Below are 144,179 nucleotides of genomic sequence, written 5' to 3'. Positions count from 1 at the left end.
ACAACATCAAATTCTCCAACAACAATAGTTCTAGACACAACAACAGAGTCTCCAACAACATCATCTGTTCTCACAACAACTGCAGCAACATCTGTGCCCCCAAAAACAACTGATGCAATAACTACAGTACTTCTCACAACATCAAATTCTCCAACAACAATAGTTCTAGACACAACAACAGAGGCTCCAACAACGTCATCTGTTCTCACAACAACTGCAGCAACATCTGTGCCCCCAAAAACAACTGATGCAATAACTACAGTACTTCTCACAACATCAAATTCTCCAACAACAATAGTTCTAGACACAACAACAGAGGCTCCAACAACGTCATCTGTTCTCACAACAACTGCAGCAACAACAGTGCCCCCCACAACAACAGTTAAACCAACATCAATTGCTGCAACATCAATGGAGTCACCCACAACAGCATTTTTTCCCATGACAACAGATTATTTAAAAACTATTCCCACAACAACTATTGATCCAACAACTACAGTGCTTCTCACAACATCAAATTCTCCAACAACAAGAGTTCTAGACACAATAAAAGAGTCGTCCAAAACATCAAATGGTCTTACTACAGCTTATTTAGAAACAGTGCCCCCCAAAACAACAGTTAAACAAACATCAATTGCTGCACTATCAATGGAGTCACGCAAAAATACATTTCTACCCATGACAACAGATTATCTAACAACTATTCCCACTGCAACTGCAGAAACAACTGTGCCCTCCACAACAACCGATCCAACAGCTACAGTGCTTCTCACAACATCAAATTCTCCAACAACAATAGTTCTAGACACAACAACAGAGTCTCCAACAACATCATCTGTTCTCACAACAACTGCAGCAACATCTGTGCCCCCAAAAACAACTGATGCAATAACTACAGTACTTCTCACAACATCAAATTCTCCGACAACAATAGTTCTAGACACAACAACAGAGTCGTCCAAAACATCAAATGCTCCTACTACAGCTTATTTAGAAACAGTGCCCCCCAAAACAACAGTAAAACAAACATCAATTGCTGCACTATCAATGGAGTCACGCCAAAATACATTTTTACCCATGACAACAGATTATCTAACAACTATTCCCACTGCAACTGCAGAAACATCTGTGCCCCCCACAACAACAGTTAAACCAACATCAATTGCTGCAACATCAATTGAGTCACCCACAACAGCATTTTTTCCCATGACAACAGATTATTTAACAACTATTCCCCCAATAACTGCAGCAACAACTCTGCCCTCAACAACAACCGATCCAACAACTACAGTGCTTCTCACAACATCAAACGCCCTGACAACAATAGTTCTAGACACAACAACAGAGTCACCAACAACATCATCTGTTCTCACAACACCTGCAGCAACAACTGTGCCCCCAAAAACAACCGATGCATCAACTACGGTACTTCTCACAACAATAGTTCTAGACACAACCACAGAGTCGTCCAAAACATCAAATGCTCCTACTACAGCTTATTTAGAAACAGTGCCCCCCAAAACAACAGTTAAACAAACATCAATTGCTGCACTATCAATGGAGTCACGCCAAAATACATTTTTACCCATGACAACAGATTATCTAACAACTATTCCCACTGCAACTGCAGAAACAACTGTGCCCTCCACAACAACCGATCCAACAGCTACAGTGCTTCTCACAACATCAAATTCTCCAACAACAATAGTTCTAGACACAACAACAGAGTCTCCAACAACATCATCTGTTTTCACAACAACTGCAGCAACATCTGTGCCCCCAAAAACAACTGATGCAATAAATACAGTACTTCTCACAACATCAAATTCTCCAACAACAATAGTTCTAGACACAACAACAGAGGCTCCAACAACGTCATCCGTTCTCACAACAACTGCAGCAACAACTGTGCCCCCAAAAACAACCGATGCAACAACTACAGTACTTCTCACAACTTCAAATGCTCCAACAACAATAGTTCTAGACACAACAACAGAGGCTCCAACAACATCATCTGTTCTCACAACAACTGCAGCAACAACAGTGCCCCCCACAACAACAGTTAAACCAACATCAATTGCTGCAACATCAATGCAGTCACCCACAGCAGCATTCTTTACCATGAGAACAGATTATTTAAAAACTATTCCCACAACAACTGCAGCAACAACTGTGCCCCCCACAACAACAGTTAAACCAACATCAATTGCTGCAACATCAATGCAGTCACCCACAGCAGCATTCTTTACCATGAGAACAGATTATTTAAAAACTATTCCCACAACAACTGCAGCAACAACTGTGCCCTCAAAAACAACCGTTCCAACAACAAAAGTGCTTCTCACAACATCAAATTCTCCGACGACAATAGTTCTAGACACATCAACAGTTCTAGACACATCAACAGAGGCTCCAACAACATCATATGTTCTCACAACAAGTGCAGCAACAACTGTGCCCCCCACAACAACAGTTAAACCAACATCAATTGCTGCAACATCAATGGAGTCACACACAGCAGCATTTTTTCCCATGACAACAGATTATTTAACAACTATTCCCACAACAACTGCAGCAACAACTGTGCCCTCAACAACAATCTATCCAACAACTACAGTGCTTCTCACAACATCAAATTCTCTGACAACAATAGTTCTAGACAAAACAACAGAGGCTCCAACAACATCATCTGTTCTCACAACAACTGCAGCAACAACGGTGCCCCCCACAACAACAGTTAAACCAACATCAATTGCTGCAACATCAATGGAGTCACCCACAACAGTATTTTTTCCAATGACAACAGATTATTTAACAACTTTTCCCACAACAACTGCAGCAACAACTGTGCCCTCAACAACAACCGATCCAACAGCTACAGTACTTCTCACAACATCAAATTCTCTGACAACAATAGTTCTAGACACAACAACAGAGTCACCAACAACATCACCTGTTCTCACAACAACTGCAGCAACAACTGTGCCCCCAAAAAAAATCAATGCAACAAATACAGTACTTCTCACAACATCAAATGCTCCAACAACAATAGTTCTAGACACAACAGAGGCTCCAACAACATCATCTGTTCTCACAACAACTGCAGCAACAACTGTGCCCCCCACAACAACAGTTAAACCAACATCAGTGGAGTCACCCACAACAGAATTTTCTCCCATGACAACATATAATTTATCAACTATTCCTACGACAACTGCAGCAACAACTGTGCCCCCCACAACAACAGTTAAACCAACATCAATTGCTGCAACATCAATGCAGTCACCCACAGCAGCATTCTTTACCATGAGAACAGATTATTTAAAAACTATTCCCACAACAACTGCAGCAACAACTGTGCCCTCAAAAACAACCGTTCCAACAACAAAAGTGCTTCTCACAACATCAAATTCTCCGACGACAATAGTTCTAGACACATCAACAGTTCTAGACACATCAACAGAGGCTCCAACAACATCATATGTTCTCACAACAAGTGCAGCAACAACTGTGCCCCCCACAACAACAGTTAAACCAACATCAATTGCTGCAACATCAATGGAGTCACACACAGCAGCATTTTTTCCCATGACAACAGATTATTTAACAACTATTCCCACAACAACTGCAGCAACAACTGTGCCCTCAACAACAATCTATCCAACAACTACAGTGCTTCTCACAACATCAAATTCTCTGACAACAATAGTTCTAGACAAAACAACAGAGGCTCCAACAACATCATCTGTTCTCACAACAACTGCAGCAACAACGGTGCCCCCCACAACAACAGTTAAACCAACATCAATTGCTGCAACATCAATGGAGTCACCCACAACAGTATTTTTTCCAATGACAACAGATTATTTAACAACTTTTCCCACAACAACTGCAGCAACAACTGTGCCCTCAACAACAACCGATCCAACAGCTACAGTACTTCTCACAACATCAAATTCTCTGACAACAATAGTTCTAGACACAACAACAGAGTCACCAACAACATCACCTGTTCTCACAACAACTGCAGCAACAACTGTGCCCCCAAAAACAATCAATGCAACAAATACAGTACTTCTCACAACATCAAATGCTCCAACAACAATAGTTCTAGACACAACAGAGGCTCCAACAACATCATCTGTTCTCACAACAACTGCAGCAACAACTGTGCCCCCCACAACAACAGTTAAACCAACATCAGTGGAGTCACCCACAACAGAATTTTCTCCCATGACAACATATAATTTATCAACTATTCCTACGACAACTGCAGCAACAACTGTGCCCTCAACAACAACCAATCCAACAACTACAGTGCTTCTCACAACATCAAATTGTCCGACAACAATAGCTCTAGACACAACAACAGAGGCTCCAACAACATCATCTGTTCTCACAACAACTGCAGCAACAACTGTGCCCCCAAAAACAACCGAAGCAACAACTATAGTACTTCTCACAACATCAAATGCTCCAACAACAATAGTTCTAGACACAACAACAGAGGTTCCAACAACGTCATCTGTTCTCACAACAACTGCAGCAACAACTGTGCCCCAAAAAACAACCGATGCAACAACTACAGTAGTTCTCACAACTTCAAATGCTCCAACAACAATAGTTCTAGACACAACAACAGAGGCTCCAACAACATCATCTGTTCTCACAACAACTGCAGCAACAACTGTGCCCCCCACAACAACAGTTAAACCAACATCAATTGCTGCAACATTAATGCAGTCACCCACAGCAGCATTCTTTACCATGAGAACAGATTATTTAAAAACTATTCCCACAACAACTGCAGCAACAACTGTGCCCTCAAAAACAACCGATCCAACAACAACAGTGCTTCTCACAACATCAAATTCTCCGACGACAATAGTTCTAGACACATCAACAGTTCTAGACACATCAACAGAGGCTCCAACAACATCATCTGTTCTCACAACAACTGCAGCAACAACGGTGCCCCCCACAACAACAGTTAAACCAAAATCAATTGCTGCAACATCAATGGAGTCACCCACAACAGTATTTTTTCCAATGACAACAGATTATTTAACAACTTTTCCAACAACAACTGCAGCAACAACTGTGCCCTCAACAACAACTGATCCAACAGCTACAGTACTTCTCACAACATCAAATTCTCTGACAACAATAGTTCTAGACACAACAACAGAGTCACCAACAACATCACCTGTTCTCACAACAACTGCAGCAACAACTGTGCCCCCAAAAACAACCGATGCAACAAATACAGTACTTCTCACAACATCAAATGCTCCAACAACAATAGTTCTAGACACAACAGAGGCTCCAACAACATCATCTGTTCTCACAACAACTGCAGCAACAACTGTGCCCCCCACAACAACAGTTAAACCAACATCAGTGGAGTCACCCACAACAGAATTTTCTCCCATGACAACATATAATTTAACAACTATTCCTACGACAACTGCAGCAACAACTGTGCCCTCAACAACAACCAATCCAACAACTACAGTGCTTCTCACAACATCAAATTGTCCGACAACAATAGTTCTAGGCACAACAACAGAGTCACCAACAACATCAACTGTTCTCACAACAACTGCAGCAACAACTGTGCCCCCCACAACAACAGTTAAACCAACATCAATTGCTGCAACATCAATGGAGTCACCCACAACAGCATTCTTTCCCATGACAACAGATTATTTAACAACTATTCCTACAACAACTGCAGTAACAACTGTTCCCTCAACAACAACCAATCCAACAACTACAGTCCTTCTCACAACATCAAATTCTCTGACAACAATAGTTCTAGGCACAACAACAGAGTCACATACAACATCATCTGTTCTCACAACAACTGCAGCAACAACTGTGCCCCCAAAAACAACCGATGCAACAACTACAGTACTTCTCACAACTTCAAATGCTCCAACAACAATGGTTCTAGACACAACAACAGAGGCTCCAACAACATCATCTGTTCTCAGAACAACTGCAGCAACATCTGTGCCCCCAAAAACAACCGATGCAACAACTACAGTACTTCTCACAACTTCAAATGCTCCAACAACAATAGTTCTAGACACAACAACAGAGGCTCCAACAACATCATCTGTTCTCACAACAACTGCAGCAACAACTGTGCCCCCAAAAACAAGCGATGCAACAACTACAGTACTTCTCACAACTTCAAATGCTCCAACAACAATAGTTCTAGACACAACAACAGAGGCTCCAACAACATCATCTGTTCTCACAACAACTGCAGCAACAACAGTGCCCCCCACAACAACAGTTAAACCAACATCAATTTCTGCAACATCAATGCAGTCACCCACAGCAGCATTCTTTACCATGAGAACAGATTATTTAAAAACTATTCCCACAACAACTGCAGCAACAACTGTGTCCTCAAAAACAACTGATCCAACAACTACAGTGCTTCTCACAACATCAAATTCTCCGACAACAATAGTTCTAGACACATCAACAGTTCTAGACACATCAACAGAGGCTCCAACAACATTATATGTTCTCGCAACACCTGTGCACGCCACAACAACAGTTAAACCAACATCAATTGCTGCAACATCAATGGAGTCACACAAAGCAGACTTTTTTCCCATGACAACAGACTATTTAACAACTATTCCCACAACAACTGCAGCAACAACTGTGCCCTCAACAACAACCGATCCAACAACTACAGTGCTTCTCACAACATCAAATTCTCTGACAACAATAGTTCTAGACACAACAACAGAGTCACCAACAACATCATCTGTTCTCACAAAAACTACAGCAACAACTGTGCCCCCAAAAATAACCGAAGCAACGACTACAGTACTTCTCACAACATCAAATGCTCCAACAACACTAGTTCTAGACACAACAACAGCGGCTCCAATAACATCATATGTTCTAATAACAGCTGCTTTCACAACAGTGCCGCCAACAACAACAGTTAAACCAACATCAACTGCTGCAACATCAATGGAATCACCCATAACAAAAAATTATCCCATGACAACAGATTATTTAAGAACTATTTCCAGAAAAACTGTGCCCCCAACAACAAACATTCCAACAACTACAATTCTTCTCACAAGATCAAAATCTCCGACAACAATAGTTCTAGACACAACAACAGAGGCTCCAACAACATCATCTGTTCTCACAACAACTGTGCCCCCCACAACAACAGTTAAACCAACATCAATTGCTGCAATATCAATGGAGTCACCCACAACAGCATTTTCTCCCATGACAACAGATTATTTAACAACTATTCCCACAACAACTGCAGCAACAACTGTGCCCTCAACAACAACCGATCCAACAACTACAGTTCTTCTCACAACATCAAAACCTCCGACAACAATAGTTCTAGAAACAACAAAAGAGTCTCCAACAACATCATATGTTCTCAAAACGACTACAGCAACAACTGTGCCCCCAACAACAACCGATGCAACAACTACAGTACTTCTCACTACATCAAATGCACCAACAACAATAGTTCTAGACACAACAACAGAGGCTCTAAAAACATCATCTGTTCTCACAACAACTGCAGCAACAACTGTGCCCCCCACAACAACAGTTAAACCAACATCAATTGCTGCAACAAAAATAGTTCTAGACACAACAACAGCGGCTCCAATAACATCATATGTTCTCACAACAGCTGCTTTTACAACTGTGCCCCCCACAACAACAGTTACACCAACATCCACTGCTGCAACATCAATGGAGTCACCCACAACCAAAAATTATCCCATGGCAACAGATTATTTAAGAACCATTCCCACAACAACTGTGCCCCCAACTACAAACTTTCCAACAACTACAGTTCTTCTCACAATATCAAAAGCTCCGACAACAATAGTTCTAGACACAACAACAGCGTTTCCAACAACATCATCTGTTCTCAAAACAACTACAGCAACAACTGTGCCCTCAACAACAACCGATCCAACAGCTACAGTGCTTCTCACAACATCAAATTCTCCGACAACAATAGTTCTAGACACAACAACAGCGGCTCCAACAACATCATATGTTCTCACAACAGCTGCTTTTACAACTGTGCCCCCCACAACAACAGTTAAACCAACATCAATTGCTGCAACATCAATGGAGTCACCCACAAATGCATTTTTCCCCATGACAACAGATACTTTAACAACTATTCCCACAACAACTGTGCCCTCAACAACAACCGATCCTACAACTACAGTACTTCTCACAATATCAAACGCCCCGACAACAATAGTTCTGGACACAACAACAGAGGCTCCAACAACATCATCTGTTCTCACAACAACTGCAGCAACAACTGTGCCCCCCCAAACAACCGATGCAACAACTACAGTACTTCTCACAACATCAAATGCTCTGACAACTATAGTTCTAGACACAACAACAGAGGCTCCAACAACATCATCTGTTCTCACAACAACTGTGCCCCCCACAACAACAGTTAAACCAACATCAATTGCTGCAATATCAATGGAGTCACCCACAACAGCATTTTCTCCCATGACAACAGATTATTTAACAACTATTCCCACAACAACTGCAGCAACAACTGTGCCCTCAACAACAACCGATCCAACAACTACAGTTCTTCTCACAACATCAAAACCTCCGACAACAATAGTTCTAGAAACAACAAAAGAGTCTCCAACAACATCATATGTTCTCAAAACGACTACAGCAACAACTGTGCCCCCAACAACAACCGATGCAACAACTACAGTACTTGTCACTACATCAAATGCACCAACAACAATAGTTCTAGACACAACAACAGAGGCTCTAAAAACATCATCTGTTCTCACAACAACTGCAGCAACAACTGTTCCCCCCACAACAACAGTTAAACCAACATCAATTGCTGCAACAAAAATAGTTCTAGACACAACAACAGCGGCTCCAATAACATCATATGTTCTCACAACAGCTGCTTTTACAACTGTGCCCCCCACAACAACAGTTACACCAACATCCACTGCTGCAACATCAATGGAGTCACCCACAACCAAAAATTATCCCATGGCAACAGATTGTTTAAGAACCATTCCCACAACTGTGCCCCCAACTACAAACTTTCCAACAACTACAGTTCTTCTCACAATATCAAAAGCTCCGACAACAATAGTTCTAGACACAACAACAGCGTTTCCAACAACATCATCTGTTCTCAAAACAACTACAGCAACAACTGTGCCCTCAACAACAACCGATCCAACAGCTACAGTGCTTCTCACAACATCAAATTCTCCGACAACAATAGTTCTAGACACAACAACAGCGGCTCCAACAACATCATATGTTCTCACAACAGCTGCTTTTACAACTGTGCCCCCCACAACAACAGTTAAACCAACATCAATTGCTGCAACATCAATGGAGTCACCCACAAATGCATTTTTCCCCATGACAACAGATACTTTAACAACTATTCCCACAACAACTGCAGTAACAACTGTGCCCTCAACAACAACCGATCCAACAGCTACAGTGCTTCTCACAACATCAAAAGCTCCGACAACAATAGTTCTAGACACAACAACAGCGTTTCCAACAACATCATCTGTTCTCAAAACAACTACAGCAACAACTGTGCCCTCAACAACAACCGATCCAACAGCTACAGTGCTTCTCACAACATCAAATTCTCCGACAACAATAGTTCTAGACACAACAACAGCGGCTCCAATAACATCATCTGTTCTTACAACAACTGCTTCAAAAACCGCGCCCCCCACAACAACAGTTACACCAACATCATCTGCTGCTACATCAATGGAGTCACCCACAACAAAAATTGTTCCCACAACAACAGATTCTCTAACAACTATTCCCACCACAACTGCAAGAACAACGGTGCCCCAAAAAACAACCAATGCAACAACTACAGTGCTTCTCACAACATCAAATGCTTCGACAACAATAGTTCTAGACACAACTACAGAGGCTCCAACAAAATCATCTGTTCTCACAACAACGGCTTTAACAACAGTATCCACCATAACAAAAGTTACACGAAGATCAACTGCTGCAACATCAATGGAGTCACTCACAACATTTTTTCCCATTAAAACAGATTACTTATCAACTATTCACACAATTGCAGCAGCAAATGTTCCCCCAACAACAATCGATCCAACAGCTACAGTACTTCTCAAAACTTCAAACGCCCAGACAACAATAGTTCTACACACAACAACAGCGGCTCCAATTACATCCTATGTTCTCACAACAGCTGCTTTCACAACAGTGCCCCCCACAACAACAGTTAAAACAACATCAATTGCCGCAACATCAATGGAGTCACCCACAAAAGCATTTTTTCCCATGACAACAGATAATTTAACAACTATTCCCACAACAACTGTGCCCTCAACAACAACCGATCCAACAACTACAGTGGTTCTCACAACATCAAATTCTCCGACAACAATAGTTCTAGACACAACAACAGCGGCTCCAATAACATCATCTGTTCTCACAACAGCTGCTTTCACAACAGTGCCCCCCACAACAACAGTTACACCAACATACACTGCTGCAAAATCAATGGAGTCACCCACAACAACAAACAATTATCCCATGACAACAGATTATTTAAGAACTATTCCCACAACAACTGTGCCCCCAACTACAAACTTTCCAACAACTACAGTTCTTCTCACAACATCAAAAGCTCCGACAACAATAGTTCTAGACACAACAACAGCGGCTCCAATTACATCATCTGTTCTCACAACAACTGCAGCAACAACTGTGCCCCCCAAAACAACAGTTAAACCAACATCAATTGCTGCAACATCAATGGAGTCACCCACAACAGCATTTTTTCCCATGACAACAGATTATTTAACAACTATTCCCACGACAACTGCAGCAACAACTGTGCCCTTAACAACAACTGATCCAACAACTATAGTGCTCCTCACAACATCAAATTCTCCAACAACAATAAATCTCGACAAAACAACAGAGTCGTCCACGACATCAAATTATCTTACTACAGGTGCTTTGGAAAGAGTTCCCACCACAACAACAGTTACACCCACATCAATAGCTGCAACATCTATGGAGTCACCCAAAACAACATTTTTACCCATGACAACAGATTATCTAACAACTATTCCTACCGCAACTCTAGCAACAACTGTGCCCCCCAAAACAACCAATGCAATAACTACACTTCTTCTCACAACATTAAATGCTCCAACAACAATAGTTCTAGACACAACAACAGAGTCGTCCACAACATTAAATGCTCTTACTACAACAGCTGAAACTACTACAGTAACTCTCAAGACAACAATTCTTCCCACAACAACAGAGACTCAAACAACTGCCCTAACAACAACAGAGGCTACAATAACATCATCTGTTCTCACAAAAGTGCCCCCCGCAACAACAGTTACACCAACATCATCTGCTGCAACATCAATGGAGTCTCCCACAACAGCATTTTCCCCCATGAAAATAGATTGTTCAACAACTATTCCCACAACAACTGCAGCAACAACTGTGCTCTCAACAACAAACGATCCAACAACTACAGTGCTTCTCACAAAATCAAACATTCCGGCAACAATATTTCTAGACACAACAACAGAGTCTTCCAGAACATCAAATACTCTTACTAAAAGATCAAAAACTACTACAGTAACCCTCACGACAACAAGATATCCCACAACATCAGAGATTCAAACAACTGCTCTAAGAACAACAGCGACTCCAATAACTTCATATGTTCTCACAACAGCTGCTTTCACAACAGTTCCCCCCACAACAACAGTTACACCAACATCAACTGCTGCAATATCAATAGAGTCACCCACAACATTTTTTCCCATGAAAACAGATTATTTAAGAACTATTCCCACAACAACTGTGCCCCCAACTACAAACTTTCCAACAACTACAGTTCTTCTCACAAAATCAAATGCTCCAACAACAATAGTTCTAGACACAACAACAGAGGCTCCAACAACATCATCTGTTCTCACAACTGCAGCAACAACTTTGCCCCCCACAACAACAGTTAAACCAACATCAATTGCTGCAACGTCAATGGAGTCACCCACAACAGCATTTTTTCCCATGACAACAGATAATTTAACAACTATTCCCACAACAACTGTGCCCTCAACAACAACCGATCCAACAACTACAGTGCTTCTCACAACATCAAAATCTCTGACAACAATAGTTCTAGACACAACAACAGAGTCGTCCACAACATCAAATGCTCTTACTACAGCTGCTTTAGAAACAGTGCCCCCCACAACAACAGTTACACCAACATCAATTGCTGCAACATCAATGGAGTCAGCCAAAACAACATTTTTACCCATGACAACCGATTATCTAACAACTATTCCGAGCGCAACTGCAGCAACAACTGTGCCCCCCCAAACAACCAATGCAACAACTACAGTGCTTCTTACAACATCAAATGCTTCGACAACAATAGTTCTAGACACAACTACAGAGGCTCCAACAAAATCATCTGTTCTCACAACAACTGCTTTAACAACAGTATCCACCATTACAACAGTTACACGAAGATCAACTGCTGCAACATCAATGGAGTCACTCACAACATTTTTTCCCATTAAAACAGATTATTTAACAACTATTCACACAATTGCAGCAGCAAATGTTCCCCCAACAACAATTGATCCAACAGCTACAGTACTTCTCAAAGCTTCAAACGCCCCGAAAACAATAGTTCTATACACAACAACAGCGGCTCCAATTACATCATATGTTCTCACAACAGCTGCTTTCACAACAGTGCCCCCCACAAAAACAGTTAAACCAACATCAATTGCCGCAACATCAATGGAGTCACCCACAAAAGCATTTTTTCCCATGACAACAGATAATTTAACAACTATTCCCACAACAACTGTGCCCTCAACAACAACCGATCCAACAACTACAGTGCTTCTCACAACATCAAATTCTCCGACAACAATAGTTCTAGACACAACAACAGTGGCTCCAATAACATCATCTGTTCTCACAACAGCTGCTTTCACAACAGTGCCCCCCACAACAACAGTTACACCAACATACACTGCTGCAACTTCAATGGAGTCACCCACAACAACAAAAAATTATCCCATGACAACAGATTATTTAAGAACTATTCCCACAAGAACTGTGCCCCCAACTACAAACTTTCCAACAACTACAGTTCTTCTCACAACATCAAAAGCTCTGACAACAATAGTTCTAGACACAACAACAGAGGCTCCAACAACATCATCTGTTCTCACAACAACTGCAGCAACAACTGTGCCCCCCACAACAACAGTTAAACCAACATCAATTGCTGCAACATCAATGGAGTCACCCACAACAGAGGTTTTCCCCATGAAAACAGATAATTTAACAACTATTCCCACAACAACTGCTGCAACCGTTCCAACAAATACAGTGCATCTCACAACATCAAATTCTCCGACAACAATAGTTCTAGACACAACAGAGGCTCCTACAACATCATCTGTTCTCACAACTACAGCAACAACTGTGCCCCCAACAACAACAGATCCAACAACTACAGTGCTTCTCACAACATCAAAATCTCTGACAACAATAGTTCTAGACACAACAACAGAGTCGTCCACAACATCAAATGCTCTTACTACAGCTGCTTTAGAAACAGTGCCCCCCACAACAACAGTTACACCAACATCAATTGCTGCAACATCAATGGAGTCAGCCAAAACAACATTTTTACCCATGACAACCGATTATCTAACAACTATTCCGAGCGCAACTGCAGCAACAACTGTGCCCCCCCAAACAACCAATGCAACAACTACAGTGCTTCTTACAACATCAAACGCTTCGACAACAATAGTTCTAGACACAACTACAGAGGCTCCAACAAAATCATCTGTTCTCACAACAACTGCTTTAACAACAGTATCCACCATTACAACAGTTACACGAAGATCAACTGCTGCAACATCAATGGAGTCACTCACAACATTTTTTCCCATTAAAACAGATTATTTAACAACTATTCACACAATTGCAGCAGCAAATGTTCCCCCAACAACAATTGATCCAACAGCTACAGTACTTCTCAAAGCTTCAAACGCCCCGAAAACAATAGTTCTATACACAACAACAGCGGCTCCAATTACATCATATGTTCTCACAACAGCTGCTTTCACAACAGTGCCCCCCACAAAAACAGTTAAACCAACATCAATTGCCGCAACATCAATGGAGTCACCCACAAAAGCATTTTTTCCCATGACAACAGATAATTTAACAACTATTCCCACAACAACTGTGCCCTCAACAACAACCGATCCAACAACTACAGTGCTTCTCACAACATCAAATTCTCCGACAACAATAGTTCTAGACACAACAACAGTGGCTCCAATAACATCATCTGTTCTCACAACAGCTGCTTTCACAACAGTGCCCCCCACAACAACAGTTACACCAACATACACTGCTGCAACTTCAATGGAGTCACCCACAACAACAAAAAATTATCCCATGACAACAGATTATTTAAGAACTATTCCCACAAGAACTGTGCCCCCAACTACAAACTTTCCAACAACTACAGTTCTTCTCACAACATCAAAAGCTCTGACAACAATAGTTCTAGACACAACAACAGAGGCTCCAACAACATCATCTGTTCTCACAACAACTGCAGCAACAACTGTGCCCCCCACAACAACAGTTAAACCAACATCAATTGCTGCAACATCAATGGAGTCACCCACAACAGAGGTTTTCCCCATGAAAACAGATAATTTAACAACTATTCCCACAACAACTGCTGCAACCGTTCCAACAAATACAGTGCATCTCACAACATCAAATTCTCCGACAACAATAGTTCTAGACACAACAGAGGCTCCTACAACATCATCTGTTCTCACAACTACAGCAACAACTGTGCCCCCAACAACAACAGATCCAACAACTACAGTGCTTCTCACAACATCAAATTCTCCAACAACAACAGTTCTTGACACAACAACAGCGGCTCCAATTACATCATCTGTTCTCACAACAACTGCAGCAACAACTGTGCCCCCCAAAACAACAGTTAAACCAACATCGATTGCTGCAACATCAATGGAGTCACCCACAACAGCATTTTTTCCCATGACAACCGATTATTTAACAACTATTCCCACGACAACTGCAGCAACAACTGTGCCCTCAACAACAACTGATCCAACAACTATAGTGCTTCTCACAACATCAAATTCTCCAACAACAATAAATCTCGACAAAACAACAGAGTCGTCCACGACATCAAATTATCTTACTACAGGTGCTTTGGAAAGAGTTCCCACCACAACAACAGTTACACCAACATCAATAGCTGCAACATCAATGGAGTCACCCAAAACAACATATTTTCCCATGAAAACAGATTATTTAAGAACTATTCCCAAAACAACTGCAGCAACTTTACCCCTAACAACAACCCATCCAACAACTACAGTGGTTCCCACAACATCAAACGCCCTGACAACAATATTTCTAGACACAACAACAGAGTCGTCCACAACATCAAATGTTCCCAAAACAATTGTATCAGCAACTTTGCCCCCAACAACAACCCATCCAACAACTACAGTGGTTCCCACAACATCAAACGCCCTGACAACAATATTTCTAGACACAACAACAGAGTCGTCCACAACATCGAATGCTCTTACTAAAAGAGCGAAAACTACTACAGTAACCGTCATGACAACAAGTTATCCCAAAATAACAGAGAATCAAACAACTGCTCTAAGAACAACAGCGGCTCCAATAACTTCATTTGTTCTCACATCACCTGCTTTCACAACAGTGCCCCCCACAACAACAGTTACACCAACATCAACTGCTGCAACATCAATAGAGTCATCCACAACAACATTTTTCCCCATGAAAACAGATTATTTAAGAACTTTTCCCAAAACAACTGTGCCCCCAACTACAAACTTTCCAACAACTACAGTTCTTCTCACAACATCAAAAGCTCCGACAACAATAGTTCTAGACACAACAACAGAGTCTCCAACAACAGAGTCTCCAACAACATCATCGGTTCTCAAAACAACTACAGCAACAACTGTGCCCCGAACAACAACCGATGTAACAACTACAGTACTTCTCACTACATCAAATGCTCCAACAACAATAGTTCTAGACACAACAACAGAGGCTCCAACAACATCATCTTTTCTCACAACAACTGCAGCAACAACTGTGCCCCCCACAACAACAGTTAAACCAACATCAATTGCTGCAACATCAATGGAGTCACCCACAACAGAGGTTTTCCCCATGAAAACAGATAATTTAACAACTATTTCCACAACAACTGCAGCAACAACTTTGCTCTCAACAACAACCCATCCAACAACTACAGTGCTTCTCACAACATTAAACGCCCCGACAACAATAGTTCTAGACACAACAACAGAGGCTCCAACAACATCATATGTTCCCAAAACAATTGTGTCAGCAACTTTGCCCCCAACAACAACCCATCCAACAACTACAGTGGTTCCCACAACATCAAACGCCCTGACAACAATATTTCTAGACACAACAACAGAGTCGTCCACAACATCAAATGCTCTCACTAAAAGAGCGAAAACTACTACAGTAACCCTCACGACAACAAGATATCCCACAAAAACAGAGACTCAAATAACTGCTCTAAGAACAACAGCGGCTACCATAACATCATATGTTCTCACATCAGCTGCTTTCACAACAGTACCTCCCACAACAACAGTTACACCAACATCAACTGCTGCAACATCAATAGAGTCATCCACAACAACATTTTTCCCCATGAAAACAGATTATTTAAGAACTTTTCCCAAAACAACTGTGCCCCCAACTACAAACTTTCCAACAACTACAGTTCTTCTCACAACATCAAAAGCTCCGACAACAATAGTTCTAGACACAACAACAGAGTCTCCAACAACAGAGTCTCCAACAACATCATCGGTTCTCAAAACAACTACAGCAACAACTGTGCCCCGAACAACAACCGATGTAACAACTACAGTACTTCTCACTACATCAAATGCTCCAACAACAATAGTTCTAGACACAACAACAGAGGCTCCAACAACATCATCTTTTCTCACAACAACTGCAGCAACAACTGTGCCCCCCACAACAACAGTTAAACCAACATCAATTGCTGCAACATCAATGGAGTCACCCACAACAGAGGTTTTCCCCATGAAAACAGATAATTTAACAACTATTTCCACAACAACTGCAGCAACAACTTTGCTCTCAACAACAACCCATCCAACAACTACAGTGCTTCTCACAACATTAAACGCCCCGACAACAATAGTTCTAGACACAACAACAGAGGCTCCAACAACATCATATGTTCCCAAAACAATTGTGTCAGCAACTTTGCCCCCAACAACAACCCATCCAACAACTACAGTGGTTCCCACAACATCAAACGCCCTGACAACAATATTTCTAGACACAACAACAGAGTCGTCCACAACATCAAATGCTCTCACTAAAAGAGCGAAAACTACTACAGTAACCCTCACGACAACAAGATATCCCACAAAAACAGAGACTCAAATAACTGCTCTAAGAACAACAGCGGCTACCATAACATCATATGTTCTCACATCAGCTGCTTTCACAACAGTACCTCCCACAACAACAGTTACACCAACATCAACTGCTGCAACATCAATAGAGTCATCCACAAAAACATTGTTTCCCATGAAAACAGATTATTTAAGAACTATTCCCACAACAACTGCAGGAAAAACTATACCCCCAACAACCGATCTAACAACTACAGTAATTCTCACAACATCAAACGCCCTGACGACAATCAATTTAGACACAACAACAGAGGCTCTAACAACATCATCTGTTCCCAAAACAATTGTAGCAGCAACTTTGCCCCCAACAACAACCCATCCAACAAATACAGTGCTTCACTCAACATCAAACGCCCTGACAACAATATTTCTAGACACAACAACAGAGTCGTCCACAACATCAAATGCTCTTACTGAAAGAGCGAAATCTACTACAGTAACCCTCACGACAACCAGATATCCCACAAAAACAGAGACTCAAACAACTGCTCTAAGAACAACAGCGGCTCCAATAACTTCATATGTTCTCACATCAGATGCTTTCACAACAGTGCCCCCCACAACAACAGTTACACCAACATCAACTGCTGCAATATCAATGGAGTCACCCACAACAACATCTGTTACCATGACAACAGATTATTTAAGAACTTTTCCCAAAACAACTGTGCCCCCAACTACAAACTTTCCAACAACTACAGTTCTTCTCACAACATCAAAAGCTCCGACAACAATAGTTCTAGACACAACAACAGAATCTCCAACAACATCATCGGTTCTCAAAACAACTACAGCAACAACTGTGCCCCCAACAACAACCGATGCAACAACTACAGTACTTCTCACTACATCAAATGCTCCAACAACAATAGTTCTAGACACAACAACAGAGGCTCCAACAACATCATCTGTTCTCACAACAACTGCAGCAACAACTGTGCCCCCTACAACAACAGTTAAACCAACATCAATTGCTGCAACATCAATGGAGTCACCCACAACAGAGGTTTTCCCCATGAAAACAGATAATTTAACAACTATTTCCACAACAACTGCAGCAACAACTTTGCTCTCAACAACAACCCATCCAACAACTACAGTGCTTCTCACAACATTAAACGCCCCGACAACAATAGTTCTAGACACAACAACAGAGGCTCCAACAACATCATATGTTCCCAAAACAATTGTGTCAGCAACTTTGCCCCCAACAACAACCCATCCAACAAATACAGTGCTTCACTCAACATCAAACGCCCTGACAACAATATTTCTAGACACAACAACAGAGTCGTCCACAACATCAAATGCTCTTACTGAAAGAGCGAAATCTACTACAGTAACCCTCACGACAACCAGATATCCCACAAAAACAGAGACTCAAACAACTGCTCTAAGAACAACAGCGGCTCCAATAACTTCATATGTTCTCACATCAGATGCTTTCACAACAGTGCCCCCCACAACAACAGTTACACCAACATCAACTGCTGCAATATCAATGGAGTCACCCACAACAACATCTGTTACCATGACAACAGATTATTTAAGAACTTTTCCCAAAACAACTGTGCCCCCAACTACAAACTTTCCAACAACTACAGTTCTTCTCACAACATCAAAAGCTCCGACAACAATAGTTCTAGACACAACAACAGAATCTCCAACAACATCATCGGTTCTCAAAACAACTACAGCAACAACTGTGCCCCCAACAACAACCGATGCAACAACTACAGTACTTCTCACTACATCAAATGCTCAAACAACAATAGTTCTAGACACAACAACAGAGGCTCCAACAACATCATCTGTTCTCACAACAACTGCAGCAACAACTGTGCCCCCTACAACAACAGTTAAACCAACATCAATTGCTGCAACATCAATGGAGTCACCCACAACAGAGGTTTTCCCCATGAAAACAGATAATTTAACAACTATTTCCACAACAACTGCAGCAACAACTTTGCTCTCAACAACAACCCATCCAACAACTACAGTGCTTCTCACAACATTAAACGCCCCGACAACAATAGTTCTAGACACAACAACAGAGGCTCCAACAACATCATATGTTCCCAAAACAATTGTGTCAGCAACTTTGCCCCCAACAACAACCCATCCAACAACTACAGTGGTTCCCACAACATCAAACGCCCTGACAACAATATTTCTAGACACAACAACAGAGTCGTCCACATCATCAAATGCTCTCACTAAAAGAGTGAAAACTACTACAGTAACCCTCACGACAACAAGATATCCCACAAAAACAGAGACTCAAATAACTGCTCTAAGAACAACAGCGGCTACCATAACATCATATGTTCTCACATCAGCTGCTTTCACAACAGTACCTCCCACAACAACAGTTACACCAACATCAACTGCTGCAACATCAATAGAGTCATCCACAACAACATTGTTTCCCATGAAAACAGATTATTTAAGAACTATTACCACAACAACTGCAGGAACAACTATACCCCAAACAACCGATCTAACAACTACAGTACTTCTCACAACATCAAACGCCCTGACGACAATAAATTTAGACACAACAACAGAGGCTCTAACAACATCATCTGTTCCCAAAACAATTGTAGCAGCAACTTTGCCCCCAACAACAACCCATCCAACAACTACAGTGGTTCCCACAACATCAAACGCCCTGACAACAATATTTCTAGACACAACAACAGAGTCGTCCACAACATCAAATGCTCTTACTGAAAGAGCGAAAACTACTACAGTAACCCTCACGACAACAAGATATCCCACAAAAACAGAGACTCAAATAACTGCTCTAAGAACAACAGCGGCTACCATAACATCATATGTTCTCACATCAGCTGCTTTCACAACAGTACCTCCCACAACAACAGTTACACCAACATCAACTGCTGCAACATCAATAGAGTCATCCACAAAAACATTGTTTCCCATGAAAACAGATTATTTAAGAACTATTACCACAACAACTGCAGGAAAAACTATACCCCCAACAACCGATCTAACAACTACAGTAATTCTCACAACATCAAACGCCCTGACGACAATCAATTTAGACACAACAACAGAGGCTCTAACAACATCATCTGTTCCCAAAACAATTGTAGCAGCAACTTTGCCCCCAACAACAACCCATACAACAAATACAGTGCTTCACTCAACATCAAACGCCATGACAACAATATTTCTAGACACAACAACAGAGTCGTCCACAACATCAAATGCTCTTACTGAAAGAGCGAAATCTACTACAGTAACCCTCACGACAACAAGATATCCCACAAAAACAGAGACTCAAACAACTGCTCTAAGAACAACAGCGGCCCCAATAACTTCATATGTTCTCACATCAGCTGCTTTCACAACAGCGCCCCCCACAACAACAGTTACACCAACATCAACTGCTGCAATATCAATGGAGTCACCCACAACAACATCTGTTACCATGACAACAGATTATTTAAGAACTTTTCCCAAAACAACTGTGCCCCCAACTACAAACTTTCCAACAACTACAGTTCTTCTCACAACAACAGAGTCTCCAACAACAGAGTCTCCAACAACATCATCGGTTCTCAAAACAACTACAGCAACAACTGTGCCCCCAACAACAACCGATGCAACAACTACAGTACTTCTCACTAGATCAAATGCTCCAACAACAATAGTTCTAGACACAACAATAGAGGCTCCAACAACATCATCTGTTCTCACAACAACTGCAGCAACAACTGTGCCCCCCACAACAACAGTTAAACCAACATCAATTGCTGCAACATCAATGGAGTCACCCACAGCAGAGGTTTTCCCCATGAAAACAGATAATTTAACAACTATTTCCACAACAACTGCAGCAACAACTGTGCCCTCAACAACAACCGATCCAACAACTACAGTACTTCTCACAACTTTAAACGCAACGACAACAATAGTTCTAGACACAACAACAGAGGCTCTAACAACATCATCTGTTCCCAAAACAATTGTAGCAGCAACTTTGCCCCCAACAACAACCCATCCAACAACTACAGTGGTTCTCACAACATCAAACGCCCTGACAACAATAGTTCTAGACACAACAACAGAGTCGTCTGCAACATCAAATGCTCTTACTACAACAGCTGCAACTACTAGAGTAACCCTCACGACAACAAGATATGCCACAACAACAGTGACTCAAACCACTGCTCTAACAACAACAGCGGCTCCGATAACATCATATGTTCTCACAACAGCTGCTTTCACAACAGTGCCCCCCACAACAACACTTACACCAACATCATATACAGCAACATCAATAGAGTCCCAAACAACAATTTTTCCTATGACAACAGATTATCTAACAACTGTTCCCACAACAACTGCAGCAACTTTTCCCCTAACAACAACCCATACAACAACAACAGAGTCGTCCGCATCATCAAATGTTCTTACTTCAACAGCTGAAACTACTACAGTAACCCTCAGGAAAACATTTATTCCCACAACAACAGAGACTCAAACAACTGCTCTAACAACAGAGTCTCCAATAACATTATCTTATCTTACTACAGCTGCCTTAACAACAGTGCCCTCCGCAACAACAGTTACACCAACACCATCTACTGCAACATCAATGGAGTCACCCACAACAACATCTTTTACAATGACAACAGATTATTTAAAAACTAATCCCACAAAAACAACAGTAACAACTGTGCCCTCAACAACAACCGATCCAAGGACTACAGTACTTCTCAAAACATCAAATGCTCCGACAACAATAGTTCTAGACACAACAACAGAGGCTCCAATAACATCATCTGTTCTTTTTACAACTACTTCAACAACAGTGCCCCCCACAACAACAGTTACACCAACATACACTGCTGCAACATCAATGGAGTCACCCACAACAACAAAAAATTATCCCATGACATCAGATTATTTAAGAACTATTCCCACAAGAACTGTGCCCCCAACTACAAACTTTCCAACAACTACAGTACTTCTCACAACATCAAACGCTCCGAGAACAATATTTCTAGACACAACAACAGAGGCTCCAATAACATCATCTGTTCTTATTACAACTGCTCCAACAACAGTGCCCCCCACAACAACAGTTACACCAACACCATTTACTGCAACATCACTGGAGTCACCCAAAACAACAATTGTTCCCATGAAAACATATTATATAACAACTGTTCTCACAAAAACTGCAGCAACAACTTTGCCCCCAACAACAACCGATCCAACAACTACAGTGCTTCTCACAACATCAAACGTTCCGGCAACAATAGTTCTAGACACAACAACAGAGTCGTCCACAACATCAAAAGCTTTTACTAAAAGAGCTGAAACTGCAACGGTAACCCTCATGACAAGAAGATATCCCACAACAACAGAGACTCAAACAACTGCTCTAAGAACAACAGCGGCTCCTATAACTTCATATGTTCACACAACAGCTGCTTTCACAACAGTGTCCCCCACAACAACAGTTATACCAACATCAACTGCTGCATCATCAAACGAGTCACCCACAACAGAATTTTCTCCCATAACAACAGATTATTTAAGAACTATTCCCACAACAACTGCAGCAACAATTGTGCCCCTAACAACAACCAATCTAACAACTACAGTACTTCTCACAACATCAAACGCACTGAAAACAATAGTTTTAGACACAACAACAGAGGCTCTAACAACATCATCTGTTCCCAAAACAATTGTTGCAGCAACTTTGCCCCTAACAACAACCCATCCAACAAATACAGTGCTTCCCACAAAATCAAACGCCCTTCCAACGATAGTTCTAGACACACCAACAGAGTCGCCCACAACATCAAATGCTCTTACTACAACAGCTGCAACTACTAGAGTAACCCTCACGACAACTAGATATCCCACAACAAAAGTGACTCAAACAACCACTCTAACAACAACAGCGGCTCCCTTAACATCATATGTTCTCACAACAGCTGCTTTCACAACAGTGCCCCCCACAACAAGAGTTACACTAACATCAACTGCTGCAATATCAATGGAGTCACCCATAACAACATCTTTTACCATGACAACAGATTATTTAAAAACTATTCCCACAACAACTGTGCCCTCAACAACTGATCCAAGCACTACAGTACTTCTCACAACATCAAATGCTCCGACAACAATAGTTCTAGACACAAAAACAGAGGCTCCAATAACATCATCTGTTCTTATTACAACTACTTCAACAACAGTGCACCCCACAACAACAGCAACACCAACATCATTTGCTGCAACGTCAATGGAGTCACCAACAACAACAATTGTTCCCAAAACAACAGATTATCCAAAAACTGTTTCCACAACAACTGCAGCAAAAACTGTGCCCCCAACAACAATCAATCCAACAAATGCAGTGTTTCTCACAACATCAAATGCTCTGACAACAATAGTTCTAGACACAACAACAGAGTCGTCCACCGCATCAAATGCTTTCACAACATCTGCTTCAACAATAGTGCCCCGCAAAACAACAGTTACATCAACATCAACTGCTGCAACATTATTGGAGTCACCCACAACAACATTTTTACCCATGATAACTGATTATCTAACAACTATTCCGACCACAATTGCAGCAACAACTGTTCCACCAACAACAAGTGATCAAACAACTACAGTGCTTCTCACAACATCAAGCGTTCCGGCAACAATAGTTCTAGACACAACAACAGAGTCGTCCACAACATCAAATGCTCTTACTACAAGAGTTGAAACTACTACAGTAACCCCCACGGCAACAACAATTCTTCCCACAACAACAGCGACTCAAACAACTGCTCTAACAACAACAGAGGCTCCAATAAAATCATATTTTCTCACAGCAACTGATTCAACAACCGTTTCCCCCTCGAAAACACTTACACCAACATCATCTGTTCTCGAAACAACTACATCAACAACAGTGCACCCCACAACAACAGCTACCCCAACATCATTTGCTGCAACATCAATGGAGTCACCAACAATAACAATTTTACCAATAAAAACAGATTATCTAACAACTGTTTCCACAACAACTGCAGCTCTAATAACAACAGACGCTCCAATAACATCATCCTCTCTCACAACAACTGCTTCAACCAAAGTTTCCCCCACGACAACAGTTACACCAACAACATACACTTTCACAACAACGGCTTCAAAAACAGTTACACCAATAACATCTGCTCTCACAACAACTGCTTCCCCAACAGTATTCCCCACAACAACAATTACACCAACCTCATCTGCTCTCACAACAATTGTTTTAAAAGCAGTCACACCAACAGAGTCACCCACAACAACAATTGCTCCAAAAACAACGTTAGTAACAACTGATCCATTAACATCAAATTTCTTTGCAACATCAGTAACTCAAACAATAATTATTCCTAAAACAACACTTTCTCGCACAGCAAAAGCTGGTACGACAACGTCAATTGCTGGCTCAACAACAGTTTATCCAACAAAAAATGCTCTAACTACAATAGTTTTTCAAACAACAAAACCAGCAACAACATTGTCCTCCAATATAACTGCTGGTACAGCAACAGATGCTCTTAAAGCAACAGCTCCAACAATAGCATTATCTCCTACAACAAAAAGTGCTAACACAACAAAAGTTTCTGGTACAAAACTGTCCACTGGAACATCAATCTCTCCTACAACTGCTTCCAAGACAGCTGCTTTAACAATTGTGCAAACAACGACTTCTGCATCAACAACAATTGATTTGAAAACAGTGTCTTCTACTACAACCTTTCAATACATAACATTAACAAAATCAAATTTGACCACAATAATTTCTAGAAAAACAACTCTTCCTCTGCCGACATCAAATATCCCCACAACAGATTATCGAATTGCAAATGTTCCTTCCTCGAAATCACCTTTTCTCACAACAACTGCTTCAACAACCATGTCCCCCATGACAACAGTTTCACTATCAACATCTGCTCTCACAAGAACTGCTCCAACAAAAGTTACATCAACGGAATCACCCACAACAACAGTGTTTCCCACAACAACAGATTATCTAACAACTGTTATGATAACAACTGCAGCAACAACTTTGTCCCCAACAACAACCCATCGAACAAATTCAGTGCTTCTCACAACATCAAACGCTCTGACCACAACAGTTCTAGACACAACAACAGAGTCGTCCAGAACACCAAATGCTCTTTCTACAACAGCTGAAACTACTAAAGTAACCCCCATCACAACAAGATATCCCACAAAAACAGAGACTCAAACAACTGCTCTAACAACATTGTCCCGGACTACAACAGTTACACCGAGATCATCTGCGACAACATCTATGGAGTCACCCACAACAACAATTTTTCCCGCAACAACATATTATCCAACAACTCTTTCCACAACAACTGCAGCAAAAACTGTGCCCCCAACAACAACCGATCAAACAAATGCAGTGCTTCTCACAACATCAAATGCTCTGACAACAACAGCTGAAACTACTACAGTAACCCCCATTAAAACAGGATATCCAACAACAACAGAGACTCAAACAACTGCTCTAATAACAACAGAGGCTCCGATAACATCATCTGCTCTTACAACAACTGCTTCAATAACAGTGCCCCGCACTGCAACAGTTACACCAACGTCTCTCACAACAACTGCTTCAACAAAAGTTTCCCCCACGACAACAGTTAGACCACAAACATACACTCTCACAACAACTGCTTCAAAAACAGTTACAACAACAACATCTGCTCTCACAACAACTGTTTCACCAACAGCTAAATCAACTGTAAAAGCAACTGCTTCAATAATAGCATTATCTCCTAGAACAAAAAGTGCTAACAAAATAAAAGTTCCTGGTACAACACTGTCCAGTGGAACATCAAACTCTCCTACAACTGCTTCCAAGACAGTTGCTTTAACAACTGTGCAAACAACAAGTTCTGCATTAACGACAATTGATCTGAAAACAGTGTCTTCTACTACAACCTTTGCATACATAACATCAAATAAATCAAATTTGACCACAATAACTTCTAGAAAAACAATTCTCCCTCTACCAACATCAAATATCCCCACATCAGATTATCCAATGTCAAATGTTCCTTCCTCGAAATCACCTTTTCTCACAACAACTGCTTCAACAAGCATGTCCCCCATAACAACATTTTCACCATCAACATCTGCTCTCACAACAACTGCATCAATAACAGTTTCACCAACAATATCTGTTCTCACAACAACAGCTTCAACAACAGTGTCCCCCACAACAACAGTTACACCAACAACATCTGTTCTCACTACAACAGCTTCAACAACAGTGTCCCCCAAAACAACAGTTATACCAACAACATCTGCTCTCGCAACAACAGCTTCAACAACAGTTACACCAACATCTGCTCTCACAACAACTGCTTCAACAACAGTTACACCAACAACATCTGCTCTCACAACAACTGCTTCAACAACAGTGTCCCCCAAGACAACAGTTACACCAACAACATCTGCTCTCACAACAACTGCGTCAACAACAGTGTCCCCCATGACAACAGTTACACCAACAACATCTGCTCTAATAACAACTGCTCCAACAACAGTTACACCAACAACATCTGCTCTCAAAACAACTGCTTCAATAACAGTTACACCAACAACATCTGCTCTCACAACAACTGCTTCAACAACAGTTACACCAACAACATCTGCTCATACAACAACTGATTCAACAACAGTGTCCCCCAAGACAACAGTTACACCAACAACATCTGCTCTCACAACAACTGCTTCAACAACAGTGTCCCCCACGAGAACAGTTACACCAACAATATCTGTTCTCACAACCACAGCTTCAACAACAGTGTCCCCCACAACAACAGTTACACCAACAACATCTGCACTCACAACAGTTGCTTCAATAACAGTTACACCAACAACATCTGCTCTCACAACAACTACTTCAACAACCTTGTCCCACACGACAGCAGGTACAACAAAAACATCTGCTGCAACATCAACTGAGTCCCCAACAACAACAAATGCCCCAACAACAACAGATACAAAAACAACTGTAGTAACAACAGTGCTCTCCGCAACTGATCCAACAACATCAAATTTCTTTGCAACATCAGCAGTACCTCAAACAATAATTGTTCATAAAACATCACTTTCTCACACAACGACAATGTCAATTGTTGACACAACAACAGCTTTTCCAACAAAAACTGCTCTAACTACCATAGTTGCTAAAACAACAAAACCACCAACAACATTGTACTCTATTATAACTGCTGGAACAACAACAGATGCTCAAAAGTCAACAGCTTCAATAATAGCATCATTTCCTACAACAGAAAATGCTAACACAACAAAAGTTCCTGGTACAAAACTGTCCACTGCAACTTCAATCTCTCTTAAAACAACTGCCACTCCAAACAAAATTGCTCCCAAAACAGTATCTTCTACTACAACCTTCACATCCATGACATCAGCTTCAAAATCTAATTTGCCCACACTGACTTCTAGAAAAACAACTCTCCCGCTCCCAACATCAAATATCCCCACAACAGATTATCCAATGTCAAATCTTCCTTCCATGACATCAATTGTTCCCACAACAACTGTTCCTCCAAATACATCAGCTTTTTCTAAAGCTGCAACTATATCAACAATATCAGTTTCACCACTCACATTAGCTTATTCAACTACAGTCCCTCCTACAAAAGCGTCTTCCCTGACAACAGCCTTTTCAAAACAAGATTCTAATAAGGTCCCTTCTTCAGCAAGTGTTGCTCTGACAGCTATTCCAACGAAAAACGTTACATCAACAAGACATTATTCCACAACAACAACATATCCAACTAAACCTTTACAAGGAACATCAGCTGCACCAACAACTGTACTTTTTTTTTCTCCCACTACAACCTCAACAATCATTCCAACAACAACAGCTGTGTTCACTACGATAGCTTCATCAGCCACTACCTTTTACCCAATTTCAAAAACAAATGCACTTCTGACTACAAGTACCACTCTGAAACCATTTGTTCTAAGGTTGGTGGTGACATGTACAATTATTGTGACCTATACCAAGGAGTTAAATGACCCCACAGGCAAGGAATTTAAAGAGATTGAAGAAAAATTTGTTGCATGGGTAAGTACTGTAATCCTTTCATTATTTCATTATTTTCCTATTTTATTTAAACAAAGATTTTAAATCAACTATGTTCATTTAATCATTTTTATTGGCAGTGTGAGGAATCCACCAGAGCAGAATTTACGAACCGAATCAGGCATTGCAAGCTGAAAAAGTTAAGGTAAATTTTGATGAATAATAAAGTCTTCTAACGTAATCATGAAAGCACATTGCGATTTTCAGCGTCATAATTTTCTAGTGACACATTTTTTCTAATGCAGAAAATCGTCTTGCAAATACCCCCAAAACACAGTTGAAGTAGAGTTTGAGGTTGCTTTGCTTTGGTATTCTGGCATATCAGGACCTCCACCCACAAAAGAAGCCATTCAATTATTAAGAAAGGCAGCAAGAAATCCAGGGAATTCAAATCTGATTTTCATTTCCAACTCAATGCATCTGGCAGGTAGGTAAATGTACAATGATGTCAGATTAGATTTTATTACATTGTTTGAGAGGTATAACAAAAATGTACTTGATTGAAGGCAATGAAAATGAAAAAGAAAAATGTTTTTAATTTTATGAAGGTGATCCAATTGAAGACCAAGCAAGTCTTACAGTGTACACTGGCATTTGCTCCATTAAAGAAACATTTTCAAAGGAATTGAATGACCCCAACAGCAGACAATATAAAGTCCTTGAAGCAAAATTTACCACTTGGGTAAGAGCATCTAAAACATTGACATTAAGTATTTTTTACAGTATGTGAGTTCTAATAAAATCTTAAAATCATAGTGTGAAAGTGCCACCAGAGAAAAATGTGGACACCAAAAAGGCCACTGTAAACTGACAAAATTCAGGTAAGACATCAATGAATGATATATAATGAAGATCTATTTTTTGTTCTGTAGTTTCGTTTTAGCTCAATGTTAATATAATCATGACTTTAACATCTAACTAACCATAACAATATGTCTTCTCTCTCACCAAATATGACTTTTGGAAATACATTCTCTCAGAGAATACCCACACTATTCACCGGAGAACACAGTTGAAGCAGAGTTCGAGGTCACATTGCCATGGTTGTCTCCAACATCAGAAGCTCCATCTGGAAAATACATAGCTCGAGTGCTAAAGAGAGCAGCAGAATTTCCTGGAAATGTTAAAATAATAATAATTTCCCATTCAATCTACATCACAGGTCAGTAATCCTATTTAAAAGTGTGACAAAATCTACAAAAAAAAAAGATCTACAAAAAATGAAATCTGAGTACATGGTTCGGAGCAAGGGGGGAAACCTTCTCAGGGTGGTGGGTGAGATCCTGCCCCAAGTAGGCAAGTTTAAGTAACTTTGGGTCTTCACAAGTGAGGGAAGAATGGAGGTTGAGATGAACAGGCGGCTTGAGGTGGCTGTTGACGCCGCCGTGAATTGTGGGAAGTGACCGAAAGAAAAAGGTCATGGATACAAGCGGCCAAAATGAGTTTTCTCCGTAGGGTGGATGAGGTCATCAGGGAGAGCCTCGGAGTAGAACCGCTGCTCCTCCGCGTACAGAGGAGTCTGTTGAGGCGGCTTTGGCATCTGATTAGAATGCTTCCGTAAAGTGACACGCTGTGGACTGGACCATTGACCTTCCCACAGTAACAATATGCATGTGTGTTCAATAAGAATTCCAAAACTAAAAAAGAGTCTCCCTGTCCAGTGACGCTTGCCTGTTTGCACTCAATGCTGCTACACCTTAAAGGTGTAAAATATAAAAGGAAACACCCCAACCGTGGATTGTACCTTGAATTGATATTTTATCAATAGCTTTAAAAGCCTGTCTTGGTCTGGTTCATTGATTTGGTTTTGTAGGTCGGTTGGTCATTTGTATCTACTATCCAACATACATGTTCATGTGTTATTATTGTATATAAAGATGTTATTATCAATAATAATAATACAATTGTGTTATTATTGTATAGTGTCCTATAGTTAGTTATGTCAAGTTTGAATTTAAAGTCACATGAAAAGACATATGTTATTAACTTCAGATCTGGTTTATGTTTATCAACAGGTCACGTTGAAGATTCAGCAATTGAAACAGAAACCTCCTCCCGACCTTCGGTTGTTTACACTGTAACTTCCACCATTCATGAAGAGACCTTTACAGAAGAACTGAACGACCCCCAGAGCCGGAAATACAAAATCCTTGAAGATAAACTGGTAACCTGGGTGAGGACTTTTTTTTTTTATTATTTATTAAAAAAAAAGGGACACTGACACTTTTTTTTTATTCCAGTGTGAGTGTGCCTCGAATGGAAAGTGTGGAAATATGATAAGTCACTGCAAACTGATCAAATTCAGGTACATTTAATTGAACAACAACAAACTTTTATCGCTTTTTCGTCTTTGTTTTCTCTTACCTCCCTCATCGGTCACTATCCTTTGATTTTATGAAAATACATTATATGAGACTAAAATACATTTTATCTGTAGAAGGTCTTCATGTTCAGCTGGGGACACAGTTGAAGCAGTGTTTGAGGTTGAATGGACCTTGTTGACTTCCTTATCAGAACCTCCTTCTAGAAAACATGTCACTTCAATTTTAAAGAATGCAGCTTCGTATTTTGGATATTTAAAATTTATCACCATCCCTAACTCCGTTCAAGTAACAGGTTAGTAAAACTACTTGATCTGTAATCAATACACAATTCAAATCTCAAGTTGATTCATTTAATCTGCATCTTCTGTACTTTTGTGCCTCAGGAGGTCCAGATGAAGAGCCAGAATACTCTTCAACTCCTCCACCTACTTATACTGCAGTTTGCTCCATTGAAGAAGCATTTACAAAAGAGTTGAATGACCCCAACAGCAGAGAGTTCCAGACCCTGGAAGATAAACTAGTTGAATGGGTGAGGACAAGTTGACTCTTATTGCAACTTTTAAATACTGTTCTAACGTTACATAATAAATGTAAATTGACATTTGAATTTGAATTTTGACAGTGTGAAAGTGCCACCAAAGAAAAATGTGGGAACAAAAATGGCCACTGTAAAGTGAGAAAGTTCAGGTAGGAGGTTTAAATGAATCTCTTGTCCGTGACTTTAGTTGTGTTTTCTGTTATGGACTCATTTGATCAGACAATACAAATAAACCTCCTCATTAAATATTATACTTATATGTTAATTATTATCCAGGAAATCTCAATGTGCTTCAACGGACAACACAGTGGAAGCAGAGTTGGAGGTTGAATTGCCCTGGTTGACTGCCTCTTCAGAACCTCCATCCGGAAAACACATAGCTCGAGCCTTAAAGAGAGCAGCAGAACATTCTGGACGTTTCAACGTGATCATAGTTCCTAACTCACTCCAAGTGACAGGTCAGTAACAATTGTCATATTTTTAAATTAACTATTGGTAGATTGGGGATTGTTTGTTTTCAATTCTGGATCTAACTTTTCATTTATAGCCGATCATGTTGAAGACTCAGCAACTGAACCAGAAACCCCTTCAGGTCCTTCACTTGTTTACACTGTAACTTCCACCATTCATGAAGAGACCTTTACAGAAGAACTGAACGACCCCAGCAGCAACAAATACAAAGATCTAGAGGAAAAACTTGTCAGCTGGGTGAGGACATTGTAACTTGCTCCTTCTTGTTATTTTAAAAATACATATATATATATATATATACAGTATATAATCACCACTGGAGTGTGAGTGAGATCCACATTTGTGATTTTAAACTGAAATCTTCTTAATTTTACAGTGTGAGTGTGCCGCCAATGAAAAGTGTGGAAACACAATCCACTGCAAACTGATCAAATTCAGGTAATTTTAATGAAATGGTTGTTCAATATTTCAGCTATGAAACAAAAGACTTGTCATGTCATGCAGTCTCCTTTATACAGTGGCCCTGAGGAGCAAACAACATTACAACAACACATTTAAAAAAGAAAACACAAGTACAATTATAAGATTGTAAGTAAATAACTTGTATGAAGTCCAAATATTTTTTCATTCAAAGTGAATACATTAATTAGATAGATTGCTGTTAATTTAATGTGATGGTCAACATCTCATCTGATGGACTGGTAACGTATTAAAATGTTTTTTACTTTATTGCAATCCAGGTATCTGGATTTGCATCAGATTGACACTTAAGTGAGGGATCCACACTGATAGGAATTTAAAAAAAGCTAGAACCACACAAATACTTGCAAAAACTAAATCACAGCTAGAAAAATAAAAGAGAAATGAAAAACATAAACAGGAAATGGGACGAGAACCTGCTTTAAAAAGGCATGTTGCTGACTGAATTGATTACAGCTGGATCTTCTGCCATTGGAAAATCATGTTCTGCACATTGAATTTCCTCATTCAGTTACCAGCTCATTGAGGATTAATTCAATTCTATGAACATCATTGTGGATGAATTCTGCATTTTTGCTGTGAAACACATTCCCTTGCCTGAGTACAGAAGAACAACCAGAAAGTGCTATGCTCCGAAACAACATTTTTCAAAACAATGTAGAGTACACAGCATCATTTTCCACCTGTCAAATGGTTGACATGTAAACCTTCCTGTCAGCAAAAAGTCATGTCAAGGTTGATACATGAAGCTTTTTCTGTTAAACTTAATGTTGTTGGGCATTTGGTAATACAATTAATATTTTGATTTTATTGTTACACTTTTAATGAATGGTGTTTAAGTTTTGTAATTATATTTTGTAATTGTTGTTTGCTCTACAGGGCCACCATACCTAATTTATCCATTATTTTTTATTCCATGTAGACCAAAACAAGAAATAATATGTCATTACATGAGACTAACACACATTTTTGAATACAGAGAAACTTCTTGTACGTCCTCGGAAACCACAGTTGAAGCAGAGTTTGAGGTTAAATGGACCTTGTTGACTCCCTCATCCAAACCTCCTTCTAGAAAACATGTTTCTAAAACCTTTAAGAATGCAGCTGCAAATCCTGGATATTCTAAAATTAATGTTATTCCCAACTCAATCAAAGTATCAGGTCAGTAAATTGTGAATTCAGTTTATTTCCTCTATTTAATCACTGTTAGTGATTTATTTTACAGTTTCTGAATAAAAAATGTTGGAAATAAATATGATGATTTTTGTGCCTCAGGAGGTCTAGATGAAGAGCCAGAAAACTCTTCAACTCCTCCACCTACTTATACTGCAGTTTGCTCCATTGAAGAAGCATTTACAGAAGAGTTGAATGATCCCAACAGCAGAGAGTTCCAGACCCTGGAAGATAAACTAGTTGAATGGGTGAGGACAAGTTTACTTTTATATTTGATGATACATTTTAAAACACATCAATTTCTTACTTTAACACTTTTAAATATCATTCTAACGTTACATAATCAATATAAACTAACATTTTATTTTTTAATTTTGACAGTGTGAAAGTGCCACCAAAGAAAAGTGTACAAACAAAAATAGTCACTGTAAAGTGAGAAAGTTCAGGTATGAGGTTTAAATTAATCTCTTGATGAAGGATCAGAGTTTTGTCATCACAGTGACTTTATTTGTGTTTTCTGTTATAGACTCATTTGATCAGACAATACAAATAAACCTCCTCATTAAATATAATACTTATATGTTAATTATTATCTAGGAAATCTCAGTGTGCTTCAACGGACAACACAGTGGAAGCAGAGTTGGAGGTTGAATTGCCCTGGTTGACTGCCTCTTCAGAACCTCCATCAGGAAAACACATAGCTCGAGCCTTAAAGAGAGCAGCAGAACATTCTGGACGTTTTAATATGATCATAGTTCCCAACTCAGTCCAAGTGACAGGTCAGTAACAATTGGCATATTTTTAAATGAACTATTTGTAGATTGTGGATTGTTTGTTTCAAGTCTGGATCTAACTGCTTTTCATTTATAGCAGATCATGTTGAAGACTCAGCAACTGAACCAGAAACCCCTTCAGGTCCTTCACTTGTTTACACTGTAACTTCCACCATTCATGAAGAGACCTTTACAGAAGAACTGAACGACCCCAGCAGCGACAAATACAAAGATCTAGAGGAAAAACTTGTCAGCTGGGTGAGGACATTGAAAAAAATCCCTTTTTGCATTTGAGAAAATGGAACATTTGAAACATGTTGATAGTATTCACAGCTGAGATGTACATATAAACCAAAGTCTTTTTGTTCCAGTGTGAGTGTGCCTCCAGTGAAAAGTGTGGAAACACAGTCAGCCACTGCAAACTGATCAAATTCAGGTACATTTAAAGTGAAGGAAAATCAAAATGTCAGTTATATGTTTGTCATACAGCATATTCCACTCCATGATCACAAGTCAGGAAAGAAAATGTCATTACATGAGATTAACACACATTTTTGAATACAGAGAAACTTCTTGTACGTCCTCGGAAAGCACAGTTGAAGCAGAGTTTGAGGTTGAATGGACCTTGTTGACTCCCTCATCCAAACCTCCTTCTAGAAAACATGTTGCTAAAACCTTTAAGAATGCAGCTGCAAATCCTGGATATTCCAAAATTAATGTTATTCCCAACTCAATCCATGTAACAGGTCAGTAAATTGAAACATGCAATTCTATTTTTTTGGAATGTCCGATTTTTTTAGGTTAATTCAGTAACTGAAGCAGTTTGTGAATAAAATATTTTTTAAAGTTTGAAATAACTGTTATACTTTGATTAATGAAGAAACTAATTGATTTTTTTTTAAAATAAATACTTTGTGTATTTCTGCTTCCACAGGAGGTCCAGATGAAGAGCCAGGAAACTCTTCAACTCCTCCACCTACTTATACTGCAGTTTGCTCCATTGAAGAAGCATTTACAAAAGAGTTGAATGACCCCAACAGCAGAGAGTTCCAGACCCTGGAAGATAAACTAGTTGAATGGGTGAGGACAAGTTTACTTTTATATTTGATGATACATTTTAAAACATATACATTTCTTACTTTAACACTTTTAAATATCATTGAAACATAACATAATCAATATAAACTAAAATTTGATTTTTAATTTTGACAGTGTGAAAGTGCCACCAAAGAAAAATGTGGGACCAAAAATGGCTACTGTAAAGTGAGAAAGTTCAGGTAGGTGGTTTAAATTAATCTTGTCAGTGACTTTAGTTGTGTTTCTGTTATGGATTTATTTGATCAGACAATACAAATAAACCTCCTCATTAAATATAATGTTTATGTATTAATTATTATCTAGGAAATCTCAGTGTGCTTCAACGGACAACACAGTGGAAGCAGAGTTGGAGATTGAATTGCCCTGGTTGACTGCTTCTTCAGAACCTCCATCAGGAAAACACATAGCTCGAGCCTTAAAGAGAGCAGCAGAACATTCTGGACGTTTTAATATGATCATAGTTCCCAACTCAGTCCAAGTGACAGGTCAGTAAAAAATTGTCATATTTTTAAATGAACTATTTGTAGATTTTGGATTGTTTGTTTTTAATACTGAAACTAACTGCTTTTCATTAACAGCAGATCATGTTGAAGACTCAGCAACTGAACCAGAAACCCCTTCAGGTCCTTCACTTGTTTACACTGTAACTTCCACCATTCATGACGAGACCTTTACAGAAGAACTGAACGACCCCAGCAGCGACAAATACAAAGACCTGGAGGAAAAACTTGTCAGCTGGGTGAGACGATTAAAAAAATATGTATTTTTGCGTTTCAGAAAATGGAACATTTGAAACATGTTGAAAGTATTCACAGCTGTATATAGTACATATAAACCAAAGTCTTCTTTGTTCCAGTGTGAGTGTGCCTCCAGTGAAAAGTGTGGAAACACAATCAGCCACTGCAAACTGATCAAATTCAGGTACATTTAACGTGAAGGAAAATCAAAATATCAGTTACATGTGTGTCATACATCATATTCCACTCCATGATGACAAGTCAGGAAAGAAAATGTATTCACATGAGACTAACACAAATTTTTTGATACAGAGAAACGTCTTGTATGTCCTCGGAAACCACAGTTGAAGCAGAGTTTGAGGTTGAATGGACCTTGTTGACTCCCTCATCCAAACCTCCTTCTAGAAAACATGTTGCTAAAACCTTTAAGAATGCAGCTGAAAATTCTGGATATTCCAAAATTAATGTTATTCCCAACTCAATCCATGTAACAGGTCAGTAAATCGTAACTTGCAATATTTTTTTTGGAATGTAAGATTTTTTAGTTTCATTCAGTTACTGAAGCAGTTTGTGAATAAAATGTTTTTAAAAGTTTGAAATAACTGTTGTTCTTTGATGAAGGAAGAAACTAATCGATTTGTTGTAAAATAAGTACTTTGTGTATTTCTGTGTCCACAGGAGGTCCAGATGAAGAGCCAGAAAACTCTTCAACTCCTCCACCTACTTATACTGCAGTTTGCTCCATTGAAGAATCATTTACAAAAGAGTTGAATGACCCCAACAGCAGAGAGTTCCAGACCCTGGAAGATAAACTAGTTGAATGGGTAAGGAAAAGTTTACTTTTATATTTGATGATACATTTAAAACACATCAATCTCTTACTTTAACACTTTTAAATATCATTCTAACGTTACATAATCAACATAAACTAACATTTTTTTTTTAATTTTGACAGTGTGGAAGTGCCACCAAAGAAAAATGTGGGACCAAAAATGGCCACTGTAAAGTGAGAAAGTTCAGGTAGGAGGTTTTTAATTAATGTCTTGTCAGTGACTTTAGTTATGTTTCTATTATGAACTCATTTAATGAGACAATACAAATAAACCTCCTCATTAAATATAATACTTATATGTTAATTATTATACAGGAAATCTCAGTGTGCTTCAACGGACAACACATTGGAAGCAGAGTTGGAGGTTGAATTGCCCTGGTTGACTGCCTCTTCAGAACCTCCATCCGGAAAACACATAGCTCGAGCCTTAAAGAGAGCAGCAGAACATTCTGGACGTTTTAATATGATCATAGTTCCCAACTCGGTCCAAGTGACAGGTCAGTTACTATTCTCATATTTTTAAATGAACTATAGGTAGACTGTGGATTGTTTGTTTTCAATTCTTAATCTAACTGCTTTTCATTTATAGCAGATCATGTTGAAGACTCAGCAACTGAACCAGAAACCCCTTCAGGTCCTTCACTTGTTTACACTGTAACTTCCACCATTCATGAAGAGACCTTTACAGAAGAACTGAACGACCCCAGCAGCGACAAATACAAAGATCTTGAGGAAAAACTTGTCAGCTGGGTGAGGACTCTTTTTTTCTCCCTTTTTTCCCCTTCTTTTAGTTTGATTTACTAATTATGAATATTTTAAATTTTTCCCCTTTATTTCCAGTGTGAATGTGCATCTAATGACAAATGTGGAAATACAATCAGTCACTGCACACTGATAAAGTTCAGGTATATTTTTACTCCTTAGTCACTCATTATTTTTCACTTGATGTTGACAAGTCAGGAAAGAAAATGTCATTGCATGAGACTAACACACATTTTTGAATACAGAGAAACTTCTTGTACGTCCTCGGAAACCACAGTTGAAGCAGAGTTTGAGGTTGAATGGACCTTGTTGACTCCCTCATCCAAACCTCCTTCTAGAAAACATGTTTCTAAAACATTTAAGAATGCAGCTGGATATTCCAAAATTAATGTTATTCCCAACTCAATCCAAGTAACAGGTCAGTCAATTGTGAATTCACATGTATTTCCTTCTTAAAGTTACAGGAGCATTTTGTGAAGGGAAGGGATGTTTAAAATATTTGAAAAAACCTTTTTCCTCACCGGTTTTCACCATTAGTCCCAGGTGATGAGCCAGCAACAGAACCAGGAACTCTTTCAGGTCCATTCCCTGTTTACACTGTAACTTCCACCATTGATAATGAGCCCTTCACCGAAGAACTGAATGATCCCAACAGCAGTAAATACAAAGATCTTGAGGAAAAAGTTGCAACCTGGGTGAGCAGTGATTTAATTTATCTAAACAACAGACTTTAAGTAATGTTTTTAAATAAATAGAACGTAACATTTGCGACTCTAACTTTAATACATTATTGACAGTGTAAGAGTGCCACCATTCCAGACCTTGCCATTCAACCAGTGGAGTGCAATGTTAAAAAGTTCAGGTATTAACATCAAAATCAAATTACATTTATATTTTGATGCTTTAATAAATATTCCTAAATTACGTTTATTTGTTTCAGAAAATCTTCCTCCACTTCAACAGACACTACAGTTGATGTACAGATTGACATTACATTTTTCAAGACGAACCCCAAAACAATTCCCACCTTAGAGGAAGTGAAGGATTCCTTAAGGAATGCAAAAAAATCCCAAATTAACATGATTACTCACTCAATCCAAGTGGAAGGTCAGTGAACACTCGTGCATCCATGTTGAAAGTAGTTTCTTATCTACCCAATTTCTTCTTTCTTACTTTCTATACTGATCATATCGTTTTATTTGGTGAGAATTTGAATTTTTCATACATTCATACAATTTTTGTTCCTCTCATCAGCAACTGATCCAGTTGAAGAGGAAGAAACTGAACATATGTCCTCATCAGATCCTATTCTTTATTATGATGTAACTTCCACCATATACAATGAGCCATTTACAGAAGAACTAAATGATCCCAGCAGTAGACGATACAAAAGCATTGAAGAAAAAATGGTTAACTTGGTAAGAACACTTGAACTGCAAATATGTTTTCAACTTGTCTTAGTATAAAAGTATGTCTCATGTGGAACAGTTTTAAATATATAGCTGTCAAATCACTTTTTGCCTCTGAATTCATGATTGTCTTGTTATTCAGTGTGAGGTTGCCGCCAAACAGAACCTTGCCATTAAATCAGTGAAATGCAAGGTCATAAAATTCAGGTACGAACAGTAACTGATCTTGTCTAAGGATCATTGTGTGGTTATGAGTGACCACTTTCTTTTTTTGATTAGAAAACCTTCCACATTATCGGACACCACAGTTGATGCCGTCTTAAATGTTAAACTGATCAGTTTAACAAAAGAACCTCCAACAAGAAGAGAAGTTTCAAACGCCTTAAGAAAAGCTGAAAAAAACGCTGAAACAACCCAAGGTCCAGAGGTTCTACTAGAGGCAGGTCAGTAAACACAGAACTTATTATTTCAAATAATTTCTCGGTTTTAAAAAGATGACTGATGAGATTTTTAAAATATGTTAACCATTCTGATCAATTCTTTTTTCCAGACAGTCTAGCTGAAGAACCAACAACCACTCAACCCACTGAGACCATGTATTTAGTACGTTTCCAGTTAAGAGATGAAACTTACTCAGATGATTTAAAAAACCCAGGCGGTTTGAGGTTTAAAAGATTGGCCAAAAGTCTCATCAACTGGGTAAGTAGAATTTTTTGCAACAAATTGATCGTCCCATATGTGAATTAAATCTATTTCAACTTTTGCCTTTTTTTTTAGTGTGAGTTAATCAACAAAAGGAAATTCAGGGGAATATTTGACCACTGCTCCATTAGAGGATTCCGGTGCGGATTTCAATCTTTTTTTTCTTTTCATTCAACATTTTGTTGTTTTGGGATACTAATTTTTGTTTTTGTTTTACACAGATCTCTTTCTAATAAAAATACTGCTGTTGAAGGTTTATTTGGAGTTTATTTTAAGAAGAACGCTTCAGCACTTCCACTAAATTGGACTGTTGAACAAAACTTTTTGACAAATTCACTGTCTTCAGACATTCCTGTGATTGACACCTCATTCAAGGTGATAGGTATGTAAACAAAAGTGAGGCTCATCTTCAATAGAAATTACTCTGTTCACTCTTACCCACGTGTTTTCTTTTTTTTTCCTCCAGAAAGTCCAGTTAGGAATCCAACAACTGTATCCACCCATGCAAACCCAGAAAGCCATATCAGCGTTGATGCTACAGGTAAACCTGAGTGACTTGTTGGGATTAATCACACATGCCATTTTTCTAATCAAACTTTATCAGTAAATCTTTTCCTCTTTCATTGACAGCTTCGAACAGCTCTAGCCACAGGCCCAGCCTCCTCACTGCATTCTGTCTTGTGACACTGTCATTCATACTGTCAAGACAACAACTCTGAACCACCAAGAATGAAAATCAGACTACAAAAATGTACAATACAATATTTCATGTTTTAATTTATTTTGTATTTCAAATTTGAAATGTAATTCAAGCCATAATGTGATTCATACCTTTATAAACTTAAGCATAAATCTCTAGACTTTAATGTAAAACTGAAGTCTTCTAATTCATGTACGGAATGTATTAATATAAAAATTGTTGGGAATAAAGTCACGGTTTCTTTAATAGTTAAATATATGTGTTACCTGCAACACATGGAAGTGGGTTTGTCATTAGTAGATATGTGGTGTAAAAAAAAACAACCTGTGTGACAAACACATATGTTAAAAGATCTTCAAAAATAATTAAAAAAAATTCAAAAAACCTTTCTTTAAGAACGGAGAAAAAATAAATCTAGGAGTGTTTATCAATTTAGGTGGTAATTCACTGTAAGTTAGTCACTTGAAAGGTTCACAAGCTACAACATTAACATCAGTCCGCTGCATGTCACACACGCTCAATATGACTCTAATTTCTTCGCAAATTAAGCGGTCACAATTCTGAGTTTCACGATCCTTAAATGCCAATACAACCATAATTATGGGACTTTTCTGATTTTATTTTATTTTTTAAATCATCCATCATTTTTATTCATGCTTCTACAAACCCTGTGAATCAAATGTTAAGTTATATGTTTTAATTTGTATATCTGTTTGTTGTTTATTTATATTTACATTAAATTATATAACAATAAACATGACTTGCTTGTTTCCTTTCATTCAACAATATCCTTACGTTAACTTCAGGTTAGGTCGAAGCCAGTCTGAGCTTTATGGACACCCTGGAAAAGCCAGCAATCAGGCATTCTCAGGGCAAACACTGTCATAGTTCTGTCCTTTATTATTCCGAGTGTTATTTTTCCGGGACTTCTTTCTGTTTTTTGTTGACAGAGAAGGGGTTGCAGCAGCGGCGGACAATCTGGCAATCATGGAACGGTACTGAAAAGAACCTGGGTTCCCTGAGGCATCATCAGTGGATCACGTCAAATGACTTGGTAACTGGTTTCTGGATCTAGTTTTTCGGATTTTGTTTTTCATCTCGCTAGTCTTCAGTGCCAGTGACTGTCTGCAGCATGCACCGTCCTCGGTTCCCTTTTGTTTCCTTAGTTTTTCCGTTTGGATCAGCGGATCATCGACTATGTTTTGGATTTTTGGATTATTTATGAACTTATCTCAGTGGATCTATCTTTGTTTAAAAAATGTACTTTCCAAGGATACACTGCCTGTTTTGCTCTTGGATCCATTACTTCCGCATTTCCTGACATTATCCACTGACCAGAATGGACCCAGCGGAACTACAGTATCTCCGCGATGCTCTGCGGACTTAAGCCAGATGTGTTTCAACACCGGAGAAGTTAACCCAAGAACTTTGTGCCTCTCTTCCATCCTTCACCACTGCCATGAATCAAACACAGAGCCTCTCGGCTCCCGCGGCTGACGTCCCTCCTCCTCTCACTCCTAATGCACCTGCTTCCGAACCATCGATCCCAGCACCTGAAAATTATTTGGGCGAGGTTTGCCACTGTCGCCGTTTATTTATTGCAGTGTCAGCTTGTTTTTGACAAACAACCTAGATCTTACTTAACAGACAGAGCCCAATTAGCGTATTTGATTAATATCCTGAAGGCTAGAGCAGGTCGAATGGGCAAATGAGTTATGGGAGTCTCACTCACCAGCATTAGCTTCTTAGTTGCTCGGGCATTCACTGAAGAGATGCGTGGAGTATTCGACTTGCCGTTCCGTTCAGCTACTGCACCATCCAGAAATCTCTCCAAAAGGGCGCTAACTCAGTCAGGACATACTCTGTTTTTTCCGGATGTTGGATTCAGAGAGAGGCTGGAATGCTCCAGTGCTCAAAACTGCCTATGTTTAGGGTCTTAGAGACGACCTCCGTGACCAACTAGCTGTCCGATATGAGCGTAGCACCATGGAGGAGTCAATTAATTTATCCTTTAGATTGGACAACAGGCTTTGTGAGAGAGATGGGGAGTTGCGGCCTGCTTCCATGTCGGGTTATATCCCAGCTGTTTTTCCTACCACCTGCCCTGAGTTGACTGACATAGAGAATAGTGAACCTATGCAACTAGGCAGGACTAGACTTACGCAGGAATAGAGGTCTCACAGGCTCACGCAGGGCCTTTGCTTGTACTGTGGGCGTTCGGGCCACATCCTTCATTCCTGCCCTCTTCGTCCCCGGTCACCTCGACCTTCGGCCCCCACCTCTACCAAGGTAAAACACACAATGTCTAACACTGAGTTGATTGACCGTATCCACCTTTCCGGGTCACTAGGGTCACCAAGACTCAGTTAAAGTCTTAATTGATTCTGGTGCTGATGAAAATTCTATTGACCTAGCTTTTGCTCGGACCCTTTTTATCCCCCTTGTTGAGCTTGAAGCCCCTAAACCTATAAGCGCTTTTGATGGTAGTTATTTACCTAACGTGACCCATCAGACTTCCTCTGTGTTCCCTGTGTTTCTGGCAACCACTCAGAGGCCCTCAGATTGTTTGTAGATCCTTCTGCATATTCATCTATTGTACTGGGCCTTCCCTGGCTTTGTCTCCACAACCTACAATTCGACTGGTCTAAGTCCTCCATCACTGCTTGGGGCCTGTTATGTCACTCTCACTGTCTGCGTTCTGCTGAGGCTCCTGCTAGATCTGTTTCTTCTCCCCCAATAGCTTTGCCTGATCCCCCCTCTGTTCCGCCGGAGTATCAAGTAGATTTATAGAAGGTTTATTCAGGGATACGGTAAGGTAGAGAAAACACAGAGTCATTTAATGAATGCAGTTAAACATTGTGAGCATTTCTCTTAAATAAAAAAAAGAAAAAGAAACCCCCCCCCCCAAAAAAAATTATTCCAAATTATGCATTACAACTTGATTAATTGAATGACAAATAATCAAAACAAACATGTTTACACTAACTAACTAAAATCTAATAGGCCTTTTTTTTAAGGTTTTTGTTAAAATATATATTGATGAAGAGCCAGTATCCACTACTTTGAAAAACCTCTTTCGCGAGGTAAAAAGGAAGTGGAAGCCCCGTTTTCAGCGACCATGGATGTCGGCTCTTTATGTGAGGTGTTGTTGACGTACTCCTCCGTCAACAGTGCATGATTGAGCTCGTCCTGCAACATAGGAAAGAGATGAACAGCATTGCTTTCTCTGGACAAAACAGAAACAGTACATTTTTAAATCATACTTTATATTCATGTTTTACTCATACTTCTTCATGTAGAAAATTAACCCCTTCATATTTACTACATAAATCAGAGAGATAGTCAAACACAGGATTAGTCGTACCTTATTCACAAACTGTTTTCTAACTTTTAAACTATTTGAATGTACCTGGACAGAGCCCCCTTCAACAGTGTTGTTCGGCAGAACCGTGCAACAAGAATCACCAAACATGTAACAAACTTATTATCCAGCTAATTCCTCCACCTGAGGAAAAAATAAAACATCATTTATTTGTATTTCAAAAATGTTTTCTTGAAAAACTTTATATTCCAATATATCTTCAAATCATTTAACTAATCATAATACTCTTGGTATTGACTCTCTTAAATTTGACATAAATTATATGACATTATCAGCTACAAAGATATTCTAAGTTCAGTTGAATCATTATTGTAACAACTTGTTTATTTTCCATCAATCTCTTGCTCTAGTTCTTTTTTTTTCCCTGTCAGGAGCTTTAACTTGTCAACTGCAGTAAAAGTTACTTTTCTCTTAAAAATAAGTCAATAAATGAAAATAGAAAATAATAATAATAATATTAATAATATCGCTTAAAATAATAGGTAAAAAAGCAATTACCAAAATAAATAATTACATGAAAATAAGAAAGAGGTCTAAAAATCTAAATTAAGAATCAAACCTTAAATTAACTAATTAAAATCCATTATAAAATCTGAGATCAATAAAAGAAAATATTAAATTAAGATATTAAAAATAACCAATTAAGATAAATGGGGTAGATCTAATCAAAATATTATAGTAATTCATTAAAATTGTTCAAGTCAAAACAATACTCAATTAAGAACGTATTATTATTTATTTAACTTTCTAATTAGTTGTATGTGTGTGTATATATATATATATATATATATATATATATATATATATATATATATATATATATATATATATACATATATAGCACAATTGACAAAGAGGAATAAGAGTTACTTATGTTTTGATTGTTTAAGCGCTTTGTGACCCTGGTCTCGAAATGCGCTATATAAATAAATATTACTTACTTACTTACTGTCTGAAGACCAAATACAACAAATAACTTAATATTCCTCCAATAATTTAAAAAATAAAAATCCAATCCCTAATTTACTAAAAATAATAAAACAATAGTAAAATTATGAATTGTTAAAATAATAAAATTGTATTTTATTTTAAGCAATTTAAATGTAATAATTGAAAAATTAAGATAACAAAATAAACATGAATACTGATCTAACTAGATAAATGTAATTGATTTAATTGAATAATTACAGTAATGGAGTCAGACCAATAGTCAATTAAGAAGTAAACAAAGAGAAAACCAGCAGAGGGCAGCAGAGCAAACACAACACCCAAGATCAGAAATTGAGAGTAGAAGAAGAGACTAAACAGGAACCAGATATCAACAAACGTACACACGTGCAAGCATTTAACGACACACGTGTTTTAGATAAGCAGTGTTAGCTCGACAAAACACCAAAGGTTAGGTGCAATGTGACCAATTGTGAGTTGATCAATTGACAATGTGAAATAGGAAGAGAGGGTGGTCAAAATAACAGGGTCAAAAGGTCATTAATACATGCAAAAACAAAGGATGTCAACAATCAATGATAATTGTTTTATTGTTATTGAACACTGCAGAAGATGGAGAAAATTGAAATGTGAGTTGTTTTTGTTTTTCTTCTTAATCCAATTATACCACTAATTAACTGTATATATAAATATATACCTTAATCAAGAAACAGGAATACTAGTACAATCACTATTGTCAACAAAGAATGTTAATTAATAAAGAGAAGAGATAATTATATCAAACCCAACCAAAATACTTAAAAGAAAAACAATAAAGGCTCGTCACCCTTGTAATGAACTATCTTCATTGGAAACCATCTGTGAAAGGTCAAACACTCCTCAGGATCTGTGACAACAGAACTTCCGATGATAAGGCAACACCACACAAGGTCGAATTAGAATTCCACCACTTTGTCTGAGTAATCACAGCATGAGGAGGGATATTTCAGGGCAATAGAGTCCATAAGCCCGACTTCCCGAAGCAAGGAGGATTAGAAGTTTGACGAATGGTCAAGCTGAACCTTCAGTGACCAGGTCAACAACACTTCATGCCAGACTCTTCCCAACAAGATCAGATAAGAGGAACTTTATGGCTTCCTGCAGATGCAGAGTCGGTGAGAATGCTATTCACCACCGAAACCATTCACAGACAACATGTGTGTGTGTGTGTGTGTCTTGGATAATATTCATTGAAATGTTTATTACTTGCTTAAATAAATATACTTGTAAGTGAATGGAGCTACGTGCAAGGTGTTTGAAGTTATCAAAATGAAGAAAGAAATCACATATGAAATATAAGAATTGAATTAATCATTATCAAAACCTTCATTTTGTAATACTTATTATAAATGTGTCATGTTTGGTGTTATTTTAATGTCCGCGCTCCGTGGGAAAAGAATCTAGAAAGAACAAATCGTTTTAAAGCATTTTTAATGTACATATGATTTTTCTTGTGTGACGAGAAGATATGACAACTGGAGAACTGAGAAGGAGCAGGGGGGGGGTTGTGAGTCAGGAAGACCCTTTTCCCGCCGAAGAAACTTCAACCAATCATAAGGGTTTGCCCCTGTGTGTGTTCAACTGGTTCATCACCAGCTTTGCCTTCAAGACGATCTCCGGCCTCCTAAACTTCAGCTCCTGCAAGCCCGAACTGAGGACCGCACTGAAGGACCCGCTTCCAGCATCCTTCCAGACTGCGCAAAGTTTCGTGAGTTTCTTTTTAATATCGACCAGACCGGTCCGATTATTCCAATATTCGCAGCACGTCTCCCCGACTGCGAGCCAGAAGCCAGCAACCCGTGAATCATCCTTACCTCCCGTAAAAAGAAAGTGTTCCTGACCTAAAGACTTTCCCTCAGCGAAGTGAACATTCCAGGCGTTCAGCGCGTTCACGTGAGGTGTCTACAACCAGGAAGCCGACACTGTGATTCATCGGAACATTCGGTGGACCGAACGCAATCACTTGGCCCCATCGTCGAAAGAACTTTGATCCCCTCGTTCTTGACCGTCTCATCCTCATCCTCATCTCCTTCATCCTGACATCCACCCGCTTGCCACCTTCATCTGGTCTCCAGCTGAGAGTTAGATTATATGTTAGAAATTAGGGGTTCTAGTGAATCCGGCTTGAGTACGTGCTCTGTTGATTCAAGAGATAGCGACGTGGCTCGTGTGATGCCCTTTTGTGATCGGCCTCTCCCGGGACAGCCACGGTGGTGGGCCGAGGGGCAACCCAACGTTCATCAAAGCTTCTGTTCTGACAGAACATTATTCGGCTTGGAGTCGCCTGATTTAACTTCATTCCAGATGGGAGAGGGAAGTGGCGTGGCGAGACAGGAGAAGTTATCCTGTCTAAGAAACAAGGTCTTTACTATGCTGCAGAAGAGATCCAGCAGCAGAGATGATGAGCGGGTTTTACTCCTGTTACTTCCTTGTGCCGGGGGTCCAGTGTGGACCCCATCAACCGGTCTTCTTCTACATTTACTGTATAAATGCACGATGATCAATTAATGCAGAAACTAAGATAAGGGTTCTTTCGAAGACGTGCAGGATGTCATGTTTAAGTTCAGTTCAGTTTTTTGGCCAGTCCTACTCCATTCCACCTGTATTAGGCTCCAGTAGCTGCATAGGTGAGGTAAGAAGTCCCATTGAGGACAAGCAGGAAAGATAGGTAAGGATTTAATTCACATTAATACGTAAATATACTGTACATGATAATTTGAATTTTGATTTCAACAGCAGCAACAGTACTCACTCAATCGTTTATGACACTCAACCATAACTATATATTCGAAGCTATATCAATGTGTCAGTGTTGACACTCAATAGAAACTCGGAAACAACAGAGATCAGAGTTGGTTCAAAGTATAAAACCTTTACTTGCAAGGACAGTAGTTGCTGCTCTGAATAAAAAAAGACACACAAAAACATATGACAACTAAGGCTCGATTCCAATTCTCAATTTGACCACTACAACTACGCCCTACCACTACGGTTTGCGCGTGCCCGCGAAGTGTAGTGGAGTCCCAATTCTACTTTCGGCGTAGTGATAGTGTTCAAGGTAGTGCCAGGTCTCCCTACTAGAGGTAGTGATGTCGGAGGGACACTTCGCAACCGAGTGCTGACGGAGACGGAAGAATTGTGAGCAACACAGTACATAAATGTGAGTATTTTTGCTAGTGTTTCTTCATAAAATTCATGTGAAAGCATTGTTTTTGCTGATAGTCCATGTTGATAAAATATAAACACACGGTGAAGATGCTAACGTTAGCAATTGTTTGTTCATAAACTCTTGAGTATGCATCATTTCGATGATATTTCATGCTAATAAACTTTTAAGTATTTATTTATAAGTATTTAATGTGAAAAGTATTATTTCTTGCATATAAAAAACGATGTTTAATTTGAGACTAATTAAGCATTGTTTTCAATGACATTTCATGCTAATACACTTTTAAGAGTAACAGTTAAGATTGCTATTGTTTGTGTATTTACTGTGAAAAGTATTATTTCATGCATATAAAAAACTATGTTTAATTCAACGCTAATTAAGCATTGTTTTCAACGACATTTCATGCTAATACACTTTTAAGAGTAACAGTTAAGATGCTATTGTTTGTGTATTCACTGTAAAAAGTATTATTTCTTGCATATAAAAAACGATGTTTAATTCAACGCTACTTAAGCATTGTTTACAATGACATTTCATGTTAAAAAACTTTTAAGAGTAACAGTAAAGATGCTATTGTTTGTGTATTTAATGTGAAAAGTATTATTTCTTGCACTTAAAAATGATGTTTAATTCGACGCTAACTAAGCATTGTTTTCAACGATATTTCATATCATATATTTCATAATGCATTTTTAAGAGAAACAGTGAAGATGCTATTGTTTGTGTATTTCTTTAAAGCAAAGTATTTTATGTAAATCATGTGTTTTTGTGAAGACAACACTTGTTTTAACAGTTTACCACACATCACTCATAAAAGCAACACAATTGATAATTTCCAGATTATTTGAATGTCTCGATTATAATGTTATTGTTGCCATGTTCTCCAGGATGATGCAGAATGCACCGAACCGGATCCAGCACGTCGGGAGCTCCGACACCCACCACTCGCCTCAGGTCCAGCAGGTCTGGATTCTGTCACCGGTCTCCAAGCTTCAAGGCCTGCAACACCGGTACTTGAAGGAGGGAGCAAAGGAGGCATAAAGAGCAACAAAAAGATCTGTCTTGGGAAAATAAATACAAAATGTAGATGGACTTTCTTTTTTTGAGTGTTTGTTTAAGCATTATTTAGTTTACGCACTATTTTTGTTTGGTTGTTGCACTTTATTTTGGTTCTGCATTTTAAATGTGTCAGATTGTTTGGTCAAATACAAGATTTGTTTTTACAAGTTCTAGTGTTGTCATTCCTAAATACACATTTACATTCATACTGGTACAATAAATACAAATACAAATGTTAAATTATAAACATTTTAATAAAACAACATGGCGAAAATCCTGCTGTAGCTCAGTCTCCACGTTGAACCATAACAGTAGTAAGTTCAAGTTGAAGTTGTTTCTGCAGTTCACTGAGAGAGAACCAGTCTGAGGAGGAAAATTCACACACTATTAGAAATGAGCATCAAAAAGAATAGTTTGAGTAAAAGCTACTCAAAATAAGTTCAAATTACTTCAGGTTTATGTAAGCGACATGGTAAACATATTAACGATTGATAAACACAGCTACAATACACTCTAAACATAGTTTACAACTGTTTTCATTCTTTTAGAAAAACAAAACAAACAGGTAAATGGAGTTCTATTTCGTCCCTACTGACCGCCAGAGGCGGTGCTTCAAGCACTGAATGTATCCATCTTGCGCATGCGCAGTTCGAGTTTAATACCAACAAAGTCACCTGTGACCCCTGATGACCCGGAAGGGTATATCTTCCGGTGACATCAGAGGATCTGTTCCTTTTCATCTTCTCGCTGCGCAAGTAGCATGTCACCGAGCTAGCTCAAGGACTAGCTCTTTCGTTGCTGGTAGTCACGCGACTTCTGTCGGAGCTGCGAAACTTTCGCCCTCCAGAGACTGCAACGAACTTTTGACGCGGAGAAGTTGTAGCGGCTTGCCGTGGACACTTCCGGAGATCATCATCGTTTGGCTGAGTACCAATTTTCTTATCGTTGAATATCAGTACAACCTGTTGTACTCTCTTTGGTTGTATTTGATTTATTTCGGTGAAAGGAAGCGTACTCGCTCCCTCTCCCAACATTGTACTCTATATTTATATATCATTGAATATCAGTACAACCTGTTGTGCTTGCTTTTGGTTGTATTTTGATTTATTTCGGTGAACGGAAGCGTACTCGCTCCCTCTCCCGACATTGTACTCTATATTTATATATCATTGAATATAAGTACAACCTCTTGTGCTCGCTTTTGGTTGTATTGATTTATTTCGGTGAACGGAAGTGTATTCGCTCCCTCTCCCGACATTGTACTCTATATTTATATATCATTGAATATCAGTACAACATGTTGTACTCGCTTTGGTTGTATTTTGATTTATTTCGGTGAACGGGGGCGTACTCGCTCCCTCTCCCACATTGTACTCTATATTTATATATCATTGAATATAAGTACAACCTGTTGTACTCGCTTTTGGCTGTATTTTGATTATTTCGGTGAACGGAAGTGTACTCGCTCCCTCTCCCGGCATCGTACTCTATATTTATATTCAATGAATACCAGTACAACCTGTCGTACTCACTTTGGTTGTACTTTTGATTTCTTGGTGACGGCAGTGTTTTCGCTCCCTCTCCCAACATTGTACACTAAATATTTATATATCATTGAATATAAGTACAACCTGTTGTAATCGCTTTTGGTTGTATTTTGATTTCTCTTGGTGACGGCAGTGTTTTTGCTCCCTCTCCCGACATTTATATTGCTGTTTTTTTCAGCTACTATGCTCTAAGTAGATTCTTTTATACTTGTTGGTGACGACTGCGTATTCGCTTCCTCTCCCAGCATCTGTGATACTTCTATCTCATATGTGTAACACTTGTTGGTGACGACTGCGTGTTCGCTTCCTCTCCCAGCATCTGTGATATTTCTATCTCATATGTGTAACACTTGTTGGTGACGACCGCGTATTCGCTTCCTCTCCCAGCATCTGTGATACTTCTATCTCATATGTGTAACACTTGTTGGTGACGACTGCGTATTCGCTTCCTCTCCCAGCATCTGTGATACTTTTATCTCATATGTGTAACACTTGTTGGTGACGACTGCGTATTCGCTTCCTCTCCCAGCATCTGTGATACTTCTATCTCATATGTGTAACACTTGTTGGTGACGACTGCGTGTTCGCTTCCTCTCCCAGCATCTGTGATACTTCTATCTCATATGTGTAACACTTGTTGGTGACGACTGCGTATTCGCTTCCTCTCCCAGCATCTGTGATACTTCTATCTCATATGTGTGACACTCGTTGGTGAAGGCTGTTTTCGCTCCCGCCCGCATGCTCAGCCCTGCAGAGGTTCTGCGAGCTGTTTCCAGAGAGGAGTGGCTTAGTTCAGTAGACCTGAAGGAGGCTTACTTCATGTGCCCATAGCACAACACCACAGACGGTCCCTGAGGTTCGCCTTTCAGGGACGTCATTTTCAGTTCAGGGTGCTCCCGTTCGGCCTCTCCCTTTCGCCGCGGGTTCCTTACCAGGGTTGTGATGGCAACCCTCTCGCCCCTGCAGTCGCAGGGCATGAAGATTCTGCCCTACCTAGACGATTGGCTTATCTGTGCTCTGTCCCGGTCTCGGGTGACCCTGGACACCACAAGCCTTCTTTCCCATGTGTCTCGACTAGCTCTCAGGGTCAACTCTTCAAGGAGTTGCCTAGTCTAGCAGAGCACATTTTTTCTCGGGATGACACTCGATACAGTCTCAATGAAAGCCTGCCCTTCACCACAGCGGGTGGACGATATCCTCCGCCTCCTTCCCTCTTCCGCAGGGGCATGTGGCTGCATTACGTGGAGTTTCTGCGACTCCTAGGCAAACTGACGGCTGCCGCCACCGTGGTCCCTTTGGGGCTGTTGTTGCTACGCCCCCTTCAGAGGTGGCTGAACAACTTTCACCTGGATGCCAGGTGGCACCGGCACAGGAGACTCAAGGTGTCACACCGTTGCCTCCTTGCTCTGGCTCCGTGGAGAGAGACCTTTCTCCTCCAAGGCGTGCAGATGGGTTCGGTTGCATTCCGTCGAGAGGCCATCACAACAGACGCCTCCCCTCAGGGTGGGGTGCAGTTTGGCAAACCATACAGCCCAGGGGCTGTGGTCTGCTCGAGATTGCTCGGAGCACATCAAATGTACTAGAGCTACGAGCTATGTATATGGCCCTGCAGTACTTTCTTCCCTTACCGAGAGGGCAACATGTGCTTGTGCGGTCATACATGTGTCGACCGTATCGCATATAAACCACCAGGAGGGGCACCAGGTCTGCACAGCTGTTGCAAGCATCCCGGGACCTCCTACTGTGGGCGGCTCCACGCCTGGCCAGCCTGAGAGCAATGTTTTTTGCCCAGGGACCAGAGTCACGTCGCAGACCTGCTCTCCCGAGGCAAGCCTCCATTGGAGTGGCGGCTTCATCCAGAGGTGGTGCTCAATATCTGGGACATCTTCGGCAGAGCACAGGTAGATCTGTTTGCCACAGAGCAGTCGACCCATTGCCCCCTCTGGTTCTCCCTGAAAGAGGAAAGCAGTCCTCTGAGCCAGGATGCTCTTGCGCACGACTGGCCAGAAGGTCTCCTCTATGCTTTCCCTACAATCCCTCTGATATTCTTAACACTACAGGGGGTCCTCCATCAGGGTCACAGGCTGCTGTTGGTAGCCCCCTTCTGGCCAGGGAGAACATGGTTTCCACTGCTGCGCAGGCTCTGCCGCAGCTCACCATGGCGCCTCCCCGACAGGAAGGATCTCCTGTCTCAGCTAGAGGGCCAGATTTGGCGTCCCGACCCTCTTCACCTGCAACCTGGGTCTGGCCGCTGCAGGGCCCAACCCGCTTCTGACGCAGTGTTCAGATGCTGTCTGCGACACTATACTAAACGCCAGGGCGCCTTCTACACGGCTGCAGTATTCAAATAGATGGCAACTGTTAGCTGCATGGTGTTCAGACAGGGGTGAGGACCCTGTGCACTGTTCAGTCCCAAAGATTCTGGAGTTCCTCCAGTCACTATTGGACAGTGGCCGGTCTCCTGCTACACTGAGAGTATACGCGGCAGCCATTTCCTCTCGACATGTTCGGGTAGATGATAACACAGTGGGGTCCAACAGACTAGTGTCCCCCTTTCTAAAGGGCGCGTGGCGATTACGCCCCCCACGCACACAGCGTGCCCCAGCATGGGATTTGCACCTGGTGCTCGACGCTTTGTGTCTGCCTCCCTTTGAACCCCTGGCTCAGGCAGAGCTGAAGTGGGTTTCTGCTAAGACTGCTTTTCTCCTTGCCATTGCTTCAGCGAAGCGTATTGGGGAACTACATGCCTGTCTATGTCATGGGCAGCCCTACGCGGGGTACCCCTAGGGGACATCTGTGAGGCAGCATCATGGGCCTCACCAAGCACTTTTTTCAGGTTCTATCGGGTGAACGTCGCCACTCCTCATCCATGAGGTGTGCTCCGGTTGCCCGACTCTGTTGCTTCCCCTCAATGAGGTGTATGTACTAGGATTCTTTGTGACCTTGTTGTTATGGGTCATCCAGTGCTTGAAGCACCGCCTCTGGCGGTCAGTAGGGACGAAATAGAACGAAAGTTACATATGTAACTACGGTTCTATGAGTCCCGGATGACCGCCAGAGCGTTCTGTCACTCAGAATCCTTGTGATTTCGCGAGAAGATTCTGCAGGAACAGATCCTCTGATGTCACCGGAAGATATACCCTTCCGGGTCATCAGGGGTCACAGGTGACTTTGTTGGTATTAAACTCGAACTGCGCATGCGCAAGATGGATACATTCAGTGCTTGAAGCACCGCCTCTGGCGGTCATCCGGGACTCATAGAACCGTAGTTACATATGTAACTTTCGGCTTATATTGACCATTGTTATCTTGTAAATGAGGTCTTAAAAATGCATACACATTAATTTACATCACAATAAGCTCCAAACTTTCTCTACCGTTTGCATCGTTGTAGAAAACAACAACAAAGAAACATGTAAATAGATCGCTTATATCGACCATTGCTAGCACGTTTAGCATTCCGTTTACAATTGTGGTCGTAAAAAGTGCATAAACCTCAAAATACATAGATTAACACAATCACAATAAGCTCCAAACTTTAGGTCACTAACGTTTGCATTTTTTAGGAAACAACAACAACAAAGAAACACGTTAAAATAGATTGCTTGTATTGACCATTGCTAGCACGTTTAGCATTCCGCTTACAATTGTGGTCGTAAAAAGTTCATAAACCTCAAAATACATCGAACAAAACAACCACAATAAGCTCCAAATGTACTTCAATACTGTTTGCATACTTTTGGCCAAGATGGCGCCGCACGAGCAGCAGCTGGTTACAACAGCTCCCTCTTTCTTCTTACTTTTTATTACACTTTTTCCATTTTTTTGGCGTCTTTTTAATTTTTTCTTTAGAGTGGTCGGATCTTGTTGCCGTTGTGCACAAAACGAGACCACTTTTACAACTTTTGCATACGGTTTTCTGCTATTTTCGTCACTTTTGGGAACTCCGTTGGCAGACACGCTCAGCGGGTCTATTGTTTACACAAGGGATCAGCTGTTGGGGTTGCGCAACACCGCTCTCTCTCTCAGCGCGGAATGGACGATTCCCGTGGAAATCAAGAGAAAAAGACGCGGATGCAGAGCAGGTCGGATGAAACAAGAGAAGAAACGTAGGTTCCGTCCCTTTATTCCATCGATCATCATGGGAAATGTACGTTCGATCGTGAATAAAACGGACGAGCTTGCTGCGCTGACCCGGCGTCAGAGAGACTTCCGGGAGAGCAGCCTTCTATGTTTCATGGAGACCTGGCTGACGGAGAAGATCCCAGACTCTGTTGTTTCGCTGGAGGGGTTCAAGATGGTTCGTGCGGACCGGGACATGGATGGAAAGAGGAGAGGAGGAGGAGTGGCGGTGTTTATTAATGAGAGATGGAGCGATCCCGCGCATGTCTCCATTAAAGAACAAGTGTGCACTAAGGACATAGAGTTTGTTGCGGTGGGCATCCGCCCGTATTACATCCCGAGGGAGTTCTCACATGTGATTGTGTTCACTGTTTACATTCCTCCCTCTGCGGACGCAGCCGCAGCGAGCGAAAGGCTGAGCGCCTCAGTGTCGGACCTGCAGCTCAAACACCCGAACTCTCTCCTGCTCATAAACGGGGATTTCAACCATGCCTCACTCTCCTCCATTCTTCCCACCTTCACACAATACGTGAAGTGCCACACCCGGGAGGACAAGACTCTGGACCTTTTGTATGCAAATGTAAAAGGTGCCTACACCTCCACCGCCCTGCCCCCCCTCGGCCGCTCTGATCACAACCTGATACGTCTGCGACCTGAATACACTCCCATGGTGAGGAGACAGCCTGCACAGAAAATAACTGTTAAGATGTGGAATGATGAAGCCAAGGAGAGGCTGAGAGACTGCTTTGAGTCTACAGACTGGAGCGTGTTCTCTCATGGTGATGACGTCGACACCTTCAATGACCATTCCACGGATTACATAAAGTTCTGTGAGGACAACGTCACACCGACCCGCAAGGTGCGGTGCTTTGCCAACACCAAGCCATGGGTGACCCCTCAACTTCAAGTGCTGCTGAACAAGAAGAAGAGGGTGTTTGCTTCTGGGAGCAGAGAGGAGCTTAAAGAGGTCCAGCGAGAACTCAAGAAGGCGATCAGGATGGCCAAGGAGGAATACAAGAGGAAACTGGAAGAGGAACTGGCGCAGGGCAACACAAGGGATGTGTGGAAAGGCCTGAAGAACATCTCAGGTCATGGCCAGAGTGGAGCCAGAGCCACAGCAGGGGGAGACCAAAGATGGGCCACTGAACTTAACCAGTATTTCAACCGGTTTGATCAGGGCCCCCCTCCCCCCTCCATCTCTGCCCCCCACTCTTCACAAAGCTGTTTTTCCCCTGCTTCAGCCTCCTCCCCCCAACTGTTCTCACCTCCAAGCCACCTTTCTGCCCCCCAACACGCCCTACTGCCTCAGCTGCCCAACCCCCCACAGCCACCTCTCTCTGTTACATCTGAACAGGTGAGGAGAGAATTAAGGCGACTGAAGATCAGGAAAGCTGCTGGACCAGATGGACTCAGCCCCAGACTGCTCAGGGACTGTGATGATCAACTTTGTGAGTTGGTCAAACACATCTTCAACCTGAGCCTCAAACTGGAGAAGGTCCCGGTCCAGTGGAAGACCTCCTGTGTGGTTCCGGTTCCCAAGGCGGTGCACGCGAAGGAACCAAGCCACTTCAGACCAGTCGCCCTGACCTCCCATCTGATGAAGACCTTGGAGAGGCTGGTACTCCGCGAGCTACGCACGACGCTGAGCTCTGCGTTGGATCCGCTGCAGTTCGCCTACAGGCCAAAGATGGGGGTGGATGACGCCGTCATCTACCTGCAGCACCGGGCACTGACTCATCTGGAAGCCGCCGGTAGCACTGTGAGAGTCATGTTTTTTGACTTCTCAAGTGCTTTCAACACCATCCAGCCGGGGCTGCAAAGGAAGAAGATGGAGGACGCAGGAGTTGGGACACAGCTGGCAGCATGGACGATGGACTACCTCACCAACAGGCCATGTGCAGCACCGGGGTGCCTCAAGGGACAGTGCTGTCACCTTTCCTTTTTTCCCTCTACACGGCGGACTTTACCTATGACTCCAGCAGCTGTCACCTCCAGAAGTTTTCTGACGACTCGGCCATTGTGGGCTGCGTGTCTGGGGGGGGCGAGCTGGAGTACAGGTCAGTCATCAAGGACTTTGTTGACTGGTGTGAGAGCAACTACCTTTGCTTAAACACCGGTAAGACAAGGGAGATGGTGATTGACTTCAGGAAAAAGTCCCCACCACATCAACCGGTGAGCATCCAGGGCTCGGACATTGAGCTAGTGGACAGCTTCAAATACCTGGGTGTTCACCTCAACAATAAACTGAACTGGTCCACACACATCAACGCCGTGTACAAGAAGGGCCGAAGTCGCCTCCACCTCCTGGCGAGACTGAGGTCCTTCGGAGTGTGCAGACCACTTTTAAGGACCTTTTATGACTCCGTGGTAGCCTCTGCTATCCACTACGCTGTGGTCTGCTGGGGAGCAGGCAGCACGGACCGGGACAGGAAGAGACTGAACAGGCTGGTCACGAGGGCCGGCTCTGTCCTGGGCCGCTCGCTGGACTCGGTGGAGGAGGTGGGAGAGAGGAGGACACTCTCCAGACTATCCTCCATCAGGGACAACACTCTCCACCCACTGCACCTGACCGTGGAGGAGCTGGCCAGCTCCTTCAGTGGCAGGCTCAGGCACCCCCAGTGTAGGACGGAGCGTTATAGAAGGTCCTTCATCCCAACTGGTGTCAGGATATTTAACTCTCTACTTTAAATATCCTGATGCTAATCCGTAGTGTGTTTTTCCTCTTGTGTGTTTTATTTTATTTTTTACTTTTTCTGTTTTTATTTTTATTTTATTTTATTCTATTGTATTTTGTTAATAGTGTTAAATTTCTAATTTTGTAAATAATTGTATATTTTTAAGATCTTTTTTATTTTATTTTGTATTATCTCTTTTATTTTTATTTTTTTCCTTGCACTTTATTTTTTAAACTGCGCTGTTGTAAAAGTGTGTTTCCCCTCTGGGGATGAATAAAGCTTTTCTATTCTATTCTATTCTTTTAAAACAAAACAAAGAAACACATAAATCGCTGGTAGCGTTAGCGCGTATAAAACTTATTTTCAAGCAAAAACTTACCGTGAAATTGTCTAACAGCACTTGGATGTTTCGATGATATCTTCTTCTCCGGATAGGTCGGCGACTTGTTGTAGAAAGATGATATATAAAACGATATAACGCCAGGAGCAAAGCCAGTGTTGTTGTTGCAGCAGGTTCTGAGTCGCTTCTGCTGACGTCAGCGGCAAAGATTGATGACGTAACGTAGGGTATGCCGGGCCCAAATCTGAAGGGTGACGCGAAGGGCCTACCGGGTTGGCGAAGTGGTAGTGCTAGGGGTAGTGGTAGTGGTAGTGGTAGTGGTAGGGCTCAAACTGAGAATTGGGATCGGGCCTAAGTATATCTGAGAGATGATTTAAAGACAGACTACAACAGATAAGATAGTGATAAGCCACCACCCATTTCCACATTCTGAACAAACCTGAATAACAGATATCCCATACCAAGGTGTCAGAAAGCCTTCATCATTCTTTTGTAAGAGGTATTTATTTAAGACATATTCGGGCGGCGTTCAACAATCTGCACGTCACTGATGATTCTCAGAAAGAATAAAACAAGCAATGTAACTGAGCATGAGTAGTTTCCCCAACAGCAGAGATAATTAGAAGATAATTATTCAGAAATAATAAATAAATAATAAATTAAGTATGAAAGCCGCTAAATTACATGTATTTAAGTTTTTTTAATGAATTATATTAATGTGAACTGAACAGATTCCGGCTAGACTGGTATAACAATTTCAACATGGAAATTAAAAGTTGTTTTGGGAGTTCCCCGGCTTATGATTTCACCCATGGAATCAATTGTGTGACTGTACAAAATGAAACTCATAATATGAGGCTACACCCATTTTGTTGCTACAAACTAAATATTCGGAACAAACAACAAAGCCCAGTGAACAACAACTAACCGCTGTAATGCTAAATAATGTATGCCTGCTTGACCTCTGTTTAGAAGTGACACAGTGTACAGTAATCATCGTTGAGTATTTAAAAGTTTCCAATTTTTTTTGGTTTTGGTTCATCACAAAAAAGGTACAACTCCAGACAGACTATGGAAAAAGTATCAAATATACAACTTTATATATTTTATAGGGTTTTATATATATATACCTCAGATTATATGTGTTGACACGCCTTTAGGTACTAACAATTGGAATCAACTTAAGGCACACACCCATTCCAATGTGTAGGTAGCACTGTTAAACTAGAAGAGGAATGATGAGGTGGAGCTAAGAAGCAATATTGAAGGAATGCATATTCAGTAGCTATATTAAGGATTTTTTCTCATGCGTTGAATCAGAACACGTCAAGATCACAAAGCTTTAAAGTTGAACTGAGGGGACAGAAATCAACTAGGTATTTTAAGAATAGATTTTCTTTTTTGTGGATATTATATTTCCTCAACTGAGGGTGAGTAGAAATCTGTTTAATATTGCTTATAATATATTATATATTATTGAATTTGACCAGATGTTTTTATTTTTTAAAGGAGTTGTGTTTATATCAATAAATATGATTGTTTTTAATGTTCTTACAGCAAGTAAATATCCTGTCCCAATACAAGATAATACTTAAATTTAAAAAAAAATGTATCTACAAAACTAACTTTTTGTAAAGAAAAAAAATGTAGTAACTAGGTTCATCTTATTCCAAAACTGGGGATACTTTAAGGATTTTACATACTAGCCAAACGTGTGGGTCCTAAAAGTAGCTGATGCTGTAAATGATAACTGGTCATTTGAAATCAAGCTTATCTTATAGTCGTTTAAGTCTGTTGTTTAAAATTTTGGATTCAGAAATAACAGTGAATTTGGAGCCCACTGTGTCAAATCACACGGCCTCCATCTCTGAACTGTGTTCCATTTCCCCTCAAACCAGAGTGAGGATATATGTGCAGAAAAAGAATCCCATTCTATGATTCTATGAAATATTTGTAACACAGTCCTAACCTTATGATAATTTTAAATCCAGTACATTCTGTTGCCAGACTTTTTTGATAGTTCTCATTCTGTAAATTCAGAATTCATAGTTTAAGTCATCACTCAATGTTTTTCATCCTGTCCCTTTTGAACTATAACAATAAAACATGATAATAAGGCAGATGCGTGAGACTGATAAAACAAGTAATTCTCAGAACGCTCAACTGATCAATTCAAATTTTTTTTTGCCAAATGCTGATTGAGCCGACAATTTTACAGTGGCTATTCTCGGTTTGAGCTAAACAATATAATTTTTTTTTAAATTTAAATTTTGCATCTCAAGGCAACTAAAACTTAAACTAACGTCCACAAATACCAAATGTTGTGATGTTTGAAGCCTCCAAGAAGTCCCCATTACTGTATTATTCCCATTTGCTTATTTGACTATTGTTGTTTCTGGTGTCACTACCTTTGGCTCACACCAGGCAGAGAACAGGGCTCTGGGTAAAGTGACTTCTCACACGAAGAGGGCCCTTGAGTAAAGGGTGCAGCACTTCGCAAGAAATAACAACAAAAGTATGTTGATGCATTTAAAGACAACCACAGCCCGTTTCTTTTATTCTTTAATGCTCGAATGATCATGAATTATTTTGTTATGTGTGTAAAAGATCAGAGGTTGATGAATATGATGATGGCAATATCGGAGATCTTGTCAGTACACACTTCTTTTTCATTAATTTATGATTGCGTGTTTGAAGACGCAGCAGATTTTCATTACATATCTTCCTTTAAGGATTATTTTCTGTTGGATTTAGCAAACTGGAAAGTTGATCACAATTTTGTCTTAGACTCAAGTTGAACACAGAAATAAGAAATTTGATGGAAGGATATTTTCTATAGGATTGGTCACTTCTCTTCATTTGGGTATTGATCAAATCTGTTGAATTATTCCTCTGCTTGGTATTTGTTATAAGTCTCATTCGGGTTTGTTGCACCTGGCCTGGTTTAACTCAAATTTAAAGTTTCAGTCTGTCAAGCCTGATTTAAGGTCTGCCAATATTGCTTTATTTTTTAAATTGCACTTGTTTCCTGCCTGACATTTATGCAGTGGTGCCGTGAGTGGGCACAGGAATAAAATAATTGAATCATATTTAAGTCATCTGTTAATTTTGCATTAATTTTCCATTCTTCTTGCAGAGCCTGCCAGCACCACTGCGCGTATGGTGTTAGTTGATGTTTTTTTTCGTTTTGAAAAAGCAATTAATAAATCTTCTTTATTTAAGTTAAAAATAGTGAGGTAACAAAAATCAATGTGTTTAGGAAGAGTTAAAAAAAAAGTAAAACTCGTCAACGTTTAAAAAAAGGATGGTAAGCTCCAATACTGAGCAAACATCAAGACGGAAAGAAAACTAGTTTAGCCCTTTAGTGGTAATTTTCCAAAAACTGTTCTTTACCTAAAAGCAATGTATAACGGTTTTTCCCCAACTTTCTAAAGCGAAATATATTGAATCCTTTTTTTTTTTCATTATATTCTAGAACAAATACTGAGAGGATGTGGTTTTCAACCACATCTATTTGGCTGTTGTTTCTAACAGGTAAGCTTGAAACATACATAAAGCCATGCTTTCACACACACATAGACGCATCTTGTTCTGTCAATAATCGATTATCTAATGTAAAAAAATAATAAACATGCAGAGTTGTGTATATCAGATGTTTATGAAAAATATGTGTTACAGTTGCCCCAACTGCTTCAACAGCAGTGTACCTCACGACAACAATTCTTCCCACAACAACAGAGACTCAAACAACTGCTCTAACAACAATAGAGGCTCCAACAACATCATCTCTTCTCACAACAACTTTAGAAACAACTTTTCCCACAACAACAACCAATCCAACAAGTACTGTGCTTCCCACAACATCAAACGCTCCGACAACAATAGTTCTAGACACAACAATAGAGTCGCCCACAACATCAAATGCTCTCGCTACAACAGCTGAAACTACTTCAGTAACACTCACGACAACAAATCTTCCAACAACAACAGAGACTCAAACAACTTCTCTAACAACAATAGAGGCTCCAACAACATCATCTGTTCTCTCAACAACTGCTTCGACAACAGTGCCCCCGACTACAACAGTTACACCAACAACATCTTTGCTAACAACTGCTTCAACAACAGTGTTCCCCACAACAACTGTTGCAACAACTGTGCTCACAACAACAACCGATCCAACAACTACTGTGCTTCCCACAACATCAAATGCTCTGACAACAATAGTTCTAGACACAACAACAGAGGCGTCCAAAACATCTACTCTCACAACAACTGCTTCAACAACCGTGCCCCCCACAACAACAGTTACACCAACAACATCTGCTGTCACAACAACTGCTTCAACAACCGTGCCACCCACAACAACAGTTACACCAACAACAACTGTTCCCACAACAACTTTGCCCACAACAACAACCGATCCAACAACTACAGTGCTTCCCACAACATCAAACGATCTGACGACAATAGTTCTAGACACAACAACAGAGTCGCCGACAACATCAAATGCTCTTACTACAAAGGCTGAAACTTCCACAGTAATTCTCACTACAAAAATTCTTCCAACAACAGCAGGGACTCAAGCAACTGATCAAACAACAACAGTTACACCAACAACATCTGCTCTCACAACAACTGCTTCAACAACCGTGTCCCCCACAACAACAGTTACTTCAACAACCGTGCCCCAAACAACAACAGTTACACCAACAACAACTGTTCCCACAACAACTGTAGCAACAACTGTGCCCACAACAAAAACCGATCCAACAACCACTGTGCTTCCCACAACATCAAACGCTCCGACAACAATCGTTCTAGACACAACAACAGAGGCGCCCACAAGATCGGATCTCACAACAACCGTGCCCCCCACAATAGCAGTTGCACCAACAACAACTGCTTCAACAACAGTGTCCCCCACAACAACAGTTACCCCAACAACATCTGCTCTCACAACAACTGTTTCAACAACCGTGCCACCCACAAGAACAATTACACCAACAACAACTGCTTCAACAACGGTGTACCTCACAACAGTTACACCATCAACATCTGCTCTCACAACTGCTTCAACAACCATGCCCCCCACAACAACAACCGATTCAACAACTAATGTGCTTCCCACAACATCAAACGCTGCGACAACAATAGTTCTAGACACAACTACAGAGGCGCCCACAACATCTACTTTCACATCAACTGCTTCAACAACCGTGCCCCCCACAACAACAGTAACACCAACAACAACTGCTCTTACAACAACTGCTTCAACAACAGTCTCCTCCACAACAACAGTTACACCAACAACATCTGCTCTCACAAATACTGCTTCAACAACCGTGCCCCCCACAACAACAGTTCCGACAACAACTATTCCCAAAACAACTGTAGCAACAACTGTGCCCACAACAAAAAACGATCCAACAACTACTGTGCTTCCCACAACATCAAACGCTCCAACAACAATCATTCTATACACAACAACAGAGGCACCCACAATAGCAGTTACACCAACATCAACTGCTTCAACAACCGTGCCCCCCAAAACAACAGTAACACCAACAACAACTGCTCTTACAACAACTGCTTCAACAACAGTCTCCTCCACAACAACAGTTACACCAACAACATCTGCTCTCACAACTACTGCTTCAACAACCGTGCCCCCCACAACAACAATTCCGACAACAACTGTAGCAACAACTGTGCCCACAACAACAACCGATCCAAAAACTACTGTGCTTCCCACAACATCAAACGCTGCGACAACAATAGTTCTAGACACAACTACAGAGGCGCCCACAACATCTACTTTCACAACAACTGCTTCAACAACCGTGCCCCCCACAACAACAGTTACACCAACAACAACTGCTTCAACAACAGTATCCCCCACTACAACAGTTACACCAGCAACATCTGCTCTCATAACAACTGCTTCAACAACTGTGCCCCCCACAACAACAGTTACTTCAACAACTGTGCCCCCCACAACAACAGTTGTACCAACAACATCTGCTATCACAACAACTGCTTCAACAACCGTGTCCCCCACAACAACAGTTACACAAACTGCTCTCACAACAACTGCTTCAACAACAGTGTCCCCCACAACAACAGTCACACCAACAACATCTGCTCTCAAAACAACTGCTTCAACAATCGTGTCCCCCACAACAACAGTCACACCAACAACAACTGTTCCTTCAACAACTGTAGCAATAACTGTGCCCACAACATCAAATGCTCCAACAACAATCATTACATACACAACAACAGTGTCCCCCACAACAACAGTTACACCAACAACAACTGCTTCAACAATAGTGTACCTCACAACAGTTACTCCATCAACATCTGCTCTCAAAACAACTGCTTCAACAACCGTGCCCCCCACAACAACAGTTCCGACAACAACTGTAGCAACAACTGTGCCCACAACAACAACCGATCCAACAACTAATGTGCTTCCCACAACATCAAACGCTGCGACAACAATAGTTCTAGACACAACTACAGAGGCGCCCACAACATTTACTTTCACAACAACTGCTTCAACAACCGTGTCCCGCACAACCACAGTTACACCAACAACAACTGCTTCAACAACAGTATCCCCCACAACAACAGTTCCGACAACAACTGTAGCAACAACTGTGCCCACAACAACAACCGATCCAACAACTAATGTGCTTCCCACAACATCAAACGCTGCGACAACAATAGTTCTAGACACAACAACAGAGGCGCCCACAACATCTACTTTCACAACAACTGCTTCAACAACCGTGCCCCCCACAACAACAGTTCCGACAACAACTGTAGCAACAACTGTGCCCACAACAACAACCGATCCAACAACTAATGTGCTTCCCACAACATCAAACGCTGCGACAACAATAGTTCTAGACACAACTACAGAGGCGCCCACAACATCTACTTTCACAACAACTGCTTCAACAACCGTGTCCCGCACAACCACAGTTACACCAACAACAACTGCTTCAACAACAGTATCCCCCACAACAACAGTTCCGACAACAACTGTAGCAACAACTGTGCCCACAACAACAACCGATCCAACAACTAATGTGCTTCCCACAACATCAAACGCTGCGACAACAATAGTTCTAGACACAACAACAGAGGCGCCCACAACATCTACTTTCACAACAACTGCTTCAACAACCGTGCCCCCCACAACAACAGTTCCGACAACAACTGTAGCAACAACTGTGCCCACAACAACAACCGATCCAACAACTAATGTGCTTCCCACAACATCAAACGCTGCGACAACAATAGTTCTAGACACAACTACAGAGGCGCCCACAACATCTACTTTCACAACAACTGCTTCAACAACCGTGTCCCGCACAACCACAGTTACACCAACAACAACTGCTTCAACAACAGTATCCCCCACAACAACAGTTCCGACAACAACTGTAGCAACAACTGTGCCCACAACAACAACCGATCCAACAACTAATGTGCTTCCCACAACATCAAACGCTGCGACAACAATAGTTCTAGACACAACTACAGAGGCGCCCACAACATCTACTTTCACAACAACTGCTTCAACAACCGTGTCCCGCACAACCACAGTTACACCAACAACAACTGCTTCAACAACAGTATCCCCCACAACAACAGTTCCGACAACAACTGTAGCAACAACTGTGCCCACAACAACAACCGATCCAACAACTAATGTGCTTCCCACAACATCAAACGCTGCGACAACAATAGTTCTAGACACAACTACAGAGGCGCCCACAACATCTACTTTCACAACAACTGCTTCAACAACCGTGCCCCCCACAACAACAGTAACACCAACAACAGTTACACCAGAAACATCTGCTCTCATAACAATTGCTTCAACAACCGTGCCCCCCACAACAACAGTTACTTCAACAACCGTGCCCTCCACAACAACAGTTGTACCAACAACATCTGCTATCACAACAACTGCTTCAACAACCGTGTCCCCCACAACAACAGTTCCGACAACAACTGTAGCAACAACTGTGCCCACAACAACAACCGATCCAACAACTAATGTGCTTCCCACAACATCAAACGCTGCGACAACAATAGTTCTAGACACAACTACAGAGGCGCCCACAACATCTACTTTCACAACAACTGCTTCAACAACCGTGCCCCCCACAACAACAGTAACACCAACAACAACTGCTCTTACAACAACTGCTTCAACAACAGTCTCCTCCACAACAACAGTTACACCAACAACATCTGCTCTCACAACTACTGCTTCAACAACCGTGCCCCCCACAACAACAGTTCCGACAACAACTATTCCCAAAAAAACTGTATCAACAACTGTGCCCACAACAAAAAACGATCCAACAACTACTGTGCTTCCCACAACATCAAACGCTCCAACAACAATCATTCTATACACAACAACAGAGGCACCCACAATAGCAGTTACACCAACATCAACTGCTTCAACAACAGTTACCCCAACAACATCTGCTCTCACAATAACTGCTTCAACAACCGTGCCCCCCACAACAACAGTAACACCAACAACAACTGCTCTTACAACAACTGCTTCAACAACCATGCCCCCCATGACAACAGTTACACCAACAACAACTGCTTCAACAACAGTTACACTAACAACATCTGCTCTCACAACAACTGCTTCAACAACCGTGCCCCCCATGACAACAGTTACACCAACAACAGCTGTTCCCACAACAACTGTAGCAACAACTGTGCCCACAACAACAACCTATCCAACAACAGAGGCGCCCACAACATCTGCTCTCACAACAACTGCTTCAACAACCGTGCCCAACAGAACAACAGTTACACTAACAACAACTGCTCTAACAACAACAGTCTCCTCCACAACAACAGTTACACCAACAACTACTGCTTCAACAACAGTATCCCCCACAACAACAGTTACACCAACAACATCTGTTCTCACAACAACTGCTTCAACAACCCTGACCCCCACAACAACAGTTACACCAACAACAACTGTTCCCACAACAACTTCAGCAACAACTAAGGCCACAACAAAAAATGATCCAACAACTACTGGGCTTCCCACAACATCAAACGCTCCGACAACAATCGTTCTAGACACAACAACAGAGGCGCCCACAAGATCTGATCTCACAACAACCGTGCCCCCCACAACAACAGTTACACCAACAACATCTGCTCTCACAACAACAATTGTTCCGACAACAATAGATTTTCTAACAACTGTTCCCCCAACAACTGCAGTAAGAACTGTGGCCACAACAACAATCGATCCAACAACACCAACTTTAAGCACTCCTACAACAATAGTTCTAGACACAACAATAGAGTTGCCCACAACATCTAATGCTCTCACTACAAGAGCTGAAACTTCTACACTAACCCTCGCGACAACAATTCTTCCAACAACAACAGAAACTCAAACAACTGCGCTCACAACAACAGTTGCTCCAAAAACATCATCTGTTTATTCAACAACTGCTTCAACAACATTGCCCCCCACAACAATAGTTACACCGACAACTACAGTGCTTCTCACAACATCAAACGCTCCCACAACAATAGTTCTAGACACAACAACAGAGTTGCCTACATTATCTAATGCTCTTACTACAAGTGCTGAAGCTACTACACTAACCCTCAAAACAACAATTCTTCCCACAACAACAGAGACTCAAACAACTGATCAAACAACAACAGTTGTTCCAACAACATCATCTGTTCTATCAACAACTGCTTCAACAGCAGTGAAACCAACAACAACAGTTGCACCAACAACTACAGTCCTTCCCACAACATCAAACGCTCCGACAACAATAGTTCTAGACACAACAATAGAGTCGCAAATAACATCTAATGCCCTTACTACAAGAGCTGAAACTACTACAGTAACCCTCGAGACAACAATTCTTCCAACAACAACAGAGACTCAAACAACCGCGCACACAACAACAGTTGCTCCAACAACATCATCTGTTCATTCAACAACTGCTTCAACAACAGTGCCCCCGACTACACCAGTAACATCTTTTTTCTCAACAACTGCTTCAACAACAGAGTCCCCCACAACACCAGTTACACCAACAACAACTGCTCTCACAACATCTCCTTCAACAACAGTGTCCCCAACGACAACAGTTACATCAACAACATCTGCTCTTACGAATGCTTTAACAACAGTGACCCCCTCTACAACAGTTACACCAACAAGTACAGTGCTTCCCACAACATCAAACCCTCCAACAACAATAGTTCTAGACACAACAACAGAGTCACCCACATTATCTAATGTTCTCACTTCAAGAGCTGAAACTACTACACTAACCCTCAAAACAACAATTCTTCCCACAACAACAGAGACTCAAAAAACTGCTCTGACAACAACAAAAGTTACACCAACAACTACAGTGCTTCTCAAAACATCAAACGCTCCGACAACATTAGTTCTAGACACAACAATAGAGTCGCCCACAACATCTAATGCCCTTACTACAAGAGCGGAAACTACTACACTAACCCTCGCGACAACAATTCTTCCAACAACAACAGAAACTCAAACAACTGCGCTCACAACAACAGTTGCTCCAACAACATCATCTGTTTATTCAACAACTGCTTCAACAACAATGCCCCCCACAACAATAGTTACACAAACAACCACAGTGCTTCTCACAACATCAAACGCTCCTACAACAATAGTTCTGGACACAACAATAGAGTCACCCACATTATCTAATGCTCTCACTACAAGATCTGAAACTACTACACTAACCCTCGCGACAACAATTCTTCCAACAACAACAGACACCCAAACAACTGCGCTCACAACAAGAGTTGTTCCAACAACATCATCTGTTCTATCGACAACTGCTTCAACAACAGTGCCCCCCACAACAATATTTACACCAACAACTACAGTGCTTCTCACAACATCAAACGCTCCAACAACAATAGTTCTGGACACAACAATAGAGTCACCCACATTATCTAATGCTCTCACTACAAGATCTGAAACTACTACACTAACCCTCACGACAACAATTCTTCCAACAACAACAGAGATTCAAACAACTGCGCTCACAACAACAGTTGCTCCAACAACATCATCTATTCATTCAACAACTGCTTTAACAACAGTGACCCCCACTGCAACAGTTACACCAACAAGTACGGTGCTTCCCACAACATCAAACGCTCCAACAACAATAGTTCTAGACACAACAACAGAGTCGCCCACATTATCTAATGCTCTCACTACAAGTGCTGAAACTACTACACTAACCCTCAAAACAACAATTCTTCCCACAACAACAGAGACTCAAACAAATGATCAAACAACAACAGTTGTTCCAACAACATCATCTGTTCTATCAACAACTGCTTCAACAACAGTGCCCCCCACAACAATATTTACACCAACAACTACAGTGCTTCCCACAACATCAAACGCTCCTACAACAATAGTTCTGGACACAACAATAGAGTCGCCCACATTATCTAATGCTCTCACTACAAGAGCTGAAACTACTACACTAACCCTCGCGACAACAATTCTTCAAACAACAACAGAAACCCAAACAACTGCGCTCACAACAACAGTTGTTCCAACAACATCATCTGTTCTATCGACAACTGCTTCAACAACAGTGCCCCCCACAACAATATTTACACCAACAACTACAGTGCTTCTCACAATATCAAACACTCCTACAACAATAGTTCTGGACACAACAATAGAGTCGCCCACATTATCTAATGCTCTCACTACAAGAACTGAAACTACTACACAAACCCTCGCGACAACCATTCTTCCAACGACAACAGAAAATCAAACAACTGCGCTCACAACAACAGTTGCTCCAACAACATCATCTGTTTATTCAACAACTGCTTCAACAACATTGCCCCCCACAACAATAGTTACACCAACAACTACAGTGCTTCTCACAACATCAAACGCCCCTACAACAATAGTTCTGGACACAACAATAGAGTCGCCTACATTATCTAATGCTCTCACTACAAGAGCTGAAACTACTACAGTAACCCTCGCGACAACAATTCTTCCAACAACAACAGACACCCAAACAACTGCGCTCACAACAATAGTTGTTCCAACAACATCATCTGTTCTATCGACAACTGCTTCAACAACAGTGCCCCCCACAACAATATTTACACCAACAACTACAGTGCTTCTCACAACATCAAACGCTCCTACAACAATAGTTCTGGACACAACAATAGAGTCGCCCACGTTATCTAATGCCCTCACTACAAGAGCTGAAACTACTACACTAACCCTCGCGACAACAATTCTTCCAACAACAACAGAGACTCAAACAACTGATCAAACAACAACAGTTGTTCCAACAACATCATCTGTTTTATCAACAACTGCTTCAACAGCAGTGACACCAACAACAACAGTTACACCAACAACTACAGTGCTTCCCACAACATCAAACGCTCCAACAACAATAGTTCTAGACACATCAACAGAGTCGCCCACATTATCTAATGCTCTCACTACAAGTGCTGAAACTACTACACTAACCATCAAAACAACAATTCTTCCCACAACAACAGAAACTCAAACAACTGCGCTCACAACAACAGTTGCTCCAACAACATCATCTGTTTATTCAACAACTGCTTCAACAACATTGCCCCCCACAACAATAGTTACACCAACAACTGCAATGCTTCTCACAACATCAAACGCCCCTACAACAATAGTTCTGGACACAACAATAGAGTCGCCTACATTATCTAATGCTCTCACAACAAGAGCTGAAACTACTACACTAACCCTCGGGACAACAATTCTTCCAACAACAACAGAAACTCAAAGAACTGCGCTCACAACAACAGTTGTTCCAACAACATCATCTGTTCTAACGACAACTGCTTCAACAACACTGCCCCCCACAACAATAGTTACACCAACAACTGCAGTGCTTGTCACAACATCAAACGCCCCTACAACAATAGTTCTGGACACAACAATAGAGTCGCCTACATTATCTAATGCTCTCACTACAAGTGCTGAAACTACTACACTAACCATCAAAACAACAATTCTTCCCACAACAACAGAAACTCAAACAACTGCGCTCACAACAACAGTTGCTCCAACAACATCATCTGTTTATTCAACAACTGCTTCAACAACATTGCCCCCCACAACAATAGTTACACCAACAACTGCAGTGCTTCTCACAACATCAAGCGCCCCTACAACAATAGTTCTGGACACAACAATAGAGTCGCCTACATTATCTAATGCTCTCACAACAAGAGCTGAAACTACTACACTAACCCTCGGGACAACAATTCTTCCAACAACAACAGAAACTCAAACAACTGCGCTCACAACAACAGTTGTTCCAACAACATCATCTGTTCTAACGACCACTGCTTCAACAACACTGCCCCCCACAACAATATTCACACCAACAACTACAGTGCTTCTCACAACATCAAACGCTCCTACAACAATAGTTCTGGACACAACAATAGAGTCGCCTACATTATCTAATGCCCTCACTACAAGAGCTGAAACTACTACACTAACCCTCGCGACAACAATTCTTCCAACAACAACAGAGACTCAAACAACTGATCAAACAACAACAGTTGTTCCAACAACATCATCTGTTTTATCAACAACTGCTTCAACAGCAGTGACACCAACAACAACATTTACACCAACAACTACAGTGCTTCCCACAACATCAAACGCTCCAACAACAATAGTTCTAGACACATCAACAGAGTCGCCCACATTATCTAATGCTCTCACTACAAGTGCTGAAACTACAACACTAACCCTCGGGACAACAATTCTTCCAACAACAACAGAAACTCAAGGAACTGCGCTCACAACAACAGTTGTTCCAACAACATCATCTGTTCTAACGACAACTGCTTCAACAACACTGCCCCCCACAACAATATTCAAACCAACAACTACAGTGCTTCTCACAACATCAAACGCTCCTACAACAATAGTTCTGGACACAACAATAGAATCGCCCACATTATCTAATGCTCTCACTACAAGATCTGAAACTACTACACTAACCCTCGCGACAACAATTCTTCCAACAACAACAGACACCCAAACAACTGCGCTCACAACAATAGTTGTTCCAACAACATCATCTGTTCTATCGACAACTGCTTCAACAACACTGCCCCCCACAACAATATTCACACCAACAACTACAGTGCTTCTCACAACATTAAACGCCCCTACAACAATAGTTCTGGACACAACAATAGAGTCGCCTACATTATCTAATGCTCTCACTACAAGATCTGAAACTACTACACTAACCCTCGCGACAACAATTCTTCCAACAACAACAGAGACCCAAACAACTGCGCTCACAACAATAGTTGTTCCAACAACATCATCTGTTCTATCGACAACTGCTTCAACAACATTGCCCCCCACAACAATATTTACACCAACAACTACAGTGCTTCTCACAACATCAAACGCTCCTACAACAATAGTTCTGGACACAACAATAGAGTCGCCCACGTTATCTAATGCTCTCACTACAAGAGCTGAAACTACTACACTAACCCTCGCGACAACAATTCTTCCAACAACAACAGAGACTCAAACAACTGATCAAACAACAACAGTTGTTCCAACAACATCATCTGTTCTATCAACAACTGCTTCAACAGCAGTGACACCAACAACAACAGTTACACCAACAACTACAGTGCTTCCCACAACATCAAACGCTCCAACAACAATAGTTCTAGACACATCAACAGAGTCGCCCACATTATCTAATGCTCTCACTACAAGTCCTCAAACTACTACACTAACCATCAAAACAACAATTCTTCCCACAACAACAGAAACTCAAACAACTGCACTCACAGCAACAGTTGCTCCAACAACATCATCTGTTTATTCAACAACTGCTTCAACAACATTGCCCCGCACAACAATAGTTACACCAACAACTGCAGTGCTTGTCACAACATCAAACGCCCCTACAACAATAGTTCTGGACACAACAATAGAGTCGCCTACATTATCTAATGCTCTCACTACAAGTGCTGAAACTACTACACTAACCATCAAAACAACAATTCTTCCCACAACAACAGAAACTCAAACAACTGCGCTCACAACAACAGTTGCTCCAACAACATCATCTGTTTATTCAACAACTGCTTCAACAACATTGCCCCCCACAACAATAGTTACACCAACAACTGCAGTGCTTCTCACAACATCAAGCGCCCCTACAACAATAGTTCTGGACACAACAATAGAGTCGCCTACATTATCTAATGCTCTCACAACAAGAGCTGAAACTACTACACTAACCCTCGGGACAACAATTCTTCCAACAACAACAGAAACTCAAACAACTGCGCTCACAACAACAGTTGTTCCAACAACATCATCTGTTCTAACGACAACTGCTTCAACAACACTGCCCCCCACAACAATATTCACACCAACAACTACAATGCTTCTCACAACATCAAACGCTCCTACAACAATAGTTCTGGACACAACAATAGAGTCGCCCACATTATCTAATGCTCTCACTACAAGAGCTGAAACTACTACACTAACCCTCGCAACAACAATTCTTCCAACAACAACAGAGACTCAAATAACTGATCAAACAACAACAGTTGTTCCAACAACATCATCTGTTCTATCAACAACTGCTTCAACAGCAGTGACACCAACAACAACAGTTACACCAACAACTACAGTGCTTCCCACAACATCAAACGCTCCAACAACAATAGTTCTAGACACATCAACAGAGTCGCCCACATTATCTAATGCTCTCACTACAAGTGCTGAAACTACTACACTAACCATCAAAACAACAATTCTTCCCACAACAACAGAAACTCAAACAACTGCGCTCACAACAACAGTTGCTCCAACAACATCATCTGTTTATTCAACAACTGCTTCAACAACATTGCCCCCCACAACAATAGTTACACCAACAACTGCAGTGCTTCTCACAACATCAAACGCTCCTACAACAATAGTTCTGGACACAACAATAGAGTCGCCTACATTATCTAATGCTCTCACAACAAGAGCTGAAACTACTACACTAACCCTCGGGACAACAATTCTTCCAACAACAACAGAAACTCAAACAACTGCGCTCACAACAACAGTTGTTCCAACAACATCATCTGTTCTAACGACAACTGCTTCAAAAACACTGCCCCCCACAACAATATTCACACCAACAACTGCAGTGCTTCTCACAACATCAAACGCTCCTACAACAATAGTTCTGGACACAACAATAGAGTCGCCTACATTATCTAATGCTCTCACTACAAGAGCTGAAACTACTACACTAACCCTCGCGACAACAATTCTTCCAACACCAACAGAAACTCAAACAACTGCGCTCACAACAACAGTTGTTCCAACAACATCATCTGTTCTATTGACAACTGCTTCAACAACAGTGCCCCCCACAACAATATTTACACCAACAACTACAGTGCTTCTCACAACATCAAACGCCCCTACAACAATAGTTCTGGACACAACAATAGAGTCGCCTACATTATCTAATGCTCTCACTACAAGAGCTGAAACTACTACACTAACCCTCGCGACAACAATTCTTCCAACACCAACAGAAACTCAAACAACTGCGCTCACAACAACAGTTGTTCCAACAACATCATCTGTTCTATTGACAACTGCTTCAACAACAGTGCCCCCCACAACAATATTTACACCAACAACTACAGTGCTTCTCACAACATCAAACGCTCCTACAACAATAGTTCTGGACACAACAATAGAGTCGCCTACATTATCTAATGCTCTCACAACAAGAGCTGAAACTACTACACTAACCCTCGCGACAACAATTCTTCCAACAACAACAGAAACTCAAACAACTGCGCTCACAACAACAGTTGCTCCAACAACATCATCTGTTTATTCAACAACTGCTTCAACAACATTGCCCCCCACAACAATAGTTACACCAACAACTACAGTGCTTCTCACAACATCAAACGCTCCTACAACAATAGTTCTGGACACAACAATAGAGTTGCCCACATTATCTAATGCTCTCGCTACAAGAGCTGAAACTACTACAGTAACCCTCACGACAACAATTCTTCCAACAACAACAGAGACTCAAACAACTGCGCTCACAACAACAGTTGCTCCAACAACATCATCTGTTCATTCAACAACTGCTTCAACAACACTGCCCCCGACTACACCAGTTACGCCAACAACATCTGTTTTCTCAACAACTGCTTCAACAACTGTGCCCCCCACAACAACAGTTACACCAACAACAACTGCTCTCACAACAACTCCTTCAACAACAGTGTCCCTCACGACAACAGTTACATCAACAACATCTGCTCTCACAACTGCCTTAACAAAAGTGACCCCCACAACAACAATTACACCAACAAGTACAGTGCTTCCCACAACATCAAACGCTCCGACAACAATAGTTCTAGACACAACAACAGAGCCGCCTACATTATCTAATGCTCTCACTACAAGTGCTGAAACTACTACACTAACCCTCGCGACAACAATTCTTCCAACAACAAGAGAAAGTCAAACAACTGCGCTCACAACAACAGTTGCTCCAACAACATCATCTGTTTATTCAACAACTGCTTCAACAACAGTGTCCCCCACAACAATAGTTACACCAACAACTACAGTGCTTCTCACAACATTAAACGCTCCTACAACAATTGTTCTGGACTCAACAATAGAGTTGCCCACATTATCTAATGCTCTCACTACAAGAGTTGAAACTACTACAGTAACCCTCACAACAACAATTCTTCCAACAACAACAGAGACTCAAACAACTGCGCTCACAACAACAGTGGCTCCAACAACATCATCTGTTCATTCAACAACTGCTTCAACAACAGTGCCCCCCGAGACAACAGTTACATTAACAACATCCGCTCTCACAATTGCTTTAACAGCAGTGACCCCCACAACAACAGTTACACCAACAAGTACAGTGCTTCTCACAACATCAAACGCTCCAACAACAATAGTTCTAGACACAACAATAGAGTCGCCCACAACATCTAATGCCCTTACTACAAGAGCTGAAACTAATACACTAACCCTCGCGACAACAATTCTTCCAACGACAACAGAAAGTCAAACAACTGCGCTCACAACATCAGTTGCTCCAACAATATCATCTGTTCATTCAACAACGGCTTCAACAACAGTGCCCCTGACTACACAAGTTACACCAACAACATCTGTTTTCTCAACAACTGCTTCAACAACAGTGCCCCCCACAACAACAGTTACACCAACAACAACTGCTCTCACAACAACTCCTTCAACAACAGTGTCCCCCACGACAACAGTTACATCAACAACATCTGCTCTCACAACTGCCTTAACAACAGTGACCCCCACTGCAACAGTTACACCAACAAGTACAGTGCTTCCCACAACATCAAACGCTCCGACAACAATAGTTCTAGACACAACAACAGAGTCGCCTACATTATCTAATGCTCTCACTACAAGTGCTGAAACTACTAAACTAACCCTCAAAACAACAATTCTTTCCACAACAACAGAGACTCAAACAACTGATCAAACAATAACAGTTGCTCCAACAACATCATCTGTTTATTCAACAACTGCTTCAACAACATTTCCCCCCACAACAATAGTTACACCAACAACTACAGTGCTTCTCACAACATCAAACACCCCTACAACAATAGTTCTGGACACAACAATAGAGTCGCCCACATTATCTAATGCTCTCGCTAAAAGAGCTGAAACTACTACAGTAACCCTCACGACAAAAATTCTTCCAACAACAACAGAGACTCAAACAACTGCGCTCACAACAACAGTTGCTCCAACAACATCATCTGTTCATTCAACAACGGCTTCAACAACAGTGCCCCTGACTACATCAGTTACACCAACAACAACTGCTCTCACAACAACTCCTTCAACAACAGTGTCCCCCACGACAACAGTTACACCAACAAGTACAGTGCTTCGCACAACATCAAACGCTCCGACAACAATAGTTCTAGACACAACAACAGAGTCGCCTACATTATCTAATGCTCTCACTACAAGTGCTGAAACTACTACACTAACCCTCAAAACAACAATTCTTTCCACAACAACAGATACTCAAACAACTGATCAAATAATAACAGTTGCTCCAACAACATCATCTGTTTATTCAACAACTGCTTCAACTACATTGCCCCCCACAACAATAGTAACACCAACAACTACAGTGCTTCTCACAACATTAAACGACCCTACAACAATAGTTCTGGACACAACAATAGAGTCGCCCACATTATCTAATGCTCTCGCTACAAGAGCTGAAACTACTACAGTAACCCTCACGACAAAAAATCTTCCAACAACAACAGAGACTCAAACAACTGCGCTCACAACAAAAGTTGCTCCAACAACATCATCTGTTCATTCAACAACGGCTTCAACAACAGTGCCCCTGACTACACCAGTAACACCAACAACATCTGTTTTCTCAACAACTGCTTCAACAACAGTGCCCCCCACAACAACAGTTACACCAACAACAACTGCTCTCACAACAACTCCTTCAACAACAGTGTCCCCCACGACAACAATTACATCAACAACATCTGCTCTCACAACTGCCTTAACAACAGTGACCCCCACTACAACAGTTACACCAACAAGTACAGTGCTTCCCACAACATCAAACGCTCCAACAACAATAGTTCTAGACACAACAACAGAGCCGCCTACATTATCTAATGCTCTCACTACAAGTGCTGAAACTACTACACTAACCCTCAAAACAACAATTCTTCCCACAACAACAGAGACTCAAACAACTGCCCTGACAACAGCAACAGTTACACCAACAACTACAGTGCTTCTCAAAACATCAAACGCTCCAACAACATTAGTTCTAGACACAAAAATAGAGTCGCCCACAACATCTAATGCCCTTACTACAAGAGCTGAAACTACTACACTAACACTCGCGACAACATTTCTTCCAACAACAAGAGAAAGTCAAACATATGCGCTCACAACAACAGTTGCTCCAACAACATCATCTGTTCATTCAACAACTGCTTCAACAACAGTGTCCCCCACAACATTAGTTACACCAACAACTACAGTGCTTCTCACAACATTAAACGCTCCTACAACAATTGTTCTGGACACAACAATAGAGTCGCCTACATTATCTAATGCTCTCACTACAAGAGTTGAAACAACTACAGTAACCCTCACGACAACAATTCTTCCCACAACAACAGAGACTCAAACAACTGATCAAACAACAACAGTTGCTCCAACAACATCATCTGTTCTCTCAACAATTGCTTCAACAACAGTGCCTCCCACTACAACAGTTACACCAACAAGTACAATGCATCCCACAACATCAAACGCTCCGACAACAATAGTTCTAGACACAACAACAGAGTCGCCTATATTATCTGATGCTCTCACTACAAGAGCTGAAACTACTACACTAACCCTCAAAAAAACAATTCTTCCCACAACAACAGAGACTCAAACAACTGCTCTGACAACAACAGTTACACCAACAACTACAGTGCTTCTCAAAACATCAAACGCTCCGACAACATTAGTTCTAGACACAACAATAGAGTCACCCACAACATCTAATGCCCTTACTACAAGAGCTGAAACTACTACACTAACCCTCGCGACAACAATTCTTCCAACAACAACAGAAACTCAAACAACTGCACTCACAACAAAAGTTGCTCCAACAACATCATCTGTTCTCTCAACAACTGCTGCAACAACAGTGCCCCTGACTACAACAGTTACACCAACAACATCTGCTCTCACAACAGCTGCTTCAACAACAGTGTCCCCCACGAAAACAGTTACACCAACAACATCTGCTGTCACAACTGCTTTAACAACAGTGCCCCCCACAACAACAGTTACACCCACAACATCTGCTCCCACAACAACTGCTTCAACAACAGTGTCACCCGCAACAACAGTTACACCAAAAACAACTGTTCTCACAACAACTGCTTCAACAACAGTGTCCAGCACAACAACAGTTATCCCAACATCATCTGCTGCAACATCAACAGAGTCACCCACAACAATTGTTCCCACAACAACAGATTACCTAACAACTGTTCCAACAACAACTGTGCCCACAACAACAACTGATCCAACAACTACAGTGCTTCACACAACATTAAACGCTCCGACAACAACAGTTTTAGACACAACAATAGAGTCGCCCACAAGATCTAATGCTCTTACTACAAGAGCGGAAATTACTACACTAACCCTAACAACAACAATTCTTCCCACAACAACAGAGACTCAAACAACTGCTCTAACAACAACAGTTGCTCCATCAACATCATCTGCTCTCACAACAGCTGCTTCAACAACAGTGTCCCCCACGACAACAGCTACACCAACAACATCTGCTCTCACAACAGCTGCTTCAACAACAGTGTCCCCCATTACAACAGTAACACCAACATCATCTGCTGCAACATCAATAAAGTCACCCACAACAATTGTTCCCACAACAATAGATTATCTAATAACTGTTCCAACAACAACTGCAGCAACAACTGTGCCCACAACAACAACTGATCCAACAACCACAGTGCTACTCAAAACATCAAACGCTCAGACAACAATACTTCTGGACACAACAATAGAGTCGCCCACAAGATCTAATGCTCTCACTACAAGAGCGGAAATTACTACACTAACCCTAACAACAACAATTCTTCCCACAACAACAGAGACTCAAACAACTGCTCCAACAACAACAGTTGCTCCATCAACATCATCTGTTCTCTCAACAACTGCTTCAACAACAGTGCCCCTGACTACAACAGCTACACCAACAACATCTGCTCTCAAAAAAACTTTTTCAACAACAGTGTCCCCCACGACAACCGTTACACCAACAACATCTGCTCTCAAAACTGCTTTAACAACAGTGCCCCCTACAACAACAGTTACACCAACAACATCTGCCCTCATTACAACTGCTTCAACAACAGTGTCCCCCAAAACACCAGTTACACCAACAACAACTGTTCTCACAACAACTGCTTCAACATCAGTGTCCAGCACAACAACAGTTACACCAACATCATCAGCTGCAACATCAACAGAGTCACCCACAACAATTGTTCCCACAACAACAGATTATTCAACAACTGTTCCAACAACAACTGCAGCAACAGCTGTGCCCACAACATCAAACGCTCCAACAACAATAGTTTTAGACACAACAATAGAGTCGCCCACAAGATCTAATGCTCTTACTACAAGAGCTGAAACTACTACACTAACCCTGACGGCAACAATTCTTCCCACAACAACAGTGACTCAAACAACTGCTCTAACAACAACTGTTGCTCCATCAACATCATCTGCTCTCTCAACAACTGCTTCAACAACAGTGTCCCCCACAACAACAGTTACACCACCAACAACAGTGCTTCTCACAACATCAAACGCTCAGACAACAATACTTCTGGACACAACTATAGAGTCGCCCACATTATCTAATGTTCACGCTACAAGAGCTGAAACTACTACACTATCCCTCACTAAAACAGTGTCGCCAACGACAACAGTTACACCAACAACATCTGCTGCAACATCAACGAAGTCATCCAGAACAACAATTGTTTCAACAACAACAGATTATCTAACAACTGTTCCCACAACAACTGCAGCAACAACTGTGCCCACAACAAAAAACGAATCAACAACTACAGTACTTCTCACAACATCAAACGCTCCGACAACCATAGTTCTAGACAAAACAATAGATTCGCCCACAACATCTAATGCACTTACTACAAGACCTGCAACTACTACAGTAACCCTCACAACAACAATTCTTCCCTCAACAACAGAGACTCTAACAACTACTCCAACATCAACAGTTGCTCCAACAACATCATCTGTTCTCTCAACAACTGCTTCAACATCAGTGTCCAGCACAACAACAGTTACACCAACATCATCAGCTGCAACATCAACAGAGTCACCCACAACAATTGTTCCCACAACAACAGATTATTCAACAACTGTTCCAACAACAACTGCAGCAACAGCTGTGCCCACAACATCAAACGCTCCAACAACAATAGTTTTAGACACAACAATAGAGTCGCCCACAAGATCTAATGCTCTTACTACAAGAGCTGAAACTACTACACTAACCCTGACGGCAACAATTCTTCCCACAACCACAGTGACTCAAACAACTGCTCTAACAACAACTGTTGCTCCATCAACATCATCTGCTCTCTCAACAACTGCTTCAACAACAGTGTCCCCCACAACAACAGTTACACCACCAACAACAGTGCTTCTCACAACATCAAACGCTCAGACAACAATACTTCTGGACACAACTATAGAGTCGCCCACATTTTCTAATGTTCACGCTACAAGAGCTGAAACTACTACACTATCCCTCACTAAAACAGTGTCGCCAACGACAACAGTTACACCAACAACATCTGCTGCAACATCAACGAAGTCATCCAGAACAACAATTGTTTCAACAACAACAGATTATCTAACAACTGTTCCCACAACAACTGCAGCAACAACTGTGCCCACAACAAAAAACGAATCAACAACTACAGTACTTCTCACAACATCAAACGCTCCGACAACCATAGTTCTAGACAAAACAATAGATTCGCCCACAACATCTAATGCACTTACTACAAGACCTGCAACTACTACAGTAACCCTCACAACAACAATTCTTCCCTCAACAACAGAGACTCTAACAACTACTCCAACATCAACAGTTGCTCCAACAACATCATCTGTTCTCTCAACAACTGCTTCAACATCAGTGTCCAGCACAACAACAGTTACACCAACATCATCAGCTGCAACATCAACAGAGTCACCCACAACAATTGTTCCCACAACAACAGATTATTCAACAACTGTTCCAACAACAACTGCAGCAACAGCTGTGCCCACAACATCAAACGCTCCAACAACAATAGTTTTAGACACAACAATAGAGTCGCCCACAAGATCTAATGCTCTTACTACAAGAGCTGAAACTACTACACTAACCCTGACGGCAACAATTCTTCCCACAACAACAGTGACTCAAACAACTGCTCTAACAACAACTGTTGCTCCATCAACATCATCTGCTCTCTCAACAACTGCTTCAACAACAGTGTCCCCCACAACAACAGTTACACCACCAACAACAGTGCTTCTCACAACATCAAACGCTCAGACAACAATACTTCTGGACACAACTATAGAGTCGCCCACATTATCTAATGTTCACGCTACAAGAGCTGAAACTACTACACTATCCCTCACTAAAACAGTGTCGCCAACGACAACAGTTACACCAACAACATCTGCTGCAACATCAACGAAGTCATCCAGAACAACAATTGTTTCAACAACAACAGATTATCTAACAACTGTTCCCACAACAACTGCAGCAACAACTGTGCCCACAACAAAAAACGAATCAACAACTACAGTACTTCTCACAACATCAAACGCTCCGACAACCATAGTTCTAGACAAAACAATAGATTCGCCCACAACATCTAATGCACTTACTACAAGACCTGCAACTACTACAGTAACCCTCACAACAACAATTCTTCCCTCAACAACAGAGACTCTAACAACTACTCCAACATCAACAGTTGCTCCAACAACATCATCTGTTCTCTCAACAACTGCTTCAACAACAGTGCCCCCGACTTCACCAGTTACACCAACAACATCTGCTCTCACCACAACTGCTTCAAAAGCAGTTACCCCAACACAATCTTCTGCAACATCAAAAGAGTCACCCACAACAACAATTGCTCCAAAAACAACAGTAGTAACAACTGATCCAATATCATCAAATTTCTTTGCAACATTAACAGTACCTCAAACAATAATTATTCCTAAAACAACACTTTCTCGCACAACAAGAGCTGGTACGACAATGTCAATTGCTGGCACAACAACAGTTTATTCAACAAAAACTGCTCTAACTACAATAGTTACTACAAAAAAAACAGCAACAACATTGTCCTCCATTATAACTGCTGGTACAGCAACAGATGCTCTAAAAGCAACAGCTCCAATAATAGCATTATCTCCCACAACAAAAATTGATAACACAACAAAAGTTCCAATATCAATCTCTCCTACAACTGCTTCCAAGACAGCTGTGCAAACAACAACTTCTGCATTAACGACAATTGATCTGAAAACAGTGTCTTCTACTACAACCTTTGCATACATAACATCAACAAAATCAAATTTCACCACAATAACTTCTAGAAAAACAACTCTCCCTCTGCCGACATCAAATATCCCCTCATCAGATTATCCAATGTCAAATGTTCCTTCCTCGAAATCACCTTTTCTCACAAAAACTGCTTCAACAACCATGTCCCCCATAACAACAGTTTCAACATCTGCTCTCACAACAACTGCTCCAACAACAGTTACACCAACAACATCTGCTCTCACAACAACTTCTTCAACAACAGTTACACCAACAACATCTGCTCTCACAACAACTGCTCCAACAACAGTTACACCAAGAATATTTCCTCTCACATCAACTGCTTCAACAACATTGTCCCCCACAACAACAGTAACACAAACAACATCTGTTCTCACAACAATGGCTTCAACAGCAGTTACACCAAAAACATCTGCTGCAACATCAACAGAGTCACCCACAGCAACAATTAGTCCAAAAACAACAGTAGTAACAACTGATTTAAAATCATCAAAATTCTTTGCAACATCAAAAGTACCTCCAACAAGAATTGTTTCTCCCAAACCAGCAACTTCTATTACAACCTTGAAATCCATGACATCAGCTTCAAAATCAAATTTGCCCACACTAACTTCTAGAAAAACAACTCTCTCGCTCCCAACATCAAATATCCCCACAACAGATTATCCAATGTCAAATGTTCCTTCCTTGGCATCAATTGTTCCCACAACAACTGTTTCTCCAAATACAACAGCTTTTTCTAAAGATGCAACTATATCAACAATAACAGTTTCACCACTCACATTAGCTTATTCAACTACAGTCCCTCCTACAAAAGTGTCTTCCCTGACAACAGCTTTTTTAAAACAAGATTCTAATAAGGTCCTTTCTTCAGCAAGTGTTGCTCTGACAGCTATTCCAACAAAAAACGTTACTTCAACAAGACATTATTACACAACAACAACATATCAAACTAAACCTTTACAAGGAACATCTGCTGCACCAACAACTGTACTTTATACAACTCTCTCTTTTAAAAGTTTTTTTTCTCTCACTACAACCTCAACAATCACTCCAACAACAACAGCTGTGATCACTACGATACCTTCATCAGTCACTTCCTTTTACCCAATTTCAACACTTCTCACTACAAGCACTACTCTGAAACCATTTGTTCTAAGGTTGGTGGTGACATGTACAATTATTGTGACCTATACCAAAGAGTTAAATGACCCCACAAGCAAGGAATTTAAAGAGATTGAAGAACAATTTGTTGCTTGGGTAAGTACTGTAATCCTTCCATTTTTTCATTATTTTCCTATTTTATTTAAACAAAGATTTTAAATCAACTATGTTCATTTAATCATTTTTATTGGCAGTGTGAGGAATCCACCAGAGCACAACTTACATACCAAATCATGCATTGCCAGGTGAAAAAGATAAGGTAAATTTTGATGAATAATAAAGTCTTCTAACGTAATCATGAAAGCACATTGCGATTTTCAGCGTCATAATTTGCTAGTGACACAATCTTTGTATTGCAGAAAATCGTCTTGCAAATACCCCCAAAACACAGTTGAAGTAGAGTTTGAGGCTGCTTTGTTTTGGTATTCTGGCATATCAGAACCTCTTTCCACAAAAGAAGCCATTCAATTATTAAGAAAGGCTGCAAGAAATCCAGGGAAATCAAATCTGATTTTCATTTCCAACTCAATGCATCTGGCAGGTAGGTAAATGTACAATGGTGTCAGATTAGATAAATTCTTTTGTTTGCAGTGTTACATTGTTTGAGAGGTATAACAAAAATGTACTCTATTGAAGGCAATGAAAATGAAAAATAAAAATGTTTTTAATTGTATGAAGGTTATCCAATTGAAGACCAAGCACGTCTTGCAGTGTACACTGGCATTTGCTCCATTAAAGAAACATTTTCAAAGGAATTGAATGACCCCAACAGCAGACAATACAAAGTCCTTGAAGCCAAATTTACCACTTGGGTAAGAGCACCTAAAACATTGATATTAAGTATTTTATACAGTATGTGAGTTCTAATAAAATGTTAAAATCATAGTGTGAAAGTGCCACCAGAGAAAAATGTGGACACCAAAAAGGCCACTGTAAACTGACAAAATTCAGGTAAGACATCAATGAATGATGTATAATGAAGATCTATTTTTTGTTCTGTAGTTTCGTTTTAGTACAATGTTAATATAATCATGAATTTACCATCTAACTAACCATAACAATATGTCTTCTCTCTCACCAAATATGACTGTTGGAAATTCATTCTCTCAGGGAATACCCACACTATTCACCGGAGAACACAGTTGAAGCAGAGTTCGAGGTCACATTGCCCTGGTTGTCTCCAACATCAGAAGCTCCATCTGGAAAATACATAGCTCGAGTGCTAAAGAGAGCAGCAGAATTTCCTGGAAATGTGAAAATAATAATAATTTCCCATTCAATCTACATCACAGGTCAGTTATCCTATTTAAAAGTTTACAAAAAATGAAATCTGAGTACATAGCAAGTCGGGAAACCTTCTCAGGGTAGGGGATGAGATCCTGCACCAAGTAGACGGGTTTAAGTAACTTGGGGTCTTCACAAGTGAGGGAAGAATGGAGCGTGAGATCAACAGCGGATTGGGGCGGCCGTGGACGCCGCCGTGAATGGTGGGAAGTGACCGAAAGAAAAAGGTCATGGATACAAGCAGCCAAAATGAGTTTTCTCCGTAGGGTGGATGAGGTCATCAGGGAGAGCCTCGGAGTAGAATCGCTGCTCCTCCGCGTTGAGAGGAGTCAGTTGAGGCGGCTTTGATTAGCATCTGATTAGAATGCTTCTGTGAGCCCTCGCTAGTGAGGTGTTCAGGGCATGTCCCACTGGTAGGAGACCACAGGGCTGACCCAGGATGTGCATGAGAGACTATGTATAAAGGAAACAACCCAACCTTGCATTGAACCTTGAATTGATATTTTATCAATAACTGGTTCCTAAACTTGACTCTGGAGGTCTGTCTGTCATTTATATCTACTATCCAACATACATGTTCATGTGTTATTATTGTATATAAAGGTATTAATATCAATAATAATAATACAATTGTGTTATTATTGTATAGTGTCCTATAGTTAGTTTGAATTTAAAATCACATGAAAAGACATAATTAACTTCAGATCTGGTTTATGTTTATCAACAGGTCATGTTGAAGACTCTGAAGCAATTGAAGCAGAAACCTCCTCTCGACCTTCGGTTGTTTACACTGTAACTTCCACCATTCATGAAGAGACCTTTACAGAAGAACTGAACGACCCCCAGAGCCGGAAATACAAAATCCTTGAAGATAAACTGGTAACCTGGGTGAGAACATTGGTTATTTTTTAATTTTTATTAACAAACAAAAAGGGACACTGACACTTGATTTTTTATTCCAGTGTGAGTGTGCCTCAAATGGAAAGTGTGGAAATATGATAAGCCACTGCAAACTGATCAAATTCAGGTACAATTAATTAAACAACATTAAACTTTTATCGCTTTGTCCTCTTTGTTTTCTCTTACCTCCCTCATCAGTGACTATCCTTTTATTTTATGAAAATACATTATATGACACTAAAACACATTTTATCTGTAGAAGTTCTTCATGTACAGCCGGGGACACAGTTGAAGCAGTGTTTGAGGTTGAATGGACCTTGTTGACTTCCTCATCAGAACCTCCTTCTAGAAAACATGTCACTTCAATTTTAAAGAATGCAGCTTTGTATTTTGGATATTTTCAATTCATCACCATCCCTAACTCAATTCAAGTAACAGGTTAGTAAAACTACTTGATGTGTAACCAATACACCAGTCATCTTAAATTGATTAATTTAATCCGCATCTTCTTTACATTTTGTGCCTCAGGAGGTCCAGATGAAGAGCCAGAATACTCTTCAACTCCTCCACCTACTTATACTGCAGTTTGCTCCATTGAAGAAGCATTTACAATAGAGTTGAATGACCCCAACAGCAGAGAGTTCCAGACCCTGGAAGATAAACTAGTTGAATGGGTGAGGACAAGTTGACTATTATGTTAACATTCTTAAATATGTTTGCAACTTTTAAATACTGTTCTAACATTACATAATAAATGTAAATTGACGTTTGAATTTTTATTTTGACAGTGTGAAAGTGCCACCAAAGAAAAATGTGGAAACAAAAATGGCCACTGTAAAGTGAGAAAGTTCAGGTAGGAGGTTTAAATTAAATTTGTCAGTGACTTTAGTTATGTTTCTGTTATGGACTTATTTGATCAGACAATACAAATAAACCTCCTAATCAAATAAAATATTTCTGTGTCAATTATTATCCAGGAAATCTCAGTGTGCTTCAACAGACAACACAGTGGAAGCAGAGTTGGAGGTTGAATTGCCCTGGTTGACTGCCTCTTCAGAACCTCCATCAGGAAAACACATAGTTCGAGCCTTAAAGAGAGCAGCAGAACATTCTGGACGTTTCAATGTGATCATAGTTCCCAACTCAGTCCAAGTTACAGGTCAGTAACAATTTTCATATTTTTAAATGAACTATTGGTAGATTGTGGATTGTTTGTTTTCAATTCTGAATCTAACTGCTTTTCATTTATAGCAGATCATGTTGAAGACTCAGCAACTGAACCAGAAACCCCTTCAGGTCCTTCACTTGTTTACACTGTAACTTCCACCATTCATGAAGAGACCTTTACAGAAGAACTGAACGACCCCAGCAGCGACAAATACAAAGATCTAGAGGAAAAACTTGTCAGCTGGGTGAGGACATTGAAAAAAATCTCTTTTTGCATTTGAGAAAATGTAACATTTGAAACATGTTGATAGTATTCACAGCTAAGATGTACATATAAACCAAAGTCTTTTTGTTCCAGTGTGAGTGTGCCTCCAGTGAAAAATGTGGAAACACAGTCAGCCACTGCAAACTGATCAAATTCAGGTACATTTAATGTGAAGGAAAATCCAAATGTCAGCTATATGTTTGTCATACAGCATATTCCACTCCATAATCACAAGTCAGGAAAGAAAATGTATTCACATGAGACTAACACACATTTTTGAATACAGAGAAACTTCTTGTACGTCCTCGGAAACCACAGTTGAAGCAGAGTTTGAGGTTGAATGGACCTTGTTGACTCCCTCATCCAAACCTCCTTCTAGAAAACATGTTGCTAAAACCTTTAAGAATGCAGCTGCAAATCCTGGATATTCCAAAATTAATGTTATTCCCAACTCAATCAAAGTAACAGGTCAGTAAATTGAAACATGCAATTCTATTTTTTTGGAATGTCTGATTTTTTAGGTTAATTCAGTTACTAAAGCAGTTTGTGAATAAAATATTTTTTAAAGTTTTAAATAACTGTCGTTCTCTGATGAATGAAGAAACTAATTGATTTTTTGTAAAATAAATACTTTGTGTATTTCTGCTTCCACAGGAGGTCCAGATGAAGACCCAGGAAACTCTTCAACTCCTCCACCTACTTATACTGCAGTTTGCTCCATTGAAGAAGCATTTACAAAAGAGTTGAATGACCCCAACAGCAGAGAGTTCCAGACCCTGGAAGTTAAACTAGTTGAATGGGTGAGGACAAGTTTACTTTTATATTTGATGATACATTTAAAACACACCAATCTCATACTTTAACACTTTTAAATATCATTCTAACCTTACATAATCAATATAAACTAAAATTTAATTTTTAATTTTGACAGTGTGAAAGTGCCACCAAAGAAAAATGTGGGACCAAAAATGGCCACTGTAAAGTGAGAAAGTTCAGGTAGGAGGTTTTTAATTAATGTCTTGTCAGTGACTTTAGTTGTGTTTCTTTTATGGACTCATTTCATCAGACAATACAAATAAACTTCCTCATTAAACATAATGTTTCTGTGTTAAATATTATCCAGGAAATCTCAGTGTGCTTCAACGGACAACACAGTGGAAGCAGAGTTGGAGGTTGAATTACCCTGGTTGACTGCCTCTTCAGAACCTCCATCAGGAAAACACATAGCTCGAGCCTTAAAGAGAGCAGCAGAACATTCTGGACGTTTTAATATGATCATAGTTCCCAACTCAGTCTTAGTGACAGGTCAGTAACAATTGTCATATTTTTAAATGAACTATTGGTAGATTGTGGATTGTTTGTTTTTAATACTGGATCTAACTGCTTTTCATTTACAGCAGATCATGTTGAAGACTCAGCAACTGAACCAGAAACCCCTTCAGGTCCTTCACTTGTTTACACTGTAACTTCCACCATTCATGAAGAGACCTTTACAGAAGAACTGAACGACCCCAGCAGCAACAAATACAAAGATCTAGAGGAAAAACTTGTCAGCTGGGTGAGGCCATTAAAAGAAAATCTCTTTTTGCATTTGAGAAAATGGAACATTTGAAACATGTTGATAGTATTCACAGCTGAGATGTACATATAAACCAAATTCTTCTTTGTTCCAGTGTGAGTGTGCCTCCAGTGAAAAGTGTGGAAACACAATCAGCCACTGCAAACTGATCAAATTCAGGTATAAATAATGTGAAGGAAAATCAAAATGTCAGTTATATGTGTGTCATACATCATATTCCACTCCATGATCACAAGTCAGGAAAGAAAATGTATTCACATGAGACTAACACAAATTTTTGAATACAGAGAAATTTCTTGTACGTCCTCGGAAACCGCAGTTGAAGCAGAGTTTGAGGTTGAATGGACCTTGTTGACTCCCTCATCCAAACCTCTTTCTAGAAAACATGTTTCTAAAACCTTTAAGAATGCAGCTGCAAATCCTGGATATTCCAAAATTAATGTTATTCCCAACTCAATCCATGTAACAGGTCAGTAAATTGAAACATGCAATACTATTTTTTTGGAATGTACGATTTTTAGTTTCATTCAGTTACTGAAGCAGTTTGTGAATAAAATATTTTTAAAAGTTTTAAATAACTGTTGTTCTCTGATGAATGAAGAAACTAATTGATTTTTTTGTAAAATAAATACTTTGTGTATTTCCGCTTCCACAGGAGGTCCAGATGAAGACCCAGAAAACTCTTCAACTCCTCCACCTACTTATACTGCAGTTTGCTCCATTGAAGAAGCATTTACAAAAGAGTTGAATGACCCCAACAGCAGAGAGTTCCAGACCCTGGAAGATAAACTAGTTGAATGGGTGAGGACAAGTTTACTTTTATATTTGATGATACATTTTAAAACACATCAATCTCTTACTTTAACACTTTTAAATATCATTCTAACGTTACATAATCAATATAAACTAAACTTTTATTTTTAATTTTGACAGTGTGAAAGTGCCACGAAAGAAAAATGTGGGACCAAAAATGGCCACTGTAAAGTGAGAAAGTTCAGGTAGGAGGTTTTTAATTAATGTCTTGTCATTGACTTTAGTTATGTTTCTTTTATGGACTGATTTGATTGGACAATACAAATAAACTTCCTAATTAAACATAATGTTTCCTTGTTAATTATTATCAAGGAAATCTCAGTGTGCTTCAACGGACAACACAGTGGAAGCAGAGTTGGAGGTTGAATTGCCCTGGTTGACTGCCTCTTCAGAACCTCCATCAGGAAAACACATAGCTCGAGCCTTAAAGAGAGCAGCAGAACATTCTTTACGTTTCAATATGATCATAGTTCCCAACTCAGTCCAAGTGACAGGTCAGTAACAATTGTCGTATTTTTAAATGAACTATTTGTAGATTGTGGATTTTTTGTTTTCAATTCTGAATCTAACTGCTTTTCATTTATAGCAGATCATGTTGAAGACTCAGCAACTGAACCAGAAACCCCTTCAGGTCCTTCACTTGTTTACACTGTAACTTCCACCATTCATGAAGAGACCTTTACAGATGAACTGAACGACCCCCGCAGCAACAAATACAAAGATCTAGAGGAAAAACTTGTCAGCTGGGTGAGGACATTGAAAAAAATCTCTATTTGCGTTTGAGAAAATGGAACATTTGAAACATGTTGATAGTATTCACAGCTGAGATGTACATATAAACCAAAGTCTTCTTTGTTCCAGTGTGAGTGTGCCTCCAGTGAAAAGTGTGGAAACACAATCAGCCACTGCAAACTCATCAAATTCAGGTACATTTAAAGTGAAGGAAAATCAAAATGTCAGTTACATGTGTTTCATACATCATATTCAACTCCATGATGACAAGTCAGGAAAGAAAATGTATTCACATGAGACTAACTCAATTTTTTTATACAGAGAAACGTCTTGTACATCCTCGGAAACCACAGTTGAAGCAGAGTTTGAGGTTGAATGGACCTTGTTGACTCCCTCATCCAAACCTCCTTCTAGAAAACACGTTGCTAAAACCTTTAAGAATGCAGCTGCAAATCCTGGATATTCCAAAATGAATGTTATTTCCAATTCAATCAAAGTAACAGGTCAGTAAATTGAAACATGCAATTCTATTTTTTTGGAATGTCCGATTTTTTAGGTTCATTCAGTTACTGAAGCAGTTTGTGAATAAAATATTTTTTAAAGTTTTAAATAAGTGTTGTTCTCTGATGAATGAAGAAACTAATTGATTTTTTGTAAAATAAATACTTTTTGTATTTCTGCTTCCACAGGAGGTCCAGATGAAGACCCAGGAAACTCTTCAACTCCTCCACCTACTTATACTGCAGTTTGCTCCATTGAAGAAGCATTTACAAAAGAGTTGAATGACCCCAACAGCAGAGAGTTCCAGACCCTGGAAGATAAACTAGTTGAATGGGTGAGGACAAGTTGACTCTTATATTTGATGATACATTTTATAACACATCAATCTCTTATGTTAACACTTTTAAGTATGATTGCAACATTACATCATTTATGTAAACTGACATTTCCACTGACTTTTATTTTGACAGTGTGAAAGTGGCACCAAAGAAAAGTGTATGAACAAAAATAGTCACTGTAAAGTGGTAAAATTCAGGTAGGAGGTTTAAATTCATCTCTTGCTGAAATGTCAGGGTTTTTTCTTCACAATGACTATTGTTGTGTTTCTGTTATAGACTCATTTGATCAGACAATACAAATAAAATTCCTCATTAAACATAATGTTTCTGTGTTAATTATTATCCAGGATATCTCAGTGTGCTTCAACGGACAACACAGTGGAAGCAGAGTTGGAGGTTGAATTACCCTGGTTGACTGCCTCTTCAGAACCTCCATCAGGAAAACACATAGCTCGAGCCTTAAAGAGAGCAGCAGAACATTCTGGACGTTTTAATATGATCATAGTTCCCAACTCAGTCCAAGTGACAGGTCAGTAACAATTTTCATATTTTTAAATGAACTATTGGTAGATTGTGGATTGTTTGTTTCCAATTCTTAATCTAACTGTTTTTCATTTATAGCAGATCATGTTGAAGACTCAGCAACTGAACCAGAAACCCCTTCAGGTCCTTCAGTTGTTTACACTGTAACTTCCACCATTTATGAAGAGACGTTTACAGAAGAACTGAACGACCCCAGCAGCGACAAATACAAAGATCTAGAGGAAAAACTTATCAGCTGGGTGAGGACTCTTTTTTTCCTCATTTCTTTTCCCTTCTTTTATTTGGATTAACTAATTATGAATATGTTACATATTCCCCCTTTATTTCCAGTGTGAATGTGCATCTAATGACAAATGTGGAAATACAATCAGTCACTGCACACTGATAAAGTTCAGGTATATTTTTACTCCTTAGTCACTCATTATTTTTCACTCAATCATGACAAGACAGGAAATAAAATGTCATTACATGAGACTAACACACATTTTTGAATACAGAGAAACTTCTTGTACGTCCTCGGAAACCACAGTTGAAGCAGAGTTTGAGGTTGAATGGACCTTGTCGACTCCTTCATCCAAACCTCCTTCTAGAAAACATGTTTCTAAAACATTTAAGAATGCAGCTGCAAATCCTGGATATTCCAAAATTAATGTTATTCCCAACTCAATCCAAGTAACAGGTCAGTAAATTGTGAATTCACATGTATTTCCTTCTTTAAGTTACAGGAGCAGTTTGTGAAGGGAAGGGATGTTTAAAATATTTGAAAAATCTTTTGTCCTCACCGGTTTTCACCATTAGTCCCAGGTGATGAGCCAGCAACAGAACCAGGAACCCCTTCAGGTCCATTCCCTGTTTACACTGTAACTTCCACCATTGATAATCAGCCCTTCACCGAAGAACTGAATGATCCCAACAGCAGTAAATACAAAGATCTTGAGGAAAAAGTTGCAACCTGGGTGAGGACTGATTGAATTGATCCAAACAACAGACTAATGTTGTTAAATGAATAGAACGTAACATTTGCGACTCTAACTTTAATACATTATTGACAGTGTAAGAGTGCCACCATTCCAAACCTTGCCATTCAACCAGTGGAGTGCAAAGTTAAAACGTTCAGGTATTAACATCAAAATAAAATTACATTTATATTTTAATGCTTTAATAATATTCCTAACTTATGTTTATTTGTTTTAGAAAATCTTCCTCCACTTCAACAGACACTACAGTTGATGTACAGATTGACATTACATTTTTCAAGACGAACCCCAAAACAGTTCCCACCAGTGAGGAAGTGAAGGACTCCTTAAGGAATGCAAAATATTCCCAAATTAACATGATTACTCACTCAATTCAAGTGGAAGGTCAGTGAACACTCGTGCATCCATGTTAAACGTAGTTTCTTGTCTATCCAATTTCTTCTTTCTTACTTTCTATACTGATCATATCGTTTTATTTGGCGAGAAATTGACTTACGTTTTGGTTCCTCTCATCAGCAACTGATCCAGTTGAAGAGGAAGAAACTGAACATATGTCCTCATCAGATACTATTCTTTATTATGATGTAACTTCCACCATATACAATGAGCCATTTACAGAAGAACTAAATGATCCCAGCAGTAGACGATACAAAAGCATTGAAGAAAAAATGGTTAACTTGGTAAGAACACTTGAACTGCACATATGTTTTCAACTTGTCTTAGTATTAAAGTATGTCTCACGTGGAACAGTTTTAAATATATAGCTGTCAAATCTCTTCTTGCCACTGAATTCATGATTGTCTTGTTATTCAGTGTGAGGTTGCCGCCAAACAGAACCTTGCCATTAAATCAGTGAAATGCAAGGTCATAAAATTCAGGTACGAACAGTAACTGATCTTGTCTAAGGATCATTGTGTGGTTATGAGTGACCACTTTCTTTTTTTGATTAGAAAACCTTCCACATCATCGGACACCACAGTTGATGCCGTCTTAAATGTTAAACTGATCAGTTTAACAAAAGAACCTCTGACAAGAAGAGAAGTTTCAAATGCCTTAAGAAAAGCCACAAAAATCGCTGAAACAACCCAAGGTCCAGATGTTCTAATAGAGGCAGGTCAGTAAACACAGAACTTATTACTTCAAATAATCGCTCGTTTTAAAATGATGACTGATGGGATTTAAAAAAAATGTTAACCAGTCGGATCAATTCTTTTTTCCAGACAATCTAGCTGAAGAACCAACAACCACTCAACCCACTGAGACCATGTATTTAGTAAGTTTCCAGTTAAGAGATGAAACTTACTCAGATGATTTAAAAAACCCAGGCGGTTTGAGGTTTAAAAGATTGGCCAACAGTCTCATCAACTGGGTAAGTAGAATTTTTTGCAACAAATTGATCGTCACATATGTGAATTAAATCTATTTCAACTTTTGCCTTTTTTTTAGTGTGAGTTAATCAACAGAAAGAAATTCATGGAAATATTTGACCACTGCTCCATTAGAGGATTCCGGTGCGGATTTCAATCTTTTTTTTCTTTTCATTCAACATTTTGTTGTTTTGGGATACTAATTTTTGTTTTTGTTTTACACAGATCTCTTTCTAATAAAAATACTGCTGTTGAAGGTTTATTTGGAGTTTATTTTAAGAAGAATGCTTCAGCACTTCCACTAAATTGGAATGTTAAACAAAACTTTTTGACAAATTCGCTGTCTTCAGGCATTCCTGTGATTGGCACCTCATTCAAGGTGATAGGTATGTAAATAAAAGTGAGGCTCATCTTCTATAGAAATTACTCTGTTCACTCTTACCCAAGTTTTTTCCTTTTTTTCCTCCAGCAAGTCCATTTAGGAATCCAACAACTGTATCCACCCATGCAAACCCAGTTGATGCTACAGGTAAACCTGAGTCACTTGTTATGATTAATCACACATGCCATTTTTCTAATCAAGCTTTATCAGTAAATCTTTTCCTCTTTCATTGACAGCTTCGAACAGCTCTAGCCACAGGCCCAGCCTCCTCATTGCATTCTGTCTTGTGACACTGTCATTCATACTGTCAAGACAACAACTCTGAACAACAAACAATGCAAATCAGACTACAAAAATGTACAACACAATATTTCATGTTTTAATTTATTTTGTATTTTAAATGTGAAATGTAATTCAAGCCATAATGTGATTCATACATTTATAAAGCTAAGCATAAATCTCTTGACTTAAATGTAAAACTGAAGTCTTCTAATTCATGTACGGAATGTAGCGGTCACAATTCTTTTGGAGTTTCACAATCCTTAAATGCCAATACAACCATAATTATGGGACTGTTCTGAATTTATTTTATTTTTTAAATCATCCATCATATTTATTCATGTTTCTACAGACCAAATGTTAACTTATATCTTTTAATTTGTACGTCTGTCTGTTGTTTATTTATACTTACATTAAATTATATAATAATAAACATGATTTTCTTGTTTCCTTTCATCCAACAATATCCTTATGTTAACTTCAGGTTAGTCTGAGCTTTATGGACACCCTGGAAAAGCCAGCAATCCACCATAATGCATTCTAAGGGCAAACACTGTCATAGTTCTGTCCTCACTTTATTATTTAGAGTGTTATTTTTCCGGGACTTGTTTCTGTTTTTTATTGACAGAGGAGGGGTTGCAGCAGGTGCAGACAATCTGGCAATCATGGAACGGTGCTGAAAAGAACTTGGTTCCCTGAGGCATCGTGGATCACGTCAAATGACCTGGTAAATGCTTGATGGTCTTCTTTATCGTATTACTACCTGGACAAATTTTCTCGACGTTGTCAGCACTTTCTGTTGACAATGCTAGTTTTCTGATTTTGTTTTTCCTCTCGCTCGTCTCCAGTGCCAGTGACTGTGTGCAGCATGCACCGTTCTCGGTTCCCCTTTGTTTCCTTCGTTTTTTCTCTTGGATCATTGGATCATCGACTACGTTTTGGATTTAAGACTGTTCATGAAATTTTCCCAGTGGATCTATTTTTGTTTATAAACTTGACTTTCCACGAAAACACTGCCTTTTCCGGTTTTTGGGTCCACCACTTCCGCATTTCCTGACATTATCCACTGACCTGAATGGACCCAGCGGAACTACAGGATCTCCGCGATGCTCTGCAGACTCAAGCCAGATGTGTTTCAACTCTTGAGAAGGTAACCCAAGAACTTTGTGCCTCTCTTTAATCCTTCACTGCTGCCATGAATCGGACACAGAGCCTCTTGACTCCCGCGGCTGACGTCACTCCTCCTCTCACTCCTAATGCACCTACTTCCTCGTCTGCTTTTTCTGCCTGAGCCTCTGTCAACCACCCGGAACCATCCGTCCCAGCACCTGAACATTATTCGGGCGAGGTTGGCCACTGTCGCCGTTTTTTTATTCCAGTGTCGGCTTGTTTTTGACAAACAACCTAGATATTACTCAAAAGACAGAGCCCAATTAGCGTATTTGATTAATCTCCTGAAGGGTAGAGCAGGTCGAATGGGCAACTGAGTTATGGGAGTCTCACTCACCAGCACTAGCTTCTTATCGGGCATTCACTGAAGAGATGCGTAGAGTATTCGACTTGCTTTTCCGTTCAGCTACTGCATCATCCAGAATTTTGTTTAATCTCTACCAGGGCGCTAACTCAGTCAACACATACTCTGTTCATTTCTGGGTGCTGGCTTCGGACAGTGGTTGGAATGAGCCGGCACTCAAAACTGCCTATGTTCAGGGTCTTAGGTTAAAGTCTTAATTGATTCTGGGGCTGATGAAAATTTTATTGACCTAGCTTTAGCTCGGACCCTTAATATCCCCCTTGTTGAGCCTGAAGCCTCCAGACCTATAAGCGCTTTTGATGGTAGTTCTTTACCTAACATGACCCATCAGACTTCCTCTGTGTTCCTCACGGTTTGTGGCAACCACTCAGTGACCCTCAGATTGTTTATAATTCCTTCTCCATCTTCGTCTATTGTACTGGGCCTTCCCTGGCTTCGTCTCCAAAACCGACAGTTCAACTGGTCTAAGTCCTCCATCTCTGCTTGGAGCCCGTTTTGTCACTTTCACTGTCTCCGTTCTGCTGAGGCTCCTGCTAGATCTGTTTCTTCTCCCCCCATATCTTTGCCTGATCTCCCCTCTGTTCCGCCGGAGTATCAAGACCTTGGCGAGGTCTTTAGCAAAGATCGGGCACTCTCTCTACCGCCTCATTGGCCTTATGACTGTGCTATCGACCTCGTTATGGGCAGCCAGACCCCCTATCCTGGCAGCCGGCCATTTAATTTAGCTCGTCACAAGAAGGAGGCCATGGAAGCATATATTCGTGGATGGCTAGCTGCTGGGCTTATTAGACCATCCTCTTGGTTCTGGCGTCTTTTTTTTCCAAAAGAAGTATAAGTCTCTCCGACCATGTATTGATTACCGCGGCTTAAAATACATTACTATTAAAAACCGCTTCAGTGGTTTTCACTAAATTAGATCTTCCCAATGCTTACCATCTTGTGCGTATCAGGAAAGGCGACTAGTGGAAGACTGCTTTTAAAACACCTCTTGGTCACTTTGAGTACTTGGTGATGCCTTTTGGTCTGACTGATGCCCCTGTTACTTTCCAAGCCCTGATAAATGACGTGCTCCGTGATGTTATTAACGTGTTTGTATATGTGTACCTTGATGACATCCTCATATTCTCCAGGTCCCATGAAGAACATTCCCAGCACGTGTGACTTTTCCTTCAGTGCTAATTGGAGAACTGACTCTTTGTTAAAGCTGAGAAGTGAGTTTGGGGTCAGTTCAGTAAACTTTTTAGGTTTTATTCTAGGGCAAGGTCAGCTCCGGCCAGATCCGGCCAAGATAGAGGCAGTTGCCAAGTGGCTAACCGTAAGCAGCTACAGCAGTTCCTTGGTTTTGCCAATTTTTATAGGTTCATTCGGGGATACAGTAAAGTAGCTGCTCTCCTCACCCAGCTGACATCCACCAAATTGAGGTTCAATCAATCAATTATGGTGTGGTGCTGAAAAGAACCTGGGTTTCCTGAAAGCATCGTCAGTGGATCTCGTCAAAAGACCTGGTAACTGCTTGATGGTTTTCGCGATCGCTTTAAAAGACTTCCTATTACTACCAGGACAAATTTCCTTGACGATGTCAGTGCCGTCTGTTTCCTTCATTTTACCGTTTAGAATGTGGGATCATTGACTACGTTTTGGATTCAAGAGTGTTTATGAACTTTTCCCAGTGGATCTATTTTTGTTTATTAAATTATTAAATTTTATTAAAAAGTTGACTTTCCACGGAAACATTGCCTGTTTCGCTTTTGGGTCCACCGCTTCCGCATTTCCTGACAAACATACCTTCATTCAGTCATTTAGGAGTGAAAAAAACATCATTGCACAAACAATCTCCAATTTGAACATAGAATGGAGAGAAGACCCATAGTTGGTAGCAATTCACATGTATGAGCATAAGTTAGGGGTGGGTTGCAAAAGGCATTCACTTGTGTCAGTGCAAGAGATTTTGGCTGTTCCTGTGATCACCAGAGGAAAACCAGCTTCTGCTGCGCCTCGCTCGCTGCAGCTTCAGTTTGATAAAACTGCTGTAATGTTGTTTCCTAAGAACATCTTTGGCTGGCTGTATTTTATTCACACAGCTGTCATATAATGGCCTAACTCCGTCAGCAACCAGACAGAAACAATCGATCACAACAGTTTTGATCGTATTATAGTATTCATAAACAAGAAGTGACGATGTTTTGACCCATGTGATGTATCACGTTAAATATAACTTTATTGAATTTGAACAATATATTAAAGTGTCACACAATACCAAATAACAAAATAATCTCAGATATTTACAAAAAGTACCAATCTGCAGATTTTAAAGTGCACTCGAGATAATAATTAATAATTAATTAACAAGAAATCAACAAACAAATTTAGTTTGTCACGTCACTTTGCAATTGGTCTGCCGAGTGACGTGACATGAGGCAAAGACGTGCACGCAGCCAGCCCTTCTTCATTCCACCTGTATTCACCTCCAGGCCCTGCATAGGTAAAGGTAAGAAGTCCGATGGAGGACAAGCAGGAAATTAATATGTAAATATACTTGATAATTCAACACTCAACCATAACTATATCTTCAAAGCTATATCAAAGTGTCAGTGTTGACACTCAATAGTAAAACGATTAAAACTAGTCCGTTTCTGTCGCTCCAACACGACGTCACGTCCGGGTCTTAATACTTTGCTTTATGGAGAGAAAAGGTCAAAATGCAGAGTGTACGGGTCGTTTATTCGCCGCTACAAGTCAAACAAAGATACAACTTTATGATCGAAAGGACTCGATCTTTGCCGGCAGCTCTACAGGTTGATAGCTCCGGGAAAGACGGTCCCGGGTTATGGGTCCCCTCTATATTTAAGGGAAAGTTTCCTGTCCAGGGGGCGTATTTTCTGGGGCAGTGGTTCTTTGATGTTAGTTCCTGTCTCGGGTCACCTGGAGAGCAACATCCCTGCCTCCCCGCCGTGTGGGCAAGTTCCTTTGTCTTCCAGCCCCCCTTTCTTGAGTGTGTTCCGTTTTGCTCTTTTGTTTCACGCCCACAGGTGTGAACTGAGCAGTCAGACAGTTGCTTCATTAAGTAGCTGATTAATCTCTACGTCTGTTTCAAGCTACCCTTGAGACAGTGTATATCAGTATGAAGTGAAATGTTGGTTGTGAATGTGTATTCAAACGTTTAAGCTCTTAGATGAGGCTAGTAATTTATACTCTATATTTTTATTATCTTTTTAGCATTAATTTAACTTATGGCGTATACTATAGTGTAGAATAATTTCCCATCTAACAACTCCCCCTGTTGACGTGGCCTTTACAGGTCACGTCATAAACAAAAAGTTCAATTCTTTCTTCAAAAGTTCAAATCAATTTTCTAAATCAATGGTTGTTCCGCAGCAACATTTTATAGTTTTTTATCTAATATTATCATTTTCCCAACACATATTATTATCATGTACTGCACACGCTATATGTATAACCGAAAATATAATCATCTATCTGTAATATTAATATTATTTTTAAACGGTGACACAAAGTTTGGCCTCATTCATAAGTGGTCTTTCATCATTCTTTCATGTTTCTCAGCAGTCCAGTCCATCAGCATTATAGTTATCATCATCCTCTGCAGTCGGTCTGTTCGTTCTTCATCTTCCATAGTCGGTGTGACTGTTCTTCTTCGTCATCTAGTCCTCTTCGTCCATGTTCCGATTCCAGGCGTGCAGAGGAAAAACCGATCCCAGAAATCCGTCTTCTTCGATCTTCTCCGAGTCCATCTTCTTGAACCTACACACAAACAACCTTCATTCAGGAGTAGCTCTGACCAAAAAAAAGTTTTTTATTAATGTAATATAATTGGGTAATTTCCCCATGTACTTATCCGCTTGTTTCTTCTGATGGGGAATGTGGTTGATGCTTCTGAGTGTGTTTACTCATCCAGGTCAGAAAATCCTGCGTCCACTGATTTTGACCCTGGTTGGAGAGAGTAATATACACGTCCGCTGCCCTCTGCCTGTTATCTGGCAGTATGAGTCGACCACAATACATGTTCTTTTACCCCATTTGTTTTGTTGTTCGTGTTTATTTTGTATTTTTATTATTTCCATATTGGTTCTTTACATTTTTTATATATTTTTTTTATTTCTACTTTTAATATTTTATTTCTTCTTTAGTTTATTTTAAATCTAGATCAGTTTTAGTTTTAATCTAAATGAGCTAATTTTTATTGTTAGTGTAGTTTAAGTTTTTAGGTTCATTCTTAGTTTTTGTTTGCTTATTTTTTCATTTTTCTTTTTCACTTTGATTTCCCCGGGCGTCCCCCATTTAGGACATAAAACCAGGAATCCCCAAATTAGGAACATCACTGTCACCAATACTTTTCACTGTTCATTCATTGCTCATTCCATTCATGCCATCCATACATCAACCTCCCCTAGAGGACACATAACATCTTTTTATGTTACCTGTCCTTTGGGCTACTGTTGTCTGATCATCTCAAAGATCACCTTGATCCAACTCCCCCTGTTTAACTACGCCGTCTCTGCTGTAGTCCTTCTTGTGGAACCTGTGAGAGTCTTAAGATGTTATTTTACCAGGTTTTCTTTAAATGGTGGTGTGACTGTTCTGCACTGGTGTTGGTGCCACCCCCTGCTGTGTCACATTCCAGGTATCTCCACCTGAATGCTTATTTAAATCTGGATCATCCATGACCTTTGTTAGGTCATTTTAAGGCTTCCGGTCTCCTTCAACTGTAAAAGGAGAACGAGACATATCCGTTAAATACAAGAAAAACATACAACTTTTCTTTCTGCAAAATTGAAACTGGGGTGTTATGTTGTCTGACCTCACCTTTGCTGAACTTTGGAAATCATTCCATTACCATTGAATTAAAACCTACATCTATTTTATATGAAACCTCTCAAGTCATTTTTCAAATGAATGTCACCACTATTTATTTATGTTGCGAAGACTTCCCTGTCAGAAACAAGTCTTCTAAATGAGATTGTAAAGCATTGTACAGTAAGGATGCAAAAGTAACCATTTTCACTTTCATTGATAAATTAAACTTCTGTAATTAACAAATTCCTGATAAAAACATCTCATGGGCTTTGTAATGCAATGTTTTTTCAAAGCCAACTAGAATCCTCTGTGCATCACCGTCTTGCCCAAAAAAACATCTTTCCTTTTGACCAATTGTTTTTATCATTAATTACATTAGAGACCTTTCTTAACTGACCATTTCAGCAACTGATTCACACCTCCACTTCTACAACCTGATTCACACCCCCTTTACTACTCAAAATTCTTCTCCTTACCTACAACTGGACACAGAAGTCACTTTCTCCATGAGCCTGACATCATCTCCTCTGTTGCACTCTGGTTCTTGTGGAATTGTTTACAACCTGTGGAATGTCGGCAGGGGTCCGTGTCCTTTGTTTTAACTGTCCTCACACAACACAACTCGCTCCAGCCTCTGTGCAGCTGATTTAAAACATCTCCTGTCCTGTAATTACACAACTTAACACATTCAATTAGTAATAGCCATGAAATTTAATTCCTTCGTCTTGATGATTATTTATCTGTTGTTTTAAGCTTTTCTTTCTGCTATCACTAGTTTGATGAGGGCTGAGGACTCATATCAGGTAGGGGCAGTAGATGCCGGCCCCTTCTACTCGGCTTGCAGAACTGTTGTCCTGCATGACTACTGTAAAATCTACATCCCCTTTTTATTTTAAGAGATTTGTAATGTGCTGGGATCTGTGGGTAGAAAGGACATTCATTTCTCCAGTGACCTGGTTGTCCACATAAAAAGCAGCAGTCGTTGCCTTGTGTGAAATACTGTTGGGCTGCCGCCATTTGCTGCCGCTGTTCAGCTTCCAAATCTTTGTGCATGCATGACATCAGTTCATTCACATCCACCTTTGTAGGGAACACCTTTCTCATGGCCTTAAATATTCGTTTTGCATGAGGAGAAAAAAGTGCCTGATATGGCTCCCTACAAGTTCCTGCTTTTTCCTCTATTTTTAACAAATTATCAAAACCCACACATGCCATAACAATTTGTCTCCAATCTCCAATAGCCAATACAATTTCTGTCATATTGTTGCAAAAAACATTAATCCACGGACCTGCTCCCCTTTCCAAAGGAGGAAGTTTTTCTTTCAGACATTGTACATCCATCATAGTTGCTGAGACGTAATCAGTATAATCCCTCTTTCTTCTATTCTTCATCACTAGAGAAAACTGTCCATGAGTTCCTGTTCCCAATCCATCTAGTCTCCCTTTCTCACCTTTTCTAGTTTTAACTTTATGTTTAGAGGGTGTCAGTGGCGTCCCTGGGTCAAGTCTATAATTACAATGATTGTCTTGTTCCTCATTCTTACTGCTGCTTCTTTCCTCACTGTCATTTTTCTTTTTCAATTTTTCTGATTTGTCATCTACCTCCTCACACAGCTGCTCTATAGTTCCAAGTGTACTTGTCATGTCTGCACTCACATCTTTATCTACTTTTTCTTGTCTTATTGCTATTTCAAATATGTTAAGTGTTTTTTCTGCTGAGTCTAACAGATCTCTTGTGAGAATTTCTTGCCTGTGTGTTATTATTGCTACATTATCCATAATCTCTTTTAAATTCATCATTTTTGTTTTATCTATTTCATTACCATCTTGATCCATCATCAGCTGCCCTCCTGTAACATTGAACACTGGAGCCTGGGTGTTCACTTTCTCTTTCATTACCATTTTTTGCAATCTATCAGACAACATTTGTGAGTTTACATTTTGGTTTCCACCTTCTAGGTAAGGTGGTGGTGAATCAGTTTTTTCAGTTACATTATTTTCATCAACAACTTTCTTTTTAACAGCTTTCACTGGTGCCATCACTTCAGTATTTAACTTTATCATTTTTACCATTTCCATAATCACAAAAAATCTGTCTCTATCAGTTTTATTTTTTTCTAACAAAGCCAGTCTGTGTTTTTCACTAAACAACATGCTTGTTTTTCTCCTCCTAATGACTTCAAGTTCTAGATTAATATTTTTCACATTTTTACCAAGAATATCTTCTTCAGGCATACGCATGCCCCAATCAGGCAGCCTTCCAACCTTTCTTTGCTTTTTAGCCCATTTATACCAGTTTTTTACAACATTTTTCCGATCCAACGGAGCAATTTTTTCCACATACGAACTTACAGAGCGAAACAATACAGCACCACATGATCCTATTCCACAAGACTGTCATTTTACCCGCAGTTCAGATAACTCCATTTCTTATTTTTATTTATTTTATTTTTTCCTTTTTTTTAATTTTTATTTTATTTATTTTTACACCAATTGTTCGTCTCCCTCTCTATAAGAGAACTGTCACGCTTGAATACCTATATTATAATCCCAAACTTTATTATGACATGACAATCAAATAAAGTTAATTTTACCCTTTTAAAAAAAACTCATAGAACTTACAAGAAAAAACTCTTTTTTAAACCAATAGAAACTGAAGAATTTCTTTCCACAAAACTTGAAAAACACGTATTCGCATTAACGTCGCATTTAGTCAAGAAAGTCGTTTTTTTTTTTTATCACAATATAGGTACTCACTATGCAACCAACGTAACATAAGAAACAGTGTATTTGAATTCGTAAAACTTGCGGCGCAAGAAATGCTTTTTTCCCCAAAAATATTATAACACGCTTGAATACTTATTTTATAACTACCAAAAATTTGTATAAAAAACTTGCAACATGAAATTCACAAGCAAAAAACGCTTTTTTCAACCAATAGAAGTCCACGGCAGTTGACCGTGAAACTTCTTTTATAAATATAGTAAGCCGTTTTTTCCCTCTTTTAAAAATAAACTCGCAGCATAAAACTTACAAGAAAAAAACTATCTTTTTTAGCCAATAGAAATTTAAGAAAGCTATAAATTTCTTTATTTAAAACTTGAAAAACACACATTAGCGTTAACGTTGCATTAATCGAGAAAGTTGTTTTTTGTTTTTTATCATAACGTAAGTATTCATAAGGCAGCGTAACCTATAAAAAGCTCTATTTTTTCTTTTTCACACGCCGTTCGTACTCAAGGGGATTAAGCCTCTCTAAAAGGGTGAATTAAATGCCTTTAAAGCGTGCTAAATAGAGATATATTTGTCACTCGATAGAACCCCCGGCCAATTATGTTCTATCTGTGATTACTTTAGGTGCCAAGAGTCGTAACGGAAAATAAAACCAAAACAAGAAGTTATATGTTTGCTTGCCTTACAAGCGGAATCAACGCACAACCCATCCACTCATACGGCTTCTAAATCGATTAACTCAGCCAGACGAAACTAAATGCAGAAATTAAATAAAAGGTTTTCTGCTTATCATATTTTGGGCCCGTTTGTCTGACTGGCCTCAGTCGCCGTCTTTTTGTCCAAGAATCTCCAAACAAATCCGGGTCACTCGCACCAATTAAAACGATTAAAACTAGTCCGTTTGTGTCGCTCCAACACGACGTCACGTCCGGGTCTTAATACTTTGCTTTATGGAGAGAAAAGGTCAAAATGCAGAGTGTACGGGTCGTTTATTCGCCGCTACAAGTCAAACAAAGATACAACTTTACGATCGAAAGGACTCGATCTTTGCCGGCAGCTCTACAGGTCGATAGCTCCGGGAAAGACGGTCCCGGGTTATGGGTCCCCTCTATATTTAAGGGAAAGTTTCCTGTCCAGGGGGCGTATTTTCTGGGGCAGTGGTTCTTTGATGTTAGTTCCTGTCTCGGGTCACCTGGAGAGCAACATCCCTGCCTCCCCACCGTGTGGGCAAGTTCCTTTGTCTTCCAGCCCCCCTTTCTTGAGTGTGTTCCGTTTTGCTCTTTTGTTTCACGCCCACAGGTGTGAACTGAGCAGTCAGACAGTTGCTTCATTAAGTAGCTGATTTATCTCTACGTCTGTTTCAAGCTACCCTTGAGACAGTGTATATCAGTATGAAGTGAAATGTTGGTTGTGAATGTGTATTCAAACGTTTAAGCTCTTAGATGAGGCTAGTAATTTATACTCTATATTTTTATTATCTTTTTAGCATTAATTTAACTTATGGTGTATACTATAGTGTAGAATAATTTCCAATCTAACAATAGAAACTTGGAAACAACAGAGATCAGAGTTGGTTCAAAGTATAAAACCTTTGCTTTCAAGGACAGAAGTTGCTGCTCTGGATAAACAAGACACACACACACATATGAGATCTAAGTATATCTGAGAGATGGTGTAAAGACAGATGACAACAGATGAGATAGTGATGAGTCACCACCCATTTCCTCATTCTGAACAAACCTGAACAACAGATATCCCGTAACAAGTTGTTAGAAGGCCTTCATCATTCTTTTGTTAGATGGATTTATTTAAGACATATACGGGCGGTGTTCAACAATATGCACGTCACTGATGATCCTCAGAAAGAATAAAACAAGCAATGCAACTGAACATGAGTAGTTTCACCAACAGCAGAGATAATTAGAAGATAACAAATCAGAAATAAAGTATGAAAATGTCATGGAAAGCCGCTAAAATACATGTATTTAAGTTATTTTAATGAATCATACCAACAGATCCCGGCTAGACTGGTATAACAACATACAAAACATTCAACATGGTTATTAAAAGTTGTTTTGGGAGTGTGACTGTACAAATGAAACTCATAATATGAGGCTACACCCATTTTGTTGCTACAAACTAAATTTTCGGAACAAACAACAAAGCCCAATGAACAACAACTCAACGCTGTAATGCTAAATAATGTCTGCCTGCTTGACCTCTGTGTAGAAGTGACACAGTGTACAGTAATCATCATTGAGTATTTAAAAGTTTCACATATTTGCTTTGGTTCATCACAAAAAAGGTATAACTCCAGACAGACTATAGAACAAGTATCAAATATACAACTTTATATATTTCATAGGGTTTTATATATATAGATATATATATATCTATATATATAACACCCCACTTTATGTGTTAACACGCCTTTAGGTACTAACAATTGGAATCAACTTAAGGCACACACCCATTCCAATGTGTAGCACTGTTGAACTAGAAGAGGAATGATGAGGTGGAGCTAAGAAGCTAAATTTAATGAATGCATATTCAGTAGCTATATTAAGGATATTTTTCTCATGCGTTGAATCAGAACACGTCAAGATCACAAAGCTTTTAGGTTGAACTGAGGTGATAGAAATCAACTAGGTATTTTAAGAATAGATTTTATTTTTTATTTTTTGTGGATATTATATTTCCTCAACTGAGGGTGAGTAATCTGTTTAATATTGATTATATTATACTATATATTATTGAATTTGACCAGACGTTTTATTTTTTAGAGGAGTTGTGTTTATATCAATAAATAGGATTTTTATCAATGATCCAGCAGCAAGTAAATCTCCTTTCCCCATACAAAATAATACTTAATAAAAAATGAAAAAAATACTATATTTACAAAACTACCTTTTTGTAAAGAATAAATATTTAGTGTCTAGGTTCATCTTTTTCCAAAACTGGGGATACTTTAAGGATGTTACATACTAGCCAAACATGTCGGTCCTAAACACAGCAGAAGTTGTAAATTGATTTGAAATCAAACTTACCGTTTAAGTAAGTTGTTTAAAATTTTGGATTCAGAAATAGCAGTGAATTTGGAGCCCACTGTGTCAAATCACACGGCTTCCATCTCTGAACTGTGTTCCATTTCCCCTCTAACCAGAGTGAGGATATATGTGCAGAATAAGAATCCCATTTCTATGAAATATTTGCAACACACTCCTAACCTTATAATCATTTTATATCCAAATACATTCTGTTGCAACACTTTTTTGATTGTTCTCAGTCAGTAAATTCAAAATTCATAGTTGAAGTCATCGTTCATAGTTCAAATGATGAAGGAGGAAAAATAATAAACAATAAAACATGATAATAAGGCAGATGCGTGAGACTGATAAAACAAGTCATTCTCAGTACGCTCAACTGATCAATTCAACTTTCTTTTTTTTTTGCCAAATGCTGATTGAGCCGACAATTTTACAATGGGTTTGCTGAAGTTGTTTTTGTTTTTTTCCCACCACAAGATCGATTTACACAACCATACATGCTTACTTTTAATGTGGAAAAAAACCCCCAAGCCTATTTATTTAACTTTAACTATCAATATTCGTGTCATGTTCTGTCTTTTATGTTCCCTTTCGTCTCACTTCCTGGTCTTATTGTGAATTCCTGATCCCTGCCTTGTTTCACTACCTATTGTGCTCCTTGTGCTATTTGTGTCACCTGTGTCTTCGTCTCACCTGTGCTGTGTCTCAAAGTAAGTAAGTAAGTTAGTAAGTAATTTTTATTTGTATAGCGCATTTTTAGTGCGTAACTGTGTCTCAATTCTTAGTACGCCAATTTAGTGCTCCATGCACACTAAATTGGCGTACTAAAACGTCCACAAAACTGAGTATGGTTGGATGGACACTTACCACCCTAAACGGCCGCCATCTTAATGACTTTTTAAATGGAAGTTACGTCGTATATATATGTATATATATGCATATACTTACAAGTGCATTTTCGGCAGCAGTAGGAGGATAAACACGTCTTCGGTGCTGATACCAGCCTAAATATCTCACGAATATTTCGATTCTCATATTTTTTCAAAGTTGCAAAACATGCTGCCAGCAGGTGTCGGCGATAGCGTTCAAACAGCTGGTTGCAACATCGTTAAATAGAAGTAGAAGAAGAAGCTGTCGAGCCATTTCCGGTGTAGGTACAAATTCTGTCCCCCCTACAAATTCTGTCCCCCCACTTCCTACGTGGTGACGTCACACGCGGCATATGCGAACGTCTCTTTAAAATATTTTTAATGGGTTAAAGAAACGTCAACAGAACGTTTACATGATACTTTTTACCACAAATTTATAACACATTTATATTGACAAAAAGATTTTCCATTCTTTCATTTCCTGGTCTGACGACACACTTGACTTTGAGACCAACGGAAGTGACCTCACTACATGTGACGAAGCCGCTGATTGGCTGGAGCTGTTTTACTAATTATAACGCACAACTGTACAATGCAATACAAACATTCCAGTTCCGAAATATTTCGCTTATGTACATTTAATAATTTATTTAAATCGGGAAGAAAAAAAATCTAAATGAAAACTAAATAATTTTTTCGAAACTCAAATGTAATGTATGTATGGAATGTAACCCGAAATAATTCACTTTTCAAATAACAAACATTTTAGAATATTTTCATTCAATAACTTATTCTACCTGTCTGTAGTTCGGATCATAAACACCTCAGTAATTATTTAGTTCATTTCGATTTTTTTTCTTCCCGATTTAAATCAATTATTAAATGTACATAAGCGATTTATTTCTGAACTCGAATGTTTATATTTCATTGTACAGTTGTGTTATTATTAGTAAAAACAGCTTCAGTCAACAGATTATGTTGACGAAGATCGTCTTTTTGTCAATATAAATGTTTTATGTGTGGTAAAAAGTATCATGTAAACGTTTTGTTGACGTTTCTTTAACCCATAGAAAATATTTTAAAGAGACGTTCGCATATGCCGCGTGTGACATCATCAGGTAGGAAGTGGGGGACAGAATTTGTACCTACACCGGTTAGTGTGTAGCGGCAGTGCTTGATTTGAGACATACTATCTGTTGAGAATTTGCGTACTGGTTAGTATGCACACTATCCTGATGCATACTAACTTGTAGTATACTAAGAGAAGTATGCGATTTGAGACACAGCACTGATCTCTGTTCCCCTTGATTGTGTTTAAAACACATCCTTTGTCTGTCTGTCTCTGTCGTGACGTCAAATCTCTGTGGTATGAGTCTTTGCCCTAATCAAGTGATTCAGTTCTGGACAATGTTTTGTTCCATTTGTCAGTGCCTTTTTTATGCCTGCTCTTTTTAAGCCTTTTTGTTAATAAATTAGTTTACTCTTTATTACGGTTTCCTGTCTCTGCATTTGGGTTTCCTGCCCCCAGTCCTAACAACTCGGTTTGCGCTAAACAATATATATATTTATTTATGTATCAATTTTAATTTTGCATCTCAAGGCAACTGTAAGCAAACGTCCTAATACCAAATGTTGTGATGTTTGAAGCCTCCAAGAAGTCTCCATTTCTGTATTATTTGCTTATTGGAATATTGTTGTTTCTGGTGTCACTATCTTGGACTCACACCAGGCAGAGAACAGGACTCTTGGTAAAGTGGCTTCTCACACGAAGAGGGCCCTTGAGTAAAGGGTGCGGCACTTGGTGAACAGTCGCAAGAAATAACAACAAAAATATGTTGATGCATTTAAAGACAACCACAGCCCGTTTATTTTATTATTTATTGCTCGAATAATCATGAATTATTTTGTTATATGTGTAAAAGATCAGAGGTTGATGAATATGATGATGGAAATATCGGAGAGCTTGTCAGTACACACATTCATTTATGATTGCATGTTTGAAGACGGAGCAGATTTTCATTACATATCTTCCTTTAAGGATTATTTTCGGTTGGATTTAGCGAACTGGAAAGTTGATCACAATTTTGTCTCAGACTCAAGTTGAACACAGAAATAAGAACATTGATGGAAGGATATTTTCTATAGGATTGGTCACTTCTCTTCATTTGGGGTTTGATCAAATCTGTTGAATTATTCCGCTGCTTGGTATTTGTTATAAGTCTCATTCGGGTTTGTTGCACCTGGCCTGGTTTAACTCAAATTTAAAGTTTCAGTCTGTCAAGCCTGATTTAAGGTCTGCCAATATTGCTTTATTTTTTAAATTGCACTTGTTTCCTGCCTGACATTTATGCAGTGGTGCCGTGAGTGGGCACAGGAATAAAACAATTGAATCCTATTTAAGTCATCTGTTAAGTTTGCATTAAGTTTTCATTCTTCTTGCATAGCCTCCCAGGGCCACCGTACGCATGGTGTTAGTTCAGGGGTGGGCAATTAAAATTCAAGGGCCACATTAAATTCTGGGAATAATTTTAGGGGCCGTCAAACAAAAAGAAAGATGAAAAGATCCTTAAAAAAAGGACATTCGTCATTAGGCCATGACAGTTATTTAGCTTAATAAGATGAAATTTTATTCCTGTATATATTGTTTTTCTTTAAAACATTTCTTCAACTAACTTAAAAAAAATGTTTTGAGGGATTAATATATACTCAAAAAATTTCAAACAAAAACTAAACAAGTGTTATGTTGAAATATAAATGAAGTATAAATACAAAATACATTTGTTAATGCATTAGAACCATTTATACATGATCGTACTGACATGAAGAGGGCCGCATAAATACAGTCAAAGGGTCGCATGTGGCCCCCGGGCCGCACTTTGCCCAGGTCTGTGTTAGTTGATTTTTTTGTTTGTTTTGAAAAGCAATTAATAAATCTTATTTATTTAAATTAAAATAGTGAGGTGACTGAAATGTATGTATTCAGGAAAAGTGCAAAAAAAAGTAAAACTCGTCAACGATTAAAAAAGGATCAAGCTCCAATACTGAGCAAACATCAAGACAGAAAGAAAACTAGTCTAGTCCATTTGTGGTCATTTTCCAAAGACTGTTCTTTAAATGAAAGCAATGTATAACTGTTTTTCCCAACTTTCTAAAGCAAAATATATTTAATCCTTTTTTTTTTCATTATATCCTAGAACAAATACTGAGAGGATGTGGTTTTCAGCCACATCTATTTGGCTGTTGTTTCTAACAGGTAAGCTTGAAACATACACAAAGCCATGATTTCACACACACACAGACATATCTTGCTCTGTCAATGATCGAATATCTAATGTAAAAAATCTTAAACATGCAGAGTTGTGTATATCAGATATTTATGAAAAATATGTGTTACAGTTGCCCCAACTGCTTCAACAGCAGTGTACCTCACGACAACAATTCTTCCCACAACAACAGAGACTCAAACAACTGCTCTAACAACAATAGAGGCTCCAACAACATCATCTCTTCTCACAACAACTTTAGAAACAACTTTTCCCACAACAACAACCGATCCAACAACTACTGTGCTTCCCACAACATCAAACGCTCCGACAACAATAGTTCTAGACACAACAACAGAGGGGCCCACAACATCAAACGCTCCGACAACAATAGTTCTAGACACAACAACAGAGGGGCCCACAACATCAAACGCTCCGACAACAATAGTTCTAGACACAACAACAGAGGGGCCCACAACATCAAACGCTCCGACAACAATAGTTCTAGACACAACAACAGAGGGGCCCACAACATCAAATGCTCTCGCTACAACAGCTGAAACTACTACAGGAACCCTCACGACAACAAATCTTCCAACAACAACAGAGACTCAAAGAACAGATCAAACAACAACCGTTGCTCCAACAACATCATCAGCTCTCACAACAACTGCTTTGACAACAACATTTGCTCTCAGAACAACAGCTTCAACAACATTACCCCCGACAACAACAGTTATACCAACAACATCTGCTCTCACAACAACTGCTTCAACAGCAGTGTCCCCTACAACAACATTTACACCAACAGCATCTGCTCTCACCACAACTGAAGCAACAACTGTGCCCACAACAACAACCAATCCAACAACTACTGTGCTTCCCACAACATCAAACGCTCCGACAACAATAGTTCTCGACACAACAACAGAGATGCCCACAACATCAAATCCTCTTACTACAAGAGCTGACACTTCTACAGTAATTCTCACGACAAAAAGTCTTCCAACAACAACAGAGACTCAAACAACTGATCAAACAACAACAGTTGCTCCAACAACATCATCTGTCCTCTCAACAACTGCTTCAACAACAGTGTCCGCCACAACAACAGTTACACCAACAACATCTGCTCTCACAACAACTGCTTCAACAACAGTGTCTCCTACAACAACAGTTACACCAACAACATCTGCTTTCACAACAACTGCTTTAACAACAGTGTCCCCCACGACAACAGTTACACCAACAACAACAACTGCTTCAACAACAGTGTCCCCCACAACAACAGTTACACCAACAACATCTGCTCTCACAACAACTGCTTCAACAACAGTGTCTCCTACAACAACAGTTACACCAACAACATCTGCTCTTACAACAACTGCTTCAACAACAGTGTCCCCCACAACAACAGTTACACCAACAACAACTGCTTCAACAACTGCTTCAACAACAGTGTCTCCTACAACAACAGTTACACCAACAACATCTGCTCTTACAACAACTGCTTCAACAACAGTGTCCCCCACAACAACAGTTACACCAACAACAACTGTGCCCACAACAACAACTGATCCAACAACTACTGTGCTTCCCACAACATCAAATGCTCTGACAACAATAGTTCTAGACACAACAACAGAGGCGATCACAACATCAAATGCTCTGACAACAATAGTTCTAGACACAACAATAGAGTCGCCCACATTATCTAATGCTCTCACTACAAGAGCTGAAACTTCTACAGTAATTCTCACAACAACTCTTCCAACAACAACAGAGAGTCAAACAACTGATCAAACAACAACATTTGCTCCAACAACATCATCTGTTTTCTCAACAACTGCTTCAACAACAGTGTCCCCCACAACAACAGTTACACCAACAACAACTGCTCTCCCAACAACTGCTTCAACAACAGTGTCTCCTACAACAACAGTTACACCAACAACATCTGCTTTCACAACAACTGCTTTAACAACAGTGTCCCCCACGACAACAGTTACACCAACAACAACTGCTTCAACAACAGTGTCCCCCACAACAACAGTTACACCAACAACATCTGCTCTCACAACAACTGCTTCAACAACAGTGTCTCCTACAACAACAGTTACACCAACAACATCTGCTCTCACAACAACTGCTTCAACAACAGTGTCTCCTACAACAACAGTTACACCAACAACATCTGCTCTTACAACAACTGCTTTAACAACAGTGTCCCCCACGACAACAGTTACACCAACAACAACTGCTTCAACAACAGTGTCCCCCACAACAACAGTTACACCAACAACATCTGCTCTCACAACAACAGCTTCAACAACAGTGTCTCCTACAACAACAGTTACACCAACAACATCTGCTCTCACAACAACTGCTTCAACAACAGTGTCTCCTACAACAACAGTTACACCAACAACAACTGTGCCCACAACAACAACTGATCCAACAACTACTGTGCTTCCCACAACATCAAATGCTCTGACAACAATAGTTCTAGACACAACAACAGAGGCGATCACAACATCAAATGCTCTGACAACAATAGTTCTAGACACAACAATAGAGTCGCCCACATTATCTAATGCTCTCACTACAAGAGCTGAAACTTCTACAGTAATTCTCACAACAACAACTCTTCCAACAACAACAGAGAGTCAAACAACTGATCAAACAACAACAGTTGCTCCAACAACATCATCTGTTTTCTCAACAACTGCTTCAACAACAGTGTCCCCCACCACAACAGTTACACCAACAACAACTGCTCTCTCAACAACAGTGTACCCTACAACAACAGTTACACCAACAACATCTGCTCTCACAACAACTGCTTCAACAACCGTGCCCCCCACAACAACAGTTACACCAACAACACCTGCTCTCACAACAGTGTCCCCTACAACAAAAGTTGCACCAACAACAACTGCTCTCACAACAACTGCTTCAACAACAGTGTCCCCCACAACAACAGTTACACCAACAACAACTGTGCCCACAACAACAACTGATCCAACAACTACTGTGCTTCCCACAACATCAAATGCTCTGACAACAATAGTTCTAGACACAACAATAGAGTCGCCCACATTATCTAATGCTCTCACAACAAGAGCTGAAACTTCTACAGTAACAACAACAATTCTTCCAACAACAACAGAGAGTCAAACAACTGATCAAACAACAACAGTTGCTCCAACAACAGTTGCTCCAACAACATCATCTGTTTTCTCAACAACTGCTTCAACAACAGTGCCCCCCACAACAACAGTTACACCAACAACATCTACTTCAACAACAGTATCCCCTACAACAACAGTTACACCAACAACTGCTCTCGCAACAACTGCTTCAACAACAGTGTCCCCCACAACAACAGTTACACCAACAACATCTGCTCTCACAACAACTGCTTCAACAACCGTGCCCCCCACAACAACAGTTACACCAACAACATCTGCTCTCACAACAACTGCTTCAACAACCGTGCCTCCGACAACAACAGTAACACCAACAACTACTGAAGCAACAACTGTGCCCACAACAACAACCGATCCAACAACTACTGTGCTTCCCGCAACATCCAACGCTCCGACAACAATAGTTCTCGACACAACAACAGAGGTGCCCATAACATCAAATCCTCTTACTACAAGAGCTGACACTTCTACAGTAATTCTCCCGACAAAAATTCTTCCAACAACAACAGAGACTCAAACAACTGATCAAACAACAACAGTTGCTCCAACAACATCATCTGTTCTCTCAACAACAGTGTCCCCCACAACAACAGTTACACCAACAACATCTGCTCTCACAACAACTGCTTCAACAACAGTGTCCCCTACAACAACCGTTACACCAACAACATCTGCTCTCACAACAACTGCTTCAACAACAGTGCCCCCCACAACAACACATACACCAACAACATCTGCTCTCACAACAACTGCTTCAACAACCGTGCCCCCCACAACAACAGTTACACCCACAACAACTGTTCCCACAACAACTGTGCCCACAACAACAACCAATCCAACAACTACTGCGCTTCTCACAACATCAAATTCTCTGACAACAATACTTCAGGACACAACAATAGAGTCGCCCACATTATCTAATGCTCTCGCTACAAGAGCTGAAACTTCTACAGTAATTCTCACAACAACAATTCTTCCAACAACAACAGAGACTCAAACAACTGATCAAACAACAACAGTTACACCAACAACATCTGCTCTCACAACAACTGCTTCAACAACCGTGCCCCCCACAACAACACATACACCAACAACATCTGCTCTCACAACAACTGCTTCAACAAAAGTGTTCCCCACAACAACAGTTACACCAACAACATCTGCTCTCACAACAACTGTTCCCACAACAACAACTGATCCAACAACTACTGCGCTTCTCACAACATCAAATGCTCTGACAACAATAGTTCTAGACACAACAACAGAGGTGCTCACAACATCAAACGCTCCGACAACAATACTTCAGGACACAACAATAGAGTCGCCAACTTTATCTAATGCTCTCGTTACAAGAGCTGAAACTTCTACAGTAATTCTCACAACAACAATTCTTCCAACAACAACAGAGACTCAAACAACAAGTCCTTCAACAACAGTGCCCCCGACAACAACAGTTACAACAACAACATCTGCTCTCACAAGAACTGCTTCAACAACCGTGCCCCCCACAACAACAGTTACACCAACAACAACTGTTCCCACAACAACTGTGCCCAAAACAACAACTGATTCAACAACTACTGTGCTTCCCACAAAATCAAATGCTCCGACAACAATCGTTCTAGACACAACAGAGGTGCTCACAACATCAAACGCTCCGACAACAATACTTCTGGACACAACAATAGAGTCGCCAACATTATCTAATGCTCTTGCTACAAGAGCTGAAACTTCTACAGTAATTCTCACAACAACAATTCTTCCAACAACAACAGAGACTCAAACAACAATTGTTTCAACAACAGTGTCCCCCACAACAACAGTTACATCAACAACATCTGCTCTCACAACAACTGCTTCAACAACCGTGCCCCCCACAACAACAGTTACACCAACAAGAACTGCTTCAACAACAGTGTACCTCACAACAGTAACACCAACAACATCTGCTCTCACAACAACTGCTTCAACAACCGTGCCCCCCACAACAACAGTTACACCAACAACAACTGTTCCCACAACAACTGTGCCCAAAACAACAACTGATTCAACAACTACTGTGCTTCCCACAAAATCAAATGCTCCGACAACAATCGTTCTAGACACAACAGAGGTGCTCACAACATCAAACGCTCCGACAACAATACTTCTGGACACAACAATAGAGTCGCCAACATTATCTAATGCTCTTGCTACAAGAGCTGAAACTTCTACAGTAATTCTCACAACAACAATTCTTCCAACAACAACAGAGACTCAAACAACAATTGTTTCAACAACAGTGTCCCCCACAACAACAGTTACACCAACAACATCTGCTCTCACAACAACTGCTTCAACAACAGTTCCACCAACAACTACTGTGCTTTCCACAACATCAAATGCTTCGACAACAATAGTTCTAGACACAACATCAAATGCTCTTAATACAAGAGCTGAAACTTCTACAGTAATTCTCACAACAACAATTATTCCAACAACAACAGAGATTCAAACAACAACAGTTGCTCCAACAACATCATCTGTTCTCTCAACAACTGCTTCAACAACAGTGCCCCTCACGACAACAGTTACACCAACAACATCTGCTCTCACAACAACTGCTTCGACAACAGTGCCCCCCACAACAACAGTTACACCAACAACATCTGCTCTCTCAACAACAGTTACACCAACAACATCTGCTCTCACAACAACTGCTTCAACAACCGTGCCCCCCACAACAACAGTTACACCAACAACAACTGTTCCCACAACAACTGTGCCCAAAACAACAACTGATTCAACAACTACTGTGCTTCCCACAAAATCAAATGCTCCGACAACAATCGTTCTAGACACAACAGAGGTGCTCACAACATCAAACGCTCCGACAACAATACTTCTGGACACAACAATAGAGTCGCCAACATTATCTAATGCTCTTGCTACAAGAGCTGAAACTTCTACAGTAATTCTCACAACAACAATTCTTCCAACAACAACAGAGACTCAAACAACAATTGTTTCAACAACAGTGTCCCCCACAACAACAGTTACATCAACAACATCTGCTCTCACAACAACTGCTTCAACAACCGTGCCCCCCACAACAACAGTTACACCAACAAGAACTGCTTCAACAACAGTGTACCTCACAACAGTAACACCAACAACATCTGCTCTCACAACAACTGCTTCAACAACCGTGCCCCCCACAACAACAGTTACACCAACAACAACTGTTCCCACAACAACTGTGCCCAAAACAACAACTGATTCAACAACTACTGTGCTTCCCACAAAATCAAATGCTCCGACAACAATCGTTCTAGACACAACAGAGGTGCTCACAACATCAAACGCTCCGACAACAATACTTCTGGACACAACAATAGAGTCGCCAACATTATCTAATGCTCTTGCTACAAGAGCTGAAACTTCTACAGTAATTCTCACAACAACAATTCTTCCAACAACAACAGAGACTCAAACAACAATTGTTTCAACAACAGTGTCCCCCACAACAACAGTTACACCAACAACATCTGCTCTCACAACAACTGCTTCAACAACAGTTCCACCAACAACTACTGTGCTTTCCACAACATCAAATGCTTCGACAACAATAGTTCTAGACACAACATCAAATGCTCTTAATACAAGAGCTGAAACTTCTACAGTAATTCTCACAACAACAATTATTCCAACAACAACAGAGATTCAAACAACAACAGTTGCTCCAACAACATCATCTGTTCTCTCAACAACTGCTTCAACAACAGTGCCCCTCACGACAACAGTTACACCAACAACATCTGCTCTCACAACAACTGCTTCGACAACAGTGCCCCCCACAACAACAGTTACACCAACAACATCTGCTCTCACAACAACTGCTTCAACAACAGTTACACCAACAACATCTGCTCTCACAACAACTGCTTCAACAACAGTTACACCAACAACTACAGTGCTTCTCACAACATCAAACGCCCTGACAACAATAGTTCTAGACCCAACAACAGAGTCGCCCACAATATCAAATGCCCTTACTCCCTCAACAACAGAGACTCAAACAACTGCTCTAACAACAACAGTTACACCAACAACATCTGCTCTTAAAACTGCTTTAACAGTGACCCCGACTACACCAGTTACACCAACATCTGTTCTCTCAACAACTGCTTCAACAACAGTGCCCCCCACAACAACAGTTACACCAACAACATCTGCTCTCACAACAACTGCTTCAACAACAGTTACACCAACAACATCTGCTCTCACAACAACTGCTTCAACAACAGTTACACCAACAACTACATTGCTTCTCACAACATCAAACGCTCCGAGAACAATAGTTCTAGACACAACAAAAGAGTCGCCCAAAACATCAAATGCTCTAACTACAAGAGATGAAACTACTACAATAACCCTCACGACAACAACTGCTCCCACAACAACAGTTGCTCCAACAACATCATCTGTTCTTTTAACAACTGCTTCTACAATCTTGTCCCCAACGACAACAGTTACACCAACAACATCTGCTGCAACATCAACGGAGTCACCCACAACAATTGTTCCTACAACAACAGATTATCTAACAACTGTGCCCACAACAAAAAACGATCCAACAACAATAGTTATACACACAACAGAGTCGCCCAAAACATCAAATGCTCTTACTACAAGAGCTGAAACTTCTACAGTAATTCTCACAACAACAATTTATCCAACAACAACAGAGACTCAAACAACTGATCAAACAACAACATCTGCTCCCACAACAACTGCTTCAACAACCGTGCCCCCGACAACAACAGTTACACCAACAACAACTGTTCCCACAACAACTGTAGCAAAAACGGTACCCACAACAACAACAACTGATTCAACAACTACTGTGCTTCCCACAACATCAAATGGGCCGACAACAATAGTTCTAGACACAACAACAGAGGTGCTCACAACATCAAATGATCTTACTACAAGAGCTGAAACTTCTTCAGTAATTCTCAAAACAACAAGTCTTTCAACAACAACAGAGACTCAAACAACTAATCAAACAACAACAGTTGCTCCAACAACATTATCTGTTCTCACAACTACCGCTTCACCAACAGTAACCCCCACAACAACAATAACACCAACAACATCTGCTCTCACGACAACTGTTTTAAAAGCAGTTACACCAACAAAATCTTCTGCAACATCAAAAGAGTCACCCACAACAACAATTGCTTCAAAAACAACAGTAGTAACAACTGATTTAAAATCATCAAATTTCTTTGCAACATCAAAAGTACCTCAAACAAAAATTGTTCCTAAAACAACAGTTTCACGCACAACAAAAGCTGGTACGACAACGTCAATTGCTTTCACATCAACAGTTTATTCAACAAAAACTGATCTAAATACAATAGTTTTTCAAACAACAAAACCAGCAACAACATTGTCCTCCATTATAACTGCTGGAACAACAAAAGTTGCTCAAAAGTCAACAGCTCCAATAATAGCAACATTTCATACAACAGAAAATGCTAACACAACAAAAGTTCCTGGTACAAACCTGTCCACTGGAACATCAATCTCTCTTAAAACAACTGCCACAACAACTTCCACTCTAACAACAATTGCTCCCAAAACAGTATCTTCTACTACAACCTTCACATCCATGACATCAGCTTCAAAATCAAATTTGCCCACACTGACTTCTAGAAAAACAACTCTCTCGCTCCCAACATCAAATATCCCCACAACAGATTATCCAATGTCAAATGTTCCTTCCTTGACATCAATTGTTCTTACAACAACTGCTTCACCAACAGTAACCCCCACAACAACAATAACACCAACAACATCTGCTCTCACGACAACTGTTTTAAAAGCAGTTACACCAACAAAATCTTCTGCAACATCAAAAGAGTCACCCACGACAACAATTGCTTCAAAAACAACAGTAGTAACAACTGATTTAAAATCATCAAATTTCTTTGCAACATCAAAAGTACCTCAAACAAAAATTGTTCCTAAAACAACAGTTTCACGCACAACAAAAGCTGGTGCGACAACGTCAATTGCTTTCACATCAACAGTTTATTCAACAAAAACTGATCTAAATACAATAGTTTTTCAAACAACAAAACCAGCAACAACATTGTCCTCCATTATAACTGCTGGAACAACAAAAGTTGCTCAAAAGTCAACAGCTCCAATAATAGCAATATTTCATACAACAGAAAATGCTAACACAACAAAAGTTCCTGGTACAAACCTGTCCACTGGAACATCAATCTCTCTTAAAACAACTGCCACAACAACTTCCACTATAACAACAATTGTTCCCAAAACAGTATCTTCTACTACAACCTTCACATCCATGACATCAGCATCAAAATCAAATTTGCCCACACTGACTTCTAGAAAAACAACTCTCTCGCTCCCAACATCAAATATCCCCACAACAGATTATCCAATGTCAAATGTTCCTTCCTTGACATCAATTGTTCCCACAACAACTGCTTCTCCAAATACAACAGCTTTTTCTAAAGCTGCAACTATATCAACAATAACAGTTTCACCACTCACACCAACAACTGTACTTATTACAACTTTCTCTTCTAAAAATATTTTTTCTCTCACTACAACCTCAAAAATCACTCCAACAACAACAGCTGTGTTCACTACTAAAGCTTCATCACTCACTTCCTTTTACCCAATTTCAACAACAAATGCACTTCTGACTACAAGCACTACTCTGGAACCATTTGTTCTAAGGTTGGTGGTGACATGTACAATTATTGTGACCTATACCAAGGAGTTAAATGAACCCACAAGCAAGGAATTTAAAGAGATTGAAGAACAATTTGTTGCTTGGGTAAGTACTGTAATCTTTCCATTTTTTTCATTATTTTCCAATTTTATTTAAACAAAGATTTTTAATCAACTATGTCCATTAAATCATTTTTATTGGCAGTGTGAGGAATCCACCAGAGCACCATTTACATACCAAATTACGCATTGCAAGGTGAAAAAGATAAGGTAAATTTTGATGAATAATAAAGTCTGTGAAAGCGATTTTCAGCGTCATAATTTGCTAGTGACACAATCTTTCTATTACAGAAAATCGTCTTGCAAATACCCCCAAAACACAGTTGAAGTAGAGTTTGAGGCTGCTTTGTTTTGGTATTCTGGCATATCAGGACCTCTTTCCACAAAAGAAGCCATTCAATTATTAAGAAAGGCAGCAAGAAATCCAGGGAAATCAAATCTGATTTTCATTTCCAACTCAATGCATCTGGCAGGTAGGTAAATGTACAATGATGTCAGATTAGATTTTATTTACATTGTTTGAGAGGTATAACAAAAATGTACTCTATTGAAGGCAATTAAAATGAAAAAGGAAAATGTTTTTAATTGTATGAAGGTTATCCAATTGAAGACCAAGCACGCCTTGCAGTGTACACTGGCATTTGCTCCATTAAAGAAACATTTTCAAAGGAATTGAATGACCCCAACAGCAGACAATACAAAGTCCTTGAAGCAAAATTTACCACTTGGGTAAGAGCACCTAAAACATTGACATAAGAATCTTATACAGTATGTGAGTTCTAACAAAATGTTAAAATCATAGTGTGAAAGTGCCACCAGAGAAAAATGTGGACACCAAAAAGGCCACTGTAAACTGACAAAATTCAGGTAAGACATCAACGAATGATGTATAATGAAGATCTATTTTTTGTTCTGTAGTTTCGTTTTAGCTCAATGTTTATATAATCATGACTTTAACATCTAACTAACCATAACAATATGTCTTCTCTCTCACCAAATATTACTGTTGGAAATTCATTCTCTCAGGGAATACCCACACTATTCACCGGAGAACACAGTTGAAGCAGAGTTCGAGGTCACATTGCCCTGGTTGTCTCCAACATCAGAAGCTCCATCTGGAAAATACATAGCTCGAGTGCTAAAGAGAGCAGCTGAATTTCCTGGAAATGTTAAAATAATAATAATTTCCCATTCAATCTACATCACAGGTCAGTAATCCTATTTAAAAGTGTGACAAAATCTACAAAAAAAAAAGATCTACAAAAAATGAAATCTGAGTACATGGTTCGGAGCAAGGGGGGAAACCTTCTCAGGATGGTGGGTGAGATCCTGCCCCAAGTAGGCGAGTTTAAGTAACTTGGGGTCTTGTTCACAAGTGAGGGAAGAATGGAGGTTGAGATGAACAAGCGGATTGAGGTGGCTGTGGACGCCGCCGTGAATGGTGGGAAGTGACCGAAAGAAAAAGGTCATGGATACAAGCGGCCAAAATGAGTTTTCTCCGTAGGGTGGATGAGGTCATCAGGGAGAGCCACGGAGTAGAATCGCTGCTCCTCCGCGTTGAGAGGAGTCAGTTGAGGCGGCTTTGATTAGCATCTGATTAGAATGCTTCTGTGAGCCCTCGCTAGTGAGGTGTTCAGGACATGTCCCACTGGTAGGAGACCACAGGGCTGACCCAGGATGTGCATGAGAGACTATGTATAAAGGAAACAACCCAACCTTGCATTGAACCTTGAATTTTATATTTTATCAATTACTGGTTCCTAAATTTGACTCTGGTGGTCTGTCTGTCATTGATATCTACTATTCAACATACATGTTAATGTGTTATTATTGTATATAAAGGTATTAATATCAATAATAATAATACAATTGTGTTATTATTGTATAGTGTCCTATAGTTAGTTTGAATTTAAAATCACATGAAAAGACATAATTAACTTCAGATCTGGTTTATGTTTATCAACAGGTCATGTTGAAGACTCTGAAGCAATTGAAACAGAAACCTCCTCCCGACCTTCGGTTGTTTACACTGTAACTTCCACCATTCATGAAGAGACCTTTACAGAAGAACTGAACGACCCCCAGAGCAGGAAATACAAAATCCTTGAAGATAAACTGGTAACCTGGGTGAGAACATTTTTTTTATTTTTTTTATTAACAAACAAAAAGGGACACTGACACTTATTTTTTATTCCAGTGTGAGTGTGCCTCAAATGGAAAGTGTGGAAATATGATAAGCCACTGCAAACTGATCAAATTCAGGTACATTTAATTAAACAACATTAAACTTTTCTTTACCTCTTTCAACCTCTTTGTTGACTCTTAGCTCAGCTCATCAGTGACTATCCTTTTATTTTATGAAAATACATTATATGAGACTAAAACACATTTTATCTGTAGAAGTTCTTCATGTTCAGCCGGGGACACAGTTGAAGCAGTGTTTGAGGTTGAATGGACCTTGTTGACTTCCTCATCAGAACCTCCTTCTAGAAAACATGTCACTTCAATTTTAAAGAATGCAGCTTCATATTTTGGATATTTAAAATTTATCACCATCCCTAACTCCGTTCAAGTAACAGGTTAGTAAAACTACTTGATGTGTAACCAATACACCACTCATCTTAAATTGATTAATTTAATCTGCAATCTTGTGTACTTTTGTGCCTCAGCAGGTCCAGATGAAGAGCCAGAATACTCTTCAACTCCTCCACCTACTTATACTGCAGTTTGCTCCATTGAAGAAGCATTTACAAAAGAGTTGAATGACCCCAACAGCAGAGAGTTCCAGACCCTGGAAGATAAACTAGTTGAATGGGTGAGGACAAGTTGACTCTTATGTTAACACTCTTAAATATGATTGCAACTTTTAAATACTGTTCTAACATTACATAATAAATGTAAATTGACGTTTGAATTTTTATTTTTGACAGTGTGAAAGTGCCACCAAAGAAAAATGTGGGAACAAAAATGGCCACTGTAAAGTGAGAAAGTTCAGGTAGGAGGTTTAAATTAATCTTGTCAGTGACTTTAGTTATGTTTCTGATATGGACTTATTTGATCAGACAATACAAATAAACCTCCTAATCAAATAAAATATTTCTGTGTCAATTATTATCCAGGAAATCTCAGTGTGCTTCAACAGACAACACAGTGGAAGCAGAGTTGGAGGTTGAATTGCCCTGGTTGACTGCCTCTTCAGAACCTCCATCAGGAAAACACATAGCTCGAGCCTTAAAGAGAGCAGCAGAACATTCTGGACGTTTTAATATGATCATAGTTCCCAACTCAGTCCAAGTGATAGGTCAGTAACAATTGTCATATTTTTAAATGAACTATTGGTAGATAGTGGATTGTTTGTTTTAAATTCTGGATCTAACTGCTTTTCATTTATAGCAGATCATGTTGAAGACTCAGCAACTGAACCAGAAACCCCTTCAGGTCCTTCACTTGTTTACACTGTAACTTCCACCATTCATGAAGAGACCTTTACAGAAGAACTGAACGACCCCCGCAGCAACAAATACAAAGATCTAGAGGAAAAACTTGTCAGCTGGGTGAGGACATTAAAAAAATCTCTATTTGCGTTTGAGAAAATGGAACATTTGAAACATGTTGATAGTATTCACAGCTAAGATGTACATATAAACCAAAGTCTTCTTTGTTCCAGTGTGAGTGTGCCTCCAGTGAAAAGTGTGGAAACACAGTCAGCCACTGCAAACTGATCAAATTCAGGTACATTTAATGTGAAGGAAAATCCAAATGTCAGTTATATGTTTGTCATACAGCATATTCCACTCCATGATGACAAGTCAGGAAAGAAAATGTCATTACATGAGACTAACACACATTTTTGAATACAGAGAAATTTCTTGTACGTCCTCGGAAACCGCAGTTGAAGCAGAGTTTGAGGTTGAATGGACCTTGTTGACTCCCTCATCCAAACCTCCTTCTAGAAAATATGTTGCTAAAACCTTTAAGAATGCTGCTGCAAATCCTGGATATTCCAAAATTAATGTTATTCCCAACTCAATCCATGTAACAGGTCAGTAAATTGAAACATGCAATTCTATTTTTTTTAAATGTACGATTTTTAGTTTCATTGAGTTACTTAAGCAGTTTGTGAATAAAAATTTTTTTAAAGTTTGAAATAACTGTTGTTCTCTGATGAATGAAGAAACTAATTGATTTTTGTAAAATAAATACTTTGTGTATTTCTGCTTCCACAGGAGGTCCAGATGAAGACCCAGGATACTCTTCAACTCCTCCACCTACTTATACTGCAGTTTGCTCCATTGAAGAAGCATTTACAAAAGAGTTGAATGACCCCAACAGCAGAGAGTTCCAGACCCTGGAAGATAAACTAGTTGAATGGGTGAGGACAAGTTTACTTTTATATTTGATGATACATTTAAAACACATCAATCTCTTACTTTAACACTTTTAAATATCATTCTAACGTTACATAATCAATATAAACTAAAATGTTATTTTTAATTTTGACAGTGTGAAAGTGCCACCAAAGAAAAATGTGGGACCAAAAATGGCCACTGTAAAGTGAGAAAGTTCAGGTAGGAGGTTTTTAATTAATGTCTTGTCAAAGACTTTAGTTGTGTTTCTTTTATGGACTGATTTGATCGGACAATACAAATAAACTTCCTCATTAAACATAATGTTTCTGTGTTAATTATTATTAAGGAAATCACAGTGTGCTTCAACGGACAACACAGTGGAAGCAGAGTTGGATGTTGAATTGCCCTGGTTGACTGCCTCTTCAGAACCTCCATCAGGAAAACACATAGCTCGAGCCTTAAAGAGAGCAGCAGAACATTCTGGACGTTTTAATATGATCATAGTTCCCAACTCAGTCCAAGTGATAGGTCAGTAACAATTGTCATATTTTTAAATGAACCATTGGTAGATTGTGGACGGTTTGTTTTCAATTCTGGATCTAACTGCTTTTCATTTATAGCAGATCATGTTGAAGACTCAGCAACTGAACCAGAAACCCCTTCAGGTCCTTCAGTTGTTTACACTATAACTTCCACCATTCATGAAGAGACCTTTACAGAAGAACTGAACGACCCCCGCAGCGACAAATACAAAGATCTAGAGGAAAAACTTGTCAGCTGGGTGAGGACATTGAAAAAAATCTCTATTTGCATTTGAGAAAATGGAACATTTGAAACATGTTGATAGTATTCACAGCTGTATATAGTACATATAAACCAAAGTCTTCTTTGTTCCAGTGTGAGTGTGCCTCCAGTGAAAAGTGTGGAAACACAATCAGCCACTGCAAACTGATCAAATTCAGGTACATTTAACGTGAAGGAAAATCAAAATATCAGTTACATGTGTGTCATACAGCATATTCCACTCCATGATGACAAGTCAGGAAAGAAAATGTATTCACATGAGACTAACACAAATTTTTTGATACAGAGAAACGTCTTGTATGTCCTCGGAAACCACAGTTGAAGCAGAGTTTGAGGTTGAATGGACCTTGTTGACTCCCTCATCCAAACCTCCTTCTAGAAAACATGTTGCTAAAACCTTTAAGAATGCAGCTGCAAATCCTGGATATTCCAAAATTAATGTTATTCCCAACTCAATCAAAGTAACAGGTCAGTAAATTGAAACATGCAATTCTATTTTTTTGGAATGTCCGATTTTTTAGGTTAATTCAGTTACTGAAGCAGTTTGTGAATAAAATATTTTTTAAAGTTTGAAATAACTGTCGTTCTCTGATGAATGAAGAAACTAATTGATTTTTGTAAAATAAATACTTTGTGTATTTCTGCTTCCACAGGAGGTCCAGATGAAGACCCAGGACACTCTTCAACTCCTCCACCTACTTATACTGCAGTTTGCTCCATTGAAGAAGCATTTACAAAAGAGTTGAATGACCCCAACAGCAGAGAGTTCCAGACCCTGGAAGATAAACTAGTTGAATGGGTGAGGACAAGTTTACTTTTATATTTGATGATACATTTAAAACACATCAATCTCTTACTTTAACACTTTTAAATATCATTCTAACGTTACATAATCAATATAAACTAAAATGTTATTTTTAATTTTGACAGTGTGAAAGTGCCACCAAAGAAAAATGTGGGACCAAAAATGGCCACTGTAAAGTGAGAAAGTTCAGGTAGGAGGTTTTTAATTAATGTCTTGTCAAAGACTTCAGTTGTGTTTCTTTTATGGACTGATTTGATCGGACAATACAAATAAACTTCCTCATTAAACATAATGTTTCTGTGTTAATTATTATTAAGGAAATCACAGTGTGCTTCAACGGACAACACAGTGGAAGCAGAGTTGGATGTTGAATTGCCCTGGTTGACTGCCTCTTCAGAACCTCCATCAGGAAAACACATAGCTCGAGCCTTAAAGAGAGCAGCAGAACATTCTGGACGTTTTAATATGATCATAGTTCCCAACTCAGTCCAAGTGATAGGTCAGTAACAATTGTCATATTTTTAAATGAACCATTGGTAGATTGTGGACGGTTTGTTTTCAATTCTGGATCTAACTGCTTTTCATTTATAGCAGATCACGTTGAAGACTCAGCAACTGAACCAGAAACCCCTTCAGGTCCTTCAGTTGTTTACACTATAACTTCCACCATTCATGAAGAGACCTTTACAGAAGAACTGAACGACCCCCGCAGCGACAAATACAAAGATCTAGAGGAAAAACTTGTCAGCTGGGTGAGGACATTGAAAAAAATCTCTATTTGCATTTGAGAAAATGGAACATTTGAAACATGTTGATAGTATTCACAGCTGTATATAGTACATATAAACCAAATTCTTCTTTGTTCCAGTGTGAGTGTGCCTCCAGTGAAAAGTGTGGAAACACAATCAGCCACTGCAAACTGATCAAATTCAGGTACATTTAACGTGAAGGAAAATCAAAATATCAGTTACATGTGTGTCATACAGCATATTCCACTCCATGATGACAAGTCAGGAAAGAAAATGTATTCACATGAGACTAACACAAATTTTTTGATACAGAGAAACGTCTTGTATGTCCTCGGAAACCACAGTTGAAGCAGAGTTTGAGGTTGAATGGACCTTGTTGACTCCCTCATCCAAACCTCCTTCTAGAAAACATGTTGCTAAAACCTTTAAGAATGCAGCTGCAAATCCTGGATATTCCAAAATTAATGTTATTCCCAACTCAATCAAAGTAACAGGTCAGTAAATTGAAACATGCAATTCTATTTTTTTGGAATGTCCGATTTTTTAGGTTAATTCAGTTACTGAAGCAGTTTGTGAATAAAATATTTTTTAAAGTTTGAAATAACTGTTGTTCTCTGATGAATGAAGAAACTAATTGATTTTTGTAAAATAAATACTTTGTGTATTTCTGCTTCCACAGGAGGTCCAGATGAAGACCCAGGAAACTCTTCAACTCCTCCACCTACTTATACTGCAGTTTGCTCCATTGAAGAAGCATTTACAAAAGAGTTGAATGACCCCAACAGCAGAGAGTTCCAGACCCTGGAAGATGAACTAGTTGAATGGGTGAGGACAAGTTTACTTTTATATTTGATGATACATTTTTAAACACATCAATCTCTTATATTAACACTTTTAAGTATGATTGCAACATTACATAATTCATGTAAACTGACATTTCCACTTTTATTTTGACAGTGTGAAAGTGGCACCAAAGAAAAGTGTATGAACAAAAATAGTCACTGTAAAGTGGTAAAATTCAGGTAGGAGGTTTAAATTCATCTCTTGCTGAAATGTCAGGGTTTTATCTTCACAATGACTATTGTTGTGTTTCTGTTATAGACTCATTTGATCAGACAATACAAATAAAATTCCTCATTAAACATAATGTTTCTGTGTTAAATATTATCCAGGAAATCTCAGTGTGCTTCAACGGACAACACAGTGGAAGCAGAGTTGGAGGTTGAATTGCCCTGGTTGACTGCCTCTTCAGAACCTCCATCAGGAAAACACATAGCTCGAGCCTTAAAGAGAGCAGCAGAACATTCTGGACGTTTCAATATGATCATAGTTCCCAACTCAGTCCAAGTGACAGGTCAGTAACAATTTTCATATTTTTAAATGAACTATTGGTAGATTGTGGATTGTTTGTTTTCAATTCTGAATCTAACTGTTTTTCATTTATAGCAGATCATGTTGAAGACTCAGCAACTGAACCAGAAACCCCTTCAGGTCCTTCAGTTGTTTACACTGTAACTTCCACCATTCATGAAGAGACCTTTACAGAAGAACTGAACGACCCCAGCAGCGACAAATACAAAGACCTAGAGGAAAAACTTGTCAGCTGGGTGAGGACTCTTTTTTTCCTCATTTCTTTTCCCTTCTTTTATTTGGATTAACTAATTATGAATATTTTACATTTCCCCCTTTATTTCCAGTGTGAATGTGCATCTAATGACAAATGTGGAAATACAATCAGTCACTGCACACTGATAAAGTTCAGGTATATTTTTACTCCTTAGTCACTCATTATTTTTCACTCAATCATGACAAGACAGGAATTAAAATTTCATTACATGAGACTAACACACATTTTTGAATACAGAGAAACTTCTTGTACGTCCTCGGAAACCACAGTTGAAGCAGAGTTTGAGGTTGAATGGACCTTGTCGACTCCCTCATCCAAACCTCCTTCTAGAAAACATGTTTCTAAAACCTTTAAGAATGCAGCTGCAAATCCTGGATATTCCAAAATTAATGTTATTCCCAACTCAATCCAAGTAACAGGTCAGTAAATTGTGAATTCACATGCATTTCCTTCTTTAAGTTACAGGAGCAGTTTGTGAAGGGAAGGGATGTTTAAAATATTTGAAAAATCTTTTGTCCTCACCGGTTTTCACCATTAGTCCCAGGTGATGAGCCAGCAACAGAACCAGGAACTCTTTCAGGTCCATTCCCTGTTTACACTGTAACTTCCACCATTGATAATCAGCCCTTCACCGAAGAACTGAATGATCCCAACAGCAGTAAATACAAAGATCTTGAGGAAAAAGTTGCAACCTGGGTGAGGAGTGATTTAATTTATCTAAACAACAGACTAATGTTGTTAAATAAATATAACGTAACATTTGCGACTCTAACTTTACTACATTATTGACAGTGTAAGAGTGCCACCATTCCAAACCTTTCCATTAAACCAGTGGAGTGCAAAGTTAAAAAGTTCAGGTATTAGCATCAAAATCAAATTACATTTATATTTTAATGCTTTAATAATATTCCTAACTTACGTTTATTTGTTTCAGAAAATCTTCCTCCACTTCAACAGACACAGTTGATGTACAGATTGACATTACATTTTTCAAGACGAACCCCAAAACAATTCCCACCAGTGAGGAAGTGAAGGATTCCTTAAGGAATGCAAAATATTCCCAAATTAACATGATTACTCACTCAATTCAAGTGGAAGGTCAGTGAACACTCGTGCATCCATGTTAAACGTAGTTTCTTGTCTATCCAATTTCTTCTTTCTTACTTTCTATACTGATCATATTGTTTTATTTGGCGAGAATTTGACTTACATTTTGGTTCCTCTCATCAGCAACTGATCCAGTTGAAGAGAAAGAAACTGAACATATGTCCTCATCAGATCCTTTTCTTTATTATGATGTAACTTCCACCATATACAATGAGCAATTTACAGAAGAACTAAATGATCCCAGCAGTAGACGATACAAAAGCATTGAAGAAAAAATGGTTAACTTGGTAAGAACACTTGAACTGCACATTTGTTTTCAACTTGTCTTAGCATTAAAGTATGTCTCATGTGGAACAGTTTTAAATATATAGCTGTCAAATCTCTTCTTGCCACTGAATTCATGATTGTCTTGTTATTTAGTGTGAGGTTGCCGCCAAACAGAACCTTGCCATTAAATCAGTGAAATGCAAGGTCATAAAATTCAGGTACGAACAGTAACTGATCTTGTCTAAGGATCATTGTGTGGTTATGAGTGACCACTTTCTTTTTTTGATTAGAAAACCTTCCACATCATCGGACCCCACAGTTGATGCCGTCTTAGATGTTAAACTGATCAGTTTAACAAAAGAACCTCCAACAAGAAGAGAAGTTTCGAACGCCTTAAGAAAAGCTACAAAAAACGCTGAAACAACCCAAGGTCCAGAGCCAGGTCAGTAAACACAGAACCTTTTTATGTTTAATCATTTTTCAGTTTTAAAAAGATGACTGATGAGATTTTTAAAAGATGTTAACCAGTCTGATCAATTATTTTTTCCAGACAGTCTAGCTGAAGAACCAACAACCACTCAACCCACTGAGACCATGTATTTAGTACGTTTCCAGTTAAGTGATGAAACTTACTCAGATGATTTAAAAAACCCAGGCGGTTTGAGGTTTAAAATATTGGCCAAAAGTCTCATCAACTGGGTAAGTAGAATTTTTTGCAACAAATTGATCGTCACATATGTGAATTAAATATATTTCAACTTTTGCCTTTTTTTTTAGTGTGAGTTAATCAACAGAAAGAAATTCATGGAAATATTTGACTACTGCTCCATTAGAGGATTCCGGTGCGGATTTCAATCTTTTTTTTCTTTTCATTCAACATTTTGTTGTTTTGGGATACTAATTTTTGTTTTTGTTTTACACAGATCTCTTTCTAATAAAAATACTGCTGTTGAAGGTTTATTTGGAGTTTATTTTAAGAAGAACGCTTCAGCACTTCCACTAAATTGGACTGTTGAACAAAACTTTGTGACAAATTCGCCGTCTTCAGACATTCCTGTGATTGACACCTCATTCAAGGTGATAGGTATGTAAACAAAAGTGAGGCTCATCTTCTATAGAAATTACTCTGTTCACTCTTACCCAAGTTTTTTCCTTTTTTTTCCTCCAGCAAGTCCAGTTAAGAATCCAACAACTGTATCCACCCATGCAAACACAAAAAGCAATATCAGCGTTGATGCTACAGGTAAACCTGAGTCACTTGTTATGATTAATCACACATGCCATTTTTCTAATCAAGCTTTATCAGTAAATCTTTTCCTCTTTCATTGACAGCTTCGAACAGCTCTAGCCACAGGCTCAGCCTCCTCACTGCATTCTGTCTTGTGACACTGTCATTCATACTGTCAAGACAACAACTCTGAACCACCAAGAATGCAAATCAGACTACAAAAATATACAATACAATATTTCATGTTTTAATTTATTTTGTATTTCAAATGTGAAATGTAATTGAAGCCATAATGTGATTTATACATTTATAAACTTAAGCATAAATCTCTAGACTCAATAATGTAAAACTGAAGTCTTCTAATTCATGTACGGAATGTATTATTTTTCAAGCTTAATTGTTGGGAATAAAGTCACGGTTTCCTTAATAGTTAAATGTATGTGTTACCTGCAACACATGGAAGTGGGTTTGTCATGTGGTGTAAAAAAAACAGTGTGCCGAGCCCATACCTGAAAATGCACATTTTCAAGAACAATTTGAGCAAACCTGACAAACCTGTCTTCAAGAAAGGTTTGTGAAAGTTTTCAGAGTAAAAAGAAATGTCTATCCTTTTAGGTCACACTTAGTAATGCACTGTTAGTCAGTCACTTGAAGGGCTCAGAAGCTACAGAAGGAGACGAGGAGACAAGCATGTTTTTAAAATGACAGTATTTTAACATCAGTCGGCTGCACTTCACACACGCTAAATATGACTTAAATTGCTTTACATTAAGTTCCGTTAAGTTATGCAGTCACATTTCTCTTGACGTCTCACAATCCTTAAATGCCAATACAACCATAATTATGAGACTGTTCTGATTTTATTTTATTTAAAAAATCATCCATCCTATTTATTCATGTTTATACAAACCCAGTGAATCAAATGTTAACTTATGTTTTAATTTGTATATCTGTTTGTTGTTTATTTATATTTACATTGAATTATATAATAATAAATATGACTTCCTTCTTTCCTTTCATCCAACATTGTCCTTATGTTAACTTCAGGTTTGTCATGTATGAGGATCCGGGGATCCAAGTGCGATAATAAAAGTATTTTTTTAAATGTTCAAGTTCTTTAGTGAGTCTCTCGAAAACATGAATAACTCCAGAATCGATGCGGCGAAACTCCAGAGCACAAAATGTCCAACAGGAAAACCAAAAGCGAAGGGGAACAAAGGAGGAGTCCAGACTGCAGGTGATCTAAAATACAAAAAACAAAAATCAGCACCTGGGAATGCTGATTCCTCTTCTGCAACAAAAAGCAAAATAACTTACCACAGGGAAATAAACATAGAACTATGACAGTACAATAGAATACAGGGTGGTTGTCGATCAGCAGGGAGGGTGGTGGGAGGTCAAAAGGAGGGTTGAGGTGGCTGGTGGCTTTCAGTAGGGAGACATGGAAGGACGGTTGTACCTTGAGCAAGGCGGAAAGTTTGAGTCTGACGGCGGAAAGGGCTAGGATCTTCTCCACCTCGAATGGACCGATGAATCTTGGGGCAAGCTTCCTCGATTCCACCTGCAGGGGAAGGTCCTTGGTGGACAACCACACATTCTGACCAGGCCGGTACACAGGACCGGGGACCCTGTGTTTGTCTGCCAGCAGACGGTTGAGAGCTGCGGCGCGTGAGAGGGCAGCTTGAGTGTGCCTCCAAACCGTGTGGCAGCGACGAAGGTGGGCCGGGACAGAGGGTACTGCCACATCTCCTTCTTTCGATGGGAACAATGTAGGTTGGTATCCATAGGCGACCATAAACGGAGACATAGGAAGGATGGTCTCACTGTTCCCTGGCTCTTTGGGGGCTTGTAACTGGCGAGAGAGTGCGTCAGGCTTTGTGTTCTTGCCTCCGAGTCTGTAGGAGAGGGTGAGTGGGTGGGTAGGTCTAGTCTGTCCAGTCGTGTTTCTGGAGTAAGTTTTGATTCGCTTCAGGACGGAGAATTTCCGCTCGACAGGAGCAGTGGACACCGGGATGGTCAACGCTCGTAGTTGCTGACTTGAAAGCTGCGGACAAACCCTCTTCCCGGCTGGGACAGACTTGCTAGCTTCGGAGTCTGCCGACCGTTCTTCACAATGTCCAGTTTTTCTGGAAAAGTCCATCTTGAAAATGGTTTTGTGAGCATAAGTGCGACCAAATCAATGTTGTCTCCTCCGTCAGCCCTTGTGGGTTGTTAAAAAAGTTATGAAATCCTATATAGCTATAGATGCTTTGCTGGCTCTGACTAGTATTTCTCTGGACATCCAATCAAAGGACGTGAAAATGCAGACGTCACTGGACGCCTGCTAGATGGCCTAGGTGGTGCCAACTAGAAATCTGATTGGTTAAAGCAACAGCGTCATTGCCACTTACTTTAAACTACAGACGCCAGCACTATTGATTCTGAAGGCGTCAAAGCAGATTTTTGACCCTGGCAACAAATGATGGCTAAAATATGATTGCATAAAGGCTCTAAAATAAACATACACTAGTGGAAGCAGCGCAACCAAGAGAAAAGCTATTAAATGAAGAGAAAGACTATTGGAAATAGTTTGATACTAATAATATTATATAATTATATGATATTATATATAATAATAGTCATGGGAAAAATATATTAAAACATAAGTCAGTGATTCTGTCTGATAGTGTTTAGGCCAGCAGAGAAGGCCTTGCTGGCCTTGACAGCCCACCTCTACTGGAAATAGAACCTGGGAGAGAAGAGTTGGCGGACCTTGCTTCAACCCCTAATGAATCTTCTGAAAAAGTTTGCGAATCCCAGAAACTGTTGTAGCAGTTTGCGACTAGTGGGGGCCTGCCACTGCCCAGCAGGTTTTGGTTGGAGCTGGCTCTGACCTAAAATAAAACCTAAAAAACCTACAGAACTGACCCAGAACTCACACTTCTCCGCCTTAATAAAAAGTCTATTCTCTAACAGACGTTGGAGAACTATTCTAGAAAACCATCTCTGGTCACTCCGTGGTCTGTGGGAGGGGCTCCGAATCTGGTGACCTTGTCATGGCAAATGAGCTGAACCAGTTTTTCAACAGGTTGAATGGAGACACTTCGCTACCCTCCTCCTCCCCTTCCATCACTCCCCCTCAGCAGATGTCCTGGTGTGCCCCACCTCACCATCCACCTTTTGCTCCAAAATCTGTACCCCCCTCAAGTCTTCAAGTCTCCCCCCTCTTCTCCTACATCCATCAGGAGCCCTCCCCCAACCTCATCATTACATCAGACCAGGTGAGGAGGGAGCTCTGGAATTCCAAGATGAGGAAGGCTACTGGCCCTGACGGTATCAACTCCAGGCTACTCAAGGACTCAGCAGATGAGCTCTGCGGTTTGCTACATCACATCTTTAACTTGAGCCTCAGCCTGGAGAGAGTTCCACACCTGTGGAAAACATCCTGTGTGGTTCCAGCTCCAAAGACTGCATATCCTAGGGAGCCTAACGACTTCAGGCCAGTGGCCCTCACCTCCCACCCAATGAAGACCATGGAGAGGATCGTACTCACCCACCTACGTAGCCTCGTGGAAAACGCGATGGACCCTCTGCAATTCGTGTACCGGCCTGGAATCGGTGTGGAGGATGCGGTCCTCTACTTGCTGCACAGGTCCCTCACACACCTAGAGTGCGCTAGCAATACTGTGAGAGTTATGTTTTTTGACTTCTCCAGTGCTTTTAACACAATCCAGACAGAGTTGCTCAGGCAACACATCCTCACACCCGAGGCGTCATACCGTCTGACGCCGTTCAATGTCCCCAGGCATCACTAGGGTGACGGTATAGGGTGGCAAAAATCGTCGGTTTCAGCCTCCCCGAGTCACCCATTTATATAGAGGAGAACTCCTCGGCGTCGAATTCAAACGGCCCGGGTAACATTTGACGTGTCGACCAACTCTTTGTTGCCATGGCGTGATCATTTAAATTAAATGAGCATGATAGTTCACATATAAACTGGTCAGGAGAGCTTGCTCAGTCCATGACTGTTCTCTGGACTCCATTGAGGTGGTGGGTGAGAGGAGGATGTTATCCAAACTAGCATCTATCATGAACAACTCCTCTCACCCCCTCCACACTACTAGGGGGTCCATGAGCAGCTCGTTTAGTCACACACTCTTGCACCCCAGGTGAAAAAAGGAATGCTTCCGCAGGTCATTCATCCCAACCGCAGTCAGACTCTACAACAACCCGTCTTAAACTGAAGTACTTATCTTCCTCCCTCTTCCGGTTTGGCTATTTAGGGAATAGTCCATTCCTGTGCAATAATTCTCAGCATAACGAACTTTTTACTGTCAGGCTTCATACCACTTTGATTAGGGTGTAACTGGTCTGTGTTTCAGTGATGTGTGTGGCTGATGTTGTTCTTGTCTTTGTTTCATGTCTGTTCCTGTTAAATTGTTTTTGTTCTGATGCACATGTGAAATTCCCCCCCTGTGGGATCAATAAAGTCTAATATAATCTATTCGTAAGTGTTGTGAGTGTTCGCCATGGGTCCTGGAAAAGATGAGAATGTCATCTAAATAAACATGAACAAAAACGTTAATAAAATCACAAAGCACGTCATTTATCAGGGCTTGGTAGGTAGCAGGAGCATTGGACAGTGTGGAGTCTTGAAGGCAGAAGTCTTCCACTCATCACCCTTTCTGACACTTACAAGGTGGTAGGCATTTCATAGGTTGAGCTTGGTGAATACTGCGGCTTTGTTAAGGGGTTCATTCTTAACAGTGATGGCATTAAGGCCACTATAGTCAATACAGGGTCGGAGAGACTTATCCTTTTTCTGAACGAAGTAGAAGCCTGCCCAGAGAGGAGAAGAGAATGGCCTTATAAGACCATCAGCCAGCGAGTCTCGGATATACAGGTACATCTCAAAAAACACATAGAGTAAAACATTTCAAACATTTATTCCTTGAAATTTTGATGATTGTGGCTTATAGATAATGAAAACCCAAAATTCAGTGTCTCAGAAAATTTGAATATTTTTCCAACCAAGTATTGAGTGCAAGGAAATGAATATACTTTTCAGAAGCCTGACATTTCTGTTCAAAATATCCTTTTTTTCATTGGTCTTACGTCAACTTTTTCATGATATTCTAATTTTTTGAGATGTACCTGTAGGTCTCCATCGCCTCCCTCTCGCGATGGGCCACGTTAAAACGACGGCTACTGGGATTTGAGGCAATAAGTTCAATGGTTAGGTCGAAGCCAGTCTGAGAAGGGCGCCTTACAAATAACCTTATGCATGCTCAGGGCAAAAACAACTTTATTCAGTCATTTAGGAGTGACAAAAAACCTCATTGCACTCTGAAAAAACAAACAACAATTTGAACATAGAATGTACAGAAGACCCATAATTGGTAGGAATTCACATGTATGGGCTTAAGTTAGGGGTGGGTTGCTAAAGGCATTCATTTGTGACGGCACAACACTGTCAGTGCAAGAGATTTTTGCTGGCCTTTCTTACCAAGAAACCATTAAAAGGCCAATTATAATATCATATTGTTGAGAGGAGTGGTGTTGCATAGTTAGTTTGGGACCAAGGGAAAACATCTAGTTTTAAGAGAATAAAGAAATGCAAACTGGGATTTTCACTTTAACTCTCACTTTCCACAAAATTGCTTAAGTCATAGTAAACACCTATTTACCAGAAGCAGACAGAAATGAGGCATCGCTGTTGGAGGTGAATCATCGACGCTCTCTTCAGCCTTCCAAAAAATCGGGTGCACCTCTTGCTTGTTATTGTTCTTGTTTTATGAATCTCTGTTGCTGTATAATGGAAAACAATTTCCCAAAAGAGATCTCCAGAGGGATTAATTAATGGTGTTATCAATAGAAGTGTAAAGGTAAGTTTATTTGAATTGTGTACTTCTAGTCTTATTTTACTGTACTGAATGGTCCAGCCATTCTTTGTTAGCTTAACACCCACGATAAAAACACTGCCAGACTGAATGCTGTGATCAGGCTGTTTTCTCTTTTTCCTCCACTTGAAACTGTTTCAAAAAGAAACAACAAAATTATTAATGAGGTCAGAGGTTTAGAAAAATATTTTTGGGTAAATCACCTGCTTCATCAAAAGAAATTGAGTTGATGTCGATATCAAATCCAGTGACGATAGGAGCCGCATTGATAAGGACATTTGCAATCATATTGTTGTTGGGAGCTATATTCTCAAAGATCAGGATCAGTTCGTTAATTATCATTCCAGATGCATTCCTGGAAGGTATTTACATTTACAATCAATCAAGGAGTTTGCAATTACCAGAAGTAAAACATTTAAAATATATGTTTTTTTACCTGAATGATACCACAGATAAATATTTAAATGAAGGGAATTCGTCTTGGAACAGAGGTTCAAGCTGCAGAAAAACAACATTATTTTCACAACAACAACTTTTGCCTAATAATATATTTATATTGACTTTTATGAAAGAATTAGTGAAAAGAAAATATGCGCGGATATTTATATAAAATAAGAAACCTACCTGTGTTTTTATGTTTGCAGCTCGGTCTTTAAAGGCATCAGATGATGGATCAATAAAATCACTTATGAATTTATCTTTGATGGATCGAAAAAATACTCTTTTAATTATTATTTGGGATTCTGCACTCTGTCCAGCAGTAGAGGGTTTGGAAAGAGTAATTGTATCCATAATTGGAATTCCTGTTAAAATGGTAAAAATACATACATTTTAGTAGTAATAAAAGAAAAAGGCTACACAAATGTTCTTTTTTCTCCAAAGGAGAAAAATTGATGACAATCCCACTGAAAAAATATTAAAAAATTAAAATAAACTTTGGGTCTCATTCATGAAAACAGAATAAACAAAGACTGTTGCTAAAGAGTCTTTTGGAAGTTCTACCGGTCTAATCTGTGATCTGACCTCCGGCATGTAGCAGAAGAAGACTTGGATTGGAGTGAATGATCAGTATCAAAATAACCGTAGTATGTTAATCTTGCCACTGTAAACATAGAATATATCCCAGGTGAGACGTAAATGAATTTATAGGGAACCAGAGCCAAAAAAACGCACATACATAAGGAAATATACCTGACAATTGTTTTTAAATGTTGTTATTTTAGCCTATAATTAAACTATTTTCTTGTATTTAATCCATTTGTTTTAAAATCAACTTTCATCATGTTAAAATAATGATTAATCTATTAAGTCATGCTCAGGAGCACTTGTTAAGTTGGTTTCCTATCTTTTCCGAGGTACTAAAATATTGATGATTGCCAAAGTCCTACACAATTCCTGCTGCTTCCATTTGACACATACAATTGTTTTCATGTTCCATGAATGAGACCAATTGACTCTAAATTGAGAGACCATGTCACGATAATGTAAATGACACCTTAAGGATCAAGGATTTTGACAGGTGCCAGACAGTAGTTTGGGGCATCACCACCCCAATAGCGAAATGTGACTGGTCTTGATTATTGCGCTCAATAAACTAATGTCAAAAAAACTTTCATCATACAAACTGGTAAATAATTATAACATTTATATATACAGTATATTAAGTGTGGTTATGACGTCAAAACACATAAGAGAGCCCAGCGGTTCAGATTTCTATGCAAATCTATCAAAACAGTAAAACCCATTAATATGTCCTTGGACATCAACATTCCCTACAATCATATCCTGCAAGAACAGATAAACTAAAAAAAAGAATGGATCATAGAAAAAAGGTCAGAAGTCATAATTGCGTGGTAGGCATACAATTCTTGGCACTGGTTTCTTCAGTGCAAGTGCAACATTTTTATCTTAAATATTACACTAAGTGGGCATGGTAAAGAGTTCACAGGTTTTTCAAATAAATAAAAACAATGCATTGTCTGAGTGAAGTGCATGCCGGCCAAATTAAACAGAGGTTTACATGTGTTTTTCCTTTGTCCACTTTAAGCTACTTCTTGTCCGTTTTATTATAGAAACTTCAGCATTATACATCACATTTTTCTATCGGTTGTTGGTGCCTCAATGAACTATAACCATTATTATGACATGATCTCATAATTATGAGTTCCAGTTTCTGAATTGTATTTGTATAAATACAATGGACACCCATAAATAGTAATAATAATTGTAATGATTAATAATTAAACAGAATTAAATTATTTAACAAAGTCAGATTACAATACTTACCGATGACTTGGACTGAGGTGGTGTCAAAATTGAATTGGAAATTGTTTGCCGTACTTTCATTGTTCACAATAATTTCAGTAATTGTGCTAATTGCTATATTATTGGTGGTAAATATCACATCAAGCTGAACTTCAAGCTGATTATCTCTTAATCTCGATATGAAAAGCCTGTGCAAAACAAAAAAAATGGGTTACTATTAGTTAAAAATCAACTTTAATACACATGGTTTATAATTTGAAGAAAAAAAAAAGTACCTAAATGCTTTGATATTACACCTCAGAAAAGGAGCCCCAAAATTCTCTGTCAGTATTGCGTTGCACTGCAAAAATGATGAGGTTCAATAACATATATATAATATTCAAAGTATCAAAATACTATCATTTTCAGCAATTTTAACAACTAAAAAAATAAAAATGGTATCAATAAATATGAGACAAAAACATACAAAGCAAAAAGTGATGCTACTTACCCAAGAGACTATGCTGTTTTCTAATTCTTTGTAATCACTGCTGTTGGGGTCATTAAAGCTATCCGAATAAGGTGGACTAGTTAAGACAAATAGAAAAGTGTAAACATACAAAGATCTTGAAGTGGTTGAGTTGGTAGTTGAAGTAGTTTTAGGATTAGTCGTTTTTTTTAGTGCAGTTGTATAGGACCTATCTTTGGAAATGTCCGTTGTTTTGAGTGTTGCAGTGGTCGGTTCCATCAGTTTTCTTCTGAACTTTGTGGTTGAATGACTGACTTCTGAAGATGCTGTAATGGATTTAATAGTTGTAAAGGTTTTTTTGGCATCTGTGAGTACTGACAATGTAGTTCCATCAGTTGTTTTTGAATTTTTCAAAGTAGTTGTTTTTGGGTTGGAAACTGTTTTCATGGAATCTCTTGTTTCTCTTCCTGTTTTAGATGTTGCAAAAGTTGATGTAGTTTGTGTTGTTTTTGAACCACCTATAGTTGGATGACTGACGGATGATTTAACCACAGATGAAGGAGTAACACTGACAGTTTTAGTGGGGTTAAATATTGATGTTAGAACAGAGGTGGAATTAAGAGAAACGGTTGTTAACTGATTAACTTTGCTACCAGTAGCTGTCTTTGTTGATGGACCTCCTGGATCATGTGTTTTAGTTGGAGAAAATGATGTTATTGGAGCATATGTGGTAGTGTGTAGAAAAGTTGATTTTCCAGGGTTTGTTGAAGAAAAGGTTTTTGATGGAGTAGCTCTTTTAGTATTAAGGAAGGATGTTATTACAGGATAAATAGTTTTGCTTGTATCTTTTGTTGCTCTAGACGATCTTGTAGAGCTTGATGAAAAAGTGGCTGCCTTTGTTGATGGACCTCTTGGATCATGTGTTGTAGTTGGAGAAAATGATGTTATTGGAGCATATGTAGTAGTGCGAAGAAAAGTTGAAAAAGTTGATTTTGCATGGTTTGTTTTCAATGTAGTAGCTGTTTTAGTATTGAGAAGGGAAATTGTTGCAGGATAATTGGGTATAGTCATATCCGTTTTTGCTCTAGAAAATCTTGCAGAGCTTGTTTTTGAAAAAGTTCTTCCTTGATTATCTGTTGTTATAGAACCCAAAGTTTTTAGAGCAACGGAGCTACCAGTAGCTGCCTTTGTTGATGGACCTCCTGGATCATGTGTTGTAGTTGGAGAAAATGATGTTATTGGAGCATATGTAGTAGTGCGAAGAAAAGTTGATTTTGCATGGTTTGTTGGAGAAAGGGTTTTCAATGGAGTAGCTGTTTTTGTATTGAGAAGGGAAATTGTTGCAGGATAAATGGGTGTAGTCATATCCGTTTTTGCTCTAGAAGATATTGCAGAGCTTGTTGATAAAAAAGTTCTTCTTTGATTATCTGTTGTCGTATAACCCAACGTTTTTAGAGCAATGGAGGTAACAGTAGCTATCTTTATTGATGGACCTCCTGGATCTTGTTTTGTAGTTGGAGAAAATGATGTTATTGGAGCATATGTGGTAGTGCGAAGAAAAGTTGATTTTCCAGGGTTTGTTGAAGAAAAGGTTTTTGATGGAGTAGCTCTTTTAGTATTAAGGAAGGATGTTGTTGCAGGATAAATAGTTTTGCTTGTATCTTTTGTTGCTCTAGACAATCTTGTAGAGCTTGTTGATGAAAAAGTGGCTGCCTTTGTTGATGGACCTCTTGGATCATGTGTTGTAGTTGGAGAAAATGATGTTATTGGAGCATATGTAGTAGTGCGAAGAAAAGTTGAAAAAGTTGATTTTGCATGGTTTGTTTTCAATGGAGTAGCTGTTTTAGTATTGAGAAGGGAAATTGTTGCAGGATAATTGGGTATAGTCATATCCGTTTTTGCTCTAGAAAATATTGCAGAGCTTGTTGATGAAAAAGTTCTTCCTTGATTATCTGTTGTCGTAGAACCCAAAGTTTTTAGAGCAACGGAGCTTCCAGTAGCTGCCTTTGTTGATGGACCTCCTGGATCATGTGTTGTAGTTGGAGAAAATGATGTTATTGGAGCATATGTAGTAGTGCGAAGAAAAGTTGATTTTGCATGGTTTGTTGGAGAAAGGGTTTTCAATGGAGTAGCTGTTTTTGTATTGAGAAGGGAAATTGTTGCAGGATAAATGGGTGTAGTCATATCCGTTTTTGCTCTAGAAGATATTGCAGAGCTTGTTGATAAAAAAGTTCTTCTTTGATTATCTGTTGTCCTATAACCCAACGTTTTTAGAGCAATGGAGGTAACAGTAGCTATCTTTATTGATGGACCTCCTGGATCTTGTTTTGTAGTTGGAGAAAATGATGTTATTGGAGCATATGTGGTAGTGCGAAGAAAAGTTGATTTTCCAGGGTTTGTTGAAGAAAAGGTTTTTGATGGAGTAGCTCTTTTAGTATTAAGGAAGGATGTTGTTGTAGGATAAATAGTTTTGCTTGTATCTTTTGTTGCTCTAGACAATCTTGTAGAGC

General features: G+C 39.7%; 4 protein-coding genes across 4 annotated transcripts; all 4 read left to right on the top strand.

Annotated features, from left to right (window-relative positions):
• Nucleotides 1–34,466: 34,466 nt before the first annotated feature.
• Nucleotides 34,467–134,075, top strand: LOC148082323 (uncharacterized). Its single transcript, XM_087790203.1, has 50 exons — nt 34,467–34,643; nt 34,735–34,895; nt 35,009–35,073; nt 35,202–35,383; nt 35,572–35,717; nt 35,850–35,914; nt 36,039–36,220; nt 36,314–36,474; nt 36,592–36,656; nt 36,785–36,966; nt 37,151–37,296; nt 87,704–87,768; nt 87,893–88,074; nt 88,167–88,327; nt 88,441–88,505; nt 88,634–88,815; nt 89,002–89,147; nt 89,279–89,343; nt 89,471–89,652; nt 89,745–89,905; nt 90,021–90,085; nt 90,214–90,395; nt 90,582–90,727; nt 90,860–90,924; nt 91,052–91,233; nt 91,326–91,486; nt 91,601–91,665; nt 91,793–91,974; nt 92,161–92,306; nt 92,443–92,507; nt 92,658–92,839; nt 128,691–128,851; nt 128,968–129,032; nt 129,161–129,342; nt 129,528–129,673; nt 129,806–129,870; nt 130,021–130,202; nt 130,295–130,455; nt 130,546–130,610; nt 130,713–130,894; nt 131,014–131,171; nt 131,268–131,332; nt 131,410–131,573; nt 131,706–131,869; nt 132,003–132,067; nt 132,140–132,291; nt 132,400–132,548; nt 132,627–132,933; nt 133,018–133,092; nt 133,182–134,075. Exons 1-50 carry the CDS (start codon nt 34,610–34,612, stop codon nt 133,268–133,270), a joined length of 6,636 nt encoding a protein of 2,211 aa, XP_087646329.1. The 5' UTR covers nt 34,467–34,609; the 3' UTR covers nt 133,271–134,075.
• On the top strand, nt 49,292–66,621 carry LOC148082326 (uncharacterized). The gene is made up of 11 exons (XM_087788331.1): nt 49,292–49,425; nt 51,957–52,053; nt 52,107–52,597; nt 52,814–52,922; nt 53,744–53,798; nt 62,734–63,302; nt 63,654–64,267; nt 65,293–65,399; nt 65,470–65,837; nt 65,940–66,458; nt 66,607–66,621. The coding sequence occupies exons 1-11, from the start codon at nt 49,292–49,294 to the stop codon at nt 66,619–66,621; spliced, it is 3,078 nt and encodes a 1,025-aa protein (XP_087644457.1).
• On the top strand, nt 66,762–84,456 carry LOC148082325 (uncharacterized). The gene is made up of 8 exons (XM_087788330.1): nt 66,762–66,854; nt 69,077–69,121; nt 69,842–69,914; nt 78,184–78,291; nt 78,544–78,651; nt 82,477–82,763; nt 82,941–83,078; nt 84,442–84,456. Exons 1-8 carry the CDS (start codon nt 66,762–66,764, stop codon nt 84,454–84,456), a joined length of 867 nt encoding a protein of 288 aa, XP_087644456.1.
• LOC148082324 (uncharacterized) lies at nt 112,067–123,593 on the top strand. The gene is made up of 6 exons (XM_087788329.1): nt 112,067–112,109; nt 113,870–114,695; nt 116,811–117,704; nt 117,807–117,897; nt 122,944–123,008; nt 123,518–123,593. The coding sequence occupies exons 1-6, from the start codon at nt 112,067–112,069 to the stop codon at nt 123,591–123,593; spliced, it is 1,995 nt and encodes a 664-aa protein (XP_087644455.1).
• Nucleotides 134,076–144,179: the final 10,104 nt, after the last annotated feature.

Source organism: Callionymus lyra, chromosome 4, assembly GCF_982586985.1.
Source record: "Callionymus lyra chromosome 4, fCalLyr1.hap1.1, whole genome shotgun sequence".
NCBI classification, from domain to species: Eukaryota; Metazoa; Chordata; class Actinopteri; order Syngnathiformes; family Callionymidae; genus Callionymus; species Callionymus lyra.
The sequence above is the reverse complement of the archived record's forward strand: the minus strand, read 5'-3'. Positions and strand labels throughout refer to the sequence as shown.

Bases quoted from the DNA above. Each gene is read 5' to 3' on its own strand.
- LOC148082326 (XM_087788331.1), top strand. From the start codon at position 49,292: ATGTTCTCCAGGATGATGCAGAATGCACCGAACCGGATCCAGCACGTC. The intron at 52,598-52,813 runs GTACTAGAGCTA...TTTTTTGCCCAG, and splicing joins TTGCTCGGAGCACATCAAAT to GGACCAGAGTCACGTCGCAG. The intron at 65,400-65,469 runs GTGCCCACAACA...CGACAACAATAG, and splicing joins CAACAACTGTAGCAACAACT to TTCTAGACACAACTACAGAG.
- LOC148082325 (XM_087788330.1), top strand. From the start codon at position 66,762: ATGCCCCCCATGACAACAGTTACACCAACAACAACTGCTTCAACAACA. The intron at 78,292-78,543 runs GTCAAACATATG...CCACAACAACAG, and splicing joins TCTTCCAACAACAAGAGAAA to AGACTCAAACAACTGATCAA. The intron at 82,764-82,940 runs GTGCCCACAACA...TCAACAACAGAG, and splicing joins CAACAACTGCAGCAACAACT to ACTCTAACAACTACTCCAAC.
- LOC148082324 (XM_087788329.1), top strand. From the start codon at position 112,067: ATGTGGTTTTCAGCCACATCTATTTGGCTGTTGTTTCTAACAG. The intron at 117,705-117,806 runs ATCAAATGCTTC...AATTATTCCAAC, and splicing joins ACTACTGTGCTTTCCACAAC to AACAACAGAGATTCAAACAA. The intron at 123,009-123,517 runs GTAAGACATCAA...CTTGTTCACAAG, and splicing joins TGTAAACTGACAAAATTCAG to TGAGGGAAGAATGGAGGTTG.
- LOC148082323 (XM_087790203.1), top strand. From the start codon at position 34,610: ATGATCATAGTTCCCAACTCAGTCCAAGTGACAG. The intron at 34,896-35,008 runs GTGAGGACATTG...TTTTTGTTCCAG, and splicing joins AGGAAAAACTTGTCAGCTGG to TGTGAGTGTGCCTCCAGTGA. The intron at 92,508-92,657 runs GTAGGAGGTTTA...ATTATTATCCAG, and splicing joins TGTAAAGTGGTAAAATTCAG to GATATCTCAGTGTGCTTCAA.